This window comes from Buteo buteo, chromosome 17, assembly GCF_964188355.1.
Source record: "Buteo buteo chromosome 17, bButBut1.hap1.1, whole genome shotgun sequence".
Taxonomy (NCBI): domain Eukaryota; kingdom Metazoa; phylum Chordata; class Aves; order Accipitriformes; family Accipitridae; genus Buteo; species Buteo buteo.
Window position 1 is genome coordinate 26,953,371 of NC_134187.1, and position 121,896 is coordinate 27,075,266.

At 40.4% G+C, this 121,896-nt stretch overlaps 2 protein-coding genes across 2 annotated transcripts; both read left to right on the plus strand.

Annotated features, from left to right (window-relative positions):
* Window positions 1-51,109: 51,109 nt before the first annotated feature.
* HCRTR2 (hypocretin receptor 2) lies at window positions 51,110-86,684 on the plus strand. Its single transcript, XM_075049882.1, has 8 exons — window positions 51,110-51,338; window positions 67,467-67,645; window positions 69,089-69,332; window positions 76,512-76,627; window positions 81,989-82,209; window positions 83,415-83,536; window positions 84,649-84,849; window positions 86,491-86,684. Exons 1-8 carry the CDS (start codon window positions 51,110-51,112, stop codon window positions 86,682-86,684), a joined length of 1,506 nt encoding a protein of 501 aa, XP_074905983.1.
* A 5,669-nt stretch (window positions 86,685-92,353) lies between these two features.
* Window positions 92,354-121,622, plus strand: GFRAL (GDNF family receptor alpha like). Its single transcript, XM_075049883.1, has 10 exons — window positions 92,354-92,375; window positions 95,720-95,854; window positions 103,199-103,357; window positions 104,864-105,301; window positions 106,008-106,064; window positions 106,785-107,112; window positions 109,176-109,435; window positions 114,496-114,594; window positions 120,476-120,557; window positions 121,535-121,622. The coding sequence occupies exons 1-10, from the start codon at window positions 92,354-92,356 to the stop codon at window positions 121,620-121,622; spliced, it is 1,668 nt and encodes a 555-aa protein (XP_074905984.1).
* The last annotated feature ends 274 nt before the right edge of the window (window positions 121,623-121,896 follow it).

Below are 121,896 nucleotides of genomic sequence, written 5' to 3' on the forward strand. Positions count from 1 at the left end.
AGAAGGCAATGTTGTTTGTCACGTTACTTGCTTTCCCCCAACCCACAAGCCAAGACAGAGCAGACAAGTGCTTTAGCTCCATCTAGGAGGCAAAAAGACTATTACTGCATCTACCTAAACCCAGATTCCACTGGTTTTTCTCATTTATAAGCTGCATGTTAAAGGCTCCAATGAATTAGTCTTGCTGTATCTGCCTGAGTCACACTGCCATTTCTACCGTCATTTTTTGCATGAAATTCTGCAATGCAAAGAGCCTGATTTTGCCCAGCATAGCGGCAGATAACTTTACACTGTAAATAGCTCAGTTAAGAGGAATGGAGCTAATAGAAAATGAAACATTATTCAGACCAAATGGATTCATCCCTGAAAAGGGGGAAATCAATTCTAATTACATTATTGGAAGGGGAAAGACCCATTTAATGGAAACTGTGAGTAAAGCAAAAGAAGTAAATTTGGCCCTGAATGGCTCATTCAAGGTCACACAGAAAGTCAGCTATAGAGATGGAGTCAGCCCCTAAAACACCTTCTCCCACTTTACCCAGCAGGCAATCCACTCCTTCCCAGTTAGTAGGAATCTGTCACGCCAAAGGCTGGGGTGAAGAGAAACCTAGAGCAAATTCTATCCTACAAAGAGATTATATTTTCCATTTTTATTAAGTTTATTTCAGCTCTGTAGTGTCAGGATCCCAACACACACACACACACAGAGCCTAACACACTTCTGTTCTGACATTTGTACCAGACCAATGCTGAATTGCTATTGTACGAAGGAATGGTAGGTTTTTACCTGCCTGTTGTAGTGGTTTCGTCGGAATGTAAATGTTTTCTGACCATCATCATCCTGTTTTCATTCTCTGCAAGACAGTTTCTCCATCTTGTCAGCGTATCATGAAGTCATGGTTGTTGATCTCCCACTTCTATGGTAGTCTTCCTGCTCCCTTCTTCATATGCAGTTTCTACCTACAAATACTGTCTGCTCCTTATACAACATATTCTTCATCTTTCATTCTTTTTTCTGCTTAGCAAAGCCTTCATTTTGCGCTTTTTTTTTCAGAGCTTTAAAAAAGACCACAGAGCATCTCCAGTTCCTTTCACATATCGGCGAGCTAATCCAAATTACAGAATGTTTTTCTGCAAGCCTGGGAGCGTGTCTGCAGTTTTCCAATGTCTTAATAAAGTGTAATACACGACTTCTGACCTTAAACTCAGACAGAGGCAGAAATAGGAATGTTACCACCTGCTGCCTAGTGCATTTTGTATAGCAGTTCAGTTAAGCCTACCTAATTTATTGTCATTCTTCATATCATGCCTTCTGTATACACACACACAGTCAAAATGTAATTCCCAAATTAAAAAGGGATTTAAGGACCTGTCTAATTTTAAAAACTGATATATTCTCCTTGCTTTTCCTTTTCTTATGGTTACAGTTATACTCTAAGCATCCTGTTGCCCTGAAGCCACAATATTTTGGAAGCTCTGAAGAAACTTTGCTGAACTTTGGTTTGTCAGTGCATGCAACTGCAGAGTACTTCCACTACACTTGATACTCTCACTCAACAGCTTTACTCTGCTACCAATTACTTCACTGAATTTGATGGAGCTACTTATGACTAGCAAAGATGTCAGGGTCACCAGAACTGAACTCTCAATTTCTGATCTCTTCTCTGTCTCATAACCATTCCAAGGCTCCAGGCCATTACTTTATTTTGATAATGGCTTCTTTTCACCACTATGTAGAAATGAGAACATGCAAGAAAGTTAAACGTCTTACATGACTAAAAGCAACATTTGGATATAAGTGATAACAACAATAATCTGGAGTAATTGCACTGATTTCCTTGAAGCTCTTCCAGATTTTACCGTGTCACAGCTGAGTTAACAGTACAACCATAAATACCACTGGGGGAGCAAAAGCGCATTGGATAAGGGACTTTTAATATTATTCTTCTGTGTAGATTTCAGAAGATAAAAGAAGATTAAACAGTATGCATCTAGGGAACAATGATTGTAAATATAGAAGTTTACATTCTAGAGACTGTCGTTGCTTTGAATGCAATAGATGTAGGACATGGCTGATAGTGCCTATACACTGCCTAAATAAACTGCACATGGATTCCTCAGGCCTCAGTTCTTTGCAGCAGCCAAAATGAGTGTGTTTAGAAACATTTCAGAGGACTCTAATCACTACATTTATGTGGAGTATGAAGGTTTTAAGATCCTGTAGGGTTTCGATCAAACCTCTGTTCTAAACTCTCCGCATGCAACTTATTCAACCTATTTGCTGTCTGCAGGTTAAACTCCTCATTATTAAAACTTATTCAAAGACATTTCATTATCATTATGTTTTGACAAGAACCCTACATCTTTGCAGAATGAAAGCACCCAGCTAAAATCTACAGTTAAGTTTTGTTTTCAATCACAAACGTGAAGATGCCGCCATATAACCACATACTTAAATGTCTTCTGACTGTAACCATTAAAGTTTATATCAGTGTTTGCACAACAAGACCTCTTCACAGCAATTTACAACAAAAGTTGAAGTACTGCTCTGGTACGCTATTTATTACAAAATTTGCAATTAGAAAAGGAGCAGGAGGGATTTAACTAGCTCTCTTGCTTTATATGTCAAATATTTGATTTCTTCACAAAAAAAAGTAAGTAGGGGCCGCGCTTTAAAATTTTTAGTGCACCAGTATCTGGAGAATAAAAATGGCTTGTTATTAAAAATATGACTGTATAACTTCGTTGTCTTCCCTCATTTGCTTTTTTCTCCAATACTGGTACAAATATTATAAGGTTTTGTTGGTCTTTGACTTACATGCTACAGAGGTTGTCATTTTTACAAGTTACATTATGCACTTTTAATATCAGTGTCCTTAAAAATACAGGTACACAAAAGCCTAAGATGTTCTCATATTTTGAGTAGATGATAGCCACTTTTTTTCTTCTTCCTCAAAATTGCCATTTTACTTGTTTGTTTAGGAGATTAGACCTATCTATATCAATACAGCTCTCATACTTTTCTACAAAGGAGAGAGTTACAGAAAATTAGTCAAGACCAAATGAAAAATTCTAGCTGGATTAATCCTACAGTTAAATATGTGCAGACACATTTAAATAGTAAAAGCCAGTTCACTTTTAATTGATATTTAGTGACTTTTTTCCTTAGGTGGGAAATCTTTCAAACTTTCAGATTTCCATTTCCAAAGAATTATCCTTTGACTTGTAATGTTTGCTCTAAAAATGCATGATGTAGCCAGCAAGGATACCAAACTGGTAAACAGAGAGGTTAAGAATGGACAAATCATAATAAAGCCAAGGGCACAGGACACATTGCTGGGAAATCACTTTTCCGATGATGCCATGACCTTTAAATTCATGCAGTAGGATCTCACATCTAACTATCTATATGCTCAAAATGATCCAGTTTACTAGAACAGAATTACCAAGTATAAAGATTTCTTCAATGGGCTACAGCAATTTAAAACCATAGTTATATCTGTTACATTTATGCAAAGTCTTCTTATTTTGGAACATTTGCATAAATATATATTTTTCTATCTGGGTTTTTTTGCATTTGTTAGACTTAAATGAGTTTACAAAATACATTTCAATCATTGTTTGATACAGTGTGTGCTAAGGTTTAACTGTCTCCATCATATGACTCTGAAATGTTTACTGAAAATGTTCAGCAAAATATTTGAAGAAACAGATTTCATTCAAAGAGGTTTTGAGGGTGCTATGCAGATGTTTATATAGCTAATCTTTCCCAAAATTCAATGTTTTTCACTTAGTTGCATGCAGTCATGATTTCCATGATCTCTTTGTTTTCATTCCCATACAAGAGCCCAGGATGTTTTCCACAGGAAAAGGCAGCTGAAACTCATTTCAGTGTTCAGTAGTACTCATGCAAGCATTGAAGCGAACTGCTTGCAGGAGAACATATCTGGTCAAAGTGTTCATTTCCTTATTCTTACTGGAGAAATGCTGGGCAATATTCTGCCTCCTCTGCAGTAGCTACAGTGGAAAATTAGAAGCAGGAGGTATATTTGCTGTGCATCTTCTGCCACTTATTAGGGATCAGCTGTCTGAACGTTAAAGAGGGAGTCTGAAGCCTGTTAGCAATTTTAAAAGGGGAATACAGAGAGGGAGAATCGCAAGTGTGACTACACCAGACCATTGGGGTCTCCATCACACCGTTCCCAACGGCTGTCAGGAGATGCCCAGGGTACAAGGACATCAAGATGCTCTTTGAACTTTCAGCACTCTGCAGCTCAAGAGTTTCTTTATTAAGAGGTGGATATGGGTTTAATAAACCTTCACTGAATCTGTCTTTGTTGGACATATCTAATAACTTTTTTTGAGCTATATGAAATTTAGCATTCACATCTTTTCATCACTTTCGCACAGGGACTCTCACAGCTTACACCTCCACTGGTAAGAGCTACCTTCTTGGGGGGGGGCATTTTATTCAATAGCTCTGAATCTTTTGTTGGAAGATATGGTGAGCATGTTTTATTGTCTTATTTTTTAATCTCTCCTGTGAGTCAGGTTCTTCCATCTAATCCCCCTTCCTCCCAGTCATCTCTGTTGGATCCTAAGGACTGGTCAGGGTGAGCTAAAAAGCAGCCTGAAGGAGAGAAATGCAAGCGCAGCAGCGATGAGAAGGTACCCATTGCTGGAGTTGTAGGGTACCCAAACCTTTATCATGCCAGAAGAGTTAAAGGGATAGGAAGAGAGCTGCAACACCTCTCTGCTCCAGCTGGTCGCTGAGGACGGATGATACGAAAACAGATGCTGTGCCTTTTGGAGGAACAGTTTCCCATTCCACACTCATTCTGTGCTGTGCTCTGATTGTATTTGCCAGCTGCTGTTTCTATGTAATAACAGTCAACTTAACTTTAAAAGATAATATTGTATTATTAATATGCCTAGCTCTTATCCCCCTTTTCTCTTTACTCTTCCTCATTTACTTCAGCCAACAAACTATGAAGTCAAGAACTAATCTCCAAAATCAATGCTTGCTTGTATCTCAATTAGCTGTACGTTTTCTGTGCTCTGAAAATTGACAGTTTTAAAGAAACTCCGGTGTACTGAATCAGTATTGCCTGCAGCAAAGTACTGTATCGCTTCATGTAAAAATTCACTTAAAATCCACTGATCCCAAATGGCAAACAGCAACAATATCCTTCCTGGTGGGGATTCTAGTATGAATGTTAATTACTACTCTAAGAACTAATAGCTGCTGATTCCACACTGATCTGAACATATGTGGTAACATCAGATTTAATGAACTGAAAATCTTGTGAATAATTTTAAGGGTCTGAGAAGAAATGTATTTCTTATGGATGTTGACATTTTCCATGCTCTATGCAAAAGGTTCCTCATTTTTTCAAATAAAGAATTCCTTTATTTTTAAAAGTGTCATAGCAGAGGAGAAAAGAACGTGGCCTGGAGTTTTTTATGTTTTCCATGTTCCTTTGGCACACAGCCATTAGTGAAGCAGAGGTGACAGTGACCGTGCTTCTGTCTCCACAACTGAACTGGGAATGAAATGTTTCCATAGTTCACAGACAGAATGTAACTTGCCCTCATAAAAGAAAGGTTTTATAACAGACCTAGCTAAATTAGGGCCAGGCAATACAAAGGTTGGACAAGTTTCTTAATTTTTAATTAAATTTTCCATTATATAATGGTGTAAAGTGCCAAAACCAATTTGTTTCTCAAACTGACTGAATTACTTCTAAAGTTCCTGGTTATTCGGTCATGAACCCATCTCCACAATTCATTATGTGGATATACTGTTTTCTCTGATGTATCTGAGTATAATTTCTTGGTACTAGGGGCTTTTTCAATATACTTCTCTGACCTTATAAATGAGCAAATTTAAACATAACACCTATATGGTGAGATAGGAACTACCTGGTCCTGTATCAGAAAGCCTTTTGGTAGTTGTTGAGTGTCACTGTCCTTGTTGAAAACACATCTCAAACATCTCTAATAAAACCCACTGTGAATAGAAAAGACCTTATACACCTGCAGATGACTAAATATTCATCATGAAAGTACTGGTAGACAAATAAAAGATGTAAATCTGGAGTTCTGGTCTTCTGACTAGTTTTTCTTCCTAAAATTGTAGGTTCTTCTCCTTGAATAAGAATAGAAGCGACTATATAATATAGTAATGACAGAATAAACATTCCCATTATAGTGGACATCACTGTAAGCCCACATGTGGTCCCCAATTATAGTATAGTTCCTTCTTTGTTAAATGGATTGCTTTAGTTGGCTCTGGAGAGAGTCCAAGACTCAGTTTGTTTTAAATATTGTTGGTAAGAGCTTTTGCTTTGTTTTTAGTTTCCTCTCTCTTTCATTCTTCTAATCCCACATTACTTTTCTGTTTCTGCCATCTGATTCCTTGAAAGCAGCTGAATGGGACACTCTACAGTCTTAATTGTAGGGTAAAGATGGGAGTCAGGCCTCATGTACTGCTTGCTGGTCATGACCTGTTGTGAGGTTTTTCTCACCTCTTGTCCTGAAACAGAAATGTAGTATCCAGGCTGATCTTATTTAAAACACCTATTGCAAAACTCCTTGTGATTTGCCGTTGTCTGTGGATATCTGATTAAATCCTGTCCTTCCTCCTATTCAGTGTCTTCAGGGCCATATGCAATGCCTACATGTTTCTGAAGATTAAGCTCTAAATAACATTATCAAAGGTGCACACAAGGCATGTAAGTTCTGTTTGGAGTTCTGTTTCATTTGGAACAGATTGCCAAAAGAGGTTGTGCAGTCTCCATCCCTGGAGTTTTTCAAGACCTGACTGGAACGAGGCCTTGGGCAACCTGGTCAGACCTCACAGCTGACCCTGCAGGAGATGGGGCTACAGACTCCTGAGATCTCTCCAACCTGAGTTGTTCTGCTTTGTTCTACTCCATCAACTCTATTCATTCTATAAGCTTCTGAAGCGCTCTAACACCTAAAATAAAACATGGGATACATCCCAACTAAGACATATTTATTTATACAATTGCATCTCACTTAGTCCTAATTTTTCTGCTGAAATCATGTAACTGTATTCTTCATCTACCCTGTCAGCTAATAGCAAAGAGTCTGGTGTACAGCACGTGCTTCTTATCACCTACACAGCTTCCATAACAGTTTTTGGAGGCAGGATTCAGTCCAGGACTTCCATTTAGATATCTAGGTGTGCTGTGTGTGAAGTTTCCATTACAGCCAGTGGAGTGAGGTAGTTGACCAAGTATTGTGGGCAGGATTCAGCTGCCTCTACACAGTCGCCCAGTGCCAGTTCAGACACACTGGGATGTGCGAGATACCTACTGAGGGACATGGATTATACAGGAGACTTACATCCTTCTGGAAAGACAACGGGAAACCAGGTATTATACCAACTACCAACTGAAATGATGCTTGACATCAATGTCTAGGCAGCTGAATTTCATTGTAGGTGTCTGCTGAAGAATGAGCTGAATTGCTTTCCCTGCACCAATGACAATACCTCCATTGACTGAAATGAGACACCTGATGTGCCTATAGACACCTATTAATTTAGATATCTTCATCTCAGACTGAATCCCTGCATAGATAACTTCATCTCAAACTGAGTTTCATCTTTATCGTAATTGATGAAGTGTATCTTTGTCTGGGATGAACGTGTGTAGTATTCATAGGCTGATTAGTCTTTGGGGAAGGCAGACAGAAACAACTGCAGAGATGTGTTAATATGTTCTGGTTTTATTTTGTGATTTCTGATCTACAGGAAATTAGTTTCTTGTAATGAGTTTAGAAGGATTAAAAGGAAATTTAAAAGCTGGGGAGTTGGGGGATTTTGAGAAAATATGTTTACATTGATGTACATTTGAATTCCTTTTGCTGCATTGCAAACTTTACAGGTAATTTCTGCACTTCAGCAGTGGTCTGGAGTCAAACAATGAGGCCCATTCTTTCTCTAGTGACAGTTTAAGCTAGTTAGAGCTGTCAAAACCCTTCCATTGCATCTCCTCTGCACTTAAGAAAGCTATTTGGGGGGGGGGGGGGGTACAAATGAAAAGTAGCCTTGAAGCACTATACATTTGAATTTGACATCTTTGGTCATTTCTTTCATTTCATCAGAGTAGATTGTCAAATAATAAGCAGAAATGATGTAGTCATCACTTCTTTTGGTAATTTCCAGGGCAGACTGGGTAAGATGCTTGTCTGACTTTGTTACTAGCCATGCATCCAAGTACCCCAAGGGCTTCTGATGCTTGGGTTTCTGGGCAGGCATGTTTTACTCATATTTTCCAGACAACTGCAGTTTATCTCCTCACATGAGTGGTCTGTGAAAGGCATCGCTTCTCCTTCAGAACTGGCCAGCCGGTGGCAAGACTCCCACATCTCCTTGTCTGGAGTCTGCTTACACGTTATTTTGGCTGATTACTTCTACCCTTTTTCTGCTCATTTAGGCATGCAATTACTTGGACATCCCAGATCTCCAGTATCCCAACAATTATTTTATTTATAAAGCAACTGAACTGAAATCATATTTCACTTCTTGGTTTTGATATGGCAGCATGGATTCTATTCTTGTGAAATCCCTGCTCAGCCTTCTGCTTCTTTTTCTTGTTTCTGGGCTTCATCTACTATCGAAAATTGGTGTATTAGCATACTCTTTTACCAGTTAGGCTCTCAAGCTATTTCTCATATATTTCATGATGTTATATTAGTATACAAGCACTCACAGAATGGAAGACAAAGGCAAAAAAGACAGCTGGGTAGCACTAAAATTATGTTTGCACCACATATTTCCCTCCTAATAAGCTTGCTGTCCATAATAACATTTTAAGTTTGGGCCCTCTGCTTTCAACCAGAGAAGGCAAGTCCAAAACCACACTGGATTTTTTTACAGCACTGTAATTTAGTAGAGCTATGTTGACAGTGTTCGTGTTGTGCTGCCTACCTCTATATGTGCATTTAGTTCTTTAAATGGGCTAGTGCACAGACCCAAGTACCCAGGCACTGTTTTCCTCACCTTTCATTTCTTAGCAATGGCCGTGGCATGGCTGGGCATAATAGCGGTGTCCCAGCTCAGGAATTAGCACATGCTGTAGATCAATCCCAGTGTAGCTCAGATGTAGTTTTGTGAGGACGAGAACTGATCTGTGTGTGTCAGCTGGCCTTCGGTTTATGCCATGTCAGTCAATCCATGCTATTTACTCCGACAGGCAAAACCTCTGGGTTTTCCAAAACCCCTTCGCTAGGAACCTTGACTAACAGATTGCTAATGATGTTAATAATGTCCTAACACAGCCACAATGTTTTGGGGGCTGGTGGGAGGCTTAGTCTTGGACAACCAGAAAACATTTATTAGTTCAGAAGAGAGGAGAGAGAACTGGATTTGGGAATGACATTTTGTAACAACAGGCTGCTCTTTAAATTATTGCTAATTGTCCCTTTTATTTTTGTCAGGTCTTCCTAGCAATTATTAAAGTGTTCATTCTAACTCTCCTTTTCACAGGCACAGTAGGGGTATTTTCAGTTGCCTGCCAACAGTCAGTCGTGAAAAACTCTGCAAAAGCATTCGGCCGGCGTGGGGGAGGAGCTGTTTCTTGTTTTTAATGTACAACCTGAGCAGTTATTTTTTGGACATGTATGCAGTGGGAGATAAGTGGGAGCTTCTCAAGATAAGAAGTCCTTTTTTCCAAAGACTAATGCTAATGACAGGGAAAGGAGGAAATTCAAAACAAGCCTATAATGCCCCAAACCCAAGTGTTTGAAACAGGCTAGAATTAACCCCTCACAGGACTAGGACTAGCGGTACATATAGCTCCAAATGGGACTTATCTTGTGCTGGTAGCTCCAGAAAGACTGGCCTGTGTTGGGCTTCTGGCCAAGATCTGGGCATAGGGCATGACAGGACACACGCCGAAGACTCTGACCCAGTCTGATGTGTCATGTCAGTATACTGGGGCAGCTCAGCACAGAGAAACTCAAGGGCTGCCCTGGGACTATAGAGCAATCTGCGCAGGCTTGCTCTGAGCACTGACTACAGGATTGCTCCCAGGAGATGGATCAATGGCTGGCTTTTAAAATGAAATTCAATATCTCTGCAAGAGCTTAACATTGCCCCCACCTCTTCTGATGAACTGTTCCAATCTTTAATTTTCATCCTCAGGGAAGTGGCCTGGCTTCAACTTCTAGCAGCTGTGCTATCTCATGCCCTTGTCTGTAGGACTGAAAAACTTCTCTATTTTCCTCTTTGGGTAAGTACCCGTTACTTGTTACGGACAAAGTGTCTCCATAGTTTCTCTGATTAGCTGAATAGAGTGTGCTTTTCAAGCTTTACATCACAAGGCTCCCTTTTTTCCTGACTCTGCCCTCTTTTAAGACTGTCCTTTGAACCTCTCGCAAGGGTTGAAGTGGGAGTGTATAGTCAGTCACTCTACACTGGTCAGTTATGTGCTGTCTTTGTTGCTGGCACTGAATTAGCTATTATGTTGCTTAGAAGTCATGCTATGTTTCACCTTTTCTACCATATCTAAATATTAGAAATATGTGAGCAGATGTCTTCTGGATTTTTTTGCCATTTTCAAAGATTAATTCCTAATGTATCACGCATTCAACTAGATGATGTTCTCAGAGCTTTCTGGCTCCTTTCTTTAAGACCATTAGGTGTAATTTGTCTGGGTCACGTGATGTCATGACCTGAAACTGTTTCACCCTGCTAGATCATTTTTGCCCTTCATAAAACATAAATAAATAAAATTTTCTTTTCTACATATAAATGTGAAGTCCTTTATAGTCCAGATGTAGCACTGGGCTACAGACTTTCTTTTTCCTATTATTTTTTTTTTAAGCTTCCTTTTGCCATGTTGCCTACCGGGATTTGTTTTCTTTACTGGGCCTTCTCAGCCCCTTTTGCTATCTCTAGATTAGTAAATTAAGTAGCATGGTAAAAGGAACAGGCACGGCGACTCAACTGTCTAAACTATTTAATTGTTATAACTGTACCTGGTAGCCTCCACTAGCCAATACTGCCCCAAGCACTTCCTGAGCACAGTTTGGGATTTAGTCTAGTCCAGACCTCCTCTTCAGACATCTGAGGCTTTTAATAAGTGACATGTATGTGTTGGCCTTTGAATCTCAAAACTGTTTAGTTTGCTAGTTTAGAAGTATGTTTCAACATGTAAATTAAAAAAAATTCCCATTTTTTAATGTGGATATTAAATGCAAAGTTAGAAGTGATGACTATTTTGGTAGGAACTTAACTTTTTAAAGTTAATACAAATATTACTGACCGGTCCAATGACAGGAAAAGTTCACAGGAAATGAAAAAATCCAAGATATTCAAATAAGTGTCTTTCACATTGAGATCATCAAAGCCATGATCGGTTCTTCTCTATACTTCATGAAGAGAGATGAAAGACTCATTTTAATCTTAGTATATATGTAGTATGACTGTAACACAATCCCACATCCACTGTAACCTCCAGGTCCTTTTCAGCAGACTGCTACACTTCCAGTTACTTCCCAACCTGTTGTTATTATTATGGGGTTATTCTGCCCCAGGAGCAGAACTTTGCACTTCTTTTAGCTGAACTTTTTGAAGTTTCTCTTGGCTCAGTCCTCAAGCTTCTCAACTTCCCTCTGGATTAAAGCCCTACAGTTCAACCGTCCACCCAAGCCCCTTGATTGATCATCACCTGTTAACCTACTTGCAATCATGTTGATTAAGCAGGGTTTGCAACTGAAAAGTTCAGGCTGCCTGTTCCTTATCATCTTTTGTCTTTCAAGTAACTGGAAATGGATTGCAAGACTTGCTCCAAGACCTTTCCAGGGACTGAGGTGAGGCTGCTCAGCCTGTTGTTCCTGAGGTGCTTCCTACTTCTCGTGAAGGTAAGCATAACATTAGACTTTTTCCAGCTGGCAGGGAATTTCTCCAGTTGTCATCTACTTTCGGCAGAAGATAGTCAACCTCCTCACAATAGCAGGTGTGAGGATATTTCAACATCCTTGAATGAATCTCATACAGCCCCATGGATCTCACTGCTACCAGCTTCTCTAAGTAGCCCCTAATCTGTTGCTCCCCCACTGCTAGTTGCCCCTCTCTATCTCAACAAGTTTGCAGATGACTCCAAGCTGAGTGGTGCGGTTGACATGCCTGAGGGAAGGGATGGCATCCAGAGGGACCTGGACAAGCTCAAGAAGTGGGCCCATGTGAACCTCATGACATACAACAAGGCCAAGTGCAAGGTCCTGCACATGGGTTGGAGCAACCCCCAGTATCAGTACAGGCTGGGGGTGAAGGGATTGAGAGCAGCCCTGAGGAGAAGGACTTGGGAGCACTGGTGGGTGAAGAGCTGGGCACAAGCCAGCAACGTGCACTCGCAGCCCAGAAAGCCAACCGTCTCCTGGGCTGCATCCGAAGCAGCGTGGGCAGCAGGTCGAGGGAGGGGATTCTGCCCCACAACCCGCTCTGGTGAGAGCCCACCTGGGGTCCTGCGTCCAGCTCTGAAGCCCCCAGCCCAGGAAAGACATGGACCTGCTGGAGTGGGTCCAGAGAAGGCCACAAAAATGATCAGAGGGCTGGAACACCTCTCCTGTTAAGACAGGCCAAGAGAGTTGGGGTTGTTCTAGAAACAAGAACCACATATAGCATGTTCAACTCAAATTTGTAAATGCTTTCAGAATGTCTGAAACAGCCTTTTTAAGAATTTTAACTGTAGAATCACGGAATTACAGAATCACTGAGCTGGGAAGAATCCTCTGGAGATCATCTAGTCCAGCCTAAAGGAGGGTCAGCTAGGGCAAGTCAACAGGACTGTGCCCAGTCAGGTTTTGACTCACCTTTCTGGGCAACCTGTTCCAGTGTTTCACTACCCTGGCAGTAAAAAAAGGAGTTTTATATGTTTAGGTGGCATTTCCTATATTTCAATTTTTGCTCATTGCTTCTTGTCCTTTCACTGAATACTTCTTTACACACTCCCATCAGGTTTTTATATATCCCATCAAACTGATAAGATTCCCTTTCTCCCCTATTCTTCTCTTCTCCAGGCTAAACAATCCCAGTTCTCAGCCTCTCCTCATATGTCAGATGTTCCTGTCCCTTAACTATCTTCATGGTCCTGAAACTGGACCCGTTCCAGTATGTCCATGTCTCTCTTGTACTGAAGAGCCCAGGACTGGGTGCAGTACTTCAGGTGTGGTCTCATCAGAGCTGAGTAGAGGGGAAAAATGCTTCCTCTCAATGCTTTTCCCAATGCAGACCAGAATGCCATTGGCCTTCTTTGCCACAAGGACACATGGTCAGCTCGTGGCCAATTTTTTCTCCTCCAGGACTCCCATGGCCTTCTCTACATGCTTTCCAGATGGTTGGACTCTAGCCCTGGCATTTCTTCAGCTTGCAGTTCTCCTGCCTCTGCTTCTGTGTCTTCTCTTTTACTTTGGCATCTCTCCTGCTCCGGCATCCTTCCTGCCCTGGCATTTTTCTTGCGTCTCCTAGTGGACACTGTGCTTTCTTAAATATGTTTTTGCAGAGGCACCATAAACTCATCTGAGTGGTTCTAGTTTTGGCACATGGTGGGTCTGCTTTTTCTGCTGCTGAGCTGGCTCAAACCAGCTGACCAGCACAGGGTAGTCCTTGACCTCCTCCTACACAGGTCACCCCTGAAGCCCATGCCACCATACAAAACCCCTGCCAGTTATGTTCAGTACCCTCACGAAGAGCAGGACTCAGCATTTCCCCTTGTCGAACTGATTCATGAGGTTCCCATCATCCCATTTCTCCAGTCTGACCAGATCCTTCTGAATGTCAGCACGACTCTCCAGTGTATCAGCCGCTCCTCCCAGTTCTCTATCATTTGCCAACTTGATGAGGGAGGACCCTGCCCCATCATCCAGGTCATTAATGACAGTGGTGAACGCTACTGGCCCTGGCATCAACCCTTGGGGTACACCACTGGTGATTGGCCTCCAGCTGGACATCATGCTGCTAATCACAACCCTTTAGGCCCAACAGTTTACCTCACTTATGTAGTCTTCACCAGTTTGTTGAGGAGGGTGTTACGGGAGGCAGTGTTGAAAATCTTCTTAAAAACAAGATAAACAACATCCACTGCTTTTCTCTCAGCTACTGAGCTAGTCATTTCATTGTAGAAGGCTATCATATTTGTCAGGCATGATGTCTCCTTTGTAAATCCATGCTGACTAGTCTTAACCAGCTTCTTGTCCTTCATATGTTTGAAAATGCCTGCTTTGTCGCCTTCCCAAGGAATTGAGGTGAGGCTGCCCAGACTGTAGTTCCCCAGGTCTTCCTTCTTGTCCTTCTTGAAGACAGGAGTGACATTTGCTCCCTTCCAGTCCTCAGGATCTTCCTTTGATTGACCTTTCAAAGGCAATTGAGAGTAGTCTTATAATAACATCAGCCAGCTTCCAAGCATTCATGGGTGCATCACATCAGGTCCCATAGACTTGTGTATGTCCAGTTTGTTTAAATATTCCCTAACCTGGTCTTCCTCCTCCAAGGGTAAGTCTTCCTTGCTCCAGATTTCCCCACTGGTCTTAAGGCCGGTCTTACCAGCAGAGATTGATACATTCAGTAATCCTGCTTCGATTCAGCTGCTCAGATTCAGCTCTCCAGCTTCATATGCCTCCAGCCTGATTTTCCAGAGTGCTAAGAACTGGTATCTCCAGAAGTTTTCGACTAAAGTTTAGATACTTATCCATTTTCTCACTCTGCAGGTAGGCATCCAAAATTCAGTAATCTTTTCCAAAAGTATTCCTGCCTCCTGTTCTCAATTAAACAATGTCTCATATGCTTCCAGGACCCTGGTGCTTTGCACCCCATCCTGAAGTGCTAAAGAGCTGTGCTGATGAGCACCAACCATCAGAGAACATCTTTACAACCACCCATCCCTGCTTTATTTTTTATGTAACAGCCCTTGCATATCAAAAAGGTGTACTCTGGACCTGTGCCACTGTAATTACTGATAGAAATTTATAAAGAAGCAAGTAACAAAAAAGCAGACAAAATTAATATATTTATTTCATGATCAACTCTTGAAGGCTTGGTCCACCGGTTCATCCCACATCAGTAGGCTGCACGCACAAAATAATAAGTTTGGAGGTGATTGCTGTATTCTGTACATCTCCTCTCACCTGGATTTCAATTGAGGATTAGATAGCTATATTGAAAATCTAGAATATGTTCCAAAATGAGATGCTCAAGGTTTGATAGGATGAATGTGGGACTTGGTCTTTCATTTTTTAAGTACTATAGCATTAGGTGGCCCAGGACACTAAGAAAGGTAGCCATCCTGACACCTGGATTTCTTTTTTTTTTTTTCTAGTGTGTTGTGTCTGGACAACTGGAAAATAGTTCTCCAAATTTAGAAGAGAAGCAAAATAGAAAGAGAAAAAAGTATGTTTCTATGTGATCATTTAATCTATGTAATAATTTCTTGCAGCAAAATATTAATAAAACCAGAAACAACAGTGGATGAATCTTATAAAATGTAGGAACTTTCCTTTTCCTATCCTGTTTTGGTGATAATTTCTTACTATAACTCCTCAGGATACACTGCATTGAGGGAATATTTATTTTTGATTAAACAGGCATGTTGGAATTTGAGTCCAACATGATCTTAGTTAAAGGCTGACATTTCCATTTTCCTTAAAACCATTTTGTAATTAGATCTATTGTAGAAATAATTACTTTTTCCTTTTACTTACGTCTATGAAACTGTATAATTATTTCTAAATATAAAAATTATGTGGACTAATATTTCTTGGAAAGGTTAAGGACTTTATTCCAAAAGTAATTTTGAATACACAAAATTCATAGACTACCTTATTATTGATACTTATTTCTCAAACTGCTTCCAAAAGGGAGGGTAATTACTTCTTATAGAGTAACAGAAGATTTAACGATTAAAAATTTGTCTTACAAAATGGACTGTGGTTCTTGTTAAGGGTTGTTAGTAGTGGCCACCACCTCCAGCAGCCCATGGACCTGATATTTTTGCTCCGACCTGGGGCCTCCTATGTGCTGGTGAGTCCAGCCTGGAGTCTGCTGTTGAATGATAGATGCACACCCCCACACACTTGGTTTGGGGGGGATACAGCCACTTCCCCCCACTCCCAACTGGCACCAGGCAGTGAACTGGGGTCCTGCTCCAGCCATGGGTCCTGCCTCAGCATGGGACAGAGGGTAAGGTCATGCAGAGAGCTGGTTAAGAAAGGATGTCATAAAAGGACAGAACAGACTGTGGTGATCACCACGTTGACCAGCCACATTTTACATGCAACCAGCCTCTTTTATACCTTTCCCTGTCAGTTCCCCCTTCGTTCCTCCCTGCTCCCCATTCCCCTGCACATTCCCTCATCGGTGTGTATAGCTCCACCGATCCCCCTCCGTTATCTTCCACCCTCAGGTCTGCAAAGTCTGGGTTTGCTTGCAGCTTCTTGATAGCCCACCAACTACTGTGACTAACCCGTTTGTTTCTTGTCTTTGTCTCCATTACATTTGTCAAGTTTGTGTCTCTGTATGTCCTTATTTACTGCTTCCTTCTTTTCTTATTATCCCTTTTTTGCATTGAAATGGTCCTTGACTACACACCCTTAAAGGAGCAGATGGTCTCTCCTTCCACACACCCTTGGAGTTTAGTCAGTGGGTTGGCTGGACCACATGGCTATTCAAAAGGAAAGAGTCCAGAACATTGAGTCAGAGTTTAACTCTGCCACGAGGTACGATAGTAATGATAAAAGCTAAATAGGTATTTAATCTACTACTGCCAAGTAATTTTGATGCTTACGGACATGAAAGAAAGGCCCTGACTTGAAGAGCCTACCATATTTAAATAGAAGGTAATTAGAAAAAAGGCTGACTTCACTGAATTGGGGTTAATCTTTCTAGAGACATTCTATCTTCAGTGAATGAAGAAGACCGTCCAGAAGGCTATTCAGACTTACTCTTAACTCCCCTAGAGGAAATCCTCTCTCCTTCTGGAGAAGGAGCCTTGTAAGATTGATCTTGGAAGAGACATTGTCAACACTACCAGGCCAGGGTCAGTCAACTTTGGCAAAAAAACGGTCTGTTTATTCTTTCTCCATGTTCTCCATTTGTGTGCTATCCCATATTTGCCATGCCACACCCTGAGCGGAGGGCTGTGAGTCTGGGTATGAAGGGACAAACAATGCACCACAAGGAAGGTGAGAAAGAGGAAAATGGTGGGAAGAGAAAGGAAATTAAAGGGAAGTGAGAGACGCTATGCCCAGTATTAAATTATCGAAACCCAGAACTAAACAGTATCAGGGACCTAATCTGGGTGCTGGAAGGACCTATGTAGAATGATCTTGGAGGGTGCATCATCACGTGGCTGAGCTAGAGCCTTCATCAGCAGATACTTCCATGTCTGTCAGTCTCCATGGCCTGGTTTCTCTCCTGAGGGAGGCAGGATTAGAGCACACTGGTGCATGCTTCAGTTCTGATCAGCAGAGACAAAACTTGAAAGTAATCTCAGGCTTGCCCATTTCCACATACCCTGACTCAATCTGAGAAGGAACCTCCCTCTTCACCAGGTGGGAAATTAATGTGACTAATCTCCTAATGTAGTTTCCTAAACTACAGTCAGACAGCACGAAAGTTGCCCTTCGTTGCCTAAAAATACTTTTTCTATTTGCCACCTTTTGAAGCAGATGATGTGTTGGGATTACATGTTCATATTCAACATACTGATGATTCTGCAGTATTTGCTCTCAGTCAGTCCTGATATAATTGTTGAAATAATTCACACCTCTGACATGATTAAACCTTGGATTAAACCACAGGTTAAGGTGAACTGCTGAATGAGCTACAGAAGTTATACTTGACCACATTTGCTGCTGTTAAGAAATCTTAGTGAAAAAATCAATTGTACCTCCCTACTATATTTGGCAATAAAATTTCTAACATCCAGCAAAGAAAATTGCTTGTTATAAATTAATGCTTCATTTTTCATACTAGTCATTCATTCTCACAAGGGGTAAGTGTTACACATTTAAACTACACACCTTTTTCAGAAGCAGCGTTTAAATACACGTCTACAGTCAAAATTAGAGTCCAAAACATTGCTCAGAGCACCCAAACCTGTTAGTGCCTGAACTTACTGGGAGCCTCTGAGCCTCTGTCACTTTGGCTCTGAAATTTTCAGTGTCTAGTTTGTTTGGTTTGGGGCATGCTGTAAGTTTTTTCAATCTTAGAGACTCAGTACCATCTTTCCATGAGGATCCATCCAGAAAAAGAGTGAATGAAAGCTTATATCCAGTGAGGGATCCCACATGGCAGGCAATTAAAGAATGCTCCTTAACATACATCTGCAGGATCCAGCTCCTCCAATAATAAATTTCCTGACATTTTCTCTTAAGTTGGGACTGAGGAATTGGTTTTATTCACCAAAGAATGGGGAGATCTTGCCCTCTTTAGTAGGAAAGTTTTTAACTCTGAGCTTCTCTTTGCCAGGATATTGCCTTAGAGAAGGATTTTGCTCTCCCCCAGTAAAGTTGGGCCACTATGGCAAAATAACTCATATCTGCGTGTATCAGAGAGCAGATGAGATGAGCAGAGGAGCATGATGATGTAGCCTACTGCTTCAGGTCATCTAAGATATGGAAACTGTGCCTTTTGATAGCAGGCACCATTTAGCACCATCTGTGCAGCTTTTCTTAAGAATTAATATAGACAACTCATCTGAAGAGAAGAGTCTAGACTCTGTGGCTCCTCAGTAGACAAAGGATGAATCTACATTGGTGCTTCCACTCATACTGAGAATGCACTTTGCAAGAGAATCCCCGAAGCTTCCTCGCTGACTGTGCTTTGATTCACATCATGTACACACAAACTGAACTTATTTTGGAAGACGTGCTCTATTTTGGAAGGCACTAGCAAGAATTCAGTCATGGAATCATAGAATCAGAGAATGGTTTGGGTTGGAAGGGACCTTAAAGATGATCTAGTTCCAACCCCCCCCTGCCATGGGCAGGGACACCTTCCACTAGACCAGGTTGCTCCAAGACCCATCCAACCTGGCCTTGAATGCTTCAGGGATGGGGCAGCCACAACCTCTCTGGGTGACCTGTTCCAGTGCCTCACCACCCTCACAGCAAAGAATTTCTTCCTTTGTCCTAATCTAAATCTACCCTCTTTCAGTTTAAAGCCATTACCCATTGCGCTTTCACTACATGCCCATGTAAAAGGTCCCTCTCCAGCTTTCTTCTAGGCCCCCTTTATATATTGAAAGGCTGCAGGAAGGTCTCCCCGGAGCTTTCTCTTCTCCAGGCTGAACAGCCCCAACTCTCTCAGCCTGTCTTCACAGGAGAGGTGTTCCAGCCCTCTGATCATCTTTGTGGCCTCCTCTGGACCCGCTCCAGCAGGTCCACATCCTTCTTACGCTGGGGGCCCCAGAGCAGGTGGGGTCTCATGAGAGCAGAGTAGAGGGGGAGAATCCCCTCCCTTGACCTGCTGGCCATGCTGCTTTTGATGCAGCCCAGCATACGGTTGGCTTTCTGGGCTGCAAACCTACGTTGCCAGGTCATATTGAGGTTCTTGTCAACCAACACCCCCACAGTTACAGGGACCAAGCCACCCGACTCCCAGGAAAAGCCCTCTGAAACATGTGGATGTCAGCTCCTCAGCACCAACTATTTTCCTTGATGAATTTGGGTCTTAGCAGACTTCCCTACTTGTTAATGTAGACAGAACCAAATAATTTCTGGCTTGATTGTCAAAATTCCAAGAGGGGTAGGTTTTAAGACACTTTCGTTTCCTTGAGTTTCTTCTCAGGTAGCTTTAGGCACCTTCTCAATTTGAGTGTCGTTTTTTTATCAGCTGTCCTGAGGCATAGAGATGGGGTGTTAAATTTTAGGTTTCATGTGATGGGCTTAACATGTAAGAGCTTAAGTTGACAGGGGAGCCTTGGACAAATAATAGGTCCAAGTTTTCGATTCATAACTTCTTAGAATGTATTTCTCCATTTTCTAAATATGTATGGTTTTCTAGATTTGTTTTTCTGATTGAACTCAGTAGCACTGGAGGACTCACTTAAATGCTATTCTAAATAACTTCTAAATATGACACATACATACAAAAAACTTCTGTAAATTGTCATCTGTGAGTTAATATGCTAATAGGTAAGACAACAAATCAGTTGACCAGAGATATTAACAATCCGAAATAAAACTCAATCTGTTACTTTGGGTTTTTTTAATTACCACATTTTGAAGAAAAGTTTTTACAAACAACAAAAGATTGAAGTTTTGATTGAATGTCAGAGCGAGGTCAGTGTATTTTTATCAGAGCCTTTGCAATGATTCATCCAAAGCTTATTGCTTTCTTGTTCATATATGCTATCAGAGGTGTTGCTTCTCCCTTGTACTTATGCTGATATTAAATCAAAAGCAGTGACCAAAATGCCCTTTTCATTAATTTTCCCAATCCCATTCTGTTAATGCAGATGACTTCAGTAAATCTAATTCCTAAATATTCATAATTTAGCATAGATTTATATTTCTATTGGTTAAATATTTACAGTAAAGCGCACAAATTTTCTATGTCAATTTCCATTCATTAGTAATGGGTCAATTTTGAGTCAAAATTTAGAAGTTAGTTACATTTTAAATAATGGGATTATATTCTCTTTTTGTTACATAAATCTGTTCTGTAAAACTCACAAATGAAATGACTGTTTTTCTCTCCTATCTGCTAGTACATTGGATTAATAAACCTTCATAAAATAAGAATTGTCCCCCAAAGAATTCTCTTTCAAGGAAGTAAATTCTTTCTTTCTTTGCATGTGTTCTTCCTCTATTTTAATTATAAATTTCTGTCACCAGAAAATGTCTAGCCAGCTCTATCCATCTATGCCTATATCTATGTGTGTGTGTATGTATAAATATATATAAACCAAATCTGTTTATGATGTGTCACCTACACATACTGCACAACAGTTTATTTAATCACCAAGCATCTAAAATTTAATGCCCTTTTACCACTACAGACACAAAATCCAATCTTGTGTAGACTGTAATCTTCTTAACGCATGTAGATCTTTGGAATTATGCTGGATACAGACTTTTGTAAAATGAATATCTAAAAAGTCAGATTTAACCAAGTTTCTGAGGTTTGGTAGCTGTGATGTAATGCGTTTCTCCTGTTCAAGCAGGAGCCAGGCATGGGCTGGAAGGATACTTGCAGAATTTAGCAGTGGATGTTTCCGAGTTCTGCAGCCTCCTTTAAGCCACTATTAACCATCAGATCATTCTTGATGATGTTGCAAACTCTACCTGTAAATAGTAGGTGGATCTTCAGCCCTTAGAACCTCAGTCTTTCAGGGTTTCTTTGGCTAAAAATACCTCAAGGCCTTATTACTCAACTTTTCTGATTTAAAGATTATTTAAACTTTAAAAACCAAATACTTTTTCAAGTTATCTTAAGATTTGTAATGTTTAATATTGATTTTTTTCCTTTTTCATTATACATGTGGCAGCAGTAAATCTGATACCATATGTTTGAAGAGTTCTATACATTCTTCATTGATTTTTATATTGAATTATAGTGTTCAGAATTTTGCTCTTGCTAAGTTTGTTAGCAAGTAAGGATGTGGTACTTGTTTTCTACCATGCAAAATTATGCTGTCATGCACATCCACATGTATTAAACTGAGGTTTGAGTTTCAATCTCTGAATTCATTAATCTACCTAGTATGCTGAACAATCTGAATAATCCAATATTTTAAATGACAAAGTGTTCTTTGATTTCTAAGCATTAAAATCTGAACATACACAGTTTGTTAATGTGGATACAAAACGGGAAAAGCACTATGTGTTGCTGATGGAATTTCTACAAATTAACACAACTCTGCTACAACTTGTACAAAAGCAACAATTATTATTTGTAGAAAAGCAGTGTATACACCTATTCATTAGTACGCAACAGCTACTTTCTAAATTATTAGTCCATAACAGTAACTGAAAAATAGCTCTATGATGAAAGAAAAAGACCCAGAGTATTAGCCCACAGCAATGGAAGAAAACTACTCAAACACCATGATGATAGATGTTCCTAAGAACATAAATTTAAAATATATCATACTATTAAACTATTTTAAATGGTGTATGAAAAGGTGCAATTATTAAAGAAGAAAAGAAGACAGATGTCTTGCAGTTAAACTACATTTTGAGATGAGAAATATTTTAAAGGTCTGATAAAATCTGACAACACTAGTTGAAAGACACAAGCAAAATCTTAACTATAAAATCTGATATTGCCTGTAAGCTTCTACAATTAAGTACCTTTTTCAGCTCTGCCAAGAAACCTGTTCCCAATGAATTTACTGAAATTCAGGAGCCATGTGGCTTAGCAAATCACTAAGTCACCTAAGACAATGAAACCAACTCCCTGCCTGCAGGATTTAGAACAAGTATCACCAATAATAAATAGTGCCTCCTGTAATTTGCTTTTGGCAAGGACAGCCTGCAAAAGTGATTCCACTGGGTCAGAACTAAATTATGTCAGCTCAGCTACTTCTTGTTTATTTTACTTCCTGCTCAAGGATAAGAACTAAAATAAAAGAAAATACTGCACTGTGGTGGGTTGACCCTTGCTGGGTACCAGGTGCCCACCAAAGCAGCTCTATTACTCCCCTCCTCAGCCGGACAAGGGAAAGAAAATATAACGAAAGGCTCATGGGTTGAGATAAGGACAGGGAGAGATCACTCAGCAATTACTGTCATGGGCAAAACAGAATCAAGTCCGGGAAATTAATTTAACTTATTATGAATCCAATTGGAGTAGGATAATGAGAAATAAAACCAAATCTTAAAAACACCTTTCCCCCACCCCTCCCTTCTACCCTGGCTCAATTTCACTCCTGAATTCTCTCCTTCCTCCCCCCAGTGGCGCAGGGGGACAGGGAATGGGGGTTGGGGTCAGTTCCTCACCCCTTGTCTCTGCCGCTCCCTCCTCCTCAGGGGGAGGACTCCTCACTCGGCCCCTGCTCCACCGTGGAGTCCCTCCCACAGGAGACAGTCCTTCACAAACTTCTCCAATGTGGGTCTGTGGCAGTACATTCCTCCCCCTCCATCCTCCCCCATCCTGCCAGGGATCCTGCATCCGTGACAGGGTCCCTTCCACGGGCTGCAGTCCTTCAGGCACAGACTGCTCCAGTGTGGGTCCCCCATGGAGTCACAAGTCCTGCCAGCAAACCTGCTCCAGCGTGGGCTCCTCTCTCCACGGGGCCACAGGTCCTGCCAGGAGCCTGCTCCAGCGCGGGCTTCCCACGGGGTCACAACCTCCTTCGGGCATCCCCCTGCTCCAGCGTGGGGTCCTCCCTGGGCTGCAGGTGGAGATCTGCTCCACCATGGAGTTGTTCATCTCACATTTTCTCACTCCTCTCTCCAGCAGCAATTGCTGTTGCGCAGCAGGTTTTTTTTTCCCCCCTTCTTATTTACGTTCTCCCAGAGGCGCTACCACCATCACTGATGGGCTCGGCCTTGGCCAGCGGCGGGTCCGACTTGGAGCCAGCTGGCATTGGCTCCATCGGACACGAGAAGTTTCTAGCAGCTTCTCCCAGAAGCCACCCTTGCAGCCTCCCCCTCAGCTATCAGAACATTCCCACGCAAACCCAATACATGCACAAAGGAAAAATGTGAAGGGTCACATTCTCCCAGTTTAATAGCAGTCCATACTCAGACAAAACACTTAAAAGTCAGAATGTCTTGAATGGAAGTCATCCATGAATACAGGGCGAGAAGATCAGCCACTGGTGCTTTGCAGTCAGAAGAATTAAGCTACACATGAAAACAACCCTTGATTCTCTGTTTTTTTCACTGAAGAATCATCACATTCTAAACTGTGTAGCCAAAGAAATAGAGTAAAGTTCATACTGGCAGCCTGCCACATTGGCAAAACTACAATGGCAATTCTGGACAATGAAGGCATAAGACGCATCCATGAGCCTTGGAGCAGGGAATGCAATTCACAGAAGCACAAAATTATGCTGTTGCTGAGGTTGGAAGTAACCTCTGGAATTCATCTAGTCCCACCCTCTGCTCAAAGCAGGATCAGTTAAAGCAGGTCATGCAGGATCATGTCCAATCAGGTTTTGAATGTCTCCAAGAATCAAGATTCCAAAGTCTCTCTGGGCAACCTGTTCCAGTGTTTGATGAATTTCACAGTAAAACAGATTTTTTCCTATGTTTAAGTGGAATTTCCTGTATTCGAATTGATGCCCATTGCCTCTTGTTCTTTCCCTTCATACCACTAAGAAGTGTCTGCCTCCATCTTCTTTACTACCCCTGACCTACACATTGATATATGTGTATAAATCTCTAGATTTAACTATCCCAGCTCTCTCAGCCTTTCCTTGGATAACAGATGCTCCAATCCATTTGTCATCTCTGTGGCTCTCAGTGGACCTATACCAGTATACTCATGTCTCTCCTGTACTGGGAAGCCTAGGACTGGACACAGCACTCCAGAGGTGTCTCACCAGAGCTGAGCAGAGGGGAAGAATCGTCTCCCTAGACCTAACGGCATCACTCTTCCTAATGTAGCTGAGGATGCCATTGGCTTTCTTTGCCTCAAGAAAGCCTCATGGTCAGCTGCCTCATGGTCACTTTGCTGTCTGCCAGGAACCACGGGGCATTTTTCTGACAAACTGGTTTCCATTTGGTCAGCTGCAAGCCTGTACTGGTCCATGGGATCATTCCTTTCCAAGTGCATTTGACTTTGACACCCTTTTCTAACTACCACCACTTCCATCATAGTCCTTCCTTCATTTCCTCTAGTAGCCAAAAAGGGAATAAAGAGCTTCCCCGTTACTCAGTTTCTGGCTTAAGCTATGTATGCTCTGCCTGCAGACTAGTGCAGACTTACTGCAGTAAGTGATTATGTAGTCCACAGTTTGAAAAACAGATTGCACCTGGATGTGAAATGTGAACATTTGGGACAGTACAGTTATTGCTCAGTGTGTGTCAAATGCCTAAACAAGAAGCAAGTTCTGCACAGGAGGCAAATGTGCCAATTGCATGTATCTATTGGCCGTAAATGATAATCAGGAACTGTTAAACTCAGATTTACCTCATTATTCTTTTACAGTTTTTTGTAAAAGGAATGTAAGTCTGGATTCTTGATATTATCAGTGAACTATTAGCTAGGAAAAATCAAGGATGATCAATTGAATCAATAAATAAGTCTTTTCAAAAGACTACGTTTTTGTCAGGTGTGATGCAAAACTATTTTCCCAGTGTTTTTCATACAATATTTGATGCTTTATCCTTCTAAATCCATTTAAAAGTATGCAAAACACTTGTAATGTGTTGTAGCTCTTAGAAGAACTCAGTGCAAACAAAGGGCTTAGGACTGTGTTCAGAATATCTTTTCCAGATTCCCCAGCAGGATGATTCAGAGCTTCTAAATTTAACATTTTGGGTCTCCGTAAAGGCAATGGAAAGAGATAAATGAGGATCACAACACTGATTCTCTAGCTGAAGGTGATAGTCCCCAGGCTTCTCCTATGCTTCCTCCATCTGAAGAATCTTGCTGTGTCCCTTTAGCCCCATGGGACAGCAGCATCGTCAGGGATGGTCTCGTAATCTGTCAAGCTGATTAGCCTACTGATCATGTCTCTCTCCTGGGAAATAAGAAATACCGATGGAAACCTCTTCACACAGAGGGAGGCCAACAATTAAGTAATGATCAGGACCATTATTTAATAAGGCTGGCTCTACAGTGAACTCCTTTTCAAAGAATGAGTTTTTCTTTACTTAAAGGCACCTGCAATCAGGAGAATACTTGATCTGTAAATTTCTGTTTCACTGAAACACATATCTCAGACCTCCAAGGAGGTAGTTAACCCCAAGGGGAAACAAATTTCAGCAGTGCACTTGTGCTGGTTTTGTCTAGGATAGAGATAATTTTCCTCATAGTAGCTACTATGGGGCTATGTTTTGGATTTGTGCTGGAAACAGTGTTGATAATGCCAAGATATTTTTGTTATTGCTGAGCAGTGCTTACCCAGGGTCAAGGCCTTCTCTGCTTCTCTCTTTTCTGCTTGTGTTCTCTCGTGAATCTGACTCTTAGACACATAACATCTCATGGCACTTCCCATGCAATGCAGAGGAGCTATAGGTCTGTGAACCTGTCTTGGGGATACTGCCTCAGGCATTAAGGAAGGGCAAAACTGGATATGTGCCTTGTGGATCTGCACATACCTAAATTCATTGTACTTCATCATCAAACAAAACTCAGCTGTATATCAACCTCTTTCAAATAAAAAGTAGTTTAAAAACTTTAAATTGGTGAAGTGACTCAGCAGAAATAAAGCAGTATTAACCGCTGAGGTATCAGAATCGGCAGCACAAGCTTACACAATGCTGAAAGTCACACTTGGTCCTTGCATTTAAGCTAGTCCTCAAAACCTCAATGTCCAGCCTTAGTCTTGCTTCATTATTTCCTGCAACCATTGATAGTGCCTTTCCCCTAAATCAAAGACGGATCAAAGATGAGATAAGGGAAGCCAAACTCCTAACCAGCTGGAAACTTCCTTTGCTCTTTGCAGTTTGTCAAAGGGAAACGCTGGAAGGTTTAAAATGCTAGCAAGGACTGTAAATACATGCTAAGAGTACCCTGAAGCAATCTACTAAACACTACGGCAGTGAAGTTTTGTGTCACCATATGCATACATTGGTGAAATGTGTTGCAAAGTACCATCTGGGGAAAATGAAAATAAAAGCAAAGAAGATAGTGTAAACCTGTGCATTAGCAATGCAATAAACTTTAAAGTAATAAAAATGATGAAATGTAGAAAATAGAATCTGTTTGGACCAAAATCAGTCTGGAAAAGAAAAGCACATGTTATAGGAAAATGCTTGGAGTCTATTGTATGATCAGTTTCAAGTGAAAAGAGGAACTCCTACAATCTTGTTAAAGAGATAATTCCTGTCGTATTTGTACTCTTCATGGGACTTTGAGGAATGTGAACAACATCAGTTACTCATGATGTGACAATGTACTCATGAGAACAGATCCTCTTTCAGACTTAGTTCTAGAAAGTAGTCAGAGCTTCAGTGAAGATTTGACGATAGACACTAAGCTTAAATTGAGTCATCACAGGCTGATTCAATTGAATGGAAAATAAATAAACAGAAGGCTAAAGCTAAAGCTTTTTTTTTTTTCCAAGAAGGAATCTGTATCTAAGAGTCTGAGTCCATGTGAAGAACCTTTAAGAACTGACAAAGTGCTTTAAGTTCCATCCTTCCTTTGCCCACCATCAGTCACAGAATTCCATCCCTTGCCTCTTCACCTCTTCATAGAAGTTGGAGATACTGTTACTTGTGCCTTTTAAGCTGGTAATTTACTTTGCTCTAAGTTGGATCTGTAAGATGACATGATTAGAAAAAAAATTATAGTTTTTTTGTTGTCAGAAGACTTGCTGAAGTCAGCCAGGGTCAGGTTGCTCAGAGGCTTAGCTGTAACATGGCATATGGAATTTCTTTTAAGGCGAATATAAAACATTGTGATGCTTGCAGCTCACATCAAGAGGAAAACACACTGAGGCTCCATATCTCCACAAAAGAAAAGCCATTTCATATGGAATATCAGAAATAAATAAAGCCTGAAAAGAACTAAATAGAAAATACAGTGTAATGAAGAAAGCTGAGCTATATCTCGCGAACTGCAATGAACCACAAAATGTTCATTCAAAAGCCATAAAACTCAAATGAAACAGGAAAGAAGTAGAACTGGTCCTACACCAAGAATGAGGAAGATAATCTACGTATGATGCCCAAACAAAGGAATATCATGTCTTGGGTTTCAGCAACACTGTTTTTTTAAAGTATTGGACCGTTACTGGGAATAAGGCTACAGAAATAGAAATACTGAATTTAAGGAACAAACACAAGAGCATTGTATTCTGTAATCTCTCAAGCCTGAAAGAAGTAGAAAGTCTGATAGTTATGATTTTTAGTAAATCCCTCATTCTGGGATTTATGCTGCATGACCATATATAAGGCCCATTTGTCTAACGTCAAGTTTTTAGAACAAGGTTTAAAACAAAGACAGGCTCCAGTGGATATGGTTGGAGTTAAGCAAGTCCCTAAACCAGAAACCTGAACACAGCCTAAGCTTTCCTAATCAAGATCCTGATCAGAAATTTGTCATGAGCCCATCCTTAATTGAAATTGATCTCAACAAGGGTTTAAGAAAGAAGGGGGTAAGTAAGGCCAGTGTGGCTAATTAAGGAGTATGAAGCAATAAATCAATAAGCATAAAATGCTCACAAACCAAAAACTGCAAAGTAGAGAAAGGAGGCAGTGTGACCACAGTCAAGATAGAAGCAATCTTAGGAACAAAGCAGTAAAAAAGAATATTTTAAATGGGCACGGCTAAACAATATTTCAAAGCTTAAAAACATGTTGGCTATGATATGTGTCCTCTGGGACAATGGTTTAGAGTCCATTATCCTGTGTTTGAAGTCATAAAACACTTTCTAAAACATTCTGAGCTTTTTGTTCATGCCTGTTGGTTAGTTTTTCAATATTTTAGAGTTTACGTCAGGTTCCTAGAGCTATTAAGCCTTTTTCTGAACACTCTTCAACGAGGTCACAGAGGAGGTTAAAGATGAGATGAATAACTAACTCTCCATCCCATTGTAGTTCTAAGCACATGCGGTGCCTGATTGGGTTCCTGTGGGAAACTTTCTGACTGACCGGGAATATGCCTAGTGAAGCTGGGAAGTTCTGAACTGTGAGATTTCTAGGTTGCTTTTGTGGATGTAAACCTCTACATTCTACATTAAGGTTACACAGCAAGGATGTAAAATGTCATTTATAGTGTTAAAGATAGTTTGGTTTTAAAATAGCAAGCATCAAATGCTCACTGAGCTGATCAGGATATGTAGCAAAAAACTCAGAACTTTAGTGAATATATTGAGATAAGAAAAATAATGAGGAATATCAATATTTTCAGACATTGGATATATTTCTGTCTCTTTGTTAAAAAGTTAAATTCCCCAGGAACTCCTATAATCCCTCAGACCATTCATTTCAGCCTAGTTTGGCAAGCCTTAGATGTCTTGAAAGGGACTTTGAAGCAGTTACTGTATCAAGTTCTTTTTATCTAATGACAGCTGACCATATTACGTGTTTCCCAGCATCATTCAAAACAGGTCCCTAGCAATAACAATACTTTAAGGATGTGCTAAACTATAATGATTTGTGTCTAATACTGTGCCAGCATTGAATAGTCAATGTTCAATGGACCCCTAACTACTCTTCCTCTCTGGCCATGCTTTCTTGTTAATGTAGGGAAAAAGCCTGCTACAAAGTAGTCTAGTTTAAACAAAGTTAAGAGTTTTCTATGAAATTATCTGCTAGTCAAATTACCATTTTTATCTCCTGCATATGCCAGTTATGCTGACCTTCCATTCCTTTATTTTCTAAAATAACAGTCTTTTTAAAACTAAAGGCTAGCATACTCAATACCATAAACGGCAGCTTTTCCATTTCTTTAGGAAAAAGCATTATTTACAAACATCTCATTTTCATATATTGCAGAAAATTGTTTAATGTATGGACTATTTCTTTGCTGTTTCTCATTCCTGTTTTTATGATGTTAACTCCAGTAATTTATTCCATCAAGGAGATATAAGACAAGTATTAAATAAATGAATTTTAAAAATCCAGATAATACTTTCCCACATATTCTCAAGGTTTATCCAATGTCATCCTTTATTAATAGTTATTACTGACAGAGAGATTCTAATATCTTTGGCAGCCTCTTTTGGGTTTGTGTGGCGGGGTTTTGGTTGCGGGGCAGGGGCTGCAGGGCCGGCTCCTGTGAGAAGCTGCCAGAAGCTTCCCCGGCTCCGAGTCGGACCCGCCGCTGGCCCAGGCCGAGCCCGTCAGTGACGGCGGTAGCGCCTCTGGGAGAACAGAGTTCAGAAGGGGAAAAAACCTGCCGGGAGTGAGGGGATGGGAATGGGAGAGGAACCCCTGTGCAGATCCCGAGGGGAGTGAGGAAGGAGGGGAGGAGGAGCGGGGGAGGAGGGGATGCCCCTGCAGCCCGTGGGGAGACCAGACGGCAGGCTGTCCCCCCCCAGCCCAGGGAGGGGAGCGGGGGAGCAGATGCCCACCTGCAGCCCGGGGAGAGAGGAGCCCACGCCGGAGCAGGGGGGTGGATGCCCCCCAAGATGGCCGCCGCTCTGTGGGAAAGCCCGCGCTGGAGCAGGCTGTGCCTGGAGGACTGCAGCCCGCGGAAGGGCCCCATGCCAGAGCAGTTTGTGAAGAACTGCAGCCCATGGGAAGGACCCATGTTGGAGAAGTTCGTGAAGGACTGTCTCCCATGGGAGGGACCCCCCGGTGGAGCAGGGGCCGAGTGAGGAGTCCTCCCCCTGAGGAGGAAGGAGCAGCAGAGACAAGGGGTGAGGAACTGACCCCAACCCCCATTCCCCGTCCCCCTGCGCCGCCGGGGGGAGGAGGGAGAGAAAACCGGGAGTGGGGTTGAGCTGGGAAGGAGGGAGGGGTGGGGGGAAGGTGTTCTGAGGTTTGGTTTTACTTCTCAGTATCCTTGTTTCGATTTGATTGGTAGCAAATTAAATTGATTTTATTTATTCTCCAAGTTGAGCCTGTCTTTTTCCCGTGACCATAAGTGGTGAGTGATCCCTCCCTGCCCTTGTCTCAACCCATGAGCCTTTCTTTATATTTTCTCCTCATCCCACCAGGGCTGCGGGGGAGGAGTGAGTGAGTGGCTGCGTGGTGCTTTGCTACCAGCTGGGCTTAAACCACAACACAACCATACTGTGCTTCTTCTGTGAGGAAGTGCTGACAGCCTTTCCATAAGGAAATACTGACAGGCAGTTCATAGACACAGCTTCTCTGTTCTCACCTACAGCTTGGTAGACACATGTGGACATCTAATAGACGTAAATAGGACATAAATATGGCATTTACACACAATCATTCTTAGAGTAGCTTCAAAATTTTTGTAGTTATATGGAAGCATATCATTCCGCCATTGCCCTCAGAGGTGGAGCAGGATCTCCCAGTCAAAGGGATCGCTCTCGTTTTACACTGTTAAGTTCGTATGGTTTGGATGTATGTCTTGCTAAATCAAGATGGTGTTTTAGCTAGAATACTCGTTCTTCCTAGTTGTGTAATTCAGGTTCATTTGAACCTTTTAATGACTAAGGAATGCAACTAAATTTTATTGGTCTGGAAGAACTCTTCTGGTTAAAAATGTATCCTCTTTTTTATACTAAATATGATAACTGTTGAAATCAACTTAGTTTATTTTTATAAGTATTAGTCAATCATGCAAACACAAACACAGTCATGCCATGGTGTCATTACTCTGTGAGCCACAAAGCATAAATTTTCTTCTTCAGGTTATTATCATGGCCAAGTGGCAATTGCTGAATTAAAATCAGTGTTTTGTTCATTAACTGTCCTCATGACAAACCTAAAACAAACAAAAGACATTATAATTTCCCAAAATAAGTAGTCAAATTTTGGAAATCCTTCTCTAAGCAGGCAGTGCATGTTGAAAATATACATAGGATTAAATGACAAAATTATGGAACAAACCCCAATGTGTTATGGAATACAAATACTCCAGTTCAAGAATTGCTAGAAGCTGGGAAATTAATTTGCAGGAAGTAACATTATATGCTTGTTGCTTTCTTATGTTCTTCCTGGGCATCTGCTGCCAGCAACGGAGGAAGAACACCACACCTGATGGACATTTACTTCGCCTCAGTGTTGGTTTTTTCTTTCCACTGTACTGTATAGACCCTAGGTGTGACATTTAGCTACAGGTACGTAATGTAATGATATGTAACGCAAGCAACTCTTGAAATCACTGTCCGAAGCAAGAACGCTCACTAACGGTAGCCGCACATACAGCTGTGCCTGTGTGAGAGCAGACGCATGACAACGCTTGTTGGCAGCTATGCTCAAGTTGTACGAGAAAGCCTGTAGTACGTTGCACATACGTCTAGTCGTCTGCAGCTGGAGCAGAACGTCCTTCCTAGAGGCTGGGCTGCGCGCATCGTGCTGTGGTAACATGCTGTAACTTGTAGAGCGTCACTTGTTGCCATTCTTGTCTTCTCGCTTAATTGCAGGCAACCTGGTAGTATGCTAGCTGCAGGGATGAGCTCCAGAAATTCACAAAATACATGAGCTTCTGTCGACCGAGTTAGATGATGCGTCAGCGTTAGCTGTATCTGAGGAGGGACCGGCTGTAATCCAGCGAGGTCAGAGTGCCATCCTAAACCAATTTGATATTCATAAAATTGGCTTTCACTCATATAATTCATTCTGCTGGCTTTCCTGGGATGTCTGGATGTAAAAGAAAACAGAATTTGAGTCTTGCTTTCGTTTTTCCACATCTGTGCTCTTTAAGATATTATACCGTAAAAGACAAGCACAAGGTCCAAGTTCCGCACACCAGAGAGCTATTTCAAAGCACAGAAATAGATTTTACCCTAAGGAGGGCTGATGTATTACTAGCATAGACAAGACTTGCCAAGCTACAGATGAATAAAATAGAAGCATTTGCATAAAAATACATTTTAAATATGAAAAAAGGCCAGGAAAATGGAAAGAAAGAGAATGATAACCTTTTTCTTTTGGTGTAATTAAACCTACACTTAACCACTTTGACAATTTAAAAGATTCAAATAGCATAATACATGTCAGAAAACAAAAACTCAAAGGAGGCAAATAAATATATATAGTTGATATTGCTTTTTTTTTTTTTTTATTTTGGGTTTAATTCCCTGCTAGCTACCTCTCGGTGTCACCTTTAACTCACTGTGCTGTTTATATATTCATAGGGGATCTGAAAGCTATTTTTTCTGTGTGACAGTACGAATGGAAGATAAAGCCAGCTTCTAGACAGAATACTTAAAAATAAATCTACATTGGTGATATGCTCTAAATCTTGTCAGGTTACACCTGTGTTAGCAAAGTTACAATGTCCAGGTTCATTTTCCAGTTCTGAGGAGAACTGGCACTGTTTGGCCACCCCTGTATTACTAAGCTGTCTCTAAGACAGGAGGATTCTTTACTCATAGACTTTATTGGGAATAGTTCCTTGCCTATGCTACCTCTTAAACTATTCCCAGGAATTGTTTGGCAGAGGAATTATTTAGTAAAAATCAGGTCAAGAACAATTTTAACAACTTTGTATTGTGGACATTCAGGTTCCTCTGCTTGGGCTTATGCATTGGCACTGATGGCAGTTTGAATAGTTTTTGTTACGGAGACTTTAGGTGAGATCTTTCTTTGTTTTTTAAGCAATAATTTGCTGTGTTAAGCCTGTATCCAAATGTATAGAATAGCTTTTTTTTTTTTTTTCAAATGAAATGGAGTTGTGTTGGGTCTGAAATGTGCCTGCCATCAGCATGCTGGAAACCTTTCAAATTCTTCTCAAATAGAAACACATTGTAAGCTTCCCATGAGTTGATAGTAGTTCCTTAAATCTTTGTTTATGCTCTATCTAAGCATCTATGATGCAGGGAGTGATGTTATTGCCTAACACAGAAACCCTGTGGGCTGTGAATTTTTGCTGTCAGCCTAATATCACTTTGAATTCCTTCCCCATTTTATTTTTTAGCCTCTGTTACCTCTTTTATAAATAATCATTCAAGAAATAAAAAGAAAAATAGGGGTTTCCTTTTCTTATTCACTCCAGATAATATAAGCCTGTCACTTGAATCAATGCAAGTATGCTCATTTTTCAGGCTCTGTAGGCTGTTGCTTTAGGAAAGGTGAGGGGGAGTAAATCTCAATGTGCTAAATGTTGTACGAATACCCTTCTAGTACCCAGAGCTCTGTCTTTTATGTTGAAGGTGTGACTGTTAACAGAACTCTGGTGTCTTTCTGGAAATGAAGAATCGGGGAGGGGGGGATCTTTTTTTAATGGTTTAAACGACTCTAAAATTGAGCTATTTTTTCTTTGTTGATGCTTTCTTTTTTTTTTTCCTTAAGATATTCCCCAGCAATTTTATCACCTGAAGTTTTATAGCCCAGAAGTAAGTACATGACTGACTAGAATCAGCACCATCTCCATCCGTGCCAGTGCTTGATAAGGTGAGACCTCCCATGTCTGGTTTATTTAGCTCACATCTTTGTAAACCAGAATCCTTCAACTAATTTAATAACAGTCCTTCATTTCCTGGGGGCAATTTAAATGCAAGAAATATGTGGGTTATAGCCCAGATTATAGTACTCCTTCCTTATAGTTGAAACTACTGCCAAACTCATTTTTTCAAGTGGCTCCCTAGAAACTTCATGGCATCTCTTGTGCCACCCAAGAAAAATTTCTGGAATGCTTGGGTAGGATTCAAAACCAAATAGCTCTAAGTCGAGACATTTAGAAGGTTATCTGTTTTTTTAAGAAGCATTTTATGGGCACTGCTGGGAGAAAAGGCAATTCCCTGTGCTTAACTAGACCCACTGGCACATTTCTGCAATTCTAGTTTCTGGCTTTGAACACGCCTTGAGACTGTGAGCAAGTGGAATAATTTAGAATGGCCCTAAGCTATCTCTTGCTCTAAGAACATCACTGGACTACTCCGTAACAGAAATCGTAGAGTTATAGTAGTCTATCATCTGTCTAGTCGTGCTCATGCATCCAAGGAAGTATTCATGTGATGTTGTGCCACATGCCTTTCTTCAAACACAAATAATTCTTTTGGTTTCATTAAGAATTATGTCAAATTTCCAGGGACCACTAACTGACGGGAGTTGTACACAGTCAGACTGTGCCTAGGCTTACACTAGTGAATTGAAATACAGTTTGGACATGGGTGCCCTGATTTGAAGAGTAAAAGAGTTAAGTAGTATCAATGCAATTTGCTAGAGAATTGTGTCTGGAATACTAATTTATTAGTATAGACATAGCCTCACTTTCATGATAAATACCACTTATTTACTCAGATGGAAGCTCCCATGAGGGGCTGTGAGCTGCTGGCAGTGGTAGTTGGCTGCCTGCCTTGAAGCACAGTGGGTTTCTGTACCAGCACTTAGGATGTCTTACATTTAAACATCACCCCTGTGAGCACCTGACCTAGACACAGCTAAGTGACTCCCCCATGTTCCAAGGAGCCAAACTAAGCTTGAGAGAAGCCTTAATAGGTGCTGATTAAGAGCAGTATCTGTTCAAGCCTTTCCAGCAGCCTCCCTCGTGTGTAACCCTCAATAGGTATCCAGTACAGGGAATGGAGACTTGGATTAACAGCTGAAATAACAGGGCACACAGTCATAGCTCTGCTGTGATCCACTCCTTCAAGGGAAGAATATACTTTCAGGTGTAAAGAATATATTAAAATGCTCGGGCTTGCGGATGCCTCTTTTTTTAATGGGCCACATTGTCACCCCGGTCACAGTCCTGTAGTTCTGAGGTGCAAAGGTCCATTGTGTAAGAAAGACACACAGTTTGGAATCAGGAGACACGTACTTGATTTCCAGGAGCGTGAATGATTTTCTTTGGGTCATTAGAGAGGTCTGCACATATCTATTTTCCTGTTTGCCCTCCTGCATTTTTCTTTCTTGTCCGTTCCCACAATAAGCTCTTCAAAGATGACCAGGTTTTTTTAAATCTGTTTCTTATGTTTTCTAGGCTACTGTGGTTTTCTTTTAAACTCAGCATTTTGGAATAAGAACAAGGCAGTTTGTTCTAACTTTCATGGGCTTTTATTGATTTATAACTGTATGATTTATTATGTGCACTACCTGATTTCATGTAACTAAAAACTTAGTCTGAACATAATGCGTGTAGCACTTGTGTTGTGGTTTAACCCCAGCTGGCAATTAAACACCATGCAGCCACAAAGTGTGTTCCAGCAGGAAATAAATACCAACGTGTGGTATGGGTGGCAGGACCTGCAGCTGGAATCCACAGGAGAAGTAACTAACTGACAGGTCTCTGCTTACTTTTCAGCCCCTTCAGCAAAAGGTGGGCCACAGGTTCAGCTATCATCAACCCAAGATCTGGTCGCTGCTGGGTCACCTGGCAGTTGCACCTGCATCCAGATGGAAAATAAGGACATGAAAGTAGTTGTGATGATTCAAAGAGAACACATAATGGCTTATTTATTAAAGTTTTATGCTAGCTGTGAAGAATTGATGATTCCTGACCCAGCTTAAAAACTCTTCAAAAAATTATGAACACATTTGTACTAGTAGTATTCATACTCGTTAAGCCTTTCCCATCAGGTGACTATGATCATTTTTATCTTGTCCAGTCCTGAAAGCAGATTTGCCATCATGTTGGGCCAAATGAGAAGGAAATACAGAGGAAGTGGAAATGGGGATGGGCTGCCTGAGGGAATACAGAGATATTGTCTGAACATGTAGGGGTGGAGTTAGGAAAGCCAGAGGTTAGCTGGAGCTGAAACTAGTGAGGTCCATGAACAAAAACAAGTTTCTTAATGTACAGCAAGAGCAGAAGGAAAACTAAATGAAAATGTGCTCAATGTGCTCACCTAGTGGCAAAGGACACAGAAAAGGCAAAAGTATTCACTAACATTTTTCTCTTAGTCTTTACTGGTGCAGTCTGCACTCTCTTGCGTCTAGTAGCAGAGGGTGTGATGGTGAACACTAGTCAGAGCAAAGGCAGACACAGTTAAGGAACTCTTCTGCAAATTCAGCTCTTTGGGATGGGATGAATGCAGTGATGCAGAAGGAAATGGCTAATTTCATTGACAGGCCTTTCTCTGTCGTCTTTAAAAAGTCATGACAATCAGGGAAGATTTCTGCTGACCGCAAAAATGAAAATGTCACATCCATCTTCAAGAAGTGCAACAGGGAGGATCCGGGGACAAACAAACAAGCCAGGAACCTTCCTCTGATGCCACCAGTTGACGAGGCATGGCATGTGTCAGCACAGATAAACTCTTCTCTTGCAAAATGCGTGCCATCCTGAAAACTGTGTGTTGGAAATGGTTCCTGCCCCGTTTTAACCTCCAAACCATACTCGGGCATTGCTTAGGTGTTGTTTAGCTTCCTGTATAATATAGCCAGTACCAGTAGTGGTGTAATAAAGGAGACCCAAAGCTGAGCGCAAAGTAGTTGATGTAGTTACCCTGTGACATGTTAACTCAGGACCAGAGAACAGCCCCTGGCCCTGTTTAATTAAAATTACAGATGTATTCGTTACTTCACTTACCAGTTAAACACATGCATAGGCACTCTGGGGGCAAGCACATAGACAAGCAGGTTGTAAACGCTTTGCTCATCTGAAGTCAACTTCCACTCTAAGCAGCAGAACTTTTCTGAAACTAGTCAAAGACTATTTAGCAGAACACGTGGAGCAGACGTGAACAACTGGAAGGGTGCTACCCATTGCTCTGTGGTACATCCCTATGTATGTGATATATTTTCCAGAAGCTTGTTCAGACAGCAATTTATTGTAAAAATAAAATTATTTTATTTGAGTACTGCAGTTTTGAGTACTTCATTAATCTTTAATAACTCATATTTGATTTGTTTACATATTTATTTTATTTATTACTGCTTAATAAATGTTTGTCTTACAATAAAAATACAAGCAGAAGTCAACAGAAATAATTGTAAGTTTCCAAAAATAATATAAATTCTGATACAAAGTGAAACTTCCTCAGCAGTCAAGTTAGGTATTGTTGCTTAAAAGCAAATAATTTCTTTCTTCTTTTTTTTTTTATTTTTAACTGTCTATGAACGATTGTCCAGCAAAACTTTATTCATAGAGCAAATCTAAAATTTAGGTTCAAAAACTGGTCACTAGGTGCATTGTGGAATGATAATTTAGTATATAATAAGAGAAAACACCACAGCTTATAGAACAGCAAAGAAGCTGTGTATCTTTGGGCATGGGGAATGGCAATATTTGAAGAAAATTGAAGAAAATCATCAGGCCATCTATGTAGGAAATCCGCATCTTGCACTACAGGCTGAAAGAAAAAGTATTGAAAGTCACAAGATAATACAGTACAGTATTACAGCAATACAGTTCAACACATTCCAGGGTATTGTCAACACTACAGTGTAATGCTGCTTGCAGTGGTATTAATTGCAAAAGGAGGTATTTGGCTGATAGGGAAAGTGTATTCCCTCTTAACTATATTACTCCTCACAGAGTCGAAAAATATGATCTGACTAACCTGTCTCTAGTAAAGTGAGGGAATAGTTTTTGGTTAATGAATTAAATACTAGTTTTCTAGGAGACGGATTGATGCACAGGAGGCAGTGTGAGTCCTCTTCTCTGGAGCATTGCTTGATCTCCAGTGTGCTCTCACCCTACAATGTTAAGCTCTGTTAATGGATCTGGGAATAGGTAACCTGTTTCTGTGCAAATGCCTTGAATTACTGAAGAGAAATTTAGGACAGTTTCCAGGTTACTTATGCTAGCTTCTGATATTCTCTGTAACAAGAGAGTTGAGTAAGACCCAAGTACAGACTTTAAGAATGTGTGTGTTACCAGAAGTCTGCGAGCTTACCTTGCCTGCATACACCACATGGGCACAACGTGTGTGTGCACGGATCTGCATATCAGAGTTGGAATTTCTATGTTCTGAGGTGTACATTTATGCAGCTTTTGCACTGATGCTTCAACAGAAGGTGAAACCTGTTTTCTTAATTATCTACAGAGAAGTTTACAATGTTGTATTCAGGAAGGAATATACTTTAATTGCTTTCTTTGAAACTTTATTTGCTACTGATAATGTAACTTGTAAAACATTCAGTTCAACTGTAATCACCCATGTTTGCTGTTATTTTACAACAACAGTAGATGTACAGTTTATCTTGGGACAATTTGCTTACTTACAGTAAGCTGGATTTGTGGAGAAAAGAAATTTAGCTGTTTTTAAGGTGCAGCTTATTACATTTATTGAACAGATTTCATAATGTGTTAACCTATGAGCAATAGGATACCAGGTAGTTTAATTTTCCATGGGAAACTTCAGGAATTTCACCTAATTTCTAACACAGGGAAGCTAAGCCAACCCTTTTGTTATAATTAACGGTGACAAGCCTGGATATTCTTGTTATCTGTATGAATTATGAGACCTTCTAAAAGGTAGCTAAATTTTTTACTTTAATGAGTTCTACAGTCTATTTTTACCTTGTTCGAAGAAAAGCTATTGCATCTATTCTGTAGTTCCCACTACTAATTTCATTTGGTGATTCCTTCTTGTGCCATGAGTTAAAGAGGACAGAAATATGTCATTTGCTTTCCTCTTGCTGTTCATTTTTTGGCACACTTTTACTGATATCCTTTCTGATTTGTTTCCTGTGGTAAAATACCCCCATTTTTCAACTTCTTTTGAAAGATGTTCTTATTGTCTTTATCATACTCACCACCCTTTTACAAAGATCTTCAAAACCTGCAGCGTGTTCTTTGAACAATAGATTGACTAGCACTTCCAACAGTATTACTGATGAGACAACACCACTAATCTACTTAATGATACTATATTCTTGTGTAATTCTCCAAACTATCCTTTCCCCCTGCACATACATATTATCTAGAGACCTTCAATGAACTTTAACAACAATGTAACTAATTATTTGGGGTGCACTTATAACAGTTCTTTATTCAGTGTAGGTTCTCCATCTCATGGTCTGGCTTACTCTTATTCTCTGGCAAGGAGAATGGAAAATGAGGAAGCAATTTATAAGTCTTATAATAAAATGCTTATATCTTTACACAGTTTATAAACCAACTCTATTTAGGTATTTGTAGATGTGAGTAGATACTCTGAAGCCAGAATAATTTGTGGTTATTTTTACACAAAATGAATGATTAAGCAAATTTATAGAAAGGAGACAAAACAGCTAAAGGAAGGGACAGATTTTTCAAGTTCTGACATTTGGTTTAGACTTAGTCTGGACTTCAGTCAGTGCACCAGCACCAGGATTTATGCAACTTATAAATTTAGGCACTCAACGTGCCATCTTTCACCTCCTTCACTTATAGCACCTTAAATTTTTGTTTTTACAGACATTCATAGTAAGGAATTTCTGTGAACTCAGTTTGCAGATGAGTAACTAGAAGCTGGGTTTAAGTGATGACAGTTTTCTATAAGTGGTTGCAAGCAACTTACTATGATGTGTATAAACATACAGAATCATCATGAAGTTCATTAAATATAATCCTGCTTGCAGTGAAAATGCTAAGAGCTCAGCCATGCTTCACAAGAAATGGCTTTTACATCTAGACTTTTGAAAACCAGAAGAAAAAGCCACCGAAGAAACAGCGAGGAACATCTCGCTTAAGCATTTAAAGAGGTAGGAAATTTGGAAGGAAAAAAGTGAATATTGCTTTTTCAAATAATACTTTTCCAAGATCTGCTCATGCTTTACCATGAGATCTTTAGAACTTTAGATGAAGATCTTGGCTAATCATGATCCAGGTGAACTTAAACTGAGACATGGCTGCCTTGTTTGCAAGCTGTTCTGTAACAGTAAATGAAAAATATGCAGCCAATATAATTACATTTTAGAAGAGGAAAGAATTAACAGTATCACAGAGTGAAAGTCTTGTTTATAGCCTGGCATCCTGAAAAAAATGGATTATTTATCTTCACAAATCACTGGAAGAATTGCATAGACTCAGGCATCCTCCCAAAAGTGTTACTGCAAGAGTCCTAAGGTTGCAGGTCTGCTATGGTCTCCAGTTCATACTCATCACTCAATGCATCTTAAGCACTGCCTCACACTTTCAACTTCACAGAAAAATAAGTGGTTGTCCCTTTCAGTGCTGGTGCCCCAAAATGTAACAGTAATGTGAGAGATTATAGTAATTTGTTTACACATATGACTCTGACAGCTTGCAGCTTGCTTATAAGCACAGGGAAAGGCAAGGAACGTTCCTGTGCTGATGGGTTTCTAGTCCGTTGGTCCAAATCAACAGTCATGTCTGCATTGGCACATGTCTGAGCCCATTCAGGGTCCTGCCAAACCCAGTGGGGTGCTACAGTACAATAGGTGGGTAAGTTTGCATATGCCTGGTCACTGGTCTGATCCTTCCACAATTGCCTTTACTGGTAGAACAGACAGTCTTTACATTACTTTTTCCTCCTCCCCTCCATATATAATAGGCCTATCCTGCAAAGTACACACATATCTTTATTTTAAATCATAGATAGTAGACATAGATATAATTATCTGAGGCTCAAAAGCTGTCAAGTGGCAAAGGGAAGAGAAAAATCTGTCCTTAATCATAAGGATTGGTATTGTCAGACATGAGAACTGAAGCTAGATTTGACTCATAAAATGCAAGGTGACTTCACTGAGATACAAAAATATGAATTTAATTCACTAAAAGACTCATCTGGTATTCAGGCTAGGCTAACTTCTGTGGTACAAGTTTGATCTGTATCTAGGCATTTTAACATTTCCTTTTCTTTTTGGCATTTTGGGGGTTATTTTATTTTATTATCTTTTCTTCTTTTTGCAAGATGTGTTATTGGTTTACGGTGTTTAACAGAGTAAATATCTGAGCCAGCCACTGTCGAATAGGACACTGGATAATGAATAGTACTGACAATATTCTGTAATGCACAGTCAGGCAAGGTAAGACATTGAAATATGTAACTGACGGAGCTGGAGAAGACCACTAAAGGTCCTAGCTTTAGTGATTCTGCAGCAGAGACAACTTCTGTTATTTATTTATTTTTGGCCCAGCATCATCTTAGAGCCTGAGCAATCAAGCTCTTCACTGATTTGGTGTTCAGTTTCAGACTTCTTGCTAACAATCTCCTTAGTAAATATATTTTTTATAGATGCAATAGCAAGCTGCAGAATAAAAACAGATCAGGGCAGTCTATTCTGGCACAACAGTGCACTTTCACCCCATAGACTGAAAGATTAGAATCCCATCCAAGAGGGGTCAGATCAAAACATGCAAGAAATTCTTTGTTTTCTTCAGAAATTGTATGCCATTGTATCTTCAATTTCTGATGTAGAAAGCATGTTTTTCTATCACAAGAAGCCTTAGAACAATAAGGGAAATTACTACAAAGTTCTGCACGTTGTAGTGCAAAGTAGTGTATAGCCCCTTAAAAGCCCTTGTTAGCATTTCATTGAATGGCTGAGAAAAATATTCATGCAGCTATTCATTAAAAACAGGAGGAAAGTAAGATCTTCCCTGTTACCTAAATGAAATATTTTAAGCTAGAAAAAATATAAAGTAGGTATGGAATAAACTATCTAGGCAGCAGTAAAGTTTTTAAATGCCACATGAAAATATAAGCATATAAACAGAATATGAAATCAGACCTTAGGAAACAAAATAGCAAAGAATGGTCAAAGAAATGGATACAAATTATTTTAATGCTTTGTGAACTATTCTCATGACAAAATACTTCCATCTTGTTTTCTGATAACGTAAAAATGGAAATCTCAAGATGTCATATTATAGAATAGTAGCAACAGATGATATAAAATCTCTGTGAAAAGATGTACTGAGAAATATTCTCAGTACCATACACAGGGCTAGAGAGAGTGTGGAGTGTCAATGTGTGTCTAAGAAGTGGCATAAAGAAGAGCAGAGTCAGTTAATTAGGAAGGGGGGAAACTAAGAAAAAATGGAACTGATATGAGGGAGGTGCTCTGTCCAAGGAAAATGAAATCTATTGATGAAACTTGAAATAAAAGTAGTTATGGGGAAGTCTTTAAACTAATGCTCTGAAAGCCAGTGTGCTGAAAATTACACCCTTTCAGATGATTCATCTAGTAGTGAAGTTACAGAACACTGTACTCAAATGAAGTATAGTATAGAGGTCAAACCAAACAAAATTCAAAGAAGTGACAGCAAAAAAAGTTCAAATGAATAGGGTCTCATTTAAACAGATCACCAAAAAAACCCACGAAAACACGATCATATGTACGAATACTTCTATGCGAAGGCTTGAAACCTGGAATAGAAGATACATTACCCGGAATGGTTGTTTTAAATGAGAATGTTGGCAGGCAGGATTTCAAATGGAAGGAAGATACTCAGTAAGATGTAGAAGTTATGGTTATGTTATATAGGACACTGGCACAGGCCCTAACTCTCTTTCAGACAGTTCCCTGGAAGAGTTCAGGGGCTTGCAAAAGCTGGAGATCACTTTAGCAGCCAGCACATGACCATGATATTTGGAAGAAAGGAAGGAAATGGGTTAAAACCAGGGACATAAACCAGGTCATACCTAGTTCATCTCGTATCAAGTAGTTCCTAAGTACAAATGATATAGGAATGAGTATACCAGTATTTGTCATTTAGAGACAACAGTCCCCAAAGTTTTCCAAGACCAGGTGATACTCATAACTGTGGTGAGTTGACCCTGGCTGAACACCAGGAGCCCACCAAAGCTGCTCTATCAATCCCCTCCTCAGCCAGACAGGGGAGAGAAAAAATAGCAGAAGGCTCATGGGTTGGGATAAGGACAGGGAGAGATCACTCAGCAATTACCATCACGGGCAAAACAGACTCGACTTAGGGAAATTAGTTTAATTTGTTACCAATCAAATCAGAGTAGGACAATGAGAAGTAAAATCCAACCTTAGAACACCTTCATCCCACCCTCCCTCCTTCCCAGCTCAACCCCACTCCCGGTTTTCTCTCCCTCCGTCCCCCGGCGGCGCAGGGGGACGGGGAATGGGGGTTGGGGTCAGTTCCTCACCCCTTGTCTCTGCTGCTCCTTCCTCCTCAGGGGGAGGACTCCTCACTCGGCCCCTGCTCCACCGGGGGGTCCCTCCCACAGGAGACAGTCCTTCACGAACTTCTCCAGCGTGGGTCCCTTCCCTGGGCTGCAGTCCTCCAGGCACAGCCTGCTCCAGTGCAGACTTCCCCTGGAGTCCCGGCCATCTTGGGGGGCATCCATCCCCCTGCTCCGGCGTGGGCTCCTCTATCCCCGGGCTGCAGGTGGGCATCTGCTCCCCCGCTCCCCTCCCTGGGCTGGGGGGGGACAGCCTGCCGTCTGGTCTCCCCACGGGCTGCAGGGGCATCCCCTCCTCCCCCGCTCCTCCTCCCCTCCTTCCTCACTCCCCTCGGGATCTGCACAGGGGTTCCTCTCCCATTCCCATCCCCTCACTCCCGGCAGGTTTTTTCCCCTTCTGAACTCTGTTCTCCCAGAGGTGCTACTGCCATCGCTGACAGCCATTGGCTCAGCCTTGGCCAATAACTAAAAAATGTAGCCTCCAGATGAAAACAATACAGGAGACATGAAAGTTGTCAAATATGTAGCCAGACTTTTACAGGCCCTACAGAGCGTTTTGAAACAGTGGACTCGTAAGTTCACTTTGTATACTTTGCAGTTTAATGTAATAGAGGTAGTAGACATGTGAATACACGTAATAGAAAAGAATCATCATGTTTTTTGAAGAGGGAAGGTACACATCTCATACCTATTACAATTCCCTTAAATTTTATGAAGTATACTTGTGTTTTCAAAATGTTTTCTACATTCAGCATCTTTGAAATACTCTTTATGAAGCTAAATTATCATCTCATATGTCCTCTTGTGGTTAATAACCAGTTCAAAGGGAGAAGAAAAATAGTACAAATAATTATTTATGAAAATGGAAAAAGTTGCCAGTAGAAGTCTATCAGTAGATCCAGAGCCTACACTGGACTTGTGTTAGTCACCTTATTCATGGATGATTTAGGAAAGGGCATGAAAATAAAAGGTGACAAAATCTTCTGATGATGCTAAGTTGAGTAACAAAAATAAAATGATTGCTGAAATGGAGATCCTTTCAAGAAGGACTTGACTGAGGAAAAGAGCATCACAAGTGGCATGGAAAAAGTGGAAAGGGAAATATACTCATTTTTATAACATATGAACAACAAACTAAATAAAATTATCCAGCAATGGCTTAAAAGATAGCGAAGGAGGAGCAGTGTAACAAACCATAGAAATCGTTACAGTGGAAGCCAGAGGTTCAGATGGATTCAGAAAACAATCAAGCAAAATTGTTGGGGAAAAAACATAAAGATGTGTTTATTAACCACACATAATGGTTTGCCTCAGGAAGCTGCTAACTTGCTCAAAAATGGGAATTTCTACATGATGGAACGTGTCATTGCAAACTTACCTTACCCTTATGTTCTCTACACACCTATTCCTGGCCACTGTCAGAGATGTAACACTGATTAGAGGGATTTTTGACCTCATGCAGTATGACCTGCTTTTCTGAGGGATTAGAGAACAAAGAAACAGTCTGATGAAAGCAATGGGACAATACAGTACTTTTGGTCTGATCTTACGTCAGTAGGTCAGTGAACCTGAATATGGAAAATACAGGTCATAGCCTGTAATATAGGTCAGTGTCATTTAGCTTTGATATACTGAAAGTGATATGTCACTTATAACCATCTTTGTCACTGTTTTCCTTCCCACTCTTAATCTATCTTGTCTACTTAAAACATACATTCTGCAGAATATTGTTCCTTGCTGCATGATGTAAAGGGCAGATCCAGAGCTCCAATCACCATCAAAACCTTTACAATAAATAATACAATGTTTAAATTCATTTGAAAGGCCTTTATTTCCTCCAAAATAACTGAATTCTTTATTAAAAAAAAAAAGCTTTGTCCCTCTTCCTTCTTATTCCTCAAAATACTTGATATGAAAGCATCTACCTTGTCTCAGATCACACCAAAGATCCTGTGCTGTTTCAAAATGGGTCAGGAGCAGATGCTAGGGAAATTAGTTTTAAGAAATAGTTTTTATTTGGAGTTATATTTTCTGTGGCTTCAGAGCTCTTGAGTGCAATGTTGCATCCAAACTGCTTTATTTAACAGCTTTGATGGACTTGTCAAAAATTTGCCTTGGCTTCTATAATGACTTCTATTATTCACATAAATGTGAAGTTAAGAAGAGCTTTTTCTTTTTTACTTATTTAAACTCGCTGACCAAAATTATCATTGGGTGTGCCTCATCTTATAAAAAAAGAGTTAAGAGACATCCCTCTTTCAGCTTCCGTACACAGTTCAGAGACCTCTTTGGAAAAGGTGTATTGTAATTTCTTCCATTGAGGTTGGATCTGTGCCCTGATCATTAAATGTGTTTGCTTTTAAATATTTGTAGACTTGGTGGAACAGTGAATACTGCAGATGGAACACATTCATTTTTATATATCAAACCCTTTTTTTTTTCTGAACTCATTGTAGTACTTGGCCGCTAATAAGCAAATGGCCCAAGAAAAGCTTGGAGGAGCAGTACACTTTTTTTTTTATATATATATGAATTGTACTACCTTGGAAATTATACCTGTAACATACAGGAATGATGCTAGGCAATTCTGTTGCAGGTTGTACAACAGAATTCTCACCAAGACTCAGTTTCTGGTATTGCTTTCAATTCATCTGAATTTGCACAACTATGCAGTGTATTATTTTAATTTGTATTAGAGCAGCATAACTCTACTGAACTGAAGTTCTAATTTATAGTACTGTGAATGAGACCAGAAACAGACTTTTTCACTTCAAATATGTTCTGCATTGGTGGATATTAATAATGAAGATGGCATGATCTAATGAATGGCTGATCTTTCTTATCTGATCACTGCTAGAAACAGCAAGTTTTCGTAGCTTTGCCTCATTTTAATGGTGCTAGTGAGCTAATAAATCAATAGAGCATAGCTGATATGCTTGCTATATTTAGGTAATGGTACCTTAGCAAGTTCTTGCATTGTTTAAAACAGGATCTTGCTGAACAGGATCCTGCTTTCTACACACAAAGAGAAAAATGCCTGAGGTTGGCTAAACAAGATTAATTGCTGGATGCCTCTTGTATCAGCAGTGGTTCCAAAAATTCAACAGCTGTTTTGAATAATACCTCTCACCTTAAAACTAGTTTTGCCTCTTTAACCTACAATTCATTACTCAATTAATGCTAAGACAAGAAGGGACCTAAAGGAAACGTGGTGTTGCAAATGCATTATGTGTTGGAGCATTGTTATGTTCATTTGTAAGATTTGCTGATTAATCCATTCTTTTCACAAAAAGTAAGGTATTCATTTTTCTTTTGCGGCTCTTTACATCTTACTGCCTGGTAGTTACTACCCTTATTACCCCACTGAATTTTATGGCTGTATAGATTTCCAAACCTGGCTTTTTCTATCAGTCTTCCTCTCTTGCTCTTTGGTTCTGTCTACTTGCTCATTTACCATCTTCCTTTCTTCACCATTTAGTTGATGATAGCCTATCCGCTTCTCACGATCTTCTTAGTGCTGCTGCTGGGGAAGCAGCACTTCCACCTTGAAATACCACTATAGGAGGAGAGATACCAGAGTGGCTTCACAGACAAAATCTGGAACATGACTGACCAGGAATGCTCAAGTAAATAAACAGCAAGGCTGGTGGTTTTTTTATTGAACTGTCATGTGGCATGCTCCTTAAGAGAGAAAGGGGTCAGAGAAAAGCTGCTAAATGAGAACAGCGATAAGAAGATGGGAAGGAAGGACATATTCACACAATCTATCTCTACTGCCAATACAGCAGTCTATTTCTCTCCAGCAGCCATGCTTACGTAGTTTGCTACCCAAGAATGAAAGCAGCTATTAAAATGTTCCGCAAAGGCTGAACAGAAACCCTCTGGCTCAGCTACCACTTAACCCAAGTTTTCAGAAACTTTAAAATTCATTCTGCTTTGATAAAAGGCTCCTAATTTAATATGCTATTAGACTGGTATGGAACTAATCCTCTGAATCAAATAGATTTTAAAATGAAAGGGCTAGTCTCTAAGATATGAAAAAATGCTGCCTATTTGTGTGATTAATAAAAATGCAAGTCTGCAATAGAATTATCATTATTATTATGGAGGGGCAAAATGTGTTTGACAAAGCAATAAACTTGGATGCTGAAGTAGGGTTGGTTTGCTCTCTATGAACGTCAGTTCCTGTGAGCTATCAGATGCAATAAAGCATAAAATAGTGTTTGATTTATATTCACATGGTCTAATATCATATAATAAGTGGCACTGAAAGCCACAAGGCATATCGTCTAGGGCTGGTAATTTCATTTCAGTATTTTTGGATTAGTGATGGAAAGTTATGGATTAGAAGAGATATCAATGTATGTGAACCTTTTAGCTAAATAAAGTACTCTCCTGAGATAAGAAGGTTCATAGATATAACCTTGAATTTATGCTTCTTTTAAGTGCTGGGTAGCCAGTATATTCTTTGTTGTAGAAGTTTGTAAAACCACATGTTAAACAGGTTTTGCACTGAAAAAAAACCAGCCGACAAAATAAGAATTACATGCTTTTGAGCATTTGCTGTTCACTTGCATATGAAAGGAACAGATTTAAACCGTTGCGCTAGTCTTGATGCAAACAGTATAATTAAAAGCAAAGGTAAATCGGCACTAAAATTCATCAGGTGGATCTATTTTGCTAACACACTTTCACAAATTAGAAAGCCAGAGGGGACTACCATAATTATCTAGTCTGACCTCTTGCATACTACAGGTCATGTGACTTTTCTGAATTAATATGCATTTCAGCTACCACTTAGCTTTTAGAAAGGTATTTGATCTTGATTTTAAAATGTACAGCTAAAATGCCTCAATTGAAAAAGTACTTCCTCAATAGCAGAGTTTTGTACACAGTGAATATTTTTTCTTAGTCAAGTTTCACTCATACTTCTATATATATTAATCTGTTTTCACAGGTATACTTATTTATACCATCAAAGATCACATGAAGCTTTCCAGCTACAGATCCGTGATGAAAGTGCGTGTTTAGCTGATTACCCCTGATCTTTGGATAACCTGTCAGCTTCGTCAAGGTCATTGAACAGGGAGTGTAACAGAACCAAGAACTGACAGTAGAAATGCACAGACTCAGTGATGATTCTTTGTGTACCATTCAGTTCTGAGATCTGTTAGTTAGCCTATTTTTAATCTCTATAATGTGCGCTGTATTGATTTTTTACTATCCTGTCTTCCTAATCAGAATGTGCAGTATCAATCAAAGCAAATGTCTTACAGTATTCTAGGAATACCATTTACGCAGTTTTTCAATCTGCATAATCAATTATTCATGTCTTTATAAATCAAACTTGTAATCTTGTTGAAAAAATAATGAGCCCTAAGATGTATTTTTCATAAAACCATGTTGTTTCTTAATATTTTTACCTTTTAAATTCAATTCCTTATTATTGGTGAGGGGGGAAGAAAAAAGCACTCTATGTCATAAAAGGTATTACCTGTTTCAGACTTTATGGCAACTTGGAAGCAAATATTGGAATTATGGACCAACATTTTAACATATGAAACAAGCTGGAGCTTGAGCGTGGTTGTCTGTTAATGATCACCAAATGGTCATGCTTGAAGTCTTTTCACCACTAGCAAAGACCATGACAAGCTCCTTAAATACGTCTCTGTTTGTGTACCAGGTAGACCTGCATTCCCACATTCTCAGGAGAGTTTAAATCATTTCTCAAAACTCATACCTCAACTAATATAACCTTAGATGTTTTCATTAGCTGCAGAGTGTCTAATCTTTATTTATGATGCTTGCAAATTCTACCTTTCTAATTTTTATAAGATAGGTGCTGATCCTACCTGTATAACTGAGTATATCTCACTCTTTAACGTATGTAGCCTAAAAAGCCCACTCAACTTCCCTGTGGAATAGGAAAGGGTTTCTTTTTTCTTTGGTTTACAGGGAACTAAAGCAAAGAGAGCAGATCTATAGAAATAGGTGCAGGTATACCAGGCACAGATATGCTGTATTGGACTTTGAAGGCAGTAGAGAAGGCTGCACACCAAAAAAAGAACAATTCAGGAACATAAAGTACTGTCTAGGACTATGCCCTACAGTGTTAATGAATATCTGCCTCTCTATTATGCTTATGTGTTGGAAGTAGGGTCCCACCATAGTAGTTCCTCCATTCCTATGGAGGTGCAGACCATGCACCGAAATGCTTAATGGAGTGAGGTGTGCCATTTCACAATGGAAGTGGTGCTTATATCAGACTCATTAAACTATTCAGCTAGGAAGTAAACAGATTAACTGAATAAGAGAGGAGGGGGTTCAGTCAGAAAGGGACAAGTCCAGAACTACCTCTTCTCTTTCAGGAACTGTAGACTGGGCAAAGTATGAAAATAATTCGAGAAGCAATGACCAGAAGCCAGGAATCCTATCACACTGTTTAACTAGCACTTCTGGGCTCTCTTGAATTGCTTTCTGCCAGCTCAGCTCAATTCAGAATAGCTAAGGGGCAGTTGCTGTCTTGAGATCCCAAGCTGGACGTTTGAAACAACCTCAGAGCAGGGAGTCTGAATGCCAGACTACAGGGAGCTCTCAGCAATCTTCAAATCCTATGAAACCCCACGCTTGCCTGATCAGTGGTCTCAGGGATATTCCTATCGGGGTTAATTCCTCAGGTTTAGCCCCATAATCAGCCCAGCTTTCAAAGGGGCACAGAAAGGAGACAGTCACTCGTTTTTAATGCCTCCTTTCACCCTGCGCTTCCTTCCACAGCAGCCTTCCACTGCCTTTAATCTGCAAATATCTGGAATAGATATAATACTGAATTTAGAAACTTCTAAGGAGAAGTGCCTGTGCGAGAGAGGGTGGGAAACCGAAGGCAACAAGAGTCGGAAGAGGGGTGAGCAGAGATGCGGGGGGGGGGGGGGGGGGGGGGGAGGTGCATGTGCATGGTTTGGGGAACCAAAAATCGGCGTCGTCCAAAACGGACGTGACTTTTCCAGCGGGGGCATGAAACTCACCCTGACCAGCCTTTTTTCCCCGGTCGAGGGGGGGGGGGCGCAGCCTCCGCGGACGCGGAGGCTGCGCCCCCCCCCTCGACCGGGGAAAAAAGGCTGGTCAGGGCGGGTTGGGGACCGACGCGGATCCCCAGCTTGTTCCCGCATTGGCTCCCGTAAGTTCCCGCGTCATTTTTTCTCCCCACACCCCGCTTTTTCGCACTGGCAACCACAAGCCTCGATGGACGGGCGGGAGAAAGCTCGGATGCTCTGAGAGGGTCTGGGGTTTGGGGTTTTTTTTTGTTGGTTTGTTTGGGTTTTTTGGGGGGAGGGGGGTTGTTTGTTTGGGTTTGGTTTTTTTTTCCCCAGCCCCCGGACTAACCACCAGGGATGTCCGGGATTCAACCCGAGGATGGTTCCCCTCCGTGCAGGAATTGGACGAGCGGGTCGGAGCTAAACGAAACGCGGGAGGCTCTTTTAACCCCTTCCTCCGACTACGACGATGAGGAGTTCTTACGATACCTCTGGAAGGAATATTTGCATCCCAAGGACTACGAATGGGCGCTGATCGCCGGCTACATCGTCGTCTTCATCGTGGCGCTCGTCGGGAACGTCCTGGGTGAGTGGAGCTCCCGAAACTTCCCGTTCCCCTTCGCCGAGACGGGGGGTTTGCACGGATGGTTTTTTACATGGTGCCCCCAGCGGGGGGGGGGGGGGGGCGATCTGTGGGGGGGAAAGTTAAGGCTGCGCGGAAGGGGCCTTTGCTGAGGGACGCCGTGAAAACCGCTTCCCCGCCGCGCTGCGGCGGCAGCCGCTCGCTGCCGGGGCCGGGCAGGCGGAGAGCAGGCCGGCGGAGCTCACCGGGGGCAGCCGGTGGGGTAGAGCCGGGGCGGGGCGGGGGGCTGCCGGCCGGTTCCCGTCCCTGTCCGCCGGGCCGAGGTACTGAACGTTCCCCGGTCCCTGTCCCGCCCTGTCCGCCGAGGCCGGCCGGCGGCTCCGCCTCTCAGCCCGCCCGGGAGGCGGCTGCTCCCCCCTCACAACCCCGGCCCGGGAGGCGGCTGCTCCCCCCTCACAACCCCGGCCGGGGAAGCGGCTGCTCCCCCCTCACAGCCCCGGCCCGGGGGGCGGCTGCTCCCCCCTCACAGCCCCGGCCCGGGGGGCGGCTGCTCCCCCCTCACAACCCCGGCCCGGGAGGCGGCTGCTCCCCCCTCACAGCCCCGGCCCGGGAGGCGGAGCCCCCGGGCGCCTCGCTGGGAACGACCGAGGCGCGGTGTTTCCTGAAGGACAGACACCGGGGGCGCGGGGTAAAGGACCGGGGACGGCGCCCCCCCCCCCCCGCCCCCACAGTCTGTGAGAGGAACCGTCGGGCGCTGCCCCTCAGCCCGAAGGCGCGCGCTTCCCGCCCAGCGCAACGGCCGCGCTCGCGCGCCGTGTGGCGCTGGGGGGGGGGGGTGTGTGTGGGAGCAGGGGCGAGGGCGGGGCGGCGACCTCCCGGGTTCTCATTGAGGGAAGCGAGGAGGAGGCGGAGCCTCAGGCCCCACCTCCTCCCCCGCTCCCATTCATCCCCGAAGGAGGCGGCGGGGGAGGCCGAGGGTCCTAGGCCGGAGGGGGGGGGGGGGGGGCCTCGGTGGGCGCTGCTCCTTCCCCGCCGCCGTCGCTCTTCGTTTGGCCGGTAGCCGGGGGAGCGGAGGGGACCTCGGTCTTCGTCAGTTCCGCGGGTGTGAGCGAGGGGGGGAGGCGGCTTCGCCCTGACGACCCGCTTAGCTGGAGTCCCGGCCGTTTCCATTCTTCGGTGACGGTGGTGACGATTTTCATGAACGGAGCGGCGCGCGAGCGCGGCCGGCCCCGCCATACGGGTCCTTCCATTCATGTTTTTCAGAAGCGTTTCTATGCGTGTCAGGGCTGTCATCTGCAAGCTCTGTAGGGTTCCCGAGGCAAATAAGACTGCAGCCCAAGGCAAAATTTTGCAAGGCTTTTCTTTTCCTTGCAACGGACTGATGATACTATTTTAATTTTTTTTTTTTTTTTTTTTTTGTGGAAGGGCGCGCTGCCTGCCTTTAAACATCCAGTGGGCACGCTGGTGAAACCAGTGAGTTTTCAGCCAAAGAGGTTACGTTAGAGCTGTTCAGAAGCCTGAGCGTGTTTGCTCGGCAGCCACCTTGACAGGCGGTGTAAAGGTAATAGCCCTCCCAAAGAGGCTGTACTTTAAACTAGGGAGAAAAGCATCCTTCGTTCTGATCTTGAGCAAAGCTGGGTTTAGGAGAACTACCTGTGTTTACCTATTTGCCTCCTCCCATTCTGTAAACAGGCTGTCCTCTTGCCTTTAAAGATTCAAGGTCAAATCTTCAGCTATAGGAGTCCTCACCCTGTTGATGCTTTTTTTCCCCTGAAGCCACGAGGAGGAAAGCTTTCCTCTCTGTGCACTTGCAAATAGAGACGATATTGGTGATGATGTAGAGCCGCTCCTCCCTGACATTTGTGTATGTTATCTTTTTGCTTGGGATGGAAGCTGGCATTTGGCTCTCCACCCACCTTTTCTTTTACCGGACTGCTTCTGCTCAAGCCATTTGCTCTTTAAACTGCCTTTGTGCATTATACAGACCTCGCCCACCCAAACTGCTGCTTCTGTTTACCGGCAAGTTGTTTGTGGGATCTGCAGGTGCAGGTCCTCTTTAGCTGTACACGATCTCATCTTTATGCAAGAAAGCTCATACTGCACTGATTGCAGGCTCGCGTGATTTTGAGGAGAGAAACGGATGCGGTCTAATACTCTTTCCAAAGACATTTTTGTGAAACTTAATATTTGACTACCAGTGAAAATCTGATAGAGAACAGTGTGCATGTTGAAGTCTCCGAGAAGCTAATTTCTCCTGCTTGAAAAATCCATATTCAGGGTTAATCTGGGATTTAGTCATGGACCTTCTTGAAGCAGAGAAGTGATTCTGAAGAGAATTTTAGTGGCTAATAGGCTGTCATCCTTAATGATGCAGTGTGTTCCTCTGGTTATGTTTGACCAGTGCTGCTGGACTCATGTGGCATGTGGAGTCAATGCTTTGATTCTATTTTGTCTATATCCTATTCAAATAGCACTTAAGTAACCAGGAAAGACCCTTTCCTTCCCTATGCGGTACTGAAAAATTATATTTCTGCCTCATATTTTGATTTGTGCATTCACATGTGATTAAGAGACTCATTGTGTCCCAGCAATAACATCTGTGCAAGTGGAAGGCACAGCACATCCCTCAGTTAGTAATAAACTAGATTGAAGCATTCTGACAGTTAATTAACAACCAAGTGTAGAATATGAAGCTTGAACTTTGATTGACATCTACTGGGCTCTTGAGTGAGCTGCACTGCAGGAATTCTACTTCTAGTAGCTTATAACAAGGTCTGCATTGCTATTTGCCTTTCAATTTAATTAGGAGAGTTGACACACACTGTCCCAGCTGCTGCACAAACCAGCTAGAATGAAAACCGTTAGCAAGTCTCTGCATTTGAATGCAATTTTCATTATTGCATTTGAGTGCTTCATGTCAGTGATTCTCATGTGTGCCCACATTGGCTGCTCACCAGAGATTTCAGAGCAAGCCACTGAGAAGAAACAGATTTTAAGAAGTTTTTTAGGACAGATTTACATGAACATTCAGAGAAACTGAAATCCAGATTATAGCGTCAGTATTCTTTCTCCCGTTTGCTTCTTCACTCAGTCACTATTTATCACTAGGAGCAGCATAGGTGTGGAGGGTAGGCACTTTCTGTTTTGCAAAGACCAGAAGATTTCTTCACCACTGCACAGCAATGAAACTCTTGCAACTTCTTTGCACAGCTAGTGCAAACCATAGGACCTCTTAATGGAGAATGTATATTGACTGTAAATACCTGTTTCTTCTTTATTTGAAAACATTGCCTTAAAAGCATTGCTTAAAAATAGAAAACCAGATAATTAAAGAAGGAAAGATATTTTGGGGATGTACGGAGGTCTCTGGTTACTGACATCATCATTCCACACTAACCAGTTGCAGCAGTTAATAACTGGAATAAGACCACAAGGGATTAATGAGTAGTGTACAGCTCCATACCTTTAACTCCATTTATACAGGCAAAGGCTGGGAATGGTCCTCATTTAAGCTGTTCATTCGCAAGGGTCAGAACTTTTCTAGTGAAATGGTTTCCTCAGGGAACGTGCATTCATCCAAATCACAATGTACAGCAGAGATCCCTTGGCTCGATCAAAGACTGAAGGCAGAACAAGTAGCCTTCTGGTGTCCCACCCAGTGGGCTGCTGGGCCTCTTGCCAGCCCTTCCCAGAGCTGGCAGGAGCTGAGATCCTGAGCACACACAACCTGCCAGCACCCAGCTTGTGGGTCCTCAGCACCGCTGGCTTCTGAGGCTAAGAGACCGTGCAGGACATCAGTGAGAGATTTCAGAAACTTTCTTTACTCACACCATTTGGTGATACTTGTCTTGCTTTCCAACTCAGAATGAAAACAAATCACATTGACAGAGAATTACTCTTCTTTGGATAGCTCTATTATTTATTATTTATTTTACAATAACTGCTAGTTGTGCTGAAATCTGTACAGAACCAAACTGTGGTCCTTTCCTCAAAGAATTCATAGTCTGACTCACAGACCTCAACAGCATTCAATTTTTATTTACTGTTGTTTGATTTTTTAGGGCTGGAGAAGAAAAGGTTTGTGTATAGTTCTAACACCAGAGTCCTAATCAATGCCTATCAATCAGCAACTGTCTCAAATGCTGCTCTGTTACCATTTTAAAGGTCTGGTGAATACCGAGGTCTAGGCATACATGTATGTGTTGGTAGAATTGGATGAGTCATGTGTTCTCTTAAATGGTGCCATGATCTTCATGAATCCTATTTGATTGCTGTAGATGAGGCACATTTAATTTAATCACATTTTAAATTATTACATTTAATTTTGTCCAGATTACTTGGTGTTTTGGGTTTGTGTGGCAGGGGTTTTGGTAGTGGAGGAGGGGCCGCAAGGACGGCTCCTGTGAGAATCTGCTAGAAGCTTCCCCGGCTCCAAGTCAGACCCACCTCTGGCCCAGGCCGAGCCCATCAGCGACGGTGGTAGTGCCTCTGGGAGAGCTGATTTAAGAAGGGGAACCTGCAGTGCCGGGGGAGATTTGGAATGTGAGAGGAGCCCCTATGCAGATACGAGGTGAGTGAAGAAGGGAGGGGGAGGAGGGGATGCCCCTGCAGCCCGTGGGGAGACCAGACGGCAGGCTGTCCCCCCCCAGCCCATGGAGGGGAGCGGGGGAGCAGATGCCCACCTGCAGCCCGGGGAGAGAGGAGCCCACGCCGGAGCAGGGGGATGGATGCCCCCCAAGATGGCCGGGACTCCAGGGGGAAGCCCGCGCTGGAGCAGGCTGTGCCTGGAGGACTGCAGCCCAGGGAAGGGACCCACGCTGGAAAAGTTCGTGAAGGACTGTCTCCCATGGGAGGGACCCCCCGGTGGAGCAGGGGCCGAGTGAGGAGTCCTCGCCCTGAGGAGGAAGGAGCGGCAGAGACAAGGGGTGAGGAACTGACCCCAACCCCCATTCCCTGTCCCCCTGCGCCGCCGGGGGGAGGAGGGAGAGAAAACCGGGAGTGGGGGTGAGCTGGGAAGGAGGGAGGGGTGGGGGGAAGGTGTTCTAAGGTTGGGTTTTACTTGTCAGTATCCCTGTTTTGATTTGATTGGTAGTAAATTAAATTGATTTTGTTTATTCTCCAAGTTGAGCCTGTCTTTTGCCCATGACCATAAGTGGTGAGTGATCCCTCCCTGTCCTTGTCTCGACCCATGAGCTTTTCTTTATATTTTCTCCTCATCCCACTGGGACTGCGGGGGAGGAGTGAGCGAGCAGCCTCGTGGTGCTTTGCTCCCAGCTGGGCTTAAACCACAACCCAGGGAATCCAGCACTGGAAGAGCTTTACTTTTGTAGTATCAGCATGAGAGTGACTTTTATCGCTGGATGAATAATGACTAGAGTGGCTTTATAATTTAAAAAAAAAAAATCACACAGGAAATGATACAATATTTATACATTTCATCTACCTAAGATATAGAAAGTACGTACTCAATTTATGTAAATTTGAGTATCAACTGAAGTACGTTAGTATTTGCATAACATGGGGATTACTCACAAGAAAGACTCATCCACATCCTTGTGAGATACACAAAAATAGAAAAAGATGAAGCTGATTTGAAATTATGCCCTTTCTTTCTAGATTCTTATGTCCAAATATGTAACTAGTTCCACTCTATGGTTTCTGACCGGAAAGTCCAGAGGGGGGACAGCTCTACTTCCCTTTACCATTCTTTATGTCAAAAGGCAATTCTGCCTAGTGCGAATAGTGCAGTCGTATTCAACCCAACTCTGAAAAAGGGCAGTGCCCAAGACTGAAGGAAGGTGAGCTGCAAGAGATGCTTGATGTTAATACAAATTCTGCTGACTTTCACTTGAGGTCTTCTAAAAGAAAGGACAGTTATATATGCCTGGAGGCTGCCCTTATAGTTGGATAAAGAAGTCATTGGACATGTTTTTTTCAGTCAAAGTAAAATAAGAGGCAGTTTGGCTACTTGTATTCTAATGTCATTCCAAAGGACAATAGTTCTGCTGTGAACTCATTCAGTGATAAAGGAGGAGGACTGGAATCTGAACAAGTAGAAAAGTGCTTGGTCTCGGGTCAAAACCCATTAAAAAGTATTGAAAAGAAACAAAAAATATTTTCCTTTCCATAGGGAGTCTCATATTCTGTTTAATTCATAACTACTTTTGATAGTGTTATTGTTCTTTCTTCTGAGGCTACATATACATTTTGGAAAGTATAAATTTAGGACTCCTCTGCCATCCGGTTTTCTTCCTTTCTTCTGTCTATCGCACTGCTGAAAAATATGTCTCTGATGTATTATAGACTTTGACTTAAAGGCTGGCTATTCAGGAGCTCCTGCAGAAGAGCTGTCACTGGTTAGTCAGAATTCCCCTGCAATGCCAGAACATTACCAGGTGGCAGTGAGTGGCAAGGGAAAGCACACAGCATGTATTTGACAGATTACCTAGGAAGCAAATAGCAAAATTTACTGTTGCTGGTTTTATTCTTGTTTCATTTTACTTTCAAGATGTGCTGCTGATAAATGTGTGAAACTTCTAAAGAACTTAGCCCATTTATTTTTACACATTCTCAAAGCTGTTCGAGTGATAGTTCTGAAGACCATCTTTGGTATTTAGACCCCAAACATGTGCAACCTTGACGGTGGCAGGATATGTTGCCTAGTATTAATTTTATATTGTGAATGATGTTTGGAAAGAATCATCTACATATGGAAGAAAGTAACTCAGCAGCACTATCCAGCAACTGTGCAACTCCAAGTAATGCCCTGTCTGCCAGGAGCTGAACAGAGACTAACACATCTTTCCCTTAGGTCACTGAAGTACTCCAGACAGAAGTGTCTTTGGGGCATCACCAAATAAAATGAAAGCTGTTGTCATTTCCTGCTTTAACTCACCATCTTTCCCAAAAATGGAAGGTTTTGGAATGCTGCTTTGCTTTTAAAGTGTTTCTTTCCTGTGTTGCTTGTCAAGTGAAACCTTTTTTTTTTTTTTTTTTTGGCCTTTAGCAGCTGATTTACTTACTGTATGTCTCACAAGTGGAATTTGTCAAAGAAGAGCTAAAATGGACTGTTCCCCAGGGGAAGGAGAGTGTCGTGGTTTAACCCCAGCCAGCAACTGAGCACAACACAGCCGCTCACTCACTACCCACCATCCAGTGGGATGGGGGAGAAAATTGGGAAAAGAAGTAAAACTCATGGGTTGAGATAAGAACAGTTTAATAGAACAGAAAAGAAGAAACTGATAATGATAATGATAACACTAATAAAATGACAACAGCAATAATAAAAGTATTGGAATGTACAAATGATGCGCAGGGCAATTGCTCACCACCCACTGACCAACACCCAGTTAGTCCACGAGCGGTGATTCCCCCCGCCCCCACTCCCCCCAGTTCCTATACTAGATGTGACATCACACAGTATGGAATACCCCTTTGGCCACTTTGGGTCAGCTGCCCTGGCTGTGTCCTGTGCCAACTTCTTGTGCCCCTCCGGCTTTCTCGCCGACTGGGCATGAGAAGCTGAAAAATCCTTGACTTTAGTCTAAACACTACTGAGCAACAACTGAAACCATCAGTGTGTTATCAACATTCTTCTCATACTGAACCCAAAACATAGCACTGTACCAGCTACTAGGAAGTCAATTAACTCTATCCCAGCTGAAACCAGGACAGAGAGCCAGGAGCTGAGGGCAGCAGCAGGATTGACAGGGCAGTGTACCTACCAACACAGTCCCCCAGTGCCTGAGAGCGTGGTAGGGCTGGGGATGTCAGACCCCAGGGTTCAGTCACCTCCCAGCAATCACCAGACAAATCCATAGTGATGAAACCGGTCTGAGGTTAAGCCACAAAGTCAAGTCGGTGGGTGAAAATTACAATCAAAATCAGCAGGGCACGTGCATGCTTGCAACGTGGGCTTTGCCTGAGCTAAGTGAGAAAGCCTGAGCTTACATGCAGCTCCCAGGCAAAGAGGGAACCCCCAAAAGAGGTGTCACATCTTTCTGTGAAAGCTCTGTTCCCAGGAGTCTGATCCCTGCTTATGCTGTAGCATTTCACTAGCATAGTGAATTGTATTTTTTTTTTGTGTGTGTGTGTAGTCTAAAGAAAAGGCATTCTTACATCTACGTTAGAAACAGGCATGGACGTGGAAGGGTTTTTCCTAGTGCAATTCCATTTTACACTGATGGACAGATGCATTTTGAAGCATATGGTTTCAAAGTTGCACAGCATTTCAGCCATGGAGCGTACCTTGATTTTAATGAGTCATGCAGGTTTAAACTGAATCATAATGAAGTGTGAAATCTTTTTATTGTAGTGTCATGTGCAGTATGCCAGCTATGTTTATGGTCCTTCCATCTCTAACATGAAGTGTGCGTAAGGATTTTGTAGGCTTTTTATTGTTACTATGGATAGGAAAGTAAGTATATCAAATGTGATTATGAAATAACTGGTCATTCTGTATAGCCAGCTCTGCAGAGATGACCAGGGTTGCCAATTAATACTTGTAATGATTTGTGTGTGTGTGGTGGGACAATTTAAAACCAATCTGTCTGTGTTAATCGGTAGAGCTAGCTCAAGAAAATGTGATGGTACCTTTCACATCTTCCAGAGCTGACCAAGCCTGGTGGTTTTGGCAGTCTGTTTTATAGCATAGCTCATCTTCTGGTAATAACTCCCATTTCCATAAGATTTTTAATTGTCTAAGGTTATGTAATGTGACTGAGAAAATGAATCCTGTGCCAATTAGATGGTTGTGCTATTACTCCTAATTGTAATCTGTAGAGATAAGCTTCCAGCAAGTAGAATTTAGTTCTTCTATTCTTCTCTAGCACCTTAATAATGAGGCAGTAGAAAAAAATACAGAAGTGGGTTGGAGAACATGAGTAACCCACACCCCCCAACTCATAAGTCCCTTTAAAAGCCTGAATACAACAGAGCACTTGGCAGCTAGAAAAAATCTCAGAAAATATATTGCTACAAGCAAACTAATTGCTGTATATCTGTTTTATTTCTGTAGACTCTTACTGTCTTTTGTGGGAGACAGTTCCCCATTAGTACATTTCAGTGAAGCTGATATTCAACAAAATACTTTAAGATTTCTTATGTTCAGTGTTACACAGCTATATTTCTTACAGTTTCAGTATTTCTCCTAGAGTTTTACTAGAAAAAAGTGATGGAATCTACACACATATACTTGTTTATGTTTGATATATAGGGAGCATGACCTAACACCTACTTTTTTTGTCATGCTTCCATGCTTTTGTTCAAATCTGTTGACACATCTAGTGTGTCCTGTTGATGAGGAGCACTGGTAGGCTATGTAATTCCTTTGTGTGTGCAGCCCAGAATATTGTCCGTCTTTTCAGCTGTCGCATCACATATTCAAGGACAGTTCTTATCTGCTGGGCATACCAGCTGTAGGAGTTTTTTCATTATTTCCTTTATAATAAATACCATACAAAAAGTGTCTTTTCTTTGTGTCATTCTTTCTATTACTTTTTCAACATAAACCTGGTCTTATGTTGGACTCCTTTTTTCAGATAAGATTAGTTATGTAAAAAATGAAGTAATGTGTGAGTTTATAGCTTAATAGTGGATAAGAGATGGACAGCGTAAGAAGTAGGTATCATCTTCCTATTCACACAAGAGATCGCTTTGTTTTAGATCTTTTGTTCTCACTGCTGGTTTCAAAAACCCCTAATTAAATATACTCTGCAATTTAGTTAAAGTGCTTCTCACCCCTTACTCAAGATCATAAATAAAGTTATTGAAAGACTAGTGGAAAGCCTTCCTAAAACAAATAAAATAAGCTTAGTCTTAGGCATCTAATTTTTAGACTCTTAAGTAAAAGCAGAAGAATCCTCAATCAGGAATTGTTCATAATGAAAGTAGTTTCAATGACAGCGTTTTTCCTTCCAACAGTACACATTGATTTAGTGTTTCCACAGGGGCTCTAGCTCTCCAGAATCCCATTTGGTAGCTTATCTACTCAGCCTTCTTTTCAACATGATTGTGTTGCTGGACACCCCACCACCCAGACCTTGATTTGCAATAGGTCGTGGCATCACCAAAGAAGGCCAAGAGGGAGAATGCCACATGAAGAACCAATTCATTGCCGGGTGGAAACAATTTTTTTTTTTTTGGGGGGGGGGGGAGGTAGGAGGTAGAGAGTAAGTAATGTGTAACTCAAATCTATTTAACACATTTTTTTATCAGTGTTTGAGTGTAAAATGTTGTGGAGTAAAGCTCTTTAGAAGCTTTCTGCCTCATGCATTTGGAGATGTTGATGACCAGTGCTTATAATCACAGCATCACTTCCAAATGACTGCTGGATGGCGATATTAGGGTATTGTAGTCAAACAATTGTGATACTGAATTATCAAAGCAAAATAAAATCATTGAAGTTTAGTATGAAAAATGGTAATTCTTTGTTGACATCCATCTGGGATTTATTATTCACCAAAAATGAAGTAAGAGGTAGTGTCATTCTTTTATATAAGGAAATGTCAGGTATTGCTGGTTATGAAAATTATGTTTCTATTTTGGCCAAGAAGTCACACTGGAAGATGACCCATTGTATAAGAGGTTGACAAGACTGCTAGAGTAGTTAGGGAAATGATTTAGGGTTGACATGTGAAAAACAAATTGACAGCTGAACCAGCAGTCCGCCGGCAGAAGGACTGCAGCACCATGTTTAATATGCTCAAGACAACATAAATCTTCCAGGAGGCAAGCAGCTGCATTTTCTACCAGCTGGAGCCTTTGTATTGTTTTCATATTCAGCCTGAGATACAATGAGCTGTGCTAATCGAATAGATAGCATTACAGCCTCTAATTAAAATGCCCCAGGACACTGAGCCAACAGGGATTAAATTTGTGCATGAAAAATACCAATCTCACCCTACAGTCATATTTGAGAGAGTTTTTTTCTTCAGGAATATAATGAGGTATATGAAGCTTTCTTGATTGACTTCTAATAGCAGCTGTCTTAAATTTGATTTGAATTTGTTATGTTTAGTCCTTCCTGGGACTTGCCTGTGAGACTTTTTTGGGGGGAGGGAGATGGTGCATGTTGGGAGGATGGGGTCTGAAACGAGCTTCGTTTTGGCAGAACTGTCCTCGTTTGGGGAAAAACCTCCGCAAGTTTTTCAAACAGTGTGAGCCTGGCAACCCAAGCTAGTTTCCAAGCCTTCACTGACACTGTGTGGCAGAGATGGGAACAGCAATTGTTTTGCTTAAAAGTCTTCTCTCGATTCTGGCAGAAAAAAAAATGAAAGCATCAGCAGTGAGATGAAGGAGTTATGAGAGTTGGATTAATTAATAACCATTAGAAAAAGAGCTGCTCTTTGTGAAAGCATGTTTTCATTTGCTGCAAAGTTACTGACTGTAGCTTTGAAACTTTTTATAAAATAAAAACTACAATACAGAAAATAATAAAATGCACTGGGCAGGTAATTAGGAAAATCATGCACAGTAGGAGCACATTTCTCAGTTTCCTTTCTTACACATTTCTCTCCCACTTTTTTTTTTTTAAAGTTCTGATCCTGTCTTCTTCAGTGCCTGGGTTAATACCATTCTTCCTACTTTCTTCCTCACTCCTATTTATAGCTGGGAACATCAAAGGTTGCATAAAAGATAGGCACATAATGTGAAATCGAGGTTTTAGTCAGAGCTATTTTTACTATTTCATAGATTTTGAGCAGAGGTCTGAAGAGCTCAGTTTGGGCCACTACATTGTGCCCTACCTAAACAGACACCCTGTTAACTCTGTGGTGTCTCCCAAGTTTTTTAGGAAGGCTGGTGCTGCCCTCATCTCCTAGTTTATGATTTTGGAGTACTTTTTGGTAAAATACACTCCCAGCTGAAAAACTTTACTACCTTGCTCATCCTTGCTTCCCTTCTCCAAGCTGAGCGGAAAGCCCCAGCTCTCTGCTATTTCACTCTGGGTAGGCAGATGGCATTTCCCACTCCATGGACTTTCCTTTCTCCAGCATTTTTCTTTAGGGTTTATGCAGGAGCTCAGTGCCTCCACTTCTCTATAGAACCACCTGACATGAAAATGCGTTTTAAAGGAGTGAGAGTGGAGAGTATACAAAATTCTTTCTTTCTGATGCTTAACTAGTTATAATATGTTCAGCGGCACAGTCAAACTATTTTGCACACCTATAAAATAATAGTTGAACACAGGCTAGAGCATCTTTCTCTAAGATCTGCTAAATCACTGGTATACCAATGAAGCTGTTGTCCAAGACTACTGAATAACCTTGTACTGTCATAGACTCAGAATGACATTGAGTCTGGAAGGAATACATTGAACTAACTGTCATTTATACCATTCTGTCCTATTCAAATAATTTGTAGCAAAGCCTCACAGCTCAGTTTAGCCTTGCACTGAAAGAAAACATTACCAATGCTTATGCAGGTTGAAAACAGTCCTACAACTTGCAGAGGGCAACCAGTGGGCGAAAAAGCTGCCTTGTTTTTAAAATACTTTCTCTTCAGAGACTTCTTTACACAAAGTCATTTTTGGTATACATTCATGGAATAAGTTTCTGGGATATTTCATTATTATGGTAGTATGTAAACATGCTAATTAGGATGTTCTTGTGCTATGTGCCGTACAAAGAATGGAAAATGGTCTATGCCGCAAAGAATGGATGAGGCCGAAAGGGGAAACACAAGCATAAGCAGAGAAATCTACAGTAACAAATTACCTTGCATTTCTATGCTTGTAAATTATTATTTTTTTCCACCTTTCAGGTGCTTCTTGCCCCCATAGAGTAGAATTCAAAGGAATTCAGAGCTACTTTCCGTGCATCGGCTTTCCTGCGTACTGCTACTCCCTGAGTAGCAAGGGGCATAGTCTTTTATATTTCTCTGAGGAATAGCAGGTACTGGAGTTCATCTAAATTCCATTCATGTTAAGCCAGCGTGATCTGGAAGGCTTAGTATAGAGCTGGCAATTAAAAGTCCAAGTTTCTTATTCTGTGTCCGATTTACTGTATGGCCTTTAGCAACTTCTGTTTGGCACTTTGCTTTCTTTGCATCAAGGATGAAAATGGTGATTATTTTCTTAGCTCTCTGGGCTATCATGAGGTTTCATTTGCTCATACCGATAGAAAGCTTTAAACACAACATGCAAAATGCTGTGAACTGATATCTGATACAGTTTGCTGCCGATGAGATTGACCTCACGTTCATTAACTTACAGATTTTTTTACCAGAAATAATGTTTATGTTCAGGTGCTTTCCCCAAACAGGTCAACACGGGAATGAGAATAGGCCTTGCCAAAGAGCATATATATCTGCTTAAACCTGGCACCTTTAGGCACTGACATCCTTTGCTGAAAACAATGCACCTGTCTGTATCGGGTAGAATGTAGGACGGTCGAAACCATAGCACGAGTACAAAGTATCCAAACTCTGAACTTTGAAAACAACATTTTATTTAACTTTTGCCTATTGATAAAAGAAACAAAAAGTACAGAAAAACGTTGCCACTTTATATTAACTTTTGCTGAGTACAAGACAGGATAATACTTTCAGTATGAATTGCACTCAAGACAAAGAACAAGCCGTAAGTATAAAGCGCAGAGTGTTAGCATCATTGTAAGTGAAATGGTGTTTGCAATCTTTTTCTCCAGCTTTGCATTTCCAACTGTGAACAACATTCCAGAGGGGCAGCAATGTATTACCTGTTACATGCTGCCTCTGCATTGTCAGACTGTAAATTAAAACTGTAGCAATCCCATGCACCAAGTGACAATGATAAAACTCTGGATAGTTATGTTGTAATTATCATGCAATGCTATAAAAATAATTACTTTAGTAAGTAACTTAAATCACCCAAATGGGAAGAAAATACAATTTATATGTTGTTTCCTTCAAGCTTTCCATTTATAAGCCTTGCCTTTCAGGCACAGCTAAGAGAACCTGAAATTCTGTATTTAGGAAGAAAACAATAGAAGAAATGGATACTGTGGAGATTTTCTCCAAAACCCGTACAACAACAGTGAAGAGTTTTGCAGAGGGGTTTTCACTTGCATTTACAAGAGCATGGTAGATACATAGCAAAGATTAAATTTATACAAGCTATAGAATCTGGAACCATGTCTGCAACATGTTATAAGAACATCTATTGTGGCACAACAGGGGTTTTAGATATGACTTGGAAGCCTGTATCCTAAAAAGGTACTTGATAAAATTACCTTCTGTTAGAGAAACTGAAGGCCACCTAGCCTCTGCCTCTCTCTTTGTCCTAAATTACCCCATAATGTCTAAACATAGCTCTCACAAAGAAGTGCTCTAATCTCAGCTCCTGATATAGCTCTAGTAAGGACTCGAATGACTATTCTGCTCATTTTGGGCACTGCACTCTGACCACAAAGATGCAATCCAGTCTGAAGAGTGTCCAGAGAACAGCAACAAGGATGCTTGCAGAGGTTCTAAAAATCACTGGGAGTAAAAGAATTCTGAAGTTGTACAGTCTGAAAAGAAAACTGAGGAACAATGTAACAACAGTCTTTATGTATGTGAAGCATTGCTGCAGGGAAAAAATCTTCATTCCTGCCTGTGTGCAGGGAAAAAAAGTGATACAAATAGCAGCAAAAGAAAAGTAGATAGACACTACAGGATTTTTTTGTTTGTTTTTTCAATAAGGAAGATAGTTAAACACTGCAACACATTCATGGTATCTTCAAATGTAACAGATTTTAAAATGTAAACTTGCCAACAAAGGCTTAGTGGTAGTGTTGGTCTAAAGACTTAAACAAGACAAGATTTGTGGAATGAAGTAAATATATTTTATTAGATCAACTCATGCAGCTGGAAGATGATCACAAGCTTTCAGGCACACCATCCTTCTTAGGATCTAAAGAAGCATCTTATCTCAAGAGCTTATGTGCCTTAAGGTCTGTGTATTTTTTTCCAGCTGTTTTAGCTAGTTTAATAAGAGAATGGCTTAACTCTAGCCAATTCCATTTTAGATTTGGACAACCTCTTGAGGACTCTTCTAACTCTATTCTTTAACATTCTGTGATCTGTTTAATATATCTAAATTAAGCATAGTGCTATATCCTGACAGATTAAGGAGACTTTGAATCTTCACCTGGATTTGCGTGATGGATGAATTGTTGTTTACAGGAGAAGAACCTTTGATGTACAATGAGGTGTACTGTTTTCTTACAAGAAGTATTGTGGTGTTTCTGGAAAATTTTGGGCATCAGTTTTTAAAGAGCTTTTGGTGACTGAATCTAAAACATTCAAAAGCTATTGATTGCTACAATCTCTTAGGGTTTTACTTCCAAAGTTATTAAAAATCTTATTTTTAGGCCAGTTTCTCACACTCAGTTTTGGCAGTCTTAATGTATTAGCTTATGAATTTAGTGCAACCATGTTAAAGGACTTATTTCCCTCATTTCTAAAAGCCTTTCAAATTGAAAGAGGGAAAAGAAAAGATATAAAACAAGCTTGAAGGGCACATATTGTCAAGTGTCTGCTACATGCTGCTTTCAATCACAGTAATCATCATCAAAAATATACCACATTTAAAATGGGTAGCACTTAATACTGCAAAAAAATTATCTTTATTTATTTACCTCAAATCACAGTTACCCAGACAACTGTTACAGATTTTCTGCAGATGCAATAGATATATTATGCCCAGCAAAATATTTTATAAAGTGATTGTTGTCTTGGTACAGTTTACAAGATTCTGTGTGGTAGCAATTTGAATTAAGCATCATGCTATCATAAGAAAAAGATAAACTTTTACAAATGGAGATGTGTATTGCCATAGACTAGAGCCAGTGGATTAAAATAGACATGAAGAAAGTTGTGCGAATAGTTAGTGAAGATAAACTAGCAGGAAAATAAGCTGCTTTATATATCAGATTATTTCCCATGCTGTGGTCTGTGGAAAATTATTCTTTGCGTACTAAGATTCTCTCTACATGTAGCCTCTTGTTTCCACTCTAAAAGAAAACACAAGGTTCTTACACTGAACTACATATTCAAATATTCTGTGTTAAAAAAGGACACAAACATTTCTTTAACTCTCCAAAGCTAAGTGTTTTCCTGTTGAAGCATTCCCTAAGTCACTTCCATCTCACTAACTTGTCTTTCCAAATTCAGTTTGCATTGCAGTGTGGAAGAACCATCACATGCGGACAGTTACCAACTATTTCATAGTGAATCTTTCTCTGGCTGACATTCTGGTTACAATTACTTGTCTTCCAGCAACTTTAGTAGTGGACATCACAGAAACGTGGTTCTTTGGGCAGCCCCTCTGCAAAGTGATTCCCTACTTACAGGTATTATTTTACTGTGTTTGTGTACACATGACCCATGTTATGAAAAAAGAGAAAGAACAATAGCATCTTCCTAATAGTGATAATCTGATGGAAGTCTATCCCTGCTACTGAAGTAGGTATCTCAGGGTACATGCTGAGGAATAAAGGAATGTTCCACTTGTGACTATGTTTATGCTTAATAAATATTGTTCTTGGTCCATCTGATTGTTAGACTTGGGCAATACACTTTCTGGAACATTTGGCTGGTGCTCTCCACTTTTTGTGATTTTTTTTAATAATTCAGAAGGGATATAAAAAAAATAAAAATGTCTGTAAATAGAATTACAGTAATTTATGCTCCATGTGTGTGGACTTAAACATCTATACAAGTGTCCAGGAAAAAGAATCCAAACTTCTGAAGGGAATCTAGGCTTTCATATGTGTTTCATGGCTTACGTTGCATTCTTTAGAAATAGTCAAAGTATCCGGGTTCACTGGGAGCTGTTCAGATTGTCTGCCTTAAGCAATAATTGCCACCACTCATTTACTGGTGGAGTTAATTAGTTATGAGATCATTTGCCTCAAAATTATTGACAAATACCTTTTCTAGAATAGCTGGTTAGATTAACTGACTGGGCATACTAGAATGACAAGTTCCTGGCCTTTCAGTTATTATAAATCCAAAGAATTAAGCAGAACTCTGACTGTATGCAGGTGATCAGCTATGTGCCTCAGCACAATTTATATTTTGAGCAGATACCCATATGGCTGAAGAGCCACATTGTGTCATCTACTCAAAAGAATCAAAATCACGAAACTTGTTTCAAAGCCACCATTCTAGTGGAAGAAAATCCAAAGAGAAAGTGAAATGATGACCTATTGTAAAGTGAAAGAATAAAACCAAAGTAATAGGTTATCTCCTGTGCTGAATAGAAGGTAAAATGACTTCGTCTGCCTTAAGCTGATCGTTTGGGTTTTTTTATGAGACCCTGAATTTCCATTGTTCCTGTGAAAACTGAAAAGGCAAAATGGTATCCAAATATAACATAGAAAATGAACAAACAAAATCGTTCCACAAACTAAAAAAGATCTAATTTGTTGTCTAATGTTTTCAAAGTAATTTTTTAGATAAAATTTTGCAAATTCTAAGTTGCATACATTTACTCTTTCAGAATCTGACCCTGCTGTACCTACTCAGTTTGGGTAGCACCCTAATCTGTGAATTTTCCTGTTGAATCTAGTGGGACTACAGCAGATGAGGATATCTGTTGTAATTCCATAAGAAGTGATTTTAAAGGGAGTCTTTTCCTGGGAATAATTTCTATTTAATAATTGCAGATAAAGAGCTAACTGTGTTGAAAACAGAAAAAGAATTTAAAACTCTGGAAAAAACCTTACAATAAATAATTTTTAAAGCTCTGAAAAAATTACATTTACATTTACATAATGTTTCCTTTTCTTTAGACAGTTTCAGTCTCTGTGTCTGTACTAACACTTAGCTGCATTGCTTTGGATCGATGGTATGCAATTTGTCACCCTTTGATGTTTAAAAGCACAGCCAAGCGAGCAAGGAACAGCATTATAATTATCTGGATTGTGTCCTGCATCATAATGATTCCTCAGGCTATTGTTATGGAGTGCAGCAGTGTGTTCCCAGGATTAGCCAATAAAACCACCTTGTTCACAGTGTGTGATGAGCACTGGGGAGGTGAGTGTGTCATTGACCATAAAGACTGAATTTGTGCTGATGTTATGTAATAAAAATATCAGGACATCTTCATATGCAGTCAAGTTGTATAAACATATCACAAAATGTTCTTAATTATATAAGCTTTCCTAGAACTACCCTTTTTCAAATACTGTGAAATCTTATTTTCTTTTATATTGGTAAGGCTTAAAGTACATTTGAAACCAGGTTTATATGAATGAGGCTGGCTTATGTCTTGACCGTGTTAATGTTTCCCAGAGGGTAGAAATGTTCCCACCCTTAAATGCCTATGCTTATATAATTCTGTGATCGATGGACATTGCAGGTTTACAAAGACTTCAGTATTTAGCCTTAAGAAATAACTACACAAGAACAGAATTTCTGTTTACCTGATATACTGCTTTGGCTAATTGCTGATATTTGACTAGTCTTTATAGCTATCTCCTGGGACTTCAATGTAAATTGCATGTCATTGCAGAATTTATAGAGGTGTCATCAATATGGGGTACCAAATTAGCCTGCAATCTGAAATTTATCACGGACAAGATCATTTAAATAACTTTGTAATTGTAATCAGTTACAAATGATTCTATCCGAGAAGTGTAATTCTGCCTTTCCAGATTAACTTTGAATCTAACTTGTTCTCTATTTGAATTCAGCTGTAAGAAGCTGCATAAGGGTTGCCAGGGAATAACTACTTCTATTTTGACTCCGTTCACAGCAAGTGGTGTTAGCTGCCCACCCGAATGGTTAAAACTCAACTCCGGTGGGCCTTGGCATGACTCCAATGCTAATAGAGCATAGGAGTTACACGCTGTGGCTCTGACACTGGATATAATGACCATCAGTAATATCATTATTCACACACAGGAAAATAAAGCCAGGCTTGCCAAAACATATAACTAAAAGGTACCTGTTTAATAGCCTCAGGTCGGACTAAAACACACTCAAGCTCCCTCCCAGAGCTGTCTCTGTAGAAGAGGATTCCAGTCCTGTGAGCAATTAAGATAAAATACAACTGGATCACCTGTACTTAATTATCATGATAAATTAGCTTAAGCAGCTTGAACTGCTGAGGGCTTGTCTATGTGCTGGTTTGGAAGTTCTTCCCCTGCTAACGGTCTCCGCAGGGCCACCAGGGCATTAATGAGAAGACACTGGCTATCACATTCCCTGTTCTTTGTCTCCTTCATCCCAGTTAGTCCTCCGGGACAAGACCATTAGCTGGCTGGCACTCGTGGCAGACAAAGATGTGCTGAAAGTCTGTAGGTTAGAGAAAGCCTCTGTTAAACTATAAGTATTGTACTTGCTGTCTCATTGGAGAGGACGCATCTGCTCTTCTAGTGTTCGTTCTTCATCTGTGAACAATTTTGTATCCCAGTCCGCTGCTGGATGCTGTGTGACTATTTTCTTTCACAGCATTCACTCCAAGTACAATTTGTGTCCACTCGTTGTGGCTGCAGAGCTAATTATCCGTGCCTTCACCGCTTCAAGGTGAGATCTGCAGCAAAGATTCTTTTAATCAACCTAGGAAATGAAAATGAGGTAGTTAATTAATTTGGGAGTCAGAAGAGCATTTCATCAGTGAACGCATTCTCAAAATTTCCAGAGCTGCATTGGCCACTTTTTGATTCCCCACAGGAGAGCGTTGCTTTTGAACTACAGAGTCCGTAGTAGCCTTGGAACTATTTTAAAGATTGCCTGTCGTTCAGGGCTGCGCTGGAGCGGTTGCAGCCCACGGACACACCTGAGCTGAAGCACCCATTATACAAAAGAAAAACAACTTCCATGTGTTTGCAAGACTCTACTCCTATGGAGTACATTTGTCCCAAATGAAACCTATTGATCTGCGGGTTATGCTGTAAGCCTTCACTTGGATGTTTGGAGAGGTAGAAAGGGGTATAAAGAAGGCAAGTAGTTGTGCATAGAATTAAGTTCTTTTTGCGTGTGGCTTCAGAAATGAAGTGCAAATACTCCAAAATTCTTTTGTTTGTTTGTTTGTTTTTTTAATTTATACTGAGCCTGAAATGAAAATAATTTTACATTAAAAATGTGTTAAAGTTTTCTGAAATGGGAAGCTTTTCATTCCACTGAAAGATAACAATCCTGCTGCCTTTTTAATGAATTATTCTTCTAAAGATAATGCACCATCATTGCTAGTTATTCTACTGGTCCATTTCAGCTATCCATAAAAAATAATCCTCTCCACTTTCTGATAATAGTTTATCGCAGTAATTTGAGAGAAGAACCTTTCTATGCATTAAGTTACAAGTAGGTTGCTCAAATTGTGGAATTACTTAGTAAATGTAGAGTTAACCATGTATTATCAATGAGGATAAAATATAATATGTGTATACCTTAACATCCCTTTCAGCCTAGAGAATAAGGTGTCATTAGCTACAAATAATTTCCATTCAACTGAAAATGTCTAAGGACACTGAGTTGAGCCAAAGCTTAGAAATACAGTTTTTCTACTGAAAACTAGGGTTTGAAATTACAAAGCCCCCCAAACAGAAGAAAAAAGGAACATGGATAACAGGGCAGCAGTTTGAAAAGACTGGGGAGCCTTGAGGCCAGAAGGAATCAAGAGCTAGTATTTTCAAAGAAAATGGTTGCATTTTTGTTGGATTTTGTTTTGCCCTTTTATGACTGTGGGAATACTGAGGGTCAAAGCAAGCTAACTAGGAGGAGGCTGAAGGAGAAATAAATTCATGCTCTTACGAATAAGCTATATTTGCAAAGAGAAAGTGGAGATGTAGAAACTGCACACACTCAAGACGCCTAAGCAAATCCGATAGGAGAGTCAATTTAGAGGAAAGGGATTAATTTGGGTGTTTACTGCTTTGTTTAGAACCGCATATAATTTATGGTGTCTGAAATTAGGGTATGTCTGATGAAATCTTTGCAGAGCAACATATACACCGTATGTCCTGAGGATGTTACGCTGTGAATTGTCAAGGGTGGGACTGCAAAAACAGGGTGCTTAATGACACTTTCCAAAGTGTTTTGGAAGTCTGTTCTAATTCTGGGAACTCAGGGCCACTGAAACGTGAGGTGCTGTGGAGGACTACCAGGAAGGCATGTCCAGGGAAATGTCAGAGATGCGAAAGCAGGAGACAGCACTGTACACTACTCAGACTTAGGTCCAGCTGCTGAAATCCATACAGGTCTGATGAGTGTCTGGGAGGAAGGTCTGATCAGCACCTTGGGCCTTTGGGCTCCTTAACAGTGAAGAAATAGTGGCCACCCTGACTAATAAGATTCCAAGCATGTTGTTGGAGAGCTGCCAGTGACTACAAATGAAGCAACAGTTCCGCCTAGAACAGGGCTCAATTTCTTTTTAATTGCTTCTGGCATTCCTGAATATAAAATTCATTGCCAATTCTAGGCTGAGGGTTTTTCATTTTGAGTACTGTCTAATAACAATATTTTATTTGGGAATGCAGAAGGATCCAACATGTGACCTGTGCAGGCTCACTTAAGGAGCCAGTGTTGGCCACAGTTCTATAATAGTCTGTAATTGCTATGTGCTGAATTTGATGCAACTTATATTAAAATGAGTTCACCATGTGTCCAAGTCAGCTAAATACATTCTCTTAGAGCTGTTCGTGAAATGAGTATTAGCCAAAGTGCATTAGCCAACCCCTTTGCAAATGATAGAAAGAATATGGAGATAATCCTTTCCCAGAACTACGCGGATGAATGGAAACAAAGGGAAGACTTTGTGTTCCATTTCCTCTCAGACTACTCATAAAATAGTACAAAAACATATTGTCTTAATTCTGGAAAGCAAATCGCTGGAAATTGCATTATTACATGAAGGTTTATACATCCTGTTTATCAAAGTGTTCAGAATTTAAGGAAAAACTTGTGGGACATTTTAATGCAGAAAGAAGTCAGAACATTGCTAATACTAAAGTGAAGCTTGGTGTTGTCGTGAATTGATAACTCAAACATAATATATCAGGTTTGAAAATGTAATTTTAGTATTAGCTAACTGTAAGTATGCTGACATAGGAACATAGTTTGGAAAGGACTGTGTCGTGTGGTTGAATTTTCTCTACTATGAGCACCCAACATCCTAATGCCCAACTTCCTTACATCCCTATTTGTTAAGCTTTATTCTACAAGTATACTCTTTTAGCTGCATTGCCTCTTCATATTGATAACTCCAAAATCTCACAGGTATCTTCCCGAGGCTAGGGAACCTGGGAACTCTCTGCTGATGTTCAGGAAACTTGATAGTCTTGTTGTTTTTCCCTATTCTTAGGTAAGCTGTCAAGAGTACCAATTTCATTATGCACCTATGGCTTAAGGGAATATTTCATTTGCTAGACATAGCAAAACCTTTTGAGTCTGGGTTGTTTTCAGTTTGCATACATATGTGTATGTATATATGTATTTACACAACTATAGTAAAATTCTGGCCAAAATCCAGGAGCTGTAGTTTCAATCTTCTACCTCCTTGCTTCATTGAGCAACAGTCTGGGACTGGAACACAGTGCCGAGAAGGAAGCTTTAGAAAAGTTTAACATTTGTTTAATAACCCTGCAGCAGAGAGAAGGTGGCTTGTTTTAGCATACTGATCCTTTATCGGGTGGGATAATTGTGCTGTATGACTGGTTCTGAGTGGGAATGCTGATGTGACCCCAGTCCCATCTCCGTGACCACCCATTTGCTTTTTGTCCCCTTCTCTCTTCTCAGTAAGATAGTGGCCCTGTCCTGAAGCCCATTAAGTGACCGTGGAAGGCAAGGACCCTTTTCCTCTCTTCTATTTGGTAGTAAGAGGTTCAGCAGCCCCAGTCAGGCAGCTGATGAATCCCCAGCACCACAGACTGATTGATGTTCTCATTCAAGGAGCCTGGAACTCACTCACTTGATAAATGAACAGTATCCCACACCAGCCCTTCCTCCTTCTTGCTTGCTGTGATTGTCAAACAGCTTTAAAGCTTTTCTTCGGCTTGAGAAGCTAAACAGGGTCATGCTTCTTAGGGAAAAGTTCTACAAAGGGCTTTGCCCTGGGTGGAGGAGGGACAGGTTCCCTTTGATGTTTAGCAGCTGGCACTTTCCAGGTGGCTAAACTTCAAAGGCAAGCGTTAGGATCTTCCTCCAACCTGGTCCATCAGTTCTTTGTAGATAGCTAGGCTCATTTAATGTTTCACTTTACTTGGAATGCTAAATTGGAAGCCATAAACTCCAGATGGCCTTTTAAATATGTCCCGTCCTTCTACCTGAAAGGGGCCTGGCTGCCTGCAGAGTGTTGATGAGGCAGGTGGCACCTCCTTCTGAGCAGAAAGAATGTACTTTCAGCTCTGACCTCCCGTGATCCCAGTACGTCACGTTACTCCAGTTTCTCCTTCATCTCTCCACCTGTGAAGCGCGTGTGTCGGTATTTCCCTGTCTGACAGGACTGCTGCGAGGCTGCATTTTCTGGAGTGCAAAAACAAGTTTGAGATCATCCGCCAATGTACGAACCCAGATTATCACCGATTATAAAAAACCTGTCCTATATTGTCTGCCTCCCCCAGGTTCATTGACAAGAGCTAGTAGCTGCAGCTGCTAGTTAAGAGGTGGTAAGCTGATTTGCTACAGGATCTTAGAGCAAGTAAAGAGCCAGATGCTGCTCATCTGAATTTTTTGCACCCTGATCCACCAAATGTCAATGGCAACATCTGTCAAATGTCAATGGCAACATCTCTATTACCTTTTCTAGCGATGAACATGGGCTGGATTTTGCTCTATCAAGTTTCTATTTCCCTGGTACTGAAGTTTTTCAGACTGGTGAACCAGCTGGCACTTTCAGGCCCAAAACTGAGTGTGATATTGCTGGAGTCTGGGGTTGGGGGTGAGCCTGGAGTTACCATGATGGCGTGTGTACTTCTCCCTGCTGTGAGGGTTTTGGGCCAAGTCTTTCTATCTCCTTGTCTAATCAAACTCTCAGGGATTCTCCTGGCATGCAGAGGGACCTCTTGTTTGATAGGGTCCACAGTCACTTTAAGAAGCAGAAAATAAGTTGGACTCACCAATCTTTTGATCTCATGCAACTCTTTTTTCCTTTCTTTTTTTTTTTTTTTTAACTACAATCAATACAGAGTTTCAGTTGCAGTTCTTCTCATCCTGAAACATTTGGAAGTTCTGGAAATTAACATAAACATTCCTTCTTTACTCTAGCCAAAATGCAATGGTTAGGATTACCGTGCAATCTAACTGTTCATGGAGTGCACTCTTTCTCTGCTACATATTGTCACTCTCCATAATGTTCATTCCTTTTCTGAGGCCATCCATAAATGTTAAGTTGTAATTAATATCAATATTTGGTAATCCCATACTATAGTTGATGTCACAAAAGTAAAAGCAAGTTTTCCAGGCACCCACTGCACATTCTGCTATAATCTAATGATGAAGCTTATGATACAATATTCTTAAAACACAGTACACTCACAACACTTGTAAGATATTTGTCTCTAAGCAATTAACATTCATACATTGTCTTTTGAAAAGAGATGCACAGGCAACTATAACACAATTGTAGCAAACTCATTATTGTTAAAGCTGAGTCAAAAATAATCTTGGAAATTGCCTAAGTTTCACTGAATTAATTCTATTTTTAAAAGTGTAATCGTAATAAAAAAATCACTGAGTCTTAATCACATTTATTCTGCCACCAAAAAGTGATTTAAGAAATGTCTGTCTCTCCTCCCATCAGCATCCCGTGTGCTGTAGTCTACATTCTCTGTTTATAGGCGAGAGACTGTGCAATTTACTCAAGGATACAGAGTAACCTTTGCAGAAATAAAACTAAATCTGTTAAATATGTCAAAGATGAGGCAGGTTGGATAATTAGTTAGCTATTGTTAGGTAATGAAATTTTCTGTCTTTCACTGATTTAATAAAAAACAAAACTTCTTAAGACATCATACCTAAAGTAATAATGTGATATGAAAGCAGTAATGTGATATAAGAGATGCTTGAGATAAAAGCATGTTTATAATAGAAACAGTATGTATATAGAAATGATTAAAAAATCAATCCTGACCATAATATAATTGGATACATCTTCCATTATAACCTATTATGTTTGAAAAACACATGCATAACTATATGAATAATTTGGCTTAAAGTGATTTTGAAATGTATGTATATTTAAATGCACTTTTCCTATTTGAATTCTCTTTCCAGCTGAGGTTTACCCCAAAATGTATCATACATGCTTTTTTCTGGTGACATACATGGCACCACTCTGTCTTATGGTGTTGGCCTATTTGCAAATATTTCGAAAGCTCTGGTGTCGCCAGGTAAGTCACTTAACACTAGCTCTCTTTGCTTGCTGTTGTGACTATGTGCAGATTCCTATGTACAACCTTCTCTATATGCTCCATGTTGTCACTCAGGATTTGGATTTTTACATCCAGCACTGTTATCATGTTCAGTGACACTGTCGGCTGACAGCCACCTTGGATAGGCACTGAGATGCATTAAAAAATGGAGGCAGTCAGGCTGAATGTAAACCCCTTCTTGCTCATGTCTAGGAAGGGCTTAGAGAGAGAGAAAGAGAGAAAAAGGCAACAGAAAGATTGATTATAGGCAGAAGAAAGATCACTCCCATTTTATCTAAATTCTTACCAAAATACCTTAGGTGATCTTATTTATACTGCTAAAATCTTCTGTAGCAGCCAAAAGTTAAAATTGACCTTCTCATTTTGCTAGTAGTCTGTACAATTTTTCATTTTTATTTTTCATTCTACAAAGTCTCAGGTTCATAGCAGGTCCAATCTGAACAGAAGTTAGACTAGGAAGTCCAGCTATCAGAACCGTGAGACTGGAATCGCCTGATGTGAAGCTAATATTTGATGTGAATTATTGACAAATAATTGGCATGATTTCTAATGCGAACATCTGGTTTTTTCAAGCTTCACATTAAAAATACAGGAAAGAAAACAGAAATATGAAACAAAAAACCCAAGCAAGGAAGCACACAAAGAACTTTTGAATCAAAGTGGCAAAAATGATGTGAATTTTTTCAGGAATGTTTTTCCCCCTCCAAAGATTCAAAGTGGTGTCAGCTTGAGAATCATTTTCTGGGTGTGAACTGTAATCTGTCATGCATCAGTTTATGGTTTTCTCTGCTGTCTTCTGCTTTGTCTGGGATTTGTCTATAGCTGTAGTCTTCTGCCACCTCCTGCCCTGTCATTCTGTAAAGGACAATAAACTCATCCTGTTGAAGACATGGTGCAAGATATTCCCTCTTCTGTCCTCTCAAATAGCTCTAACAATGGCTGACGTTTCCATCAAGATATGAATCATTTCTCTCTCACCATTATGTCTGATACCATCCAAATCTGAGGCTGTCCTGGCCAGGGCATAATATCTGCCACATCAAGGAGCATTTTTCATGCAGTTCTAATTGATCCATCAGAGAATCCACAAGTAGACTTTAGATTTCTAAATGTACATATGTTAAAAGTAAAAATCAAATCTTACACTGACAAATCGTATCTCTTGCAAATAACTAAAATATAGGAAAAACCAAATCTGCTTTAAGGCATTTTGTTATCATCCATACATCATAATAGCAATTATTCTCACTTCTAATCAGATTAGGTTAAACCAGAGTTGCTGTTTATCTTGCCGTTTATCTTTAAATTTTTATTTTTGGTTTTAATTTCTTACAATTATAAGATTAAATAGATAGTTTGAAGGTAAAATTTAACTTTACAATTTGAGCGGGCTCTTTACCAGAACAAAGGCTTTGCTCAGATGTTCTGCACTGCTAAATAGTTATCCATCCTGTAGCACCCAATTACCTTGTCACCATATTCCTTCTTAACCTTCTCTTCTGTACTTTCTTTACAACTTACCTATTCTCTCAAACTGTCCACCAATTAAGTTAACGCAAAGCAATTGTTCTTAACCTGCACGTAGGTTGAAAATGCTGGTTCAGCTTCAAAGCAGAAGTTAAATGACTGGAAACCAACCTGTTTTGTTGGTTTTTTTCCCCCGCAATTGTATTAGCTGCCCTATTTCTTCCTCACAGTATTTCTTTTCCCTGTACATCTTGCACGCTGACAAGGTTAGGATGATCCTTTTTTTTTTAGTGGCAAAAAGACGAATACTGCTACAGGCTTAGCGCTGCCAATGGTGCAAAATTACAGATGTCTCTTTTCCTAGCATAGATGATAGCACTATGTATCAGAGGCTGCACTAAATGAGATTAAAACCACTGCACATCTATTATCAACTGTGACTTGGCTGCAGACATCAGGCATTTTTCTAAGTGCAACAGGTGTGCCATAATTAGTCCACGTAAAGCAAATGAATGCAGTGCTTGAAATGTATTATTTGCTAATAGTTTCAATTAAGAAATCATGCTGTTTACCAGAACTTTAGTTAAATATAGCAATCCTATTGCAAGGTACAATAAGCCTTCCAGATGTCTGTGATAGAAACAACACAGCAAACAGTAGATGCTTTCTATGCCTTACACTTTTTCTAAAGGTTCTTTGTTAAAATGGAGTGTGTTGTGCATGTAAATTTTCAGATGACTAAAGGTAAGATAGATTTACAAGCTATCCTTACCGTAGTTTGTGCAATAGATCTTAAAATTACTGATTGTGTCTTTCAAGCAGATCTTTGAATATAAGCTTTACAATCTTCGAATTCATGATTCGTCTTTGTAAAGACAAGAACTATTATGCCACAAATACCAGGGATTTTGAGTAATTTATTTTATTTATTAGCAAGGAAGTAGTGACTTAGAAGGCTACGTTTTCTTGCAGATTTTAGGTAGATGAAAAGTAACTTCTGAACAAATAAATAGGACTGAATGGACTTACGATGAAAGTGTTGATACATAATTTGTATTATCAAGTTCCATACTGTATGCTTCCACTTACTGATGTCCAAATGCATTGACACTAAAGCCTATTCACATTAATAATTAGAAACCCTACCCATTTTCATTTTGGCAGCTGAAATTTGGCACCTTCCAATCTTTGCAAGCTGTTATTGCATTTGGAGAGATTTCTTCTGGTTATAAAGCCCTTGATAATAATTTGGGGGGGTAGAGGAAAGGTGCATAAGAAAAGAATTGCAACTTTTAGTACCTGTTTGGACACAGCTAGTGGGTTTTTAGTGCATCATTGGAATTACACAAATTATCCACAATTATCTTTATAACTGATTCATTACTGAAAAGCAAGTGTATGCTGGCATGTGTATACTTGTACATACATAATCATAGAATCATTCAGGTCGGAAAAGACCCTTAAGATCATCAAGTCCAACCATTACACTACCAAGTCCACCACTAAACCATGTCCCCAAGTGCCATGTCTACACATCTTTTAAATATCTCCAGGGATGGTGACTCAACCACTTCCCTGGGCAGCCTGTTCCAATGCTTGACAACCCTTTTGGTGGAGAAATTTTTCCTAATATCCAACCTAAACCTCCCCTGGCGCAACTTGAGGCCATTTCCTCTTGTCCTAGCACTTGTAATACATGGTTATGTGTTTACATAAATGCATCCTTGTAAATATTTCTGTATACACATGCACACTTCTGAAGTGTTATGGTCCTTAGATGGTACTGGTTCAGCTATGCATCTGTGGGCATATAGCTCTTTTTTTTTTTTCTTGGTAAAATTCTTGCTGTATTATTGCCTATTGGTGTAATAGTAGCAAAGCCCAGGTGTATGCCCGGTAAAGACTGAGGAAAATAAGGTTCTTTAGAAAGGTTCTCAATACAAACTCCTCAAGATTTAACAATTTAATATGTAGTACATTGAGACTGTACATTGTATACAATCCTGCCTTTGATCACTGCTTGCTATTAAAGACTGATTAAACACCAGAAAAGACCCTTCTACCTGCATCCACATGTACAAACCATGTAAACAGTCATGGCTAACATTTCTGTAGAAATAGCCATTCACAATTTTGAGCCAAGATAATGTTTCTCTTCATCTACATTGCATCTAGCTACCATGAAAGCTGCTCACTGATTTCTTCAAGCGAATCTTTGGCATAATCAGGAGGGAGAGATTTGGCCGAATTTCTCTGCTTCCATCTCCAGTTCTTGCTACAATGTGGTAACTCAGTATGACTGAAAAGGAAGGAAAAACTTCTGCTTCAAAGTTAGAAGAACAGAATATCAAAGCACCCCTGATAAGCCAGCATCAGAGTCTTGGACAGTATATTATCTCAGTAATACATGGCAAAGACACATTACACCCACAGCTAAGTAGGGTAAATCCCTTGCGATAGGACAGACACATCCAGGTATGAAGCTGATACTGCTGATTTCAGCTGAATGAGTGGGAACCCGCAGCAGAAGTAAGTGCAAGGGGGTTTTTTTGGTTTATGTCCATAGACACATTAGTAAAAAATAAGTGTTATAATATATCCCCCATTCTGCTTCGTTGATTTCCTGTTAATTAGAACATAACTTTGCCAAAACATTCCAATAGTTGGAATTAGGTTTGAGGGTGCACATAAATGCTAAATTAAGGGTTTCTCTGATCAAGGAAGCTATTCACACAGAAAACCAAACAAACCAACATAATAGCTATTCTGGAACAATTCTGAATGTGCATGTTTTTATTTTAGAACAAGGATTTCCTTTTTAGCTTACTTTTTTTCTGAATTAAATATCCAAAATTTCATTCTTTTCTGGTCAGTTTGTGTGGGTAAGCCCTGATTTTTAAAATGTTATCATAGACAATTTGAATTTTGCAGATACACTTAAATATCAATTATGAAGTCATCCCACAGACAATAGCACTACACATGAATAAAACTGTATTTCTACCCTAAAGGTTTTCAGAATGTACAACATTGAAAACATCATAAATGTCATTGTAATAGAGTTCTCTAAGAAAGTCCTTGCCATCTGTAGTCTTTCACATTTGGCTGCAGGCAGGAAATAATTTTGAAGAACTGAAGCAAAATTGCTTTATGCAGCTTGGTTTATGTGAGGGCACAGAAAACAAAAAAATGAGGGTTGTTTTTTTTTTAATAGCATGGTGCTACATCTAGCCATTGCAAGGTGTCTTTGGCTAACCTAATTCTTCCTATGTCTTGGCACTCTTCCATGATTCTCCTCTATTCATCACTGTATATACATTCAGTTTTGAAGAGCTTTGCAGGGAGATCCACACTTCAGCTGTGATTTCTTTAGCTGCTTCACTGTAGTCTAGATTCCATATTTGGAAGTTTTATGGCACTTAAAACTATCTAGGCTTTAAATCCTTGTTTTCCAGTGCAGAGAAGCTGTTTAGTATCTTAAACTAGCAGCATATTAATAGGATAAACTACTCTGTTACACAACAAAACATTTAACGTAGAACTTTATAGCAACATAATTTCAAAAACAGGATTGGTAAGTGTGAGAGTCTGAAGACATAAGCGAGACAAAGTATGTGGAAAGAAAATTTTAATACATCAGTTGATATATTTGGATAAAACACAAATTTTTATGCTGTCCTTCAAGTGTGTCTGAAATTGGGTTTGTTTCTTGCAGCTACATCAATTAATTTAATAAAAAAACCCTACTTCTCCCTGCAAGCTTACATTGTGTATGTCAACATGTCTATTTTTCTTGTTATAGCTACCCACAGTGCTAGGTTTTCAAAGTGCCCCTTATTTTGTCTTTCTTAGATCCCAGGAACTTCTTCTGTTGTTCAGAAAAAATGGAAGCCTCTGCAGTCCACAACACAGCCCCGAGGGCTGGGACAGTCAACAAAATCAAAGATTAGCGCTGTGGCAGCTGAAATAAAACAGATTCGTGCAAGAAGGAAAACAGCACGTATGCTAATGGTTGTCCTCCTGGTTTTTGCACTTTGCTATCTACCAATTAGCATCCTCAATGTCTTGAAAAGGTAAAGTTTATCCCAAAATGTAAACACTTGGTAAAGCTTTCTGTCTAAAAACAATCTTCTGTTACAAGATTCCTGTTATTCTGGCAGATATTTTTGAAGGATAAGCTTATTTGTTTCACAATCAAGAAATGGAAAATAAGCATACAGTTGCAAGAAAAAAATATATCTAACCTATCTGTAGTACTTAAACTAAAGGCCAGACTGTGGAACTTGCTTATTAGCAAGCTCTTCCTCATGAAAATGATCTAGCCTATCTCCTCATTAAAACCTGTCATTTACATGGGATTACAGCTTGTTTGCTGTAGAAGTGCATTTACCAAAAGCACCAGCTGAAGGTTAGCAGGAGAGTGTAGTGCTGTGGCTTGGCCTCAAGGACTGGGAAACACTGGGTTCAAACCCAAGCCCCATCATGTACAATTTTGAGACCTTAAGCTAACCCTTCAGTTTGCCTATGAAGCTATTCTTTACTTTTTTACCCTTTTCTCTCCTCTTCATTTGAGACACAATTGTGTACACTCAGTGCCTGACAGGCTAAGGCTTTGGTTTAGTTGTATCTCGTAAGCCCTCTGGAAATTCGATAAATAATGACATATAGCAGAAGATTTTAATATCCTGAAAAATAACCAGCCTGTTATTGGTGCTTGAGGAACATTTTAGTTTTTAAAGAATAGTTTCAAGTTGGATATGAAGGCTTAAATACATCCCACTCAATTCTGGCACTTCCCTGAGGCCTAATTTAAGTACTTTTCATCCTCAAGTCCCTTGGTAGGCAATGTGGAGAGAAAGAAGTATTTCCAGAAGAGAGTTCAGGCCACCTATGATCTGAATCACAGAGGAACTATACAGCCTGCCTCGACTACAATAGCAGAGTAGGGCCATAGTTAGATTTTCACTTCAATGGTAAAAGTTAGTTGTAAGGAATCTGGGCAAAGCAGATTTCTGTGGAGGACAGAAGTTACTACTGTGGCCTCGGTTTTGAGGCCAGTTCAGTGCCTTTTCAGTTCCAGAGCCCCTAAACCACCAAGACGGGAGGCTGAGGGATGGGGAGGGGACTTCATTCTCTCAAGAAAGCGAGCACTGTTGAATCAGCTTTTCTGTGATACTGCAAATAGGTCATCAGAGATAAAATTAAGCTAGAAGTTGCCAGATCTTTTATATGATTTCTAATTTTGCCATCTTTCAGGTTTGATTTTCTTTTTCTGTAGGGTTTTTGGGATGTTTAATCATGCTGATGACAGAGAAACTGTATATGCCTGGTTCACATTCTCACACTGGCTTGTATATGCAAACAGTGCAGCCAATCCTATTATTTATAACTTCCTCAGTGGTAAGTTACAGTCACCTAGAATTCAAGTTTAATGTATAGTTTGAATGTAATGAGCCATAGCAAGTAAGATTAATGACCGTGTAACATCAGCCCAGCTCCTCCGGTGGGAGCTAGATCCTCTTCTTGGAAAAGTTGCCTGACATATCCCATTACCTTCAGGCTATCTACCTATAACTGAACTAAACAATGCCAGGGCCTGAGTCCAAGTGCTTGAATTTGACTGTCCATACCATTATTTTGGTAGAGAAGTCCCTGGCATGACTTTGGTCTGAAGCAATTATCATTCCCCTAAACACTCCCCAGATGCTGTCTGGGAGGTAGCGCAGGCCAGGGGCTGTCCCCAGTTACCGTTTTATACGCAGCGATTGGGTTTTGGAGGCTGTGAGTCTTTAATAGCACTTGCCTGACCAGACTGTGCCAACTAGGTTCAAGGCCAAAGAACCAGCCAGGAGGCAATTTACTTACTAGTATAGATTTGTCTTAGTTTGTATTTGTCTTATTTGGCTATGGACAGCAGAATCAGGACCTAAACTGGTGGTATTACAGCTAAATACAGGGAGGCAAAAGTCTGTCGATCCTTACTGCACATTTGCCCACTGCAGATTTTTTGTGTTGTGTGGTGTGAGGATGATCTGAACAATTTACTCTGAGCCCCAAAAGCGGGCTAATGGGCTTTCAAACACTTTGAATCTTCTTTTAAAATGTATTCAGGATGAAATACATATTAGCCATGACCTTTCGTTTCATATGTCAGGTAATGATTCAGTCATTTAAGCCTATGATTGCTCAATTACTTGTTTTTGTTAGATATGTTATTAATCGCCAGACTATCCATGACATGATTTCATAAATCATTCTAGTTTTTCCATTCTGTCTAGCCAAGAATAATTTAGGCTTCTTACCACACCTTACATATCTTCTTACAAAGGTTATATTTTTTCTGTCTTTCTCCAAGATGTTGAAATTGTGATTTCCTACTTCTGCATTAGAAGAACATCTGGGAGGTTTGGGTTATTTTTGCTTTAGATAGCTGCTTTTTTTCTAATCTATAAAGTTTGATGAAACACGGTTTATGTACAATTTTTTCATTAATCTTTTTTTGTGGTTGACAGGGAAATTTAGAGAAGAATTTAAAGCAGCATTTTCTTGTTGCATCTTTGGCATTCGCAGTCACCATGATGAACGGCTCACCAGAGGTCATGCCAGTACAGAAAGTCGGAAATCCTTGACTACCCAGATCAGCAATTTTGATAACGTTTCAAAACTTTCAGAACACGTTGTATTGACCAACATAAACACAATTCCAGCAAATGGTACTGCACCTATTACCCACTGGTAGTATACTTGTCCCTGTGTCTTTTGATGCTGTGGAAGTAAAATTTAATTGTGCATACAAGATTTGAATCTGAGCACAATGCAATGAGAGAAGGGTGTTTACAATTAAGAACTGATTGTAAGAAAAGTAACTTACAAGAAATATTTTATAGAATATGCTACAACTTTGGTTATATATTGAAACAATTTCATCTCATTTATTTCAAAAGTTGAGTTGCAGTTGGGGAGGGAGTAAAGTAATCATATTTTTTATAAATATTTTCTTTGGATCCCTACTTCTTTAGACTCCTAAGTAAATAAAAAACAGGTACCTGAAAGTATGAAGATCATTTTCCTTGGAGCTGCAATGTGTTTATAAACAGCTATATTCTACTCAGAGCTAATTCTCTGAAGTTGTGGTATATTTTATAACAAATATTTTAACCAAAACTGGGTGTACAGATTGAACTACCTGAATGTCCTTGACTCTTTCAAATGATCTGCTTACCATGCATTCTGGTGTGAGTTGGGCTGATCAAATAAGAAATTCACATTAATTTATTTTCTCACATTTTCTGCTCTTTTTCCTGTTGGGTGGGTTATTGTATATATTCAGGAACAACTGGGAAGCCACTCTTGATTTTTCTTCAGTACAGGTTGATAAACAAATGAACGCAGTCTGAAATGAAAGGCAGAAGTTGTTCAAGCTTTCCCAGTTCTGGGTAAACATTGAAATGATCATGCAGTTCCCCAGCTTTGTGAATAGATGGAAGATGGCATTTAATCTATTATCTGATATTTCTCATTACATTATATGTTATATCCCAGCAGGACTGTGCAAGGCACTGCGAGTACAGGATTCATCCCTCCTCTTCTAGGGATGTCAACATTGGTTTTCTAGAAGTTATCTCAGACACTATAGTCTAGGGCTATATAAGCTATATATCGATAACAGAGAAGTTGGTATCTCCAATGACAGCTAATCTGTTCCTGAAATATATATCTAAAAAGAATTAAATAAATTACCTCTGAAGAAGTCTGTTCTTTTCACTTACTGTAGGAGGAGTGTGGGGTTTTTTTCCTGAATTCAGCTTGCTCTTTTCCAGTAGCGTTGCCATTCCTGTATGTATGGCACAAGCAAGGTCGTATCCATGAAACCCAGGTGACAGTGTGGTTGTACATTATGTTTTACTCTATATCTATTATTTGTCATCATTCTCTTCTCCCTGCCTGTCCTGTGCTCATGGCAGGGGGCTTGGACTAGATGATCCTTAAAGGTCTCTTCCAGCCCAAAGTATTGTCTGATTGACTTGTACACAGGAAGCTGTAGTGCTCTGCTGTTCACAGTGGCATCTGGATAAGGAACCACAGAGCTGTTTACCAAATAATGCATATTATATAAGTAGTAGAACACACTAAAAATGTTTAAAAGTAAGAAAATCAATGTTTATACATCAGAAATCCCCCTAGACTTCAGTCAAGAAGTCTTCACTTAAAATTTGCAAGTGCAATTTGGAGCATTTTCTGGCAGGCCATTTTGTTAATAGATCATCACCTGCATAGTGACAATCCCAGGGAAGCCTGCCAGCTACTTGATACAAACAGTAAAATCATCTTAAAATCTTTATTTTTTCTTATAGGTATCCCAGCTACACTCAGCCCGTTGAAATCAGTGGAACTGCATCTCCACATACCAGGGATGAACATGACTTCAAATTTAGATGAAGCTGTGAGGGTTTCTGCAGAAGACACTGGCAACAGAGAGAATGCAGAGTGGGACAAATTCGTCCCTAGCATAACTAAACTTACCTCGATGGAGTTACAGCAAGGATGACTTTGGCTCAATACATGTAAGACCACCAGAGAATGGCACGTGCTTTTAGCATGTTACAGCCTGCAACAACTGGACAAAGGCATTCCGTCAAAATGACTGCCTCTCCTTTTTCTTCTCAGTCTTACAGAAACCTACTTACCTCAGCATGAGCTAAACAACATGTCTTTACAAGTCTTTTTAAAGATTGGATTGTATTATACTTTGTAAATAGTGTAGATATTTATTTTTATATATTTTAGATGCTGTGGAATGTTCTAAAATGTATCATATAAAGAACTGTAAGTATTTGAAAGAAGTCTCAAACATCATTTATTTATATTCTGTTTCTATAAATGAATGACATTTATTTATAAGGAATGCTTACTTATGCACTAGTGATATTCTGGAATTAATTTACACTTCTTTTTCTGCTAATTCACTTGTAGTAAATTCTATGTTCATTATGGAACTTTCACTTCAGATTCATTTGAGGAGATTCCGAGCTACTTTTCTAAGCATAGACATGCTTCTAAGATGTGAGCCCAAAGTGCTGCAAGTCACACATGTTTTTATAGGATTACACTAAACAGCCAGTTATCTTTTTTCTTCAGACTCGAGTGCCTAAAAAGTAACTACTTAAATAAAACTTATGTGATGCTCAAAGGTGCTATAAGCTCAAATTCCTACTCAGGCCAATAGGAATAACAAGTGTCAGCACCCCTGAAGGACAGGACATTCTAACTTTGGTAGCTCATTTTAGTCCGTAATGTCTGCAAGTGTTGCTCTCGAAGATCTCCAAGGATCTTTAAAAATAGAAAACATTGGTTATCTTGCTTGATTTCACAATTTCTCTCTCAGCTGCCATTTAATACTAATGATACAAACAATTCACAGATTGATATGCTAAGAAAACACTGCCTTTTCAACAATTAAAATAAAATGTTTCTCTCTGGATATTACGGAGGTGATATCTCATGGGACCAGTAGATCAAGTACTCACCCATTTTCTATTTATGGAATAAGCTCCCTGGCCTGGGGCTTCCTACCATGCATTGTAGTTATTCCTCCTAAAGAATGAAGATGGTGCATTACTGGAGACTTAGTCTACTAGGGTAACGTGGCCTATTGGTTAGAAAGAGTTAATCTATAAGAACCTGAGCCACAATCTCCCTGTGGCACTACTCTTGCATTTTCGTTAAGATTTTTCAAAAGGAAAGGTAAGATAGGAGGGAGGGCTTCTTTTCCAGTAAAAAGCATTTCACATAGAAGACATTCTCACAGGTTCAAATGTTTCTGAAAAGGCAGTTATTCATACACAAGATGTTATTTGATTAAGTTATGTAAATATTTTTCCTAGGTTTTACTTTGACCTGATGTCATGCGATGTACTGTCTATCATGACAGCTATAGTTTTATGAAATGCTTAATCATTTCATGCTTTAGCCTTCCCAAACAGCTGTTTTACTTGACATTCTTAGTACTAGTTTACACTGGTGTAAGGTGAGAGGAAAAAAATCGCATTTATTTGTATATTAAAGTTTTCATTTTCTATTAAAAGAGAAAAAGGAGAATATTCTTTTTCTATTAAAAAAGAATAAGGAGAAACACCCAAATGGAAAGAATGTTTAAACATCAAATAAAATCATAGTAATTCTTATAGTCCTATGTATAAGCTTAATTTTTGAGTATAGCTATTAATGTCATTGCTATTTCAAGAAATTATTTTACTTTGTCTCTTCTAAAGAAAGAAAACCCAGATAATTGTGGAAAGTACAGCAGGGTTTGATTTCACAGCTATTGCAATTCCTTTGCCATTATAAAGGTTATTTTTGCTCTTCAGCCACAGAAAATGTAGTATTCTTAAACTGTGTGGAACAAGATACCATTTTTCTATATCATTTGAAATGATGGAACAAACAACTGCTGAATTGAAACAGAGAAATAGGAGAATAGAATTTGAAAAGTCTTCTAATTTTTTCTTTTAATATAAGTAAATAAAAGGTCAAAAAGTTAAAAACTAGTGTAGGAATCTAGCTGCAAAGTAATTATCGGTAACCATTTAATTGTGCCATAAAATGTTGCCTCAACCCGCTGTTGAAAAACATCAATTATGTCAAAATTTTGCAAATCTATACTTTCATTTCAGAAAATGTATTTTTATCCTTTCCTTGAAGAGACAGCAAGAAAGTAGAAAGTAAATGGCTATTGAAGAAAACTCTGTCAGTATAAGAGGGGAGTATGGATACTTTTCAAACATAAAAGTTCACGGGTCACTGTGGAAGACCAGCAAAATTCTCATACCTTGTCAGGTGCATTGCCCAGATCCCTGTGACATGAATGGGGGGGGCGAGGGGGGGTGGCGATGCTCATGAAAAAAAACATGAGTAGCATCTTTCTAAAGTGGGCTGAATACTACTGTCAATTCAAATTATCTTCTTTTTGCTACTACCTTTAATGCCAGTGGGATAAATTGTGTTTGTTAATCTAAGGTGAGAACACCATTAAAGGTCATTGGTAGTCTTTGACTCCTGCAGGTCTCCTGGGACATGTTAGAAATGGAGGTTCTGGCCTTAATTTTCTCTTTGGTAAGAGAAAAATTTCTCTTTTGTTCTCTTTGTTTCCTTATTTTCACTTAGATCCCCAAAATTAAAATATTCCAACATTCCTAGGAATTTCTTTTAGCCATAACTTCAACTTAACAGTACTTTTTGTGTGGAGAATATAAATAAAAGATGAGACATTAATTGACAAATGATTCTGGGTTTTTCTCTGACCAGATTTTTGTTGAGTAAATAGCCTATCTTAGACACAAGTGATATGATCAGAGCTTATCCAGGTTTTGAAATTCTAAGGATAGGTAGAAAGTGTTCACAAATTCTTGCCAGAGAATATGGTCATCAAGCTAAAGATCAGTTAAATATGATTATAATCTAAAGATTTGGTTATTTTGATGAAAAAAATTTCATTCAAAAATTTATGGGTTTTTGAAATAAATATTTTTGATGCAAATATTCATATGTATTTATTTCTTTAATTTTAAAAAATTTGAGAAATACCTAGACATTTTCATCTTTAGCTCAGATATGTTTTCAGGCACCATTTCATCAGAAAAACTTCATAGGCATTTAAAAATATGTCATCTATCTGGGTAAAGTAGTGAAGGGGGTTTTGACAGTTCTAGGACCTTTTACTGCAGAAAGATCCATATATTTGGTTACACTCAAAAGATTATCCAGCTGGATTTATTTTTGAATGAAAATAATCACTGGCAGTTTTCAGTAAAGACAAACCCAATAGCGAGCAGTGGATATTAATGGAGATAGAAATGGCTGTGAGAAGACAGGGTAAGATTTTAAGAGCAATATGGAATTTAATGCCTTTTGCATGTGATAGAAATGAAAGCATCTTAAAGAAGCTTCTGGGCTTCTTATCCATCAAAAAAAGGTCAGGTGAGGAATGAGCATTTCTTATCCAGTCTATAAATATTGAAAATGAACTGAAAGCTGAGCTTTCATTGGGTTCTGTTACCTCTAGCTGCTTTGGTATTCTACTATTTCCACTAGCAACTCAGGAGCATAGAAATGGAGTTATCATTCCATTGTTTCTGCTTGGTCATAGCATCATTAGACATGGAGGTTAAATCACAACGTCTTTGTTGCTGCATACATAAATTGTTGTGCCACCATCACTCTTGTACTTTGTCTCTCAATGTATTTCACAGTCTGGAGGTCTGATATCCTGACATCCCGCTCCTTTCCTGTTGTCCAGTAGTGAAAAGCTTGTGCCCTGCAGTCACAATGACTGCAAGGTAATTTCTCCCCCATCTTTACCTCCAAAAAGACAATTTTTTTCCTTTTCTTCTTGACCGCATAGAGGCCACCATCTCATTCTTTGATATAAGCAAAAGTGATGCATGTCATTAACCTGGAGAGTGCTTTATAGGAAGGAGAGTGCACTAAACATTAGCTTAACTCAGCCCTTGCTCTAAGAGGCATTGCAACCTACTGCTGCATGTTACAACGGATTAAGGCCCAGACAAATTTAGCCTTCCAATCTAAAATTTATCTCACAGCTAAAGTTATATTCATCTCTCAGGCTATTCCTTTTACCTGACAATAAGGTTTTTCTCTGGCTGTTGGATATATTGGATGAAATATTATTTTATTTTATTTTGTTGAATACACTTTCTAAAAAAAAAAAAAAAAAAAAAGACAAGTATTTAGCAATGTTGGTGTTAGGACTTTAAATAAAGAATGTAGTAAGTTAACTAAGTTGAAATCTGAGTAAGAAAAAAAAATTAGAAATTATATGCAAGGCTGAATTTTCCTGAAGTAAACAACAACAACAACAAAAAACTCAAGGAAAATCTGGACTTGGCTGAAGTTTTGCTTTGCCAATAGAGTCAGTATTTCACCCATTTTATATCTCTCTCTCTGCTAGCTATGCTGGAAATGTTATGATATCTTTTTGGTTTAAGCATTCAAGGACTCGATCCAGTTAAAAACATTCTGTATGGGAGAAGCACTTTGTGAAAACAAGACTCATGGGTAGCATGGAGAAATCAATAGGGATCTGTTGTTTTCTCCTCCCTCCAGTGCAGAAGCAGAGAGCATCTGGTGCAGCCAGCAGGTGTATGATTGTATGCTTTACGGTTGATTTATTTTTTATCAAGTACCCAACTCAGCTGCTGACTTTTGCATGGCGAACAGCTTTTTGACACATTTTAGTGAAACTCCTGAAGTCAGACCCATAGTCTGGCACGGGTCTAGACTATAGACCAGTTATTTGTTCCGCTGGTCTGGAGTCCAGTGTCCTGCACAGCTCCTCTCTCCCTGTCCTGGTTTCAGCTGGGATAGAGTTAACTGTCTTCCTAGTAGCTGGTACAGTGCTATGTTTTGAGTTCAGTATGAGAAGAATGTTGATAACACTGATGTTTTCAATTGTTGCTAAGTAGTGTTTAGTCTACAGTCAAGGATTTTTCAGCTTCTCATGCCCAGCCAGTGAGAAAGCTGGAGGGGCACAAGAAGTTGCCACAGGACACAGCCAGGGCACCTGACCCAAACTGGCCAACGGGTTATTCCATACCATGGGTACTCCCATCTAGTATAGGAACTGGGAAGTGGGGGCAGGGAATCGCCACTCGGGGACTAACTGGGTGTCAGTCGGCGGGTGGTGAACAACTGCCCTGCGCATCATTTGTACATTCCAATCCTTTCATTATTGCTGTTGTCATTTTATTAGTGTTATCATTATCATTATTAGTTTCTTCTTTTCTGTTCTATTAAACCATTCTTATCTCAACCCACGAGTTTTACCTCTTTTTCCCGATTTTCTCCCCCATCCCACTGGACAGGGGGGGATTGAGTGAGCGGCTGCATGGTGCTGAGTTGCTGGCTGGGGTTAAACCACGACACTCCCCCTACCAGGTCATCACCCTCCTCCCCCCCCGAGACGAAAACGAACGAATTCACTTCTTAAAATGCGTTTGACGAGCGCTTTGCGGTAGACGGTGGGACCTGAGCGATCGCGGCACAAGCAGACCGGTGAGCGGCCGCTCTCCTCCCCGGCCCCGCCCCCCCGGCCCCACCCTCGCCGTGGGCGGGGCCGGGCGGGGCGCTGTCCCCCGCGGTGGGTGCTGAAAGGGCGGGGTCGCGCCGGTACCGGCAGCTGCGGCCGCCCGCGGCCCGGCCATGGCCGCGCTCCTCTGCCTGGGTAAGTGCCGGGGCGAGGTGGGGAAGGGACGAAGCCCCCAGCCGAGCCGGGACCCTCGCTTCTCCCCCCCACCCCACTTCCCCTCCGCGGGTTTGCCCTTTGCGGTTCCCTTCCCGCGCTGCTTCTTCTCCCGGGAGGCCTCGTAGATGGGGGCTTGGCTGGGGGGCAGACGCCGTCAGCCCGGCTCCGGGTAACGTGTTTGAAGTGGGGAGGGGGGAGGCACTGGTGAAGGCGCTGAACTGGCGAGGAGACCCCCAAATGGGATGCCGTGCACAGGTAAACAGCCACCTGTTTGCCGAGTGGCAAAGCGTCTCGTGCCGGCAGCGCTATGCAGCGGGCTGTTGACATTTCCCTTTGGGTCTGGATGGAGAAAAAAGGGAAAATCGACACAGCAACAAAGTTGGTCCAGGAGGAATTGGTAGAAGAGAATACACTGAGACAAGAATATTTTAATCATCTCTTTGATTCCCCTTTTCCCCTCTCTGCATATTGTATTTGTGCTTGTTCTCTTTAATGTCCCATTGCTCTGAACTCATGTTTCACTGTTAGAAACATTCTGTAGGCAGTTCTGCCCAGGGTTTTGTTAGAATAAAGTTGTCTTTTATCACTTTTCAACTATATGCAACTACAGTTTGCTTTTCTCCTTTGGAGCTAGCTATCTTGCTGCTCTTGCAGTTGGATAGAAAACACAGCTTGGTTTCCCATTATTCATTATTATCTGCCAGACGATAACTCTGCAGTCTTGGGGGAGACACTGTAGTTCCTCTGTTCCTCAGTTCCCAATCTGCAGAATTAAGGTGCTAAAACATCCTTTTCCCCCCCCTTTTCACATTAGACAACAAATTCTTCAGGACAGGGAATGTTACACCTACCGAATGAATCAATAGACACCTGTACAAAAATACAGACACCTGTAGAAATCTAAATTCATGTATCCTCATATCAAAATGGATCCCTCTAAAAGTTTTAGCTACAAACCAACTCTTAGATGCCCTGAACTCTTCTAAATAGAAAACAGTCACTGAGTACTCCAAACACTAGAGTAAATAACTGAAGTGAATGACTGAAGTAATAACTGTTTATTTAAGCAATTGTATAAGCTACAATGGAACGGATTCTGAAATCATAGGCCAGTTTGTTTCATGTAGGCTTGCCATGGTATGCCCCCTGTGTACTGCTGACGAAACAAAAGACCCATCCATAATATGCCATTAGATCTGGAGAAGCCCTTTCTTAGACTGAATTAGCTTCAATCAAATATTATGCCACTCGGCTCTTTATTTTGCAAATAATATTATTTGGCTGCGTCCTGTGCCAACTTCTTGTGCCCCTCCAGCCTTCCTGCTGGCTGGGCATGAGAAGCTGAAAAATCCTTGACTTAGTTTATTTTGCAAAAGCATCTCCTCCTTTTGGGGGGGCACAGTTTCCAGGTGGGTTCAAAATAAACACACTCTGAAATAATCTTAACAAAGGAGCAGGAGCTGCTAATTGGCTGCTCAATCAGTCCTACTTTGACTATTCATTTTCAGCCAGTGGTTCTGAAAAGCAGTCTTAACAGGAGGGACACAGCACAGTCTTTGTTCTGCGGATTCTAATCACATGCATAAATCTTCTGTCGTGTTAGTACCTACAAAATAGCTAAATGGTCATCCAGCAAAATACCCTTTCTTAAAAAGTTCCTGGGTTTGTAATTCTGTATTGTCTTATACAGAGAGTCATTTTCACCTGTAAGGTATTTGGCAACATTTTTTTCTCTGTCATCTGAATAAATAGTGAGTAATTTCACAATTACAGACAACTTTTGGAGACAGTCCCAGGAATAACATGTTATCATAATGAGCCAAAATTGTCTCTTTGGATGGGCCAGCTGCACATTCCTCAATGTCAAGTAGCAGGAGCCATTTCTATCGATCAGTCTCCCAGGCTGACTGACAGAAGCAGCCTAAAAGAGTGTTTCAGGCTGGAAATCACGGATCTCTCAACCAACCCTGCATAGATCAGAGAACTGGCAGGAATAAGCACAACTGGGGAAGGATTAGTACCAGCTATGGCAAGCTCGTGGGGCCTCTTTTGTGTCTCTGAGGCACACCAAATGCTATTACACCTGTCAGTTATAAAGTATTAAATGTTGCTTAATCTTTAACAACACATCTCCAGAAAGTGTTCCCTACAGCGGCACTGTTATATCCCAAGTAAGCATCATTTTCAGAAGGGATGGCATCACCTCTAAACAGTAGTGGCTCTTTAAGATTATTAAGAGTGGTATTTGATATTTATTTTCTTATTTCCCAAATGTACCATTGGAAATGTTTCATTTCTCTGGATGAGGTCTGGACAAGTCCTGAAGGAATATTTCATACCTCTTGCAGATGATGTTTAAGGAATTAAACAGTGCTGGAGACTCCTCAAATTCCATATGAACTTACCTGAACATAAGGAAAAAAAGGAGACTTGGTCTGGGAGATGCCATGTCCTTCAATACCTAAGGAAAACACTTCCATCAGGTGTTCAGCAGCTAGTTTGATAAGGCCTGAAATCAGTGTCTGAAACTTAATTTTATAGAAAATTAAGACACATGATTACAAATTAGAGGTTGTGTTACCATGGGAGTGTTGATGAAAGAGCTAAACCCCAGCTGATTTGGCTTTTCTTAGCAAGGTAATTTAATTTTCTACTGATAAGCCAGAGGTGGTGCTGATTTAAAATTCTTTACCTTGAAACCTCCATATCAGTCTTCAGTTTCAGAACTTTTTAGTGCAATTAAATTGGCTTTTAGGTTCAGTGCACTCAGGGAAGCAAAGACATAAATGTGGGGGTTGCTTTCAAGAAATGATGCACCTGTGAAGTAAAAACAAAGAGGGTGAAGAATACTGTATTATGAAAGAAAATCTCATTTATTATCTAACAGGTGTGTAGCTGTCAAATCTCTTTCACATGGTCTGTTTATAGGAATTCCTGTGTAGTCTGAAGCTTGATGAAATTGCAGTCCAAGTAAAATGCTGTTTCCTCTGAATTTTATACTGTCTTCCTTTCTATAATTTATTATGGATCTCAGAACTGCAGTCACTTCCATGTATCTATAGACCGATGTATAGCTATGGTTGATGTTACAGTACTGGGGTAAAAACAATACAAAATATGCCACACGGCAACTTTGAAATTTTAAATTTAATTTTCCAGTTGTGAAACTCAGGAAAAGTTTTATTCTGTTAAAAAGTAACTTGGTAGAAAATTTGAATCTATAGATAAACTACAGTATATTATATTGTTATAATCTAAGTGTAAATTAAAAGGTCAGTACAATATCTATTGTATTAAATAGTCATTATATTCTGTTTTTACAGTGTTTTTCATGTACTTCACAAGTATATATAGTGCCGAGACTACTGACTGCCTGCAGTTGAGGGAGCAATGTATAAATGCTGCAAATGGATGTGAGAGCATCTGGAATGTTGTTGAAGATGTCTGTAATATTTCAGGTAATTCTTTATGGTGTACACAGCTTTCTTTTGAATTGCTGAATGGTTGCATATTCAGAGTTTATCATAACATTGCTGTGGTAAATGAATGAAGTCAGCGAGATTTCAAAGAGAAAATGATGGCAAAACACAGTCAACTTCTGAAATCCTTGGCAAGGGCCAATACTATTTTCAGTAATAGTCACACTGTCTCTTCAATAACATGATAAAAGAAATTTCTGGGCTATGAACAAAGTCAGAGCCTGAACCAACTCAAGAAGTCTAAATTCAGCAGAAATCATGCTCTTGTGGGATCCTGTTAAAGCCAGCATGCAGCTGGAAAAAAAAGTTCCAACCTTGTTTTCACAATTCAAAGGAGTTGATCTGTGCCCTCCCTGGCAGTGTTCAAGGCCAGGTTGGATGGGGCTTGGAGCAACCTGGTCTGGTGGAAGGTGTCCCTGCCCATGGCAGCGGGGTTGGAACTGGATGATCTTTAAGGTCCCTTCCAACCCAAACCATTCTAAGATCTTGCACGATACCCAAACCAATGTAGTAGTTACTTAGAGTAATTTCCAAATATTGTATTAGAATAAGAAACAAATCAAATAAAGCATGCCTCAAAGACAGCTGTGTTGTAGAGAGGCACATTGTATTTAGTCAGTGAATAGTACTGTCCTGGTTTCAGCTGGGATAGTTAATTTTCTTTCTAGCAGCTGGTATAGTGTTATGTTTTGGATTCAGTATGAGAAGAATGTTGATAACACACTGATGTTTTCAGTTGTTGCTAAGTAGTGTTTAAACTAACTCAAGGATTTTTCAGCTTCTCATGCCCAGCCAGCGAGAAAGCTGGAGGGGCACAAGGAGTTGGGAGGGGACACAGCCAGGGCAGCTGACCCCAAGTGGCCAAAGGGTTATTCCAGACCATGGGACGTCATGTCCAGTATATAATTTGGGGGGGGGGGGGAATCGCCGCTCAGGAACTAACTGGGCATTGGTCAGTGGGTGGTGAGCAACTGCATTGTGCATCACTTGTATATTCCAATCCTTTTATTATTACTATTGTAATTTTTTTATTGTTATCATTATCATTATTAGCGTCTTCCTTTCTGTTCTATTAAACTGTCCTTACCTCAAGCCATGAGTTTTACTTTTTTTTATTTTTTTATTTTCTCCCTCATCCCACTGGGTGGGGGGGGAAGTGAGTGAGTGGCTGCATAGGGCTTAGTTGCTGGCTGGGGTTAAACCATGACAGGTACCAACATGTCAGAGTGATTCACTTGCAGGGAGTGATGGTTCGATAAAGTGTAGGTTACGATGTGACTAAGCCTCCTTGAATTGTTAAACAGATTCTCACATAAATGAAAGCAGAAAAATCAGTCTCTGTCTCTTTTCATTGCACTTAAAATCCTTGGTGCACCATTTCCAAGTAAAGTATGTTTTAAGTGGGGGAAGACCAGGTATTATAATTTTGACCTGAAACTCATACTAATCTCTGTTGTCGTTCAGGTGAAAATATTCCTTTCTCTGAAGGCCTATTATCTTCTTGAACAAATCTTGGGTATCAGTCACTATCTGTCTCTTTCTTTAAATCCCTCCAAGACCTTGCTGTTAAATGATGAGTGTTCACTTGCCAGGTGCTGTGAATATGGAAGGAGAAGAAGAGAAGCAGTACAGTGTGGTAGTGTCATTAGACCAAGCTAGTAATGACACCTTTGTTGACTGATAAACGTCAAGGGCCTTGATTTGCCAAGGCTACATCAGTACTAGCAAATAAAATGGGCCAGGGACTATTTTCTGGCCCCAAGTTCAACTGTCATGGGGCAGCATGCATCCATACAATTAAACTGTCTTACCCCCATGGTGGCCCCACAAAACTGCTTTTTGGGAGTGACTCCAGGCCAGCGCTGACTTCACAGTCCAGACCAGCTACCATGCAGAAATGCAGCAGTACAGATGCAGTCACTTGCTATTAGCCTAGCACATGCCTTGATCCTGTTCATAAATGCAGCCAAGGTTATTTAAGTACATAACTGCCACTTCTAGTAAATTAATTCCGTAAGGCAGGTTCTCCGTCACTGGGAATCAGAGGTATATATATATCTCCACAGAAACCTCCCTTCTCCTTATATTGACTATATTTGAACAAAACCAGCCACATCCTGATGCCATAATCTGTTCTGAGCCTCAGCTGCAGTAGAGTTGGTAAAATGAATATCCCTCTGCCTGTCTTGACATCAGGACCCAGTCTCACGTTTGGTCTGTGTGAGAAGCTGGTCAGCAGAAGATGCTGCCTGACTTCATGGTCAATAGCCCCTTGCTAGAACATTCACCTGCAGTGTGAGCTACCTGAATGCTTCTGTCTGTCTGATTTTTCTGCAGAGATTTGAACCCAAGTGTCCCAAGTCACAAGGCAGTATTCAAAATAATTAGAACAGAAAATTCTCTGAGGGGTCCTTCTTAGTGTGTCCTGTTCCAGATACATATCTGCTTTCCATAGAATGGCTGAATACTTTGAAGAACAGACAGAGTAAATGAAAAATAAATGATAACCTAATGGTTACAACAGTCCCCAAAGGAACGGGGTTTCAGCTCATGTTCTATCAAGTTTTTAAATATTTTATGTGAAGTGGAACAGTTTCAAAAGATATGGCTGATGTTTGAAAAAAAGCATTGGAATATGCAGTACTTTCAGGCTCAAGACAGTGACCTAAAGATGAGCTCTGTAGAACCAAACCTCCTCCCCAAATCAGAAGTTGAATTTGCTTCTCTCACATCATTCACAAAGGCATTAGCACCAAGACTACTTGACATAAAGATCAGGATTTATACTGTAGCCTATTCTTCTTCATACCCTGCAACCAGACAAAGTGGGCCAGCATGATGACTTTTGTGGTCTCCCCTTTGGATTTACTGCATTGTCCCATAATATGCCATTTCCCTCGCTTATTGTCCTATGTGCTTATTCATTGATATTAATGGTATTTGTAACTGGGTTAGAGAAACCTTCTGAAAATAAATTCTTCTTGTTTCATTTTGCATCTGTAGATTTCCTTAGGATAATAGCCTTTGGCAAGGACTCTCCAACATTGCAGAGCACTCAGATATTGTGTTGGGTCTAGGACAAATCATTCTAAATGTGCTTATTAGGTGCCACAACCCCAGAGGCTGTAAACCCATAGTCAGACAGCTGATGGTACCTCCCAGAGAGCCCACAGAAACAGTGACAGAAAATCTACCAGCATTATTAGTAAGAATAACATTATACTGTATGTCAAGAGTACTCTACATGTGCAAGACTGAAAACTTCATGGATGAGCTGTAGGAATGGAAAAGGCCCTTCAGTGCTGAGCATGAATGTGTTGGAGTCAATAGGCAATGAGGCAAATACTCCTTTTGCTAGTTTCTCTATGAAAAACCTAACTACAAATGATAATTACGCTCCTACACTGCGGTATGAGCTCAATGACTCAGTCCCTCAGGCTGTAACCTCCAAGTTAAATCTGTGCATTATCAAGACCTCCATCTTTTGCTCTTCAGAGCAGGTCTGGGTACACTCTCCAGATGACTGCATAAGTCACTCCTTTCTCTGTCAAACTGTCCATCACTGCTCCCTTAGTACTACAGCAGCATTTTCAGAGTCTCAGTTTATAGTCGTCCGAGTCCAGTCCTTCTTCCACTTGCTCTTCTCTTCTGCCATTAGACCACTGTCATATTAAAAAAGTTTTTCCTGACCTTTACATGGAATTTCTTGTACTTCAGTTTGTACCTCTTGTCCTGTCATTGAGGAGTCTGTCCCTGCCTTATTCACTCCCCTCTCAGCAGATATTTATACAGACGGATATGTTTATTGGTGCGCCCCTGAGCCTTCTGTCCTCCAAGCTGAGCAATCCCAGCTCTCTCAGCCTCCTTGTAGGACAGATGCTTCAGTCCATTAATCACAGCTGTGGCACTCTGCAGGAGCCAGTCCAGTATGCCCATGTCCCTCTTGTCCTCAGGAGCCCAGTACTGGACACAGCACTCCACATGTGGTGTCACCAGTGCTAGAGGGGAAAACCAGTACTTTCCTCTGCAGTCCTCTGATGCAATTCCCACTGATGGCTGAAGAGCTGACTGTGCAAGAACAGATTATCACCATGGAAGTGTCAGCTTCTACTCTGTCATGCTTCTACCTGTGGTCCCACGTACATAAATTATGTACATATAAATAAATCAAATTATGAATAATGGCTGCCAAGCATTAGGTCAGAGAGCATTTTTTTGTAAATGTCTTGGAAGAATATGCATAAGGTAAAATATATTTCCTAGAACTAATCAATGGTAAAGCAACAATAATTGAAAACCAGCAATAAAGTATTTTCTACTGTTCATCACAGCTGAATCAACACAGTGTACAAACAGACCAATACTGATAATAGGTTATTTCTACACAGCTTTCAAGGGGTCAGGCAAGGGAACCCCATAAATCTGATGTGCTTCCCAACTCTGTCTATGCCCTTTGTATAGAACAACCTGCCTCTCACCCCCTGGTTGTCAGCTGCTGTGATTCAGCACAGTGAGTTCGCAGCACACAGGGCCACTATGAACACAGCCCCTGTACCTGACTCCTAACAACAATTTGTTAGTGTCATGAAGACAGATGAGCTAAGTGAGGCTGGGGTGCAGCATAAAATATACCAGGAATTGTGTTTCTTATTCTCCTGCCTCTACTCACCTCCACCCTTGAAGTGTCCTCAGGACCTTGAAGAAAACAGTCATAAATTTTGTAAATTAGCTGATTTTTACACAAGCCCCTCTTGATCTTTGTTGTTCTTTTTCTATCCCTGGAGTTTGTCCTCCTGAAATTGCCTGCTGAAATTCTTTTATTATCCCTGTTGTGGTTTAATCCCAGCCACCAACTAAGCACCACGCAGCTGCTCGCTCTCTTCCACCCACCCAGTGGGATGGGGGAGAGAATTGGGGAAAAAAAGTAAAACTCGTGCGTTGAGATAAGAACAGTTTAATAGAACAGAAAGGAAGAAACTAATAATGATAATAATAATGACAGTAATAAAATTACAATAATAATAAAAGGATTGGAATATACAAAACAAGTGATGCACAACGCAGTTGCTCACCACTTGCTGACCAATGGCCAGTTAGTTCCCGAGCAGTGATCCCCCCAGGCCAGCTCCCCCCAGTTTATATACTGGGCATGATGTCACATGGTATGGAATACCCCTTTGGCCAGTTTGGGTCAGCTGCCCTGGCTGTGTCCTGTGCCAACTCCTTGTGCCCCTCCAGCCTTCCTGCTGGCTGGGCATGAGAAGGTGAAAAATCCTTGACTCAGTCTAAACACTACTTAGCAACAACTGAAAACGTCAGTGTGTTATCAACATTCTTCTCATACTGAATCCAAAACTTAACGCTATACCAGCTGCTAGAAAGAAAGTTAACTATCCCAGCTGAAACCAGGACAATCCCTTACTTGCTTGATAAAATATAGAGTAGAATATCCACCCACCCACCTCCATGGGTCTCCATAGTTCCCATGTCGCCACTTACTTTGCACCCTATTTTTATGACCAGCTCCTGAGCTCCTTGGCTACTGGAAAAAAGAAAGAAATGTGAGAGCTAAGGTTCAGGGTCATGCTCTACTTCTAAAAATGCAGAAGGCAAGCTGGAGATGGGGCTGGAGAGATACAGGCAAGCCCGGGCACCATCACCTCCTCCTCTGCTGGTACAAGAGGTGAAGTGGGAGCAGAGACTGGGACCTGTAGCTCTTGCTGGACTACGACGTCCCCCCGTAGCGGTGCACATTTTAACACATCTCCAGGCCCCCCTCAGTCAGCAACTGGAGAAAGGGCAACGCAGACACTGAAAAAGGATTTGGGGGTGGCAGGATGGGGACGTGCACTCTGGAATTGCTGATATTCATTCCTCCAGGCAGGGGCAAAATGCACTCCTTCCTCTTGCAGGCCTTCACCTCGACTGCCTTCCGCTGCTGTTTGTGTCAACAACGTATAAATGACATTAAAACTGATCACATTAAAGCTTGTCCGTGGTGGCGGTAACACAAGGCTGCTAGCTTTGCAGTTTTACTAGAGCATGGAGTCTCTGCTGCTCCGTGCTAGTCAATGGGAAAGCAGCAAGGCAGAAAGCCAGACGTCACCCCTGACAGGGTAGAGACAATAACATTTGTGCTCAGTAGATTAAAATCTATCCTCGTGCTGCCCCACGACCAGCCTGGATCTTGTGAGGCACGTACTCCCTATCTTACATATTGTGAGATACTTAATATCTACGAGGTGAAGAGAGAAAATGTGGAATATGTGCTGGTTTGGGGAACTGCATACCCATTTTGACAAGGTAGACCATGGCTTTCACAAAATAAAACTTTCTTAAATGGTATTTAACTGCTTCTTATGTAACTTGTAACTTTCTTAAGCAGTAATAAGTAATGACATACCTTTACAACATTTTAGTCCATAAAGTAGAGGGTTGATGGATTTACCATTGTACCACAAACCAGTACATGCTCTTTATTTTTACTACGCATACAAGGCAAATGTGATCTGACAGCCTGTGTGACTGTCATTGAGTCCAAGTACACACGCAAGCAACGGGCTTGAAACTGGACTGGCAAACTAAGGCTTCTGCACATTTTTTTTTTTAAGTTAACATGTCCCTTATTTTTATTATAAAAAAATTAAAAATCAGAATATTCTTGGACTACTTTAAATTTGTTGTCATTGCCAAACTTAGGCAGTGAAGTTGTTCTATAGGGTAGCAGCCCAAGGGCATATCCAAATGGCCAGGCGTTTGTAGGCTTATGCCATCCTCACGTGAGAGATCTGAACCAGAGCTGCCATCTCTCAGCATGGGGTTAGCATCACCGTTATCATGGGACTGGTCCTGCCCTCCCATGTCCCCTCTCTTACTACGGTACGTGGCAGTGCCTTAGCCTGCACTGTGAATTCCTGTCCCTGTACCAGGCATCTCATTTCTACACAGGGCCAAGATGAGTATCTCAGTGCCTCAGTTCAGGATGTGCTCTGTGACTCCTCTGCAGCTTTTTAGTTTGGTCTCTGTGCCTCATCTCCCTAGAATAAAAGGGATGAGGTTTAGGTTTCGAAATGAGAACAGACATTCTGGCAATGGGTCAGATCAAATAAAAGGAGTTAGGTAATATTGTACCCACAACTTTATTATATCACTCTGAATATTATTTAAAATTTGTAAATTATGACAGGTTTTCAGAGAAAACTAAGTTCAAACCATCTTCTCTTGGCAACACATATTATTTTTGTGCTTCAATTGAATTGTTTTATGTAATCATACCCCTTAAGCGTTCATAAACATTAACAACATTATCATTTTAATGGTCAGTTCTAGGTAATAAATGCAAGGCAGAAGATGCTATTGGATGCAATAGAATCATCCAGGTCCTGGCTAATGAATACCCAGAATTTAAAAACTGTGTCTGCACTACAGATGATGTCTGTAGCATCACAACTTTGCTTGGGAAACAGTGCAGTATTAATAAAGGTAACTAAACATGAAGTTTTAATTATGAAGAGCAAAAAGAAATATATAATTTTGTAACCCTCATTTTAACTGGACTCAAGTTTCTTTGCATATTTCTCAAATCTGGTAATTCCCCCAAAACATTAGTTTTGTCTCTTCTATGATATTCACACTCCAACATACATATGAAAGCAATGCCATATCTGCTTTAAAACAAACAGAACCAATAAAATGCATGTGAGAAATTAAAATGTTTTCTAACGCTCTTGCTCAATCCAGTGGAAAGCAAGAGTGAAAATACGATGTGTGTTGAGGGCTACCTGTTGCCCAAGGAGTGAGTGCCACTGGATCTATGTTACGTATGGAGAACCACATCCAGCCACCTCATGAATGGGGATGCACAGTTGTGCAGTTGTGTCACATTGTGTTACAGGAGCATCTTCACTACATCTAGGAGAGGTTACTGGATGTGGGAAACACAGTTACTACTGTCATAAAGCTGTACATAATATATAAAATGCATCCTTTTAAAAAAATTCTATTGTAATCAATGGACCCAACTCCTTGAAATTTATTTTTTATTATTCTAAGAACTCTTTTCCCTTCAGAAAGCCTACCTCTATAATTGAGAATTACTTGGTGCAGGAAAGGCTTGCAGTTTCTGACCCAATGTCTCCTGGAGTAATGATTCGCAAAGCTGACATAAGAGAGGTAGAATCAGCCAGCAAATGAGAGTCTGGAAAGTGAGCCGCAAGGTTGATTCCTCGCACTGATCCATCACTCCCTGCTGGCATCAATCAGCGTACATCATATAGCAGTAGAATATATGGCTTTATTGCAGAGGAAATAATAGCATCCTGATCTGTTGCTCCTTGCCCCAAACAAGAAGAGTGGGTATCTAAAACCTGATGTTAATGTCATTGAAACAGTTACTTTTGCTTCTAGAAAAAATGAAGCAATTTTATATTTTTTGCTGATTGAGATTACATTTCTGACCAGCATAGCAAAAATTTGGATGGAGTTACACTAGTACCAGTTTTACCTACAGATGATGGCTTATCATATTGGTGGATACTTTCAGGAGTAATTCTCCCTGTCTAACTGAAGTGACCATTTTAGGTAATGAATGAACCATCTTCTGGAATTGCCATTCTCTCTTTAAAAATTATGTGTTGAATTAAGATTATAATCCATGATATGTCTAATCTGTAGGTGGTTAAAAATATGTGAGATGAATCCTTTTATGCAGTAATTTTAGTGAGGGTTTCCCATATTACTGTTACCAGCTGAATTGTTGAAGTGGACTGTATTATACAACTACCAGGACACAGTAAGCACGAGGAAGATTCATTAGCCTGCAAGACTCTGAAATTATGTATTTACATAAACTCAGAATGAAACTAGGCTGTTTCATTCATTTTATTGCATTAAGACACTTATCTTTTTCCTGAGTTTGTGTTGACCTGGACAGTGATGATGCTCCATCTTTTATTGGATTTATATCTCTGTTTGTACCTATTTGCACAGAATATTTGGAAACTCCCTCAAGATCAGATACTGAAGTGAATTTTAGGCAACACAGAAACCCCCAAGGCCAAAGACACCCAGAAGAGTTAGAGAACGACTGCAGTATTGCAAAACAACGCTGTCGAGAAGACCCTTACTGCTTTTTAGTGTATAAGAGTTTCCAGCGAGCATGCCAGGCAGATGCAGCAAAATGCCGGCTCCCACTGGTCAACCAGGAGTGTTTGTCAGCGTGGAAAGAACTGAAGAAAACAGTGCTGGGAGAGTGCAAGTGCTCAGATCCACTTCAGATGAGATGCATTAAAATATGGAAGGGACTCTTTAACAACCCTTGTTTACAATACTCTCAAGAGAACCAAGCTTCAGCAGCTAGTGAAAATGATGATGATGGTAATGATGATGATTATGTTGATGATGAGAAAAATCAGGACACCGACACAGGTTAGTGGTATTCCAGCAGTCTGAATGCTTTCATACATAACAGTAGTGTGCACAACTCTGTGAGAAAGGTTTCCTTAATCATTTGCTGTTTAACTTGTTTAATGTTGGAAACAGGATAGTTTTAAGAGGCTTATTTACATTCAAATGAATGATCTGATATCAAAATGATAGCCTTACTGCAAATACTATTGTCCTTCAATGTGTTAATTTGATAGAACCCGATCCAAATCAGTCCCTTTTAGTATTACACTGTAAGTAGAAACAATGTAAGACAAATAACAATAATTTTGTAATAACAGGAATTGCCTTCCTGCCTTGACTTTAGATCATGACAAGCAGTTAGTTGAGCTCGAAAACCAGGTGCACTGATGAAAACATTAAGGCCTCTGGCTTTCTTTTAGTCACAAGAAATCTGACTTCATACTGCTCTGAGCAGCTCTAAAAACTCTTCTTGAGCTCATAGGATATATATGTAGAGAATGTTATCAGCAGCCGTTGATAAACTGTGCTTTCACCCCCAAACTTATGAATATATGCAACAGTGATTTTAGAGTTTGTTAACAAACTGACAGGTCCTATTTGGTCAAGCTTTTTATTCTTGTTTCTTTTTACTATTGGCACTATGCCAGCAACACAGCCAATACTTAAAAACTAAGCTACAACCTGGTTTATCACTTATGCCTGTACCTGTATCTTTTTTTTCTAGACCATATTAGTATGGAAACAAAATTACAATGGAGTTTATCTGCTCTCTCCAAACAAGGTAGGTCTGAATTTACTTATGAATCCTAATAAATGGTTTTAGCTCTGTTTTCAGATAGTGTACAGTGTACCTCAAAATTAAAATGAATACTTTTCATTCAAATTACTGAAGAGTAGGGAGTCAATAGATCCAACGTATTTTCAGTTAAGCTACTGGGTAGATACGATTCCAAAAATGTTAGGTAACAATCCTGATCCTGTTAAATTTACAGAGGCAAATCTTATCCCATAAACATTTTAGGGTCAGAATTATCTAGATTTTTTTGGAAGGTTTATAGCATAGGCTAGAAATACATAAACTAGCTTTAAAAGCACAGAAATACCAGTTATATTCCCTTCTCCATTACTTACTGTGTAGTCTAGCATAAGACTGCATGCTGGAGATTTCAGCATTTTCAGGTATCCACGAGACACTAGCTTCCAGAAACTGTTACATACCACGAAGAAACTTCTATCTTGCCAGTTTTCACTTTCTTCTCCCTTATTTATCTGGCAGGAGCAGAAACTTGCAGGAGGGTTGCTTATGAGGGCCAAGCAGTAGAAGGGAGAAGCATCAAGATCACACAGTGGGCTTAAAAGAGGCAATGCTGGAAGAACTAGCTCAGAGTTTTGGGGAGTCAAACTTGTTTTTAATGGGAATGTTGCAGGCAGGATGACTACCTATCATCAGTTGAGAAAGGTTTGCTTGTGATTTCATGTTAAAAACTGTTATTCTTTTTAGCATACACAGCAAACAGGACCTGTTTGGAGATGAACAAGGAGTGCGTTGAAGATGAAGTATGTAACAAACAGTTGTCCCTGTACCTTAAGGTTTGTTCAGTAAATAAGAAGTGCAACATGGAAGAATGTCAAGCAGCCATAAGGTTCTTCTATCAAAACATGCCTTTTGAAGTTGCCCAAATGATGACGTTTTGTGATTGTGTCCAGGCTGATGAATCCTGCCACAGAGCCAAAGAACTTCTCCATGGCAAGCCCTGTGCAGTTACTGCTGTTCCACCTCCATCATGTCTGAATGTAATCCACACGTGTGAAGAGAATGAACTGTGCAGGTAAGTAGAAGAAAGACTTGGCCTAGTAATGTGCCTGTGAATAAGGATTTGATCAAATAATTTTTATATATATATATACCATATATCTCACCTATAGCAAAATTTTTTTCTGCACTGTATCTATTGTATGTTATCACTTGTGTTTGACATCTTCACAGATGTCTGCATCAGCTCTGGTAATTCCACAAGTAATTCCACAAGTAAACTGAAAAGGTTCATTTTCAGAAAGGTCTAGAATCTAGTGTGGGCTTTGCTTCTGCCTCTTTCGTGACTCTTAACACTGTTTCTGCCTGACAAACTATGCTGTTGTGTATTTTCATTACCACTTTCTTCAGATAACGCCTGCCAGTCTGCACCTTTGCCCTCTAGCAGTTTGCACAAATTGTGCAGCAGACCAGACAAAGTTTGTTTGGTTGAAGTAATTGCCTCTTCCACCGCAGAGTCTGACCCTTTGTATCCAACAGCCATAAACCCAACTTGGCCCGTTCAGAAAACTGTTGTCTTATTCTTTCCATCTCAAGCATACTGATACTTGAAAAAAGCTGCCCTGAAACATGCACAAAGCACCAAACTCATGAAGAATAGTGCAGTTTTAAGATCTGACTTTATTTTAGAAAACACACAACAGGATTAGCCCATATTCGTAGTTCTACTTAATTGCCACCATTTGTGCATGGTCAATTGGCCCACTTTAGTTTTCAGCATAGTCACCAGTTCCCTTGTGGATTAGAACTGAATTTTCCCTCAAAGCTGTGCTCAAATTAACGTTCAGTCAACAAACCAGGAGGCCAAGAGATGCTTTCAGTTCTGTGCAGGCTATTCAGATTGACGTCAGTGGGAATTGACCCTTTTTATGTCAAGAAGAATTGGGCTACAAGTGTATGTCTGTGCATGTGCATGTGTACACATGTAATATCTTAATGGGGACTTGCTGAATTACCCATTATGTTGGGAACTTTAATGTTTCCTGGCACTGACAATAAGTGGATATAATTGGCAAAATTAGTCTCTAAATTATGGCTAGCCATATCTATAAATCAGGAGGTGAATAAAAATAATTCTGTTAGCACAGAGGTGGCATCTGCTTTGAAACCTTTGCTTGTGTAATGAAAATATTTACAATAATGTCCTAGCTGCTATTGTAACAGTTCATGTTTTTCCATGTGACTTGCTTGTTAACGCTACACAATATCTCAACAGTAAATTTATAGCCTAATTTTATGATTAAGGAAATAATGTTTTAATATACTAATGTACAATATACAACAACAGTTTACCTTTATCGTCCCCTAAAATTTAATATAAGTGATAAATTGGTTTTTAATTAATACCTACAGATTTCTTAGTTAACTTTTACTATATATTTGCTATTGTCATACACAGTGCATTAAAGGCCAATTTTATTCTATCCTAAGAGCAAATAAACAGAAATAATTTGAGATTATTGAGCTGGGAAACAAGTTAATTCTTCTCATAACTTATCTCTGCTATCAATTAATCTTTAAGGTCAACTGAATTACTTCTAATTTTCCCTGAGCATCGGACATTTTGCATTTTGTTAGCATTTGGGGAGAGTAGGGGTTGGCATTGGATGTAGATTATTTTATGTAAAATAAGTTGAATATTCATTCTTCCTTCACACCGCCCAACAAACTGATCCACTAGAACAGCACCTGTTTTGGTTTTATTGTGATGACTGGTCTAGTTCCTCTATCCACATTTCTTCTCTGAGGATCTGAGACTGTTAGATTCACACTGATTTCTGCTGGACCCTGGGAAAATCTTCACAGGTGCTGATTAGAAGTGCAGTTGCTTTTTCTCAAAAACTTTTTCAGTAAAACCAATCTTTTCCTTAAATTACAATTTTGCAGATTTCATTCAAAATAATTAGGTGCAAATCACAGCAGCATTTAGGCCACCTATCACTGAATATTGTGATTTTTAATGCTTAAGTGGTACCTTGGGAATACGCTCTCTTTTCATGATAATCCTTAAATGTCTTTTTGCGAAATCACAAGTGAGTTTTTAAACTGTCATTGTATACTTCTTTTTTTTTCCACCAGGAAAAAATACACAATTTTTTGGTCAAAGTGTTGGAGACACGTGACAAAAAAATGCTACGATGAGGAAGCTTGTCTTGAAACTTTAATCAAGGGTGACATGCCCTGTTCTGCAACTGCTGATTGCAAAGCAGCCTACATTAGCAACTGGGGCACGATGCTGCGTGTGGAGTGTACCTGCCAGAATTTACCTGCTGCGGAGCAGTCTTTGTGCCAGCTCTTCCATCACATGCTTCACAGCAAATCCTGCTTCAGTGAGTTACGTGAGTAAGATGTAATACTTTAAAGAATTAGTTTTAAAGAGTATTAAAATGCTGGCTTACACCAAATCTGTACTATACCTTCGCTGCCACTGATTTCAGCAAGATTTGTATCTTTGGGGTTTTTAATCAAAATCAAAATTTTTCTCTGATTTGGGGAAATATTTTATATTAGTAGCAAGTCAATAATAACAACTACATGTCTCATTACATAAATTTGCTGGAATAACAATAAAAGAATCATTTCTGGGGCCTCTAATAATATGCAGATTAGAAATGTTCCAAAGCCTTCCTGTCATTGGCTTAGTGTTGTACTTTGGTACAGTGTTTTTACAAATAATCACAGAATCCTAGAATGGGTTGGGTTGGAAGGGACCTTAAAGACCATCTCCATGGGCAGGGACACCTTCCACCAGACCAGGTTGCTCAGATCCCCATCCAGCCTGGCCTTGAACACTGCCAGGGATGGGGCAGCCACGGCCTCTCTGGGCGACCTGTTCCAGTGTCTCACCACCCCCATTGTAAAAAAATTCTTCCTTTGTCCAGTCTAAACCTACCCTCCTTTGGTTTAAAACTGTTGCCTGTTGTCCTGTCACTACAGGCCCTGGTAAAAAGTCTTTCTCTCTTTCTCATAAGCCCCCTTTATATATTGAAAGGCTGCAGGAAGGTCTCCCCGGAGCCTTCTCTTCTCCAGGCTGAACAACCCCAACTCTCTCAGCCTGTCCTCATAGGAGAGGTGCTCCAGCTCCCTGATCATCTTTGGGGCCCTCCTCTGGACTCGCTCCAACAGGTCCGTGTCTGTCCTGTGCTGAGGACCCCAGAGCTGGACGCAGGACTCCAGGTGGGGTCTTGCCAGAGCGGAGTACGGGGGGAGAATCCCCTCCCTCAACCTGCTGGTCATGCTGCTTCGGATGCAGCCCGGGATACGGCTGGCTTTCTGGACCGCGAGCGCACATTGTCAGGTCATGTTGAGCTTCTCATCAACCAACTCACCCAAGTCCTTCTCCTCAGGGCTGCTCTCAATCCACCCGTCGCCCAGCCTGTATATGTGCTTGGGATCGCCCCGAGCCATGCGCAGGACCTTGCGCTTGGCCTCGTGAGCGCCACGAGGTTCACACGGACCCACCTCTCGAGCCTGTCAAGGTCGCTCTGGATGGCATCCCTTCTTTCCAGCATATCGACCGCACCACACAGCTTGGTGTCACCAGCAAGCTCGCTGAGGGTGCGCTCGATCCCACTGGTCCATGTCACCGATAAAGATGTTAAACAGCGCTGTAATGATAACTTATGCAATACGATACATTATGTTGTCTTTTTCTCTCTGTTCTTCTTGGAGTCTAAATATTAGTATAGCTTACACACATTGAGTAACAGACTTCATTCCAAAGAAAATAACTTCAGTGATTTAAATAGGACCTCTCAAACAAAAAGCTGCTGTGAATGGAGGTTTCAGCATTTGGCCTTCAGTAAAAGCGCTGGGGTTAACTCACATGAAATATATGTACTTACTCAGAACCAGTAAAACCTTTCATGTGCTAGATCTTATTTTTGTTCAATATAAAAGTCCTTGCCAAGTCTTTGTTTAAGAGAGAATTGTTAGTGCAATGAATGCCAATATGGGAGCAAATATTAAGGTTTTAGTTTGAACCAGGAGTGTGCCTTCAAAGCAAATCCCGTTTGTGCCCACTTACAGTGCCATGGGTCACATCTCAGGGTGGTTCCACATCACAGGGTGGTTCCACATCACAGGGTGGTTCCTGGACTCCTGCAGCCTAAAACTGAACCTGAAGGTTCATCTGCCGCCTCTGCAATGGTCCAGCTACATCCAAGCATCTGGCCGATGGACGAGATTAAAGACCAAAGTACCCTCTTCTCCTCAAATCTTTGATCTATCACACCAGTTATTTTGCTATATAAATCCTCTTAGGATACACTACGTGCTAGTGCAGCATACCCTATGCCAGTCATCTTCTATATGTAATTACATGTATTCTCAACCTAGCTTGGGAGAGGCAACTATATCTAAAGATTTCAGTGAAAAGCAATGGCTATTTCATAGTTCCGTCTGATGGACTGCTTTTAAAAAATGTATTAATTGCTTGCATGCATTTCATTGAATGAATTAGCTAATTTTTTAGTTTTAGCAGCCAAAATATTACCACTAATAAGGGTGTAAATTTTTTCTTGTCACACAAAGTCTACCCAAAAATTAAAATCAAGTCGCTGAAACACTGCCCTTAAGCTTAGTTAATCACTACTAAAATTCAGACTCTGAGAAAAGTTTAAAAATCATATGCCAAATCCCCTGGAAAAATGATATCATAACACTGTTAGATTTAAGACTGCACTGGTGGTGTTTTGCTAATGAGCATTATTTGTTTGTTCGCTTTATGGCTGCATCTAATGGTCCAAATGAGTGATCACATCATTGTGTTATTCTTTACCTATAAAGCAAAAAGATGACTCTCATGTCATAATAATCAAATAACTACTCATCAGTTTTACCATTCCCTGAAGCAGTCTCAGGATAAAATGGTTTTTGTGATGGAAATTTCCCTAACCTAATTGGCATCAAAGAACAGAAGTTTGCTTGCTCCTGTGGTGAAACAAATTCCTGCTAGTTAAACAACAGTTTGGGAATCCAGGGCCTTCGCCTGAGTAAAGGATTGGCACCTACTCTGCAGAACATTTGCAGAGTCTTGTGAATCCTGCTTTTGTTTTTTCTAGATGTCTAGTTGTAATGCAGCTAAACTGAAGAGAGCGATGATTACGGGTTTGATTGTAAAGTGCCGTGTTAAATGCCATTATCCGCACGGCATCTCGGAGCTGCGGAGCGAGTGCTCTGTTGCAGACCTCCTCCAACCCCTCCTGCAAATTTATTCAGCTGGCCTGGCTGCAAACTTTGGATAACTTTCACTCTTAGAGTGGTGACGACTCTTAACATTGAAGTCTTTCTGAACAGGCAAATACCCACCGCTAGCAAAAGGGATCTTTGCCTCTAGCGCTGGCGTGAACAGACCTGCAAGGCGTCCCTACACCATCACGCCTTCCTACTCCTGCACGGCACTGCCTTGCTGCAAATGTTTGCTCTTGGGGCTGCACTTAGGATTAAAGCTTGCTGCAGACTCAGCAAAAGGCAAGAACTGTGAATAACTGGCTGCTGTATGAGACAGAAGCACAGGGTGGATCGGTGCCAGTGTAGGATCGGTGTCACGGAAGGAAGAAGCAAAAATGCCAGTGACAGAAAGTCACCACGTTACAAGGAGATTTAGTCCGTTGCTATTTAGATGACGTTCCAGGCTGCAAACATGAGTCTTTGTCCTATTGTTTCATTCCTCTAGGGAACAAAAACTTCTCATCCTACAATTCATGTGAGTGACCATGCACATCCTCACATGGTTTAGCCTCTTGCTCTGTAAACTGTTCTACTTAGGTAGGCCTTTTATTTGTCATTTCAACAGAAGATGCATATTTTGAGATACATTAATGAAATTATGCCCACAAAGAGGACACGCCTTTGTGAAATAGTTGAGGTCTAGCAATTCATTTGGAGAGTAAGCTTTGCCTTTTGGAAATTATTTCAAACTACTACCCATTTCTCACCAATTCTATATTGGTTTGGTGGGCTGTATTGGCTTTGTGTGGCAAGGGTCTGGTAGTGGGGGGTGGTTACAGGGGTGGCTTCTGTAAGAAGCTGCTGGAAGCTTCCCCTGTGTTCAAGAGAGCCCATACCAGCCGGCTCTGAGACGGACCCGCCGCTGACCAAGGCTGAGCCCATCAGCGATAGTGGTAACGCCTCTGTGATAATGTTTTTAAGTAGGAAAAAAAAGTTGCGGGACAGACAGAAATGGCAGCTGGAGAGAGGAGTGAGAACATGTAAGAGAAACAGCCCTGCAGACCCCCAGGTCAGTGCAGAAGGAGGGGGAGGAGATGCTCCAGGCGCCGGAGCAGAGATTCCCCTGCAGCCCGTGGGGAAGACCCTGGTGAGGCAGGCTGTCCCCCTGCAGCCCAGGGAGGTCCACGGGGGAGCAGATCTCCACCTGCAGCCCATGGAGGACCCCACGCCAGAGCAGGCGGATGCCCAAAGGAGGCTGTGACCCTGTGGGAAGCCCACGCTGGAGCAGGCTCCTGGCAGGACCTGTGGCCCCGTGGAGAGAGGAGCCCACGTTGGAGCAGGTTTGCTGGCAGGACTTGTGACCCCGCGGGGGACCCACGCTGGAGCAGTCTGTGCCTGAAGGACTGCAGCCCGTGGAAGGGACCCATGCTGGAGCAGTTCGTGAAGAACTGCAGCCCGTGGGAAGGACCCACGTTGGAGAAGTTCTGGAGGACTGTCTCCAGTGGGAGGGACCCCACACTGGAGCAGGGGAAGAGTGAGGAGTCTTCCTCCTGAGGAGGAAGGAGCGGCAGAAAATAACAAGTGATGAACTGACCGTAAACCCCATTCCCCGTCCCCCTGCGCTGCTGGGGAGGGTTGGTAGAGAATCCAGAGTGAAGTTGTGCCTGGGAAGAAGGGAGGGGTGGAGGGAAGGTGTTCTGAGATTTGGGTTTATTTCTCATTACCCTACTCTGGTTGATTGGTAATAAATTGAGTTAATTTTCCCCAAGCTGAGTCTGTTTTGCCCACGATGGTAATTGGTGAGTGATCCCTCCTGTCCTTATCTCGACCCACAAGCTCTTTGCTATATTTTCTCTCCTCTGTCCAGCTGAGGAGGGGGAGTGATAGAATGGCTTTGGTGGGCACCTGGCGTCCAGCCAGGGTCAACCCACCACATGGGCCTATTTCTAAAATTGTTTCTGTGAAAAGAGAATTTAAGCTGTTTTGAGGCAAAGAGTATTTTTAAAGCACACTTGTCCCCCATAAGGCAAACTACAAGGGAGATATAACTGACGTGTCAAAGGAAGAACTTTCATTCACTTTGGTTGTTGTGTATCAGTAAACAATATTTTTAAATAGCTGCCTTTATAAATTCTGCGATCCTTATCAAAACACCAAACAGTAATATTCACTTAAATTCTTATTTTAAACTAATATTTTGAATGGATATTTTCTTTCCAATATTCAGGTCAAATTTCCATTAAGAAGAAAGGTTTTCATTGGGTAAATACAGGAATACCAGGAGAAAAGCTTCCCAGAGCACAGCTTCATTCTTCTTCAATTAACGGTGAGTTTGGGCAAATTGCTCCATGATTTTAATAGAAGTACTCTTGAGATTTCCCTTGTGTATGACCGGGAAGACTAAAGGTTCAGTCCCTGGGGTTCAGGCAAGTGAGACCTACCTGTTGCTCCCCCATTCAACATAATGAGGAAAAATCTCTCTACCTGGTTGGCTTAGCTTATATAACCACAAAATAAAGATAATGAGACTGAACCAATTTCTTTGATAAGTGGTTTTGAAATAGAAGTCTCACAATCACTATATTATAATTGGGGAAAATTAAGCTATTACGCCTGCCAGAGCCTGAGTCTCCATACAGTCATTAGAGAGCAGTAGTCATAATGTCTAATACAAATTATTAGCTTTGATGTCACACCTACTTCTCTCCTCTCTCTTGACTTTTTGTGCCATAGTAGTTACAACAACAAAGTTAGGAAGCCAGAGTAAATGGTCTGAGAAGGGTCTTGTGTTACACTCCATCAGACTTTACCTTCTCAGGCAACAGAAGGGCATGCAATTGCTGATCAGGATATCCCATGGGCTGAAGAGCTGCATCTGGTTTTATTTCCATGCATTTACAGGAGCAATTAAGTGACATAAAGTTAAAGGCTATTGAATTAATATACAAATTTTCATATGGTTGAAATCATATTAATTTTGTATTTGCTTTCAGATGACCTAATTACAGAATGAGAACACTAAGAGCTTAATGCACAAATACCAGCTCTAAGGAGAATGACCTGCTCTACCTTGCATGGGGCAGATCACAATACCCCAGACATTCCTATGAATTAGTTTCCAATAACTGTTCATACTGAACACATTTATCGGTGAAAAAATAATTCAAGCTCTGTATGCAGTACAAAATGAAGGGGTTTCTATCATCTCCATCCTTCAACTATTGCTGAAGTGGGCAACCTGGGAAGTATAAAAATAGATTCATGAGAATGGGTTTCCTGAGACCTGCATGTGAATAATCAAGCATTCAGCTGTAAATTTAGCATTAAAATTACTTACCTAAGAACGATGCATGTCATCTAAGTGCTCTATGTAGCCAGAGAAGAAGGTCAGGGACCCTCAGAGGAAGATTAATCACACCTTTTCAGATTGCCTTTGCTGTGGCCTGGAAGCATTGGCTTCTCTTTGCCAGCTACAGGGGGAGACTGAATCTCTAGCTGGAACGAGACTCTAGTGGTTAAATAATGCAAGTTATAATGCAAGAAATCCTTCTCTAAGTGACCAAATGTAAAATGTGAGATATTTCACCCCTGTGACCAGTCCTAACTGCAGACCTTTCCCTCAGAGATTCAGATTAATGTTTGCAAAATGCAGCCTACACCCAGTGAATTCTGTTCCCACTGAAGTCTGAATACTTTCCAAAAACCTGTCCTTGAACTCTTAACAGAATTTTGGATAGCCTTAGAAAAATAAAAAGAATGCTGACCAGCCTAAGCCATACAATAAAATATTCCTTCTATTGGAGCTGTCATGTACACTAGCTGGGAACTCTCTAAGCTATAAATGTCTCATAGGAAGCCAGGTCAAGGAGAAGAATCTGATTCAGGATATCTACCTATGATAAAAAACATATTGCAAATTGTTTCATAAATCCCACTGCCAAAAATCTAACCCAGTATCCTAGATTCATGTGCTAGTAAACGTGCATTACTCAGGCTGCAAAGGGAGTTATCATGTTTACAAAATATTTATCTTTACTGAAATCAAATCCCAAGAAGAATCCCAGGGTGCAGAGGCAAAATGCTTAAGTCATCAAATATGGCCTTTTGTGTGTGTAAAGATACTTGAAGATATTTGCTTCTTGGCTATTTTCTGCTTAGAAAGCAGGAGATGCAACTTGCCAATGTCTTGTCCCTACATCAAAATCTCAGAAGAATCCCTTATTTAGATTGTCACTGAAAGATACAAGGATGTCTTTCACCAAATCAAACTAATGACTGTCTGCAGATGAACATGCTCAGAGAAATTTGGTATTTCTTCAACTGTTTCTTAATTTTATAATTAAAAAAAAACACTTACTGTTCAAAAACCAGTAAGATTTCTCCATTCTATCCTGTGGCATTGCAAATCATGCTGTTGGATAAGACTGGTTTTAATAAAAGGAGTCTTTCATAGTAAATAATAAATCTAAACATATATACATATATTCATATATATATTTGCAAATAAATATAACCCTGTTCAGTTGGAAGAATATTATTCCAGGTTTTGGTGTGATAACAGGACTGTTTAAAAATCTTGAGTGGATTTACACTCATTCACACACCCAGGAGGGTACAGGCCAAACCAGTTGTCTGTAGGCTGATACAACCCTGTTAACAAGATGTGATGTGGGCAGAGTCCGAACCATATAAAAGTTAATGATACTTTTGCTGTAAGCTTAGATGGGGCCAGAATTTTATGTCATTTTGGAAACAGCATCAAAAAGAGAGAAATCAAAACAGAAGTCTCCAAACTTCAAAAAAGTTGTTATTGCCTACCTCGTTATGCACTTTCAGCCTGGTTTTGACTTTATCTTATGCAAATTATCTACACAATTTTACAGATCCACATAATTTAAAAGATTGCTTCCCACACTTAAATTTGAAAAATGATTCATGTGTGAAGATAAGCATTTACTTGCATCAGCTTAGAGCTTTGGAGCTAAAGAATTTTTTTGGCTGGAAGGGAAAGCTAGAAATACAGAACTCTTATCCTGTTCTTGTGAGATACAATAAAATTGGGCTTGACCCCAAACTGTTGAAATTAATCTCATTTCATCTTACATTTTAGAGTTATCATATATTTCCTACTGAGGAGTTTTGCCATGCTGAGAATCTAGATAAACAAGTAATTGGCAGAGTTTATCTATAATTACACCAGATGCTGTGGGAACTGAGATTAGTTCAGCTCCAGCAACTTTAATTTGTAAGGTATGAAACACTGGCAATCTGATTGTTTTATAAATGTAGAAAAAAGCCTGTGACAAGCTGTGGGTAGCCAAGAAACTTCTGAGCACCAGCCGGAATTAATGTGTCCGATGAATATTCACAGCCATTTCACTCTGTATACATAAGCAGGTAGATTTACACAAGAGTGTCTTTAGATGCTGCGTGTGCCCTTCTTTCTCCATGGTACGTGCAGATATTTGTATCCCTTTCTCCATCTAGTCAGAGAAGCCAAACCAGGTTTGCTCTTCTGTACGTCGGTCAGTTGAAGAGAAGTACTGAAAGAGGGACAGCTATTTCTTAGAAGAGTAACGACATGGGCATGTTTTGTACACTACGTTTTTTATAATTTCTGCTAAAACCAGAAAATATTCTGATCTACAGTGAACTGTGAATGAGCACACAGCACGAGAGCTGAGGTTGTCTACTGATCCATAACTACAAATGCGCCTAATTCCAGCCAGTGTTTTTATTGTTTGCTTAGGGCATTGTTTTTCAAGCCTTAACTCATTTTTATTTAGTTCATGTTCAGATGACCAGTATCATGTATACAGAGATCAAAATGGGATAACACAGCCTGTTATGTCATACAGGAATTGAAATGTGAATTCTGGTAGTTTTCATGGACAAGGTTTGGGATGAACAGAGCCAAAATTTCATGTCTATATTTCTTAACTTCCCTAGCACTATTTCACTTTTCAAGAACTGATTTTACATAGATTAATAGTGAAAATTTATATAAAATATTCCTTTGGATTTTTAAAGAGCAGAGTGCCTATCGAGAACACACACCCCAACAACATTTTTAAGGGAAGATGAATAAGCATGTTCGAGTGATTAAACCAGAAAGAATATACAAAATGAAGAATTAGCTCTTCAGCCACAAAATTGTGCCCTCTCCTAGCCTTACAAATTCCCTCACTTCTAAGAAGGCAGGAGAAAATACATGGCTTCTAGCATGATCTCATCATTAACATCTTTCTTGTGTTCCCCATAGAGCTGAAAATATTATAATCAACATCTCTTTTACCAGCAATTAGTTCACCAAAGCCATAGCATTTTATAAGATTTTGACAAAAAAGATAGAACATTTTGATTTAATTTGATCATTTCAGAGTGTTTCGTTTTATCAAAATGAAACTTTTTTCCAACTTTTTAAAGAAAAATTTACATTTTGGTGAAATTATATTAGCCTGTTCTCAACCATCCATGACTGTTGCTCCTAATAGTTTTCCTAGTGATGTACTTAAAAAAACATCCATTTGCCTTAAATATGTGTGAACCTCACTTTCCACTTCAAAAAATTAGGAAACTTTTGTCCCTACAACTGCCCCTGCAGTTTTAAAGTTTTTTAAAGTTTAAAAAAAATGACTGAGTGTACAATTAAGATTCAGAATCTGCAAAAAATACCTAAAAATTATTCTTTTCCTAAAACTCATCATCTTCAAGAAATGTTGTAACTTGAGAGGAGGGCCAACTGCTGAGCCATTTTTTTAATATATGATATTAGCAGTCCTGCACTGAGACTCAGACAGACCTTGCCCCTCTTCCTTCAGAAATTCACCACATATTAAATACTTTTCAGTAGTTTGCTGCATGAAGTGGTATGTTCACTCTGTGCACTTGTGATGGTTCAATCATTGCTTTCATTTTTCTTTTGTTGGAAAACTTGACTTTTGGATAGCTTTCGAGAAAAAAGTGATAATAATAAAAACCAGGCAGGTGCAATCCCTTGCTCAGCTCTTGCCCCCTGCTTGCCTCATTGTAGAATGTATATTTTCTCTCTCTTACTGGAGCTGCTCCAGTACCCATACGACATGTGTTTGTTTTACAGTATACACTACATTTGTTGCATATGTGTAGTGTATACAGAAATGTCTCATTTCGGGTCTGTGTGTTCATATGCACAATATATAATAAGTGATAACTGATTCAGAGACAAGAATTTGGCCATCTCACAGACCAGGTAAGTGGCCTGGGGATGGGGATGGGACTCCATCTCTTCTGTAGTCAATATTTCACTGACTACGTAAGATGGAGCACCTTGGGAACAGCTAAGGCTATATTTTCCCACTCTGCATTTGAGTTTATTTGTATTTGAGTTTAATTGTATAAACACGACAGAATCAGTGCAACAGGAAAGTAACAGAAAGGTCTCATGTTTTCTGCTTGCGGCTCTGGATTTGAGTCCTTTTGTCAAGTCATCTAACCTCTCCAACGCAGGTTCAGCGCTTATGTTACATTCTCAACTGATACTTTTCCTTCAGAATATTCGATCAAAACTGATGGATTCATTCCTCCGGGAAAAATGTTTCCCTTCATTTGGAAAACAAAAGTTGAAACAACTCCATTTTTCAAGACTTGTAATTTTTAGCACATAAGCTGCCTAAGTTATTTCTTGGTGAGAAGCCTAAAAGAAAGAGGAAACTCCACGGGCACAGGGCCCAGAAGCAGTGTTAGATCCCATTTTACATTCATTTGATTCTAGATCAAGCATTGCTGCACACTGCAATTATGGCAATTTGTGAAAAAGGAAAAGAGGTCTAGCAAGTAAGTAAGAACCAAGTCTCCTCTGATACACAGATTAAAATTAACACCTTAAAATCAGTGGGGAAAATACTCCAAAACACAAATCAGAGTAACAAGCTGTTGCAGTTCCCCTGGAGTGGAAGAGTAAAAGGTAGTGCTACACATATGCCGTGCTATTGGAGCTGGTATTTACTGAAAGGAGTCTGAAAATGATTTTGCACCAACTGGTGAAGGTAGAGTTATTCCTACCATTGGCATACCATCTAGGTCTTTTTCCTTCTTTTAATTACTGATGTTGGAATTGATTGCTGATTTAGCTTGCATATGTATGCATTCCAATTCAGATCTCAAATCTGATTCTTATTACTGAAGAAGTAAATGTTTCAGGTCTGCTTTCTGTTTTTTACCTATAGGTGAAACAGTCTACATTATTGCCTATTCCTCCTGCATTGTTCTCATCCTAGGAATAGTCCTGTTGACTCTCCTAAAGATCAGGTAATTTTATAGGCATATTAATCATTGGTTCTAGGAAATTGGAAAAGCAGAAAATAAAATGTTTTGGCTTAGTTGAGAGGTTGGTACTGCGATTGTCTTTAAAAATAGTCCAGCATGCCCCAGTGATGGAAAGAACTGACATTGCGGGTGTCAGCAAGAAAGAGTGAAATACGATGCGTATCTACAATGCCCTCCATTCATGCAGAGATCCCAGGCTTCAGGAGGTTTCATTTCCTGTCCCATGGCAGGAGAAGGTGAAATCTGAATTCAAAAATTCTGTGAGGCTACCTTCCTAGCCCTATAGCAGGCAGAGGTAATGCAGAAAGGAAATGAGAATATTCAGCATTATAACATATTTAGAAACCAAACCGTGAATGCTGCTATTGTAGTTAATATTCTTGCCAAATGCCATTTTTGCTGATAGGATTCTGTAAACATTTCCCCCCACACAGTATGAGAAACTGCCCATACACCAATGCTTGGTAAGAAAACAGAAATGTGCATTCACTTAGTCAAATGAACATGGCCTTTTCTTAAATGATACATTTTCTTGGACCAAATTAAATGGCCAGATTTCAAGAATTACACTGTCAGATGATAGGTAACAGAACATGATGTAGCAGGAGCTATATATAGTGGGAGGGATATTGAGTCAAATTTCATTATTAAATTCAGAGGCAGATCAAAGAGGAATCATGCAGAAAAATGCAAAAGGCAAGTCAAGGATATATGGGAACAGAGGCTTTCTCTTTAGGTTTGCAGTTACAGGAATATCAGCATATAAATAAAACTCGGATTTAAAGAATAGAGGGGATGGAAGAAAGAACAGTACATGAATAATAGTGAAGGGAATTATTTTATACCACAGTGTTTATCATAAAAAGAGGGGAATTTTGCCACTGATTTCAATTAAGCCAAAGTTCAAACCAAAATCTGTACAGTTTATTGCTAAATACCTGCACATTCTTTGTTTTCAGAGCCTGCAGAACAAAACATCAGTCAAGAAGTCCCTCGCCAGACCATTCTTCTGAAACATTTATGGTCCATTATAAAAGTCACAGATGAACTACTCTGCTGCTTGTGCTTTTTAAGGCTATTCTTGAAAGCCAGCCTGTTGTACATATGTGATAATAAAATATATATTAGAAAACCTACTATAAATTATGGAATTTTGTAGTTAAGCACACAAAAGATTTTTATATTTATTAACACATATTAAACCTTTCACAAGCTAAAAAAAAAAAAAAAATAGAACTGTACTCTCTCTCATTTGTGTAGAGTCACAGATCTGTCCTGAGCTGCACATTTCCTACACCTTTAGATGCAAATGACAACGGTA

Excerpts from the sequence above, each read along its gene's own strand:
- GFRAL (XM_075049883.1), top strand. The coding sequence starts at position 92,354 with ATGGCCGCGCTCCTCTGCCTGG. Across the intron at positions 92,376-95,719 it reads GGCCGCGCTCCTCTGCCTGG|TGTTTTTCATGTACTTCACA; the intron begins GTAAGTGCCGGG and ends CTGTTTTTACAG. Across the intron at positions 120,558-121,534 it reads TTGACTCTCCTAAAGATCAG|AGCCTGCAGAACAAAACATC; the intron begins GTAATTTTATAG and ends CTTTGTTTTCAG.
- HCRTR2 (XM_075049882.1), top strand. The coding sequence starts at position 51,110 with ATGTCCGGGATTCAACCCGAGGATGGTTCCCCTCCGTGCAGGAATTGG. Across the intron at positions 82,210-83,414 it reads ATCCTCAATGTCTTGAAAAG|GGTTTTTGGGATGTTTAATC; the intron begins GTAAAGTTTATC and ends CTTTTTCTGTAG. Across the intron at positions 83,537-84,648 it reads TATTTATAACTTCCTCAGTG|GGAAATTTAGAGAAGAATTT; the intron begins GTAAGTTACAGT and ends TGTGGTTGACAG.